This window comes from Sitophilus oryzae, unplaced genomic scaffold (assembly GCF_002938485.1).
Source record: "Sitophilus oryzae breed Bouriz unplaced genomic scaffold, Soryzae_2.0 scaffold_1521_pilon_pilon, whole genome shotgun sequence".
NCBI lineage: Eukaryota > Metazoa > Arthropoda > Insecta > Coleoptera > Curculionidae > Sitophilus > Sitophilus oryzae.
This window is the reverse complement of record NW_022146194.1, coordinates 1,822,271-1,946,762: the sequence shown is the minus strand read 5'-3', so window position 1 is coordinate 1,946,762 and position 124,492 is coordinate 1,822,271. Positions and strand designations below refer to the sequence as shown.

Below are 124,492 nucleotides of genomic sequence, written 5' to 3'. Positions count from 1 at the left end.
AAATGTCTCTTGGTAAAAATCGTTACGAGCAACCGTTCTCAAGATATTTAGAATTGAAATAGTCAATACATGTCATTATTGACAAAACATATTGTTGCGGACCCGTGTGGACTCGACCTAACCTAACAATATGTCCCGCGCTCAGATGACCTTAACATCGCATTAAAGAATAGATACCGTAATGATTCATTCGAACGTTCAAGAAAAAACGTTTTGGTCAGCATGTTTGAACGCTCAATGATGACGGTGATAATGTGGAATTATGAGGCTCGCTGGCGATTTTTTCAAAACACGTAAACCGTCGTAATATTTTTCTCAGTACTACAGTACGGACGAATTGTGCTCAGGAAACCAGTTAAAAATAACTGCGGGTGGTGCCAGCAGGAATCATATTGACATCAAATCAAACTCCCAGACACAAATTTTCATCCAAATATTGACGTTACTTCAGAAATGATTTAGAAAATCGAAATAAAAGTGAAATTTCTACACCCTGTATCTCCGAAACTAAGCAGTTTAGGATATACAGGGTAAGGCCCATCGAAAACGTTCCGCAAGGCATAACGGCCAGGGTAATTTTTTTTCTTTCAGAAAATTCAAAAATACGTCAATTTTGTTTGTGAGGGGGACAACTTTTGCCCCAAAAATGATCTTCAACCCTCTAAGCGGGGGTGTCATCCCCCAACTTTTTTCAAATGGGAAGGGGGTTCAAGTGGTACCGCAATGAAAAGGGCTTTCTATTCTCTAGACTTTCCGGCTTCGTTTTTGAAAATCGGTCGAGTCATTGAGAAGATATGAAGGATTGAAATTTGAAAGTTCATTTAAACATTTATCAGAGTAAATGATAAGGATAAATTCGTTCGACCAATTTGCTGTTTTTTCTTATTATTTCTAGATGTTTACGCATTTCTTCACTTGCCACAAGGTTGAACAATCAGATGCGGTAGTTGCTAGATAGCTGTTCTGTGACTTGTGCGTTGAAGTTCTTCTCAATATCGTTAAACTTTTTAACAATTATGGTAGTCACTTGCAGAAAAAGTGGAAATAATCGAACTTTATTTTAAAAATAATGAATGTAGCAATCGGGTTGTGCAGATATTCAATGAACGCTATCCTGACAAACACCTTTATGGCAAAATTGTTCGCGAGTTACTAGAACAATTTCGCGACACTAGTTCCGTTATGAATAAAAAGAGGCAGAGGAAAAATCCTGTAGTAAATGAAGCTATGGAGGTATTCGTATTGGGCCAAGTTGCCATGGATAGTGCGCCGAGTACAAGAAAATTAGCCAATGAGACCGGCGTGAATCGTACAAGTGTCAAAAGGATATTAAAAAAACACCAAGTTCCACCCGTACAAAATTCAGTTGGTACAAGAACTCAACGAAGACAATTTTGATCCTCGCTTGCAATTTTGTGAAACTATGACTGAACGAGTGGCGAATGATAATAATTTCCTATTTAATGTGTTTTTCGGATGAGTGTACTTTCATTTTGAACGGTGTAGTTAATCGGCACAACTGTCGGTACTGTGCTGACGAATACAGGGTTTTTCACGAGGTGCACACACAAAACCCTCAGATAGTGAACGTGTGGGCTGGTATTTTTGGAAATTCAGTATGTCAGTTTAACGATATTGAGAAGAACTTTTAACGTACAAGTGACAGAACAGCTATCTAGCAACTACCGCACCTGATCGTCCAACCTTGTGGCAAGTGAAAAAATGCGTAAACATCTAGAAATAATAAGAAAAAACAGCAAATTGGTCGAAGGAATTTATCGTTATCATTTACTCTGATAAATGTTTAAATAAACTTTTCAAATTTCAATCCTTCATATTTTCTCAATGACTCGATCGATTTTCAAAAGCGAGGCGGTGAAATATAGAGAATAGAAAGCTCTTTTCATTGCGGCGCCACTTGACCCCCCTTCCCATTTAAAAAAAGTTGGGGGATGACACCCCCGCTTAGAGGGTTGAAGATTTTGCAATCATTTTTGGGGCAAAAGTTGCCCCCCTTACAAACAAAATTGACGTGTTTTTGAATTTTATGAAAAAAAATTACCCTGGCCGTTTTCGATGGGCTACCCTGTACATTTATACGAACTTTTTTACTTATTTTTAACTGCAGAATATGCTGCCGAAGTTTCCGGAATACAGTTCGGACCACCCTGTATATATTTTAATAAAATAATTAACAAAAGCTTGAAAATTATAAAAACAATTTCAAATTTTTTCAAAAACTTCCTAGGCACTTATTGTTGTTTTTATTATTTTTGATATTATAGATAGGTTAAAAAAAACTCATTTCGACTTTTTAATAATCAGTTTTATTTACATGAAAATTTAATAAAACAAATATTAAATAACAAAAAAATATACGTGTTCTGTGTTTATCTGTTTGCATATTATATGTATAGCCTTTCTTCTTTGTTTCTGCAAAATTACTACTTTTGTGGAGATACTTCATTAAGATAACTGTAAAGCTGTGGCAGTATATACAACAAATGTGAGATTATAGTAATAATAAAGCTATAAATAAACATTTTTATTTCATTTTTATTGTTTAAAACTTCTTTTTATTTATTTACATCGCATAAAACTGTTTATTTACATTCAGTCGAAATTGATTCAAGTAAAATGACAATTAAGCTCATGAATATGATAAATGAGCAAATGAAAAAGGCGTAATAGAAGGCGCAGAAATGTCATTTGTTTTCATGCAATCATATCCTACTAAAATATATTTTTAGAATAGAGTCATGTTATTACGATTTTTAAAATTTTTATAAATGTATTTTTAGGTAAAGATAGGATTTAGATAATATGAAATAAAAGGTGAATCTATACATAGTATCTATATTTTTGTGTATTTGTATTCCTTAAATGTCTACTATAGCTTACTAAATAAATTTATTGAATTTTATAACATCAACAAAATGTATCACATAAATTAGGCTTATTCTAAGAATTTTGTTTGTTTATTTATTTTTCTGTTTTGTTTTAATAAACAATTAGAAAATAATAATTAATAAACTTGCTAAGTACTTAATTGTAAATTATTATACAGAGCGTCACAAACATTATTAATATTTATTTTATTTAGGTAAAAATAAAAAAAAATCTTTAATTTTCCTAATTTTTGTGACAACCTGTATAAAAATTATTGACGTTTGACGTCCAAACAAATCAAATCTACAATAAATTTTGTGTGTTTTTATAAAATAGTAACAAAATTTCAAAATATACCGTTTCTGTAACCCCCTGTATACAGTGCTTATATTTTAACTCTGAACATAAGTTTTTTTGGTTAAATGTTTTGTTTTGTAAAGATAATAAAAAAGTCTTGTTATTATACCCAAAAATGTGTATGTTCCTAAAACGATTAAAAGCACTGTGTTTAAAAACAGGAACATACAGGGTGTCCCATTATTTCGTGGACCTAGAACTACTATTACTATTACTAGAACTACTATTATATTATTATATACCTAGAATTACTATTTTTGTAATTAAATTAAGTTTACTGGATACAATCTACCTCTTTACAAAAGTGCTTCGTTTTTCCGTTAGAGGGCATTAAAATTTAAAAAAGTTTTTTAAGATATTTTAAGAACCGTTATTTTTAAAAACCATTATTTGAATGAGATTTGAGGTCCCTATGAAATATCAAAATATAAAAACTAAAAAATGTTTATTAAAATAAATCAGCTATACTTAAATAGTTTAAACTTCATTAGACTTGAAGATTTCTTAATTTCCAACCTTAACTCCATCAAAATTGTGTATTTTTACAGTAATAGATTAAATTTTTCAAAAATAATTTTGTCAAAATAGTTGAAGAATTTAGGAATTTACCGAGTGGTTAAATTTAGCCGTGAATAACTTTTGAAGGAGTAGGTTTATCGAAAAATTGTAAGAGACATTTTTTGTAGAACGTTCAATTCTGTACAATGAATGTGAATATGTGATTGTCATGGCTGTGAGAGAACAAGATCGAGAGAAAAAAAATGATTTGCAAAAAGTGGCAAATTCCTATGTAATTTAAATGGGAAATAAATCGACTTTGGGGCACGGTTTATTATGAATATTAAGGGTTTACAATGGTCTGTTATTTTTTTTGGACAATAAACTAAAAATATAGAGGGCGTCGTGAGAGGAATGATCAACTTTGTAAAAAACGGACACCCTACTATGTATACAGGGTGCTACAAATTCGACGTACGAGTTACGATTAGTATCTCGGAAACCGAAATAGATATGAAGATGGTTAAATTGGGGCAAAGTTGCGCTTTGGGCTGTTCACAAGATGCCATTAAAAAAGTTTTCAAAATTTCAAGGATTGCTGAGTTTTTCGGAAAAAACGGATTTTTTTGAATATCAATTTTATTTTTTCCTGTCGTTACTTTTTAGAAAATCAAAAAACTACTTGCATATTTTCATAGCCACTTTATTAAGGCTATCTGATAGTATTTTTAGATTTTCAAATTAGCTGATAATTTGTGAGATACAGAGGCCAACTTAATTTTTTTAAATACGGACCTATTACCGGAAAATTAAGTTGACCTCTGTATCTCACAAATTATGAGCTAATTTGAAAATATAAAAATACCATCGGATAGCCCTAATAAAATGAGAATGTGCAATTAGTTTTTTGATTTTCAGAAAAGTAACAACAGAAAAAAATAAAATTGATTTTCAAAAAAATCCGTTTTTTCAAATTTCAGCAATCCTTGAAATTTTTAAAACTTTTTTGATGGCATCTTGGTGAACATCTCAAAGCGGCAACTTTGCCCCAATTTAACCATGTTCGAATCTATTACGGTTACCGAGATACCAATGCTTGTACCTCGAATTTGTAGCACCCTGTAGGCACATAAAATCTAGTATGCGCTAATAATAATCTAACGGAAAAATGCGGCAGTTTTTTATAGAAGTAAATGGGTTCTAATGAATGCATTTTGGTTCCAAAAATACGTAGGTAATAGTTCTATGTCCACGCAATACTAGAGCACCCTGTATATCTATACCATACTCAGTACAGAAAAAAAATGAACCACAATATCTTCTACAGATTACAATTATTACTATTCCTCAGATGATGTTCAACAGCATTGCAACTACTATTAAGGTTCCCGTTCTCATTTCCTGGTACTGTCAGCCACTGTCACAACGTCTGGTAGTCGTGGAGTAGACCGGTTGGCGTCTGGTACAAGGGTTGACCCATCCCTGCCGGGTTCAGAGGGGGGTAGGCGTTCAGTTGGGGGGGCAGCATGCCGGTGGGGTTGTAGGCGGCCATTTTGTGGGGGGTGGGCTCGGTGTCGCTCTCCGAACCGCTCGAGTCCATGGTGTGCTGCTTGTCTTGGTTCGGTTGGGTACTGGAAGAATAAAACAAAGAGAGAATTAGTTAGAACAAATACTCTTCAAATGTTTAGGTTATTACTGTTAATAATTATATAATAATAATATATAAAAAACAACCATTTAAATATACCGCGTTTCAAAAGTGGCTCACCCCCTATAACTTTTTTATTTTTTCAGATAAAAAAACGAGATTTGGTATGTTAGTATATGACTTAAATTAGGATTGATTGACGTATTCAATTGTTTTCGGTCACTTCCTGTTTTACCGGAAATGACTACAACTTTGGATTTTTAAATGGCACTCTTGGTATTTTTTTACTTTATTCGATATCAAATGACACTCTGGAAATAGAATGACATATCATATGTCGACTTTTGACATTTTCGCTTAAAACAAAAGGAGTCTTGGAAAAATAGATTTGATCGTCTAATGTTTTTAGTGTCTTGTTCTGACCGGTTAAAAGATGACCATATCGTATTTTTAATATTAACTCTATTTTTTCAAATGGAACGAGGGTGGCTCATTAGCATATTTGGAAAAAGTATTTTTTTAAGAATACTTTGATAACACACAATTGATATTTCGAGACAAATTGTCGTTATGAAGCGCATGTTGCAATTTCAAATAAACCATATTCGAAAACTGACATAATATGATATGTCATTCTATTCAGAGTGTCATTTTCTGTCGAATAAAGTAACAAAATACCGAGGGTGTCATTTAAAAATCAAAAGTTGTAGTAATTTCCGGTGAAACAGGAAGTGACCGAAAACAATTGAATACGTCAATCAGTCCTAATTTATGTCATATACTGACATAATAAATTTCGTTTTCTAATCTAAAAAAATAAAAAAGTTATAAGGTTGAGCCACTTTTGAGACACCCGTTATACGTCATAATAAATATAATAAATACGTGCGAACCCCTATAAAACACACGAAATTGGGTCACGCTGTATACAATAATGTTAATCTCTAATTATTTTTATAATATTTGTCAGAGATTATATTTGAAAATTAAGGCTCTATATCAAACCAACCCGATGCAGAAGAACGCATGGTCTCCATGGAGCGATGATTTTCCCATGAAACGATCTCGAGTCTAATTGAGTTAATCAGTAGTAAAAAAGCGAGCCAGCAGCCAGCAGGCCGGCGATGCGTACCTCGGTCTCGGATTACCTGCCGGGGAAGCCCCGCAACTCTTATTATGTACACACGACCCACCCTAGGGGTGGGCTAGGGGAAGAGCGAGGGCACGTCGCACTGCATTACGTTTTGCCCCGATTCCCCCTCTGTAATCGATGATTATATTTGCGGTGAATATTAGACAGCATCGTCTATAATATACAGAGTGGAGTAGCTTATCAAGTCAATTAATATTTTTTGCCAAAGGCATTTAGGAATAATGTAAATACAATAAATACAATAGTACAGTACGTCTGCTGGATCTGTATCTATGAAAGGAATACGGACAAAAAACATTTAAATAAACAGCAATATATTTTATATGTCGACTTGACGAGTACGTCACGGCAAATCGCTCCGCCCACTCATTTTATTGGCTACTTGCAAATTTGTTGAATTTTTATTGATGGGACGCGTTGTCTAATTTTTTACGAAAAACATCGAGAGAATATCGTTTCCCCTCTCACGGATACCCCGTAGCTACAGAACGGACAGACGTACTGTATATGTATATCAAATGTATTCTTAGATCATAGGAAGATTGTGAAGATCTAAGAATGTATTCTTAGATCACAGATTCGAACACCAGAGTGTGTTACTTCACGAATTCCCAATAAATATCTGCCGTTTAAAAGTCTTAATGGATTCACACAAAGATCGTGGTCGCGATCGCGTCTGTGTTCTCCGCTCTAAGTGGGTTTCCAATTGGGATGCAGAACGACTCTGGTCTAGTTAGTGGAGTGTTCTCTCTAGGGAATCCAAGTCCCGGGACCAAAAATGCTGTCGGGACTTCGGGACCAAATATGAGGTCCCGGGACAAGTCCCGGGAGTCCCGAAACTGGTCCCGAAACTAAAATACACAGTATACTTATATAATATCGATTAGATCTGTCTTGAAAAAATAAATGAAATTAAATTAATTTAACTGAGAACTCAGGTTTATTTATATTGCTAAATGGTTAACCAACAAAAACCGAAACAAAAAAAAAACAGAAAAAAATTGATATGAACTCATACAAACATGGCAAATATAAAACTATAAAAAACTATATAAACTAAAAAAATATAAGTATACAACGAGACACATCACTTTTGTCCAAAGTAAGACTTAAGTGCCACGAGAGCATTTATGGATTTATCATCTAATCTTGAACGAAGCTTACTACAAAATCCACCGGCAACTGAAAAAGCTCTCTCCGATTGGACGCTGGTGGATGGAATGGTCAGTAAATGCTCGTAACATAGCTGCCAATATTGTCCTCGACAACCGCCATCCTCAAAAAATACCATTTCTCGTTTTATAACTTTTGATAATCGATCTGGTTTTGCAGCTAATGACGTTTGTATCATTGCTCTTGTACTTGTTAAGGCAGTAGCAGATATTGCACTTTCAATAAATCCGTCTAACCTTTTTGCCAATGGAACTTTTTCAACCTGATTACTATTACTGTTTCTTATCTCCGCCAGCGAAACTTCGTCTTCATCTGAAACAGCTTCTTGCTCTTGCACTTTGGATTGTGATAATCTTTGCACCAATTTGTCAATGAACTTTAAGAATTCTTTGGTATCTGGCTTAGACTGATTAAAATCTAAAGGATTGCTTAAACTTTCTATATATTTTAGTGTGGATTACAGAGATAACTAAGCACACTGGAGGCAAGGGTTCTTCGCTCGTTTATTCGTTGCTTCAATGCTTCCTGTAAGTTTTGGCTTACGGCGCATTGATTTTTGAAAGTTCTTCGAATATAAACTTAAAGCTAGCATCAGCAGTGTAGAGATTTGCTTCATACCTACATAGTGTCATCACAGCTAGCCTTATAGGTTCTAGGCACTTAACAATTCCGTCCAGAATTTCAAAATCGTAGTCACTGAAATTTACTAATATGGAGAGATCAATCATGGCCTTTTGTATGCAATCTTTTAGAAAAACAAACCTTTCTAGCATTCCATCAAGGCTATTCCAACGGGTTTTACAATCTAAAATAAGATTTAATTCTCGGTTGTATTTTCCGTGCACGTATTTCTGTAGAACAGTGTTTTTCGATGGAGAGCGTCGAAATAACTTTACGATTTTTCGGACTTTGTTGACTAATTCGTTTATGTTGTAGCTGTCAGTTAGGTCGTAAATGATCTCTTCATCCACAATTTCATCGTCGTCGTCGCTATAATAATTATCATCACTTGACAGGTCTTCAATGATTTTCTGATGGTTTCTTTTACAATACATTACTTCAAAAACTGCAAGGTATAATAATTTAGCGGTTTCGGGACCAAGTTGATGTCCCGGAACCATCATTGAGTCCCGGGACCACTTTTTTATGCTAAGTCCCGGGACCGTCCCGGGACTGGATACCCTAGTTCTCTCCCTTTTTAGTTAGATCTTTGCTTTTTCATTACTTTCTATCCTTTGGTGGAGTGGCATCCAGAGTAGAACGATTCTTTATCGAATTGATGGTAACTTTGGATCGCTTTTAAGGATATCAAATAAGATGACTATTTCTTGTTTCCGATTGTTCCTATCTAAGATAAGCGAATCAAAGTTAATGCGTTCCAAATTCTCGAAATAAATACATTTCTCGATTGACAACAATCGAAAAACCGCCAAAGAGAACCAGAATGAACGTGAAAAGAACTTTCGATCGAAACCAGAACAGCTCCGGAGCACTTCGAGCTGCACCGACCGACGACGACGTTTCGAATTACTCCATTTCGTATCATTTGCACCAATTGAAATCGACACCCCGTCGGTTTTCGGTTACGGAACGACGCGGTTTTCAGATATAATGCCACCGCAAAAAGAACTCTGAATTAACTCGGATAATACGTAGCGACAAAGACATTAGCGTCACTAGGAAGGGACAGAGGGGGATTTAAGCCACCAACCTGACAATAATTATTTATTATTTATACTACAGTTCAGATAAAACTTTGAACAAAAAGACTACGGAAAGAACATTATGACGGATTAGAGATGAAATCAATATAATGAACCCCCATTTTTGGACAGTTTTACTTGATGTTTCAACTGCCATATTTGAATAATATTTATTGGTCCTTTTTGAGATATTTTATTATTACCCTAAATATTAATAGCAGAGAACATTCACGTATTCGAAGTAAGAACAATCTTTGGATTCTCACGACGTTTTTATATTGTCAATCACGTCGCAAAAATAAATACTTTTGTGACGTTTGAAAAAAACTTTCCTCTACGCCTCTGAACTGCCCATCAGTACCACCCTTTCTCCAGCATCCCAAACTCAACAAATCGACTTTTAAACAAACACTTATCGGAAAAACGACTCGACTCTGTCCCTTATTCATTTCGGTATGTAAAAACTACACAGAACGAATTCCAGTATACGGCAGCGGCCTTTATAGAAAAAGGGACCCCAACAAGTGACAAGTGGTGCACACGTGTTACCACCGAATTCCGCTAAATACCGCCAGCCTGGTGGTAGTTCTGTCGGTTTTCAGTACCGAAACAAAGAGGCACTTTCAGAAAATGTGTTGTCCACTTCCTTTTCGAATCCATATATTTTCGTTAGGATATTATTGAAAAAATGAAATAATGAACGAGGGTAATATGTCGTATGATCGAAAACAAAACGGCGTCATAGATGGCTGGGGACAATCGACGATAATTTTGAAGAGGTCAATCTATGGATGTCATTTACTAAAAATTGACATTAAACCAGTCAAAAATTAACACTAGTTAGAGAGAGATTAATTGCTTGATAAATACACTTAAATTGTAAAAAAAATCTCGCAACGCAGATCTTCCACTACAAAAAATTGTGAGATGTCATCTAAAACCATAGAATTAACTATAGATATAAAACCAAGTCAGTTACTTTAGTTCAACTTCGTATCGACTGGACAGACAGTTACCATTAGCCGTTAGACTCTGGACTTTTAATAATCATTATTTCTTATTTAATGAAATGAAAGTTCTGGATATTTCATCTTCAACATTTTCATGGTCTGTGAGTGTGTCTCTACTAACAAAAATTGAAAGAAATAAGGAATTTTGATTAAAAATAATTCATAAACTATAAGGTATAATTATTAGATATACCGAGTGCGTCTCAAAAGTGGCTCACCCAGTATGACAGAAATTAGGGTTTATTGACTTATTCAATTGTTTTCGGTCACTTCCTGTTTCACCGGAAATGACTACAACTTTTGATTTTTAAATGGCACCATCGGTATTTTTTTACTTTATTCGATAGAAAATAACACTCTGAATAGAATGACATATCATATGTCAACTTTTGATATTTTCGCATAATATGGCTTATTTGTAATTATAACTTGCGGTTCGTAACGAAAATTTGACTCGAAATGCCAAGTGTGTGGTATCAAATTATTCGTAAAAAAATGCTTTTTCCAAATATGCCAATGAGCCACCCTCGTCCCAATTGAAAAAATTGAGATATGATTAAAAATAATATTTGGGCATTTTTTAACTGGCCAGGACAAGACATTAAAAACATTAGACGATCAAATCTATTTTTCCAAGGCTACTTGATTAAGAATTAGTGTTTTTAACATAGCCATGGCACTCTAGATTGAAATTTAAAATACAATTTTTTATTAAGCAAGAACGTCAAAAGTTGACATATGATACGTCATTCTATTCAGAATATCATTTTCTAACGAATGAAGTAAAAATATACCGGGGGTGCCATCAAAAAAATTTAAAAGTTGTTGTCTCTGCGTGAAACAGGAAGTGACCAAAAACAATTGAATGTGTCAATCATAATCCCCAATTTATGTTATATACTAACATACCAAATCTCGTTACTTTATCTGAAAAAATAAAAAAGTTATAGGGGTTTGGTTTGGTTTGGTTTTGGTTTGTTTTTTTTGAGACACATCCGGTATTGGCAATCTAGCCAGTTATAGTATGATCCCTTCATCACTCGATATTTTGCTTTATCCATAGCGAAGTTACGTCAAAGGTACCGTCAGTTGCTTCGAGGAAAGGATGTTACTGCTCTGCTCGACTTGGATAGATACAATTCAAACAAAAATAACTGGTCCTTACTAAAAAGAAAAGTACCGAAACAATATTATTTTAGGTTTTAAATTATATACTTCCTTCTGGTTATGTTAATAGCTGATTACTGTATAAATAGGTAGTTAGAGAAGTATACAAATATAGAAGAGAGATTTTCAGGTGGTTTATTTTTTTGGAAGTCAATAATTAGCATAGGCGTAGTCAGGTTAGAAACTCTAAGAAAAAATAAAAAAAGCGAATAATCAAAATCAAGCGAAAATGACCAGCTCGTATAGTGAAGTAGCTGTTTTTATTTAATAATTTAAAGTTCTGCAATGTAAATACATTAATAAGACTATTTAGTATCATTATGTTTTACATTTTATGGTCTAAGATACCCGAAGAAATTTTTGAGGACTTACAACCGCGATAAATCAGAGATTTTCCTTAATTTAAGTAAGAATAATCTTTGAATTCTCATGGTTTCTTTTAACAGGACACTGTATCTTCATTGAACACCTCAGTATATTGAAGCTAAGAAGCAACGGCGAATGCAGATTCTGTGGAGAAAATGGGGAAACACCAGAACACCTCATTACTGAGTGCGCAGAGACGACAACCGTTCGTGCCATAAACGTTGGTACGACTGATATCGAAGATGAAGAACTAACCTCTATAAAATTGTTTCAGATACTGTCGATACTTTTGTCAAAGCCTTGAGACTGTATGATGAGTTATAACTCAAGAAAGTGGGACACAATAGATCTATAAGGTCTATTTAAAATGCTATTATAGCATTTTAAATTTACTATGCATTTTAATAATTTTTATTAGACTGAACTAGAAAATGTTGTCATCGTTCCTGCCAGATCATATTAACGTTCGGAAACAAAATCCCGGCAGGATTTCGGAGAATCTGGACCGTCGGCATCGGCATGCCGAATTCTATTTCTAGTTGAGAGGTATCGGATGACGATATATTGTGTGTTCGCGTTTTACTAGGCCGCCATACGCCGGTCCCTGGAATCTGAGAATAGCCTCGGCTATTTTAGCTGATACCCACATAATTCGATACCGTGCCAGGCCCAACAATTTGTGCGCAGTTATTATATACCTACCAGACTTTAACAATTAGTATCTTTCGGAATGTTCACAAAAAATGGTTTAATTCGATCATAAAAAATAATAATTCAATTGATTGAATTATTATAGTGAGAACATTATACCGTATGATCAAAAAAGAACGGCGTCAAAGACGGCTGAGGAATGCCAATCGATAATAATTTTGGCTAGGTCAAATATCGAATTAAAATAAAGAACTGTTAAGAAATCGGCCTATTTAGGCTTGGTTTTCATCCCGAGAGGCTGATGGATATCGGTCCCAGTTAAGTGTTACGCCACGTAGTCTTAGCTTGCTATTTACCGGTGTCGGGTTTCACCCGGGTTGACCCGCAGGGTAATTTGAGTCCCGAGGACCGAGGAGAAGGAAAATGGAGAAAAACATATTGCGGTCTTTTCCTTCAGTTTGTTTTTGGGGGTCCGTCTTCTTCGGTTAGCTCCTGCGGTGGTCCTTGTCCTCGGAATTCGTGTGCTATTCCCTGACAGAGTAATGATAAGTGCACATGTGCAAGTGAATCCCCAATTAATGAAGTTCATCTGGACATTCGACATTCTAAAGCATAAAAGGAACAGATTTTCATCTTTAAAAAGTAGATTAACTAATGTACGGAATTGTCCTGAGCATGGGCACAGATAGATTTTCACTTAAGTTGAAGTAAAATCTTTACTAGGGGGCACCAAAAAAAAATATTTATTTTCTTTTAATTACCATGAAAATATCGTTCACGATGATGAAAAAAAAATCTAGTAAAGTTTAATATCTTAATATTAATATTAAGAGTCTCATCGTGATTTTCTTATCCCTCAAAATACATTTGCCTAATGTTTAAGTAAATTTCTTTGAATTGTGCATTGAGGTATGATGTGATTATTGCCTTGTTTGTTTTTTCTGTCAATTTATCTAATTATAGTGGATTATACGGCTCCCCTCACCTTATGATTTTAGTTTAGTTGTTTTAATTTTCAAATTGAGCTAACCATATTGTTATCTGTGATTGAACAATTATTGTGATAGAAATAACCTTTTAACCTTTTAAAAACAAATTAACTTTTTAATTTGTTTTGTGATTGCGTATTTTATAATTTTGACCTCTGTTTGACTAGCCTCTGAGCCCCTGTTGACTAGTTTCTGAGCCTGATGATGGGAATTGTTTAAGTCCCGACACATGTCGCCCCCCTGCTTTTTTTGAAGCATTTAAATTTAAATAAACATCTTAAAGATTGTGAATTATTTGTCCCCTTACCCGCCTTCAGAGGCTTTACTTTGATTATACAGGGTGTCTAAAAATTATTTTAAATAATTACTAGCTTTAAACGGCAATAAATTGTTTAATTTAAATGGAACGCCCTGTATATTTTATGAGAATCAGATGCACAATTATTTAATTGTCTATCCAATTGTATTATACCATTTTTTACCTATCTCTTCAACTTGTCGTAGAAAATGCATTTTTTTATAATTTAGACTTCATTTATTAATATACCCATGGAATATTGACATTTTAGATTATTTTTACATGATGCTATATATATTTTGGATGAAACCGGGAACTTTTGATTATATCTAATACAAAATATCTGGAGCAATTGAAAAAACCTTGTGCTCTTGAAATCTTTTCCACTGTATCTTGAATCAAAAACACGTTATTTTAGTTGATGTGTAGGTCCAGGTTGGCAGCACTGTTCTGTATATTTTCTCTTTTCATTTAAAAAGCCACAGAGCTGCGGCGAACAGGCAGCAGAAGCAGACGAGCAAACAGAGACAGAAAAAACACCTCGTCTCTCTCTCTCTTGGAAACCCTATATTGTTTGCTGGCAGCCTTGGCCCCACGGATCCGGGGGGAGTTGCTCGCTGGCGGTGTCGGGTTTCGCCAAAACAACGAAGCCTGTTCAAACACATCATCCTCCTTTCTCTCTCTCGCTCTTTCTTTCGCTCCTTTCGTTCAGAGTTTCGGTTGTCAGCGCCCCCTCCGTCATCAGGTTTGACCGACCGCAGCGCCCGTTTTAAAATAAACAAAAAAATCGTCCTTGTTTGTGGTTCGGTTCCTAATGAATGCTATTAGGAATTATTATATTATTATTATGCTATTACGAGTTATTGGTCTTGCATTTGCTTATCACTATCATTTTGGGGAACTGTAGCCTATATAATTATCTCTGTTCTCCTAATGGTACAGTCTATTAGCAAATGTCACTTACCTATCTTTGTGTTCCGCCGCTCTGTCCCTTTGTCTCCTGTTCTTGAACCAATTCGAGACTTGCGTCGTGGTCAGTCCGGTGGCTTCTGCCAATTCCCTTTTCTCCCTAGGGCTAGGGTAGGGATTGTGTGAGTACCAGTCCCTCAAAACAGTCCTTGATTTCTCCTTGAAACAGTAACTGGTCTCCTCGCCATCCCAGATCGTGCGAGGTAAAGGGAATTTTCGTCGCACCCTGTATTTACCTACTGCTCCTAACGGTCTACCTAAAGGGAATTCAAAATATGATTGTGAGAATACAAGAAATAGTGTTAAATGTTGAAAATTTTAAAAATAAAAACAATATACCGGGTGTTGCATCGTCGGACGGGACATAGGAAATCCCATGTAAATTTTAATGGGGTCAGTTATTGGCTTCCCTAATAATTTTAGAGAATACTTCTATTTAGGTTTATTGAAGAGCACTAAAACCCACATTCAAAAGAATAACTTTAGATATTTTTGATTAGCGGCGATAATTCGTCGCCGATTGTTATTAAATTTTTCTCCTTTCTTATGGCTCTGTATTTATTTATGAGCACCAGTCAAGGTAAAAGATAACTGTCAAATGAAGTTGTCATTTCAGAAATTTACCTATTTAGTGCTTTATTATTATTGAAAACTCATTCCTACATCGGAAATCTTAAAGATGTATTTATAAATACAAATTAATATGAATTAAAGTAAAATAAAGTAATCATTTACAAGGTTAATTATAGTATTATTACAATATTCAATGACTTATTAATTTAGGTACTATTAAATTGTTAGAACTTTAGGATTTAAGAAGATGTTCAAATATTCCTCCATCGACTGCTAGACAATAACCCAGGCGATCATAAAACAACTCTTACATTCGCTAGTTGATAAACTGAAATTCTATTGCATTTGGCAGAAATAGCATTTTTTAACTCGTCTAGATTTGGGTATTTTTTATCCTTGTATATCCTGTTTTTTAAATGGCCCCAGAGAAAGAAATCATTTGGCGAAATATCAGGAGACCTTGCTGGCCAATTTGCTGTATGATTTAGGCCAATAACGTTTCCGTTAAAACTATTGTCTATAAATATTCCCGAACAGCCAGGGTACTATGTGCCGGGCAGCCATCCATTTGGTACCAAACTTCCTGATTTTCCATAGCGGCATCATGTAAAGCAGGTAAAATATGATTTTTGAGTAGTTCCAAATAATATTCTGCATTTAAATTTTGCGTAAGAAATAATGGCCCGATAATACTGTGTCCGAATATCCCTGCCCAAACATTTACTTTCTGTGGATATTGCGTCCTTGTTTCGACAAACCTATGTTGGTTTTCTTTGTTCCAATATCAATAATTTTCAACATTGGGTTCATTATTTAAGGTAAACGTGCATTCGTCAGTGAAACATATGTTTTTTAAAAATTCCCTATCCGTGTTTGCTCTTTCCATCATATCAAAACAAAACGCCTGCCGCCGTATTTCGTCACCATCTCGTAGCTCTTGGTGCTTTTCCTATTTGAGGGAATAGTATATATATCGTTTCAAAATTCGAAACGCTGTAGTGTGATCTATTCCTATTTCATCCTCAAGTTTCTTTGTGCTGATCTTTCCATCATTCTCTTCCACACACAATAAAACTTCCAAGTCGGTGTCATTTCTTGCATCTTCTCTTTGCATCTTGCCTTGCTTCACATCTGCAGTTATTTATTAGGGTACCTTTGGTCTCATATCTCTGGATATTCCTTGCGATTGTAGATTTTCCAGGTATCGGTCTATTCGGATACAGAGCAGCAAACATGTCCGACACCTTTTGATAACTATTTCCTTGATAATACCATTTAATCATCAATACTTTTTCTTCGGTAGTGTAATTCATGGCTTATATTTTCGATGTAGGTATGAGTTTTTAATAATAATAATAAACCACTAAATAGATAAATTTCTGAAATGACAACTTCATTTGACAGTTATCGTTTACCTTGACTGGTGCTCATAAATAAATACAGGGCCATAAGAAAGGAGAAATATTTAAAAAGAAATCGGCGATAACTCGTAAACGGGCTAATCAAAAATATCTAAAATTATTCTTTTGAATGTGGGTTTTAGTGCTCTTCAATAAACCTAAATAGAATTATTCTCTAAAATAATTAGGGAAGTCAATAATTGACCCCATTAAAATTTACATGGGATTTCCTATGTCCCGCTCGACGATGCAACACCCAGTTATACATATATGTGAAAAACTCTATATTTTACCATAATAGATTATAAATTCCTACCTCTGCCTCTTTCTGCTTCTATGTAGTGCGCTTTCAGCCACAAGGCTTGTAGCTTGGCGTGGTTGTGATTGCTAAATTGATGGCCCTCTAAAATTTTGTACAGTTCTTTGAAGTTTCCCCGGTGAAAGGCCACTATGGCCTTGGCTTTGAGCACCGACTCGTTGTTATGCAGTTTATCACATGCCGGCAAAGACCAGAGAAATCTACCTAGTCGTTCTACGTTTCCTGCCTGTTGTAGAACCTAGAACAAAAAATAAATTTTAGCTAATAAAACAAACTGTAGAAAATATAGTCATATACAAGGTGTCCCAATATTCCGTGGATATAAAACTGTTACGTATTTTTGGAATCAAAATATTTTTTTTCTATGTGTTCATTAACTGAAGAAGTATGATATTGCGTTGAAGGTCAGAGATTAATGTGGAACATGTAGTATAATGAAATTCTGACTGTTTTTGAACAATAGTACAGTTATTAATGAACACCGTAAGGTGCCAAACACATTAAAAAGCCTTTCACCATTTATTGTTAAATAAATACACGCACAAAAGAGGCTCTAAAACTAGAGAAAGCAAATAAGAGCGTTAAAACAAAACTGCCTTTGTCTTTAAATGATTAGAGAAGTTATAGGCTTAGTTAAGTACTCTTCTGTTTGCATGGAGAAAATAATTTGTAGTTTTTATTACTTTCTAGAAACAGAAATACATAAAGTAATAAAAATAAGTAATTTTTATTGATTTATGTGACAGGATGAATCTTCAATCGTATACCTCGAGATATGTGCTTCTTGATCTTTCTATTTTGAAGTTAAACTTTCCACATCCCTGTATATAGAATTCCTATTGTTTGCTTTTGATTCTCGGCTTCCTGGGCAAACAACTGGGTACCTTTTTACATAATTTCAGTTGAAAGCGAAATGGCCTCTTACAACAAACACGACCTGAGTATTGGTGGATCGCGGTACCATGTTCAAACAAGAAAAGTACCTACTTATTTGCACAAACGGCGTTTGCAGATGAGAGACAACCCAGTGGGTTTACATATTTTCAGAGACTCATATTTCTGTTTTATTTTTCTTACATACATGCAGTTTGTTGACGGGTTTCGTTAATAATTTAAGTTAAGTCATCATAAATTCGATATGTAGATTGCAAAATAAAGCACTAGTTCACCAAAATACTATTTTAGCAAAAGCAGGGTGCACAAAAATCTTGATTTTTAAAAAAATAAAAATAAACATTTTTTTTTATTTTAATCAATTTTCTATTTAAAGTCCTATCCTAAATGGCTAAATCTTTATAAAACAGCAACATTATTTCATCAAAAGAATATATTAAAACCAAATTATAACGAGAAAACTTTCCTGGGCTGGGTCCTTTTGAACCGGATGGCATGTGTCCATCAGCAGTTCACCATTAGCCGAAGAAGTATGATTCTTTGGTTGTGGGGTATAAATTAATTATTAAATAACATTACTATCATCAAAAGAATATATTAAAACCGAATTATAACGAGAAAACTTTCCTGGACTGGGTCCTTTTGAACTGAATGGCATGTGTCCATCAGCAGTTTACCATTAGCTGAAGAAGTATGATTCTTGAGTTGGGGGTATAAATTCGTTATTAAGTAACATTATTATCATCAGAAGAATATATTAAAACCGAATTATAACGAAAAAACTTTCCTGGACTGGGTCCTTTCGAACTGGATGGCATGTGTCCATCAGCAGTTTACCATTAGCTAAAGAAGTATGATTCTTCGGTTGTGAGGTATAAATTGATAATTAAATAACATTATTATCATCAAACAAATATATTAAAACCGAATTATAACGAGAAAACTTTCCTGGACTGGGTCCTTTCGAACTGGATGGAATGTGTCCATCAGCAGCTTACCATTAGCTGAAGAAGTATGATTCTTGAGTTAGGGGGTATAAATTCATTATTAAATAATATTATTATCATCAAAAGAATATATTAAAACCGAATTATAACGAGAAAACTTTCCTGGACTGGGTTCTTTTGAACTGGATGGAATGTGTCCATCAGCAGTTTACCATTAGCTGAAGAAGTATGATTCTTGAGTTGGGGGTATAAATGCGTTATTAAATAACATTATTATCATCAAAATAATATATTAAAACCAAATTATAACGAGAAAACTTTCCTGGACTGGGTCCTTTCGAACTGGATGGAATGTGTCCATCAGCAGTTTACCATTAGCTGAAGAAGTATGATTCTTGAGTTGGGGGGTATAAATTCTTTAATAAATAACATTATTATCATCAAAAGAATATATTAAAACCAAATTATAACGAGAAAACTTTCCTGGACTGGGTCCTTTAGAACTGGATGGAATGTGTCCATCAGCAGTTTACCATTACCTGAAGAAGTATGATTCTTGAGTTGGGGGGTATAAATTCGTTAATAAATAACATTATTATCATCAAAAGAATATATTAAAACCGAATTATAACGAGAAAACTTTCCTGGACTGGGTTCTTTTGAACCGGATGGCATGTGTCCATCATTAGTTTACCATTAGCTGAAGAAGTATGATTCTTGAGTTGGGAGGTATAAATGCGTTATTAAATAACATTATTATCATAAAAAGAATATATTAAAACCAAATTATAACGAGAAAACTTTCCTGGACTGGATCCTTTCGAACTGGATGGAATGTGTCCATCAGCAGTTTACCATTAGCTGAAGAAGTATGATTCTTGAGTTGGGGGGTATAAATTCTTTAATAAATAACATTATTATCATCAAAAGAATATATTAAAACCGAATTATAACGAGAAAACTTTCCTGGACTGGGTCCTTTAGAACTGGATGGAATGTGTCCATCAGCAGTTTACCATTATCTGAAGAAGTATGATTCTTGAGTTGGGGGGTATAAATTCATTAATAAATAACATTATTATCATCAAAAGAATATATTAAAACCGAATTATAACGAAAAAACTTTCCTGTACTGGATTCTTTTAAACCGGATGGCATGTGTCCATCAGCAGTTTACCATTAGCTGAAGAAGTATGATTCTTGAGTTGGGAGGTATACATTCGTCATTAAATAACGTTATTATCATCAAAAGAATTTATTAAAACCGAATTATAACGAGAGAACTTTCCTGGACTGGGTCCTTTCGAACTGGATGGAATGTGTCCATCAACAGTTTACCATTAGCTGAAGAAGTATGATTCTTGAGTTGGGGGGTATAAATGCGTTATTAAATAACATTATTATCATCAAAAGAATATATTAAAACCAAATTATAACAAGAAAACTTTCCTGGACCGGGTCCTTTCGAACTGGATGGAATGTGTCCATCAGCAGTTTACCATTAGCTGAAGAAGTATGATTCTTGAGTTGGGGGGGTATAAATTCTTTAATAAATAACATTATTATCATCAAAAGAATATATTAAAACCGAATTATAACGAAAACTTTCCTGAAGCTGGGTTCTTTTTGAACCCCGGATGGCATGTGTCCATCATTGGTTTACCATTAGCTGAAGAAGTACTATGATTCTTGAGTTGGGAGGTACCGTACGTTATTAAATAACATTATTATCATAAAAAGAATATATTAAAACCAAATTATAACAGAAAACTTTCCTGGACTGGATCCTTTCCGAACTGGGATGGAATATTGTCCATCAGCAGTTTTACCATTAGCTGAAAAGAAGTATATGATTCTTGAGGTGGGGGTATAAATTCTTTTAATAAATAACATTATTATCATCAAAGAATATATTAAAACCGAATTATAACTGACTTTCTGGACTGGGTCCTTTAGAACTGGATGGAATGTGTCCATCAGCAGTTTACCATTATCTGAAGAAATTATGATTCTTGAGTTGGGGTATAAATTCATTAATAAATAACATTATTATCATCAAAAGAATATATTAAGAACTCCGAATTATAACGAAAAACTTTCCTGTACTGGATTCTTTTTAAACCGGATGGCATGTGTCCATCAGCAGTTTACCATTAGCTGAAGAAGTATGATTCTTGAGTTGGGAGGTATACATTCGTCATTAAATAACGTTATTATCATCAAAAAGAATTTATTAAAACCGAATTATAACAGAGAGAACTTTCCTGGACTGGATACGCTTTCGAACTGGATGAGACAATGTCCATCAACAGTTTACAAATTAGCTGAAGAAGTATGATTCTTGAGTTGGGGGAGTATAAATGCGTTATTAAATAACATTATTATCATCAAAAGAATATATTAAAACCAAATTATAACAAAGAAAACTTTCCTGGACTGGGTCCTTTCAAACTGGATGGAATGTGTCCATCAGCAGTTTACCAATAGCTGAAGAAGTATGATTATACGGCTGAGGTGTATAAATTCGTTAATAAATAACATTATTATCATCAAAAGAATATATTAAAACCAAAGTATAATGAGAAAACTTTCCTGGACTGGGTCCTTTCGAACTGGATGGAATGTGTGCATCAGCAGTTTACCATTAGCTGAAGAAGTATGATTCTTCGGTTGGGGGGTACAAATTCGTTATTAAATAATATTATTATCATCAAAAGAATATAGTAAAAGCGAATTATAACGAGAAAACTTTCCTGGACTGGGTCCTTTCGAATTGGATAGAATGTGTCCATCAGCAGTTTACCAATAGCTGAAGAAGTATGATTATACGGTTGAGGTGTATAAATTCGTTAATAAATAACATTATTATCATCAAAAGAATATATTAAAACCAAAGTATAATGAGAAAACTTTCCTGGACTGGGTCCTTTCGAACTGGATGGAATGTGTCCATCAGCAGTTTACCATTAGCTGAAGAAGTATAATTCTTCGGTTGAGGGGTACAAATTCATTATTAAATAACATTATTATCATCAAAAGAATATATTAAAAGCGAATTATAACGAGAAAACTTTCCTGGACTGGGTCCTTTCAAACTGGATGGAATGTGTCCATCAGCAGTTTACCAATAGCTGAAGAAGTATGATTATACGGCTGAGGTGTATAAATTCGTTAATAAATAACATTATTATCATCAAAAGAATATATTAAAACCAAAGTATAATGAGAAAACTTTCCTGGACTGGGTCCTTTCGAACTGGATGGAATGTGTGCATCAGCAGTTTACCATTAGCTGAAGAAGTATGATTCTTCGGTTGGGGGGTACAAATTCGTTATTAAATAATATTATTATCATCAAAAGAATATAGTAAAAGCGAATTATAACGAGAAAACTTTCCTGGACTGGGTCCTTTCGAATTGGATAGAATGTGTCCATCAGCAGTTTACCAATAGCTGAAGAAGTATGATTATACGGTTGAGGTGTATAAATTCGTTAATAAATAACATTATTATCATCAAAAGAATATATTAAAACCAAAGTATAATGAGAAAACTTTCCTGGACTGGGTCCTTTCGAACTGGATGGAATGTGTCCATCAGCAGTTTACCATTAGCTGAAGAAGTATAATTCTTCGGTTGAGGGGTACAAATTCATTATTAAATAACATTATTATCATCAAAAGAATATATTAAAAGCGAATTATAACGAGAAAACTTTCCTGGACTGGGTCCTTTCAAACTGGATGGAATGTGTCCATCAGCAGTTTACCAATAGCTGAAGAAGTATGATTATACGGCTGAGGTGTATAAATTCGTTAATAAATAACATTATTATCATCAAAAGAATATATTAAAACCAAAGTATAATGAGAAAACTTTCCTGGACTGGGTCCTTTCGAACTGGATGGAATGTGTGCATCAGCAGTTTACCATTAGCTGAAGAAGTATGATTCTTCGGTTGGGGGGTACAAATTCGTTATTAAATAATATTATTATCATCAAAAGAATATAGTAAAAGCGAATTATAACGAGAAAACTTTCCTGGACTGGGTCCTTTCGAATTGGATAGAATGTGTCCATCAGCAGTTTACCAATAGCTGAAGAAGTATGATTATACGGTTGAGGTGTATAAATTCGTTAATAAATAACATTATTATCATCAAAAGAATATATTAAAACCAAAGTATAATGAGAAACTTTCTGGACTGGTGCTTTTGAACCGGATGACATGTGTCCATCAGCAGTTTACCATTAGCTGAAGAAATACGATTCTTGAGTTGGGAGGTATAAATTCGTTATTAATTAACATTGTCATCAAAAGAATTTATTAAAACCGAATTGCTGCGAAAACTTTCCTGGACTGGGTCCTTTTTGAACTGGATGGAATGTGTCCATCAACGGTTTTACCATTATTAGCTGAAGAAGTATGATTCTATAGTTGGGGTATAAATTGAGTGATAAATAACAGTATTATCATCAAAATAATTTATTAAAACCGAATTATAACGAGAGAACTGTGGCCTGGACTGGGTCCTTTCAGTGGATGGAATGTGTCCATCAACAGTTTACCGATAGCTTAAAGTATGATTCTTGAGTTGGGGGTATAAATTCGGTGATAAATAACATTATTATCATCAAAGAATATATTAAAACCGAATTATAACGAAAACTTTCCTGGACTGGGTGCTTTTGAACCGGATGACATGTGTCCATCAGCAGTTTACCATTAGCTGAAGAAATACGATTCTTGAGTTGTGAGGTATAAATTCGTTATTAAATAACGTTATTATCATCAAAAGAATTTATTAAAACCGAATTATAATGAGAAAACTTTCCTGGACTGGGTCCTTTTAAACTGGGTGGCATGTGTAAATCAGCAGTTTACCATTAGCTGAAGAAGTATGATTCTTGAGTTGGGGGTATAAATTCGTTATTAAATAACATTATTATCATTAAAAGAATATATTAAAACTGAATTATAACAAGAAAACTTTCCTGGACTGGGTGCTTTTGAACCGGATGGCATGTGTCCATCAGCAGTTTACCATTAGCTGAAGAAGTACAATTCTTAAGTTGGGGTGTATAAATTTGTTATTAAATAACATTATTATCTTCAAAAGTATATATTAAAACCGAATTATAACGAGAAAACTTTCCTGGACTGGGTCTTTTCGAACTGGATGGAATGTGTCCATCAGCAGTTTACCATTAGCTGAAGAAAAATGATTCTTGAGTTGGGGGTATAAATTCGTTATTAAATAACATTATTATCATCAAAAGAATATATTAAAACCGAAGTATAACGAGAAAACTTTCCTGGACTGGGTCCTTTCGAACTGGATGGAATGTGTCTATCAGCAGTTTACCATTAGCTTAAGAAGTATGATTCTTGAGTTGGGGGGTATTAATTCATTATTAATTAATATTATTATCATCAAAAGAATATATTAAAACCGGATTATCACGAGAAAACTTTCCTGGACTGGGTTCTTTTAAACCGGATGGCATGTGTCCATCAGCAGTTTACCATTGGCTGAAGAAGTATGATTCTTGAGTTGGGAGGTATAAATTCGTTATTAAATAGCATTATTATCATCAAAAGAATTTATTAAAACCGAATTATAACAAGAAAACTTTCCTGGACTGGGTGCTTTTGAACCGGATGGCATGTGTCCATCAGCAGTTTACCATTAGCTGAAGAAATACGATTCTTGAGTTGGGAGGTATAAATTCGTTATTAAATAACATTATTATCATCAAAAGAATTTATTAAAACCGAATTATAACGAGAAAACTTTTCTGGACTGGGTCCTTTCGAACTGGATGGAATGTGTCCATCAGCAGTTTACCATTAGCTGAAGAAGTATGATTCTTGAGTTGGGAGGTATAAATTCGTTATTAAATAGCATTATTATCATCAAAAGAATTTATTAAAACCGAATTATAACGAGAGAACTGTCCTGGACTGGGTCCTTTCGAACTGGATGGAATGTGTCCATCAACAGTTTACCATTAGCTGAAGAAGTATGATTCTTGAGTTGGGGGGTATAAATTCGTTATTAAATAACATTATTATCATCAAAAGAATATATTAAAACCGAATTATAACGAGAAAACTTTCCTGGACTGGGTGCTTTTGAACCGGATGACATGTGTCCATCAGCAGTTTACCATTAGCTGAAGAAATACGATTCTTGAGTTGTATTATCATCAAAAGAATTTATTAAAACCGAATTATAATGAGAAAACTTTCCTGGACTGGGTCCTTTTAAACTGGGTGGCATGTGTCCATCAGCAGTTTACCATTAGCTGAAGAAGTATGATTCTTGAGTTGGGGGTATAAATTCGTTATTAAATAACATTGTTATCATTAAAAGAATATATTAAAACTGAATTATAACAAGAAAACTTTCCTGGACTGGGTGCTTTTGAACCGGATGGCATGTGTCCATCAGCAGTTTACCATTAGCTGAAGAAGTATGATTCTTAAGTTGGGGGTATAAATTTGTTATTAAATAACATTATTATCTTCAAAAGTATATATTAAAACCGAATTATAACGAGAAAACTTTCCTGGACTGGGTCTTTTCGAACTGGATGGAATGTGTCCATCAGCAGTTTACCATTAGCTGAAGAAAAATGATTCTTGAGTTGGGGGTATAAATTCGTTATTAAATAACATTATTATCATCAAAAGAATATATTAAAACCGAAGTATAACGAGAAAACTTTCCTGGACTGGGTCCTTTCGAACTGGATGGAATGTGTCTATCAGCAGTTTACCATTAGCTTAAGAAGTATGATTCTTGAGTTGGGGGTATTAATTCATTATTAAATAATATTATTATCATCAAAAGAATATATTAAAACCGAATTATAACGAGAAAACTTTCCTGGACTGGGTTCTTTTGAACCGGATGGCATGTGTCCATCAGCAGTTTACCATTAGCTGAAGAAGTATGATTCTTGAGTTGGGAGGTATACATTCGTTATTAAATAACATTATTATCATCAAAAGAATATATTAAAACCGGATTATAACGAGAAAACTTTCCTGGACTGGGTCCTTTGGAACTGGATGGCATGTGTCCATCAGCAGTTTAGCATTAGCTGAAGAAGTATGATTCTTGAGTTGGGGGGTATAAATTCGTTATTAAATAACATTATTATCATCAAAAGAATATATTAAAACCGAATTATAACGAGAAAACTTTTCTGGACTGGGTCCTTTCGAACTGGATGGAATGTGTCCATCAGCAGTTTACCATTAGCTGAAGAAGTATGATTCTTGAGTTGGGAGGTATAAATTCGTTATTAAATAGCATTATTATCATTAAAAGAATTTATTAAAACCGAATTATAACGAGAAAACTGTTCCTGGACTGGGTCCTTTCGAACTGGATGGAATGTGTCCATCAACAGTTTACCATTAGCTGAAGAAGTATGATTCTTGAGTTGGGGGGTATAAATTCGTTATTAAATAACATTATTATCATCAAAAGAATATATTAAAACCGAATTATAACGAGAAAACTTTCCTGGACTGGGTGCTTTTGAACCGGATGACATGTGTCCATCAGCAGTTTACCATTAGCTGAAGAAATACGATTCTTGAGTTGGGAGGTATAAATTCGTTATTAATTAACATTATTATCATCAAAAGAATTTATTAAAACCGAATTATAACGAGAAAACTTTCCTGGACTGGGTCCTTTTGAACTGGATGGAATGTGTCCATCAGCAGTTTACCATTAGCTGAAGAAGTATGATTCTATAGTTGGGGGTATAAATTAATTATTAAATAACAGTATTATCATCAAAATAATTTATTAAAACCGAATTATAACGAGAGAACTGTCCTGGACTGGGTCCTTTCGAACTGGATGGAATGTGTCCATCAACAGTTTACCATTAGCTTAAGAAGTATGATTCTTGAGTTGGGGGGTATAAATTCGTTATTAAATAACATTATTATCATCAAAAGAATATATTAAAACCGAATTATAACGAGAAAACTTTCCTGGACTGGGTGCTTTTGAACCGGATGACATGTGTCCATCAGCAGTTTACCATTAGCTGAAGAAATACGATTCTTGAGTTGTGAGGTATAAATTCGTTATTAAATAACGTTATTATCATCAAAAGAATTTATTAAAACCGAATTATAATGAGAAAACTTTCCTGGACTGGGTCCTTTCGAACTTGATGGAATGTGTCCATCAGCAGTTTACCATTAGCTGAAGAAGTATGATTCTTGAGTTTGGGGGTATGTTTTGTTGCTAGTTTAGGTTTCGGGCAGCAATTTCTTGCTTGATGGTTGTGCAGAATGGGTATATTTGAGGCATCAAGTTGCAAAATTCGCCTTATCCATTTTAAAGGAAAACTGCCCTATTAATAGTGGACGCTAAAATATACATAAACATAGTCCCAAACTGCAGCAAAAGTCGCCTATTTAGAATAGGCGACTTTTGCTTCGTTTTTTTGAATTTTATATAGGTATAAAATTACGTTGCTGCCACATTTACGTTGATGCAGCAAAACTCGGCTTATCCACTTATATTTGCCTTTTATTGTCATTATTGTAGTTAATCCAGCATTTTCTCATAGCCTTTTTATCCAAGTATAATATTACTACTGACGTCTTATCCATTTCAAATCCTTACCGAATTTTAATAAAATAGCATACCTAGTAATTCCAAATTAGGATGCAAATATCTTGATGTAGCACCTGCATTATGCATCATACTGCATGATGCATTATCCGAATTATTTTTGTATAAACTATAAAAAATACAATAATTTTAATTGATCAAGTTTCTTCATAAGAGGAATTATTTAAATTGCTAGAGAGTATAATCAAGAAAATTTTTATTACTCTTTAAGTCTTAAAATTCTTAGACTAAAATAATTGTGATTTGACATTCATATAAACACATTTGGTATTTACGACTATATTACGGTATTACACACAAATAGATCACACATCATGATCACAAATAGATTACACAATATCAAAAATATGAACATCATGATGTTCATATTTTTGATATTGTGTAATAAAACAATACTCGGTAGTTAACAAGCATGGAGAGTAATAATATTAATTAATCACTTCATGGCCATAAAATCGACCTATCAAAATACTTGATATAGGTATTCAATCGAGACAATAATAAAAGAAAAATGTTTGGTACAATAGAAATTCCGTAGTTATCATCTGGTGGTACAGTTGCCAATATTATCATTGTTAGGGGAATGAGTAATGCTATATCGCATTTGAGAAAGATACAGTTGAATAATACAAGCTGGCATGGAGTAAAATATGCATTAGTAATAGTTATCAATTGATTTGTAAGGTTTATATCACGAATTTGAGCAAATACACAACTAGCATTGTTAAAACAAGACCTCCAGAATATAGGTACTAAAATTTAAGTTTGTTTAAAGATATGTCGGCACTGAACTCATCGAAAATGTCCTTCAAACTCGTCAATAAACATACGACGAGTTAGTAGATTGTAGATTGTATTGTAGGGGCACAATTTTTCCAATTATGGTGTAGCCTCCCTTACATATTTAGATACTCTATTTGTAGTTGGGCCCATTGTTGTCTAATTGTTGGCTATGCGGATTATATATAATAGCTCTAAAAGCTTAAAAAACTCATGGCTTGATATGATATCTTTCTCCATTGTCTTTCGCCTTTATTCTCCACCCATCCACTCTTATCCTTCTCAAGTCCTCTTCTACATCCTTTTTCCATCTAACTCTCGGTCTACCCCTCCTTCTCTTTTCACCTATTTCACGTTTCATTATCATACTAGGAATTCTTGCTTCAGCCATTCTTTCAATGTGTCCCAGCCATCTCAGTCTTTGTGCTCTTGCTACTCCCGTTATACTCGGTGCCCGATATAGTTGCTTTAATTCTTCATTTTGTTCTTCTGGTCGATATGTCGCCTATCTTCTTTCCTCCAAAAATCTTCCTCAGTTTTTTTCTTTCCCAAAACTCTAGCCTCGAACTTTCCGTTGCATTGAACGTCCACGTTTCACATGCATACGGCACTATTGGTCGTATCATTGTTTGGTACATTCTGGTTTTTAAACTTCTATAAATGTTCTTACTCTTAATAATTTTCTGTAGTGCGCTGACACATCTATTTCCTGCCATTATTCTTGCCATAATTTCTTGAGTTATACATTTGGACTCCTTAGAAATACGGCTCCTAGATATGTGAATGTATCTACTTCCTCAAACTTGTATCGTTTACCTCTCTCAGAATTCTCGGAATATCGGGTTGTATTCAATGCGACCGAATATATTATCAATATCATATTTAAAATAGGAAACAAAACATTTTCCTCCCTCTCCTCCTCGCCATGCCAATTCGTAGGATAATACACAAATATCCCACTCTAAATTTGGCTGCTCTCAGTCCGTACTTTTTCACCTTTACATCACTTTGATAAGATCTAAATTGGACTACGGATCCATAGTCAATTTATCTAGTCCAAAATCGCTAAAAAATCTTGCTAAACTTGATGTGATTCAAAATAACTGTCTTAGACTCATTTCTGGAGCATTCCGTACTAGTCCTATTACTAATTTACACAGCTTCTTCTTCTTCTTCTTCCTTCTTCATACTAGGCGAATCGCCTGTTTGGTTTCGTCGTCTCTACCGGTCAGACTGACAAGTTGTCGCTCCATCGTTTTCGTGGACGTCCTAAGCTTCTGCGACCTAGCGGTGATTTGTCGCGTGCAACACTCACTATCCTTCTGTTGTCCATTCTGCTGATATGCTCGTTCCATTCTTCCTTTCTGCTGAGTACCCACTCATTTACATTTTCCACCTTGCAGTCGCTCTTCTTATGCTTTCATTTCTCTCCCTGTCCAGAAGCGTCTCTCCAGCTATTCTGCGTAGTACTCTCATTTCGGTTGTTTCTAGTAGTTGTTTAGTTTTCGCTGTATCAGGTCAAGTTTCTGCAGTGTATGTCATTATTGGTCGTAGCGTTGCCTTGTAAATTCTCGCTTTAGTCTCCACCTCAATGTTTTTATTTCGCCATATTGTATCATTTAGGCATCCTGCTATTCTGGTTGCCTTCGTTGTCCGTTCTCGCACCTCCGCTTGTACATCACCATATCCTGAGATTTCTATGCCTAGATACTTAAACTTCATCTCTTGCTGAATAACATTGCCCTCGACTTCCAGTTTGCATCTTAGTGGTACTTTTGATGTCGTCATGCATTTAGTTTTCTGGGTCGATATTATCATATTAAGTGATTTGGCAGTGCAATTAAATCGATGTTTCGCTTATTACACAGCTTATTGGGTATAATGCCTCTTAAACACCATCGGCTCAATTTGCTATTTCAATACGCTATGTCACTTAAATTCAAACCATTTATCCCAACGTATAGTTCCTTTTTTCGACCACTTGTTTCTCCAAACATTATCCGATAATCTAGATTTTTAAAATCCAGGCAAAATTTTTTTCAACTATTGCAAAGAATGCATGCCAACTTCACTGAAATGTCACCATGCCACCTGGGAATTAATTGCCCCATCAATAAATAATACACTCATCAAACTAGACAAAAAGAGCACCCCTCCATCTTTAATAAAAGCGTCATTTTACGGTATTATTCAAGATCTATCTCCAGATAATATAATATACACGGACGGTTCCAAATTCTCCCAGGCAGCAGGATGCGCCGTATTACATAACAATATGTCTTATAAATATCGCTTACTTCCTACCACCAGCATCCTTTCTGCCGAACTTTTTGCTATTAAGGAATCACTAAGAGTAATCTCCAACCTACCTCCTTCCAAATGGATGATATGTTCAGATTCACTAAAAGCAATACAATGCCTAAACGAATTATCACCAAAACATCCTCTAGCCGTTAAACCGCTGGACTTGCATCACTCTTCAATATCTAAAGGTTCAACCGTGGATCTAGTATGGATTCCTAGCCATGTGGGTATAAGAGGTAATGAAGATGCTGATAAGATTGCTAAGACTGCGGCAAATGATGGAGATTTTATACCACTTGCATTTTCTATCTCTGAACTTAAACTTCTACATATGTCCACAATAAAAGTGGTATCCAGGCAGAGTGGGAAGTGACCGGAGATTCAAATAAGCTATATGAATGTAAACCTCAATTCTTTCAAGTTTCTGTAGCTCGGTCACTGTCCAGAAGTGAGGAAGTCATTTGGAATCGGCTCAGGTTGGGTCACTGCTATTTCACCCATTCTTTCCTTTTAAAAGGCGACCCCCCGCCTAACTGCTCTCATTGTGGCAACCAATTAATAGTGTACCACCTCCTAATTAGTCCCTCCTTCAATAACTTAAGACAATCATTTTGTCTGAATGGCGATCTGGTTCCCGTCTTGATGCTAATAACCTACATTCTTTGTTCCAATTTATTAGGGCATCGGGTTTGGGTTCATTAATATAGTTTATTTTAACTTTAATTTGATCTATGCCGCTAAATGGCCCAGTTGCTGATGCGGCTTATATAAAATCCTTCTTCTTCTTCTTCAAACTTTTATCGTTTGCCTCTCTCAGAATTCTCGGAATATCGGGTTGTATTCAATGCGACCGGTGGGTTGTCCTATATTATCAATATCATCTTTAAAATAGGAAACAAAACATTTTCCACTCCCTCTCCTCCTCGCCATGCCAATTCGTAGGATAATACACAAAATATTTTTTTTCGCAAACCATTGGGACATTCTTTTCATTGGAAAATTCCCTACCATCAATTTGAATTCTTCGTATTTGAGTGCCTTAGAGGTTTCTTTTCTTTTTAGAGTATACATTTGCAATTCCTTCCTTTTGACACTTTTTGCCTCCCGGGATATTTTAAATTCGGTGTCAGTAAAAGGATTAAATTTAATATTATATAATAATAATAATAGCTCCCGTATATAGCGTTTAACGCCTTGGGAGTAGCAAGGTACAGCTTGCTATACTAGAGCCGTTCGGTATACAATTATATACAATACAATATACAATATTCGGTGGTAATATATTTGAATTTTTGGCTTTAATTCTAAGAAATAACCTTCACATTAATTCTGCAAATGTAAAATAAAAAAATTCCGACATCATATCAGCGTTAAAATGAAATAAATATTACGAACAAGTAAAAAAAAAGTGGCCGTTCTGTCATAGTCAGCGTTACGTGTCACCCACAGTCCACGGGACGGACCATCGTGGTCGGCGGTGGTACATTTATCACCTGTCGGCTGGTACTTTTACGAGTTCTTGCCAACCGAGAAAGAACGTTTCGGCTCGTGTTACCGTCGTCATCATCAGAAACACCCGTGGGTGTTCTTTTCGCGCAGTAAACTTATTTGGTATTAACTATTCTTTTATACAGAAAACTACTATTTTTGAGTAAATGGGATATTAATGATATTAATAATTAGAAAAAAAGTGTTATAATTATACCGGTCTGCAAAAAATAAAAAAAATTCTCAAGGGTCTCAGGGCTTTGACAAAAGCCAATATTTTTGACGGATAAAGAAAGGCTAGTTCGAAGCATGGCATGGCTAGTTCATGGCATGAACGGTTGTCGTTTTGGCGCACTAAGTTCTGCTGTTTCCCCATTTTTCCCACAGAATCTGCACTGCACAGAAAAAAATCGACCAGAAAGTTTTGTTACAAAATTATTATTAGTTTAATAAAAAAAATCAGGTTTTGTTGTAGCAATGTACAGGGTGGTTCGAACTATATTCCGGAAACTTCGGCAGCATATTCTGCAGATAAAAATAAGGAAAAAAGTTCGTATAAACGTATGTCCTAAAATGCTTAGTTTCGGAGATACAGGGTGTAGAAGTTTCATTTTTATTTCGATTTTTTCGAAATAATTTCTGAAGTAACGTCAATATTTGGATGAAAATTGGTGTCTGGGAGTTTTTTGACATGTGGAATTTGATTTTGATGTCAATATGACTCCTATTTGTAGGGGGCGCCAAGTTAAGAGTTTGCGAAGTTATCAGCAAATTTTTGCAGCCAATTTCAAGAATAATTGAATGGCTAACCAAGATCCCAGCCGTTGGCCGCCGAGCCCGCCGGACTTAGTACCTGTGGATTTTTATCTTTGCGGAAGAATAAAGATTCTTATTTTTAAATGGTCCCAATAATCTAGACAAGAATTAGAAGTACTTAGCGGCTAGGCGAGGGTATCTTTCACCCCCACAGAGTGAATGAATTCCGCAAGAAATGTCTAAAAACGGTCCGGTCTGTCCATAACAGAAGACGGTGGATATGTCGAACACCTGTAGCAAAATCTCATGTCTTGGTTTGGTATTTATTTTTATTGTTATTAGATTTAGTTTAAATGTGTTGATGTTGTTAAATATAGTTTAAATTGTTCTAAAATTCTGCATCTCTCATTGTAAATATTATTTTCGTTATAATTGCTGCTCACAGCTAGAAATTTTTTTGCATTACAGCCGGCGCCGTTCAAAGCCAAGTACTTATTCAAAATTCAAAGTGGACGAATTTTTATAAACTCTATATCTCGAAAAGAAATTCAGCAAAATATTAAGTGTGTCATATTTTTGGAAAGGTTACTTTAAATTATTTTTAATAAATTAAAAATATACAGGGTGTCCCATATAAAAAATCAAATTTTCTGTTGATAATTCTTAAATTATTAATTAAAAAAAACTATTCTTAAACCATTAAATTCTACTTAAAAAGGTGCTTTTCATAAAAATACAAAATTTTCCATAGCAAAAAAGTTATAGCGATTTGTTAAAAATGCATATTTTTGAAAAACACCCCTTAACTCCGAAACAGTAACAGATATCGATGTGCGGTTTTCACCATCATGTTTTTGATAAAAATTGAGCTCCAAACACCCATATTAGTTTTCGTCTATCTCCTATAGAAAAGAATGTTTCCCTTTAAAAGCAATTTGGCCCACCCTGTACATGATTCACCTTATTGAGTTTTTTATCTGTTTAATTATATTTACTTACAATCATATACGATCTTTTCTAAATTTTCGTTGGATTAACGCAGCAGTGTTTACAAAAAAATAATTATTTTATTTTGTAGATTTTCTTGCAGTTGCTAAATACCTATATAGGATTTTTTTGGAGAGATAAATCCGCCACATACTTTTCTACATATTCAAACTCGAAGTGAGTAAGTACTAAGTCGATTTAACAAATTTAACGATCTCAATAACAAACGAAAAGATCTGAGAAACGTGTACAATAAAACGAACAAATTCAAACAAATTCAGCACTAATAATAAAACGTAAATTTAACGCCTTTCAAAACAGCCATCGCTATCTTTACTGCCTGCTTCGATTCGACTTGGCATTCTTTCTACTCCCCGTACGTCTGTATGAGTAATTCGGGCTTCCTCGTACATCACTCACACAGGCACAAGTGCTCGGAGGGATCGGATTACCCGAAAGAAAAACAAAAACAACAGGACAGGAAACGCTGCCATAACACATACATATCGAAACGAAAATAAAATCGAAAGGTTTTGAATATAAGCTGGTATTATTGGTATTATTTCTTATTTTGTGATACTACCACTATTACTTTAGTTCTACTACAGCAAAGTTTACAGAATTATTATTTAATTCTGTAAACACAATAATAATATCAGTATTAAAAAGATACCTATATAATTAGCCAATTCTAAGAGAATTTCATTACCGATTGATTTACTACACTTTTTAACAGGACATGCACTGTCTCCTCAACGAACACCTCAGTAGATTGAAGCTAAGAAATAACCCCAAGTAGCATTTTTAGACACAAAATCGAATCTCTGCTGAGAAACATTGCGAAACAGTTTCATCACCTTTTTGATATATACAGGGTGGCGCCTCTCATACGCCGTAGAGGCTCCAAGGAGAACGACAGTTTGTATTGAAATTTTGTGAGAATATGTAGGTTAATTCAGAGCACTTTTGAAAAATATAAAGAGTTCTACAGGGTGTCCCCAGAAAAAGTTACATATCAAAGTTGTATTTTTTGTAATAAAACACCCTATATATTAATTGATTTTCGGATTCTGGGAAAAAAATAAAGGCGAGTTTTATAAGAGAAGTATATGACTAAAATGTAAGGTTTTTGACATATTTAACATTTTCTAGAAATAAAGAACAATTTTTAAATTACAATAAAAGCTACCTAAATTGGAATTTACCCGGTATAGCCTAATATGTAATTAAATTAACTATTGTACTTTAAATCAAATTAAAACTTGGCCGAAAAAGTGATACAGGGTGAGACAAAATTAATATTGAGCATTGGTCACCTTTAAAAGCAAATTACAGTATTATTTTAAATAACACATCCAGTATATTATTTCTATATTCAATGAGGGGAAATTCATGTCTTTTCAAAATACTATTAAGGTTGCCTACCCCTCAAACAAAGATTTTCCTAGATATTTTCATTTTTATGATTTAGTGTCAGTAGATCTTTATTATTTGATAAAATCTAGGTGGCTGTGATACGTCTGACGTTACTTCAACATAGCTGTGATATTAGTTCAACTTTAACTACAAGTTATCATTTTGCGTCAGTTAAAATAAAAAAAATTCTCAGAAATTTGCCAAAAATAGAAAGTTATCCTACATCAGAGAAAATTGATAGAATGATTCTATTAGTTGGTGACTGCAGTGTGCATTCACCCATTTAATAGAATACTTAAATGTTCCGAATTTATTTAGTCTTGACTTTTTTTATTGGGGTATGTTAAAGACAGTGTTTACAAAACTCGACCAACTATTGTCGACAATATGAAAGAAACGATTGTGACTGCTTTTCGAAGTAGAACTTCACATACGCCTTTTAACATGAAAAGGTCTGCAAAATAAAACACTAAATCACCACAATACACCAAAACACTTTTACTTTTACACTGGACGTAAATACACTGGCATCATCAGTAGATCGACAGTTGTATCATCTCTTCTGTATATCTATAGCAATAAAAACATATTTGGTGCATCGTCTAATATTGTTCTTGTGAAAGAAAAGTTTGGAAACCTCTAGCTTAGTGAAAAAATGTCTTCAAAATTGACTTTTATTTAAAATACAGTATAATGACATTATTTTACCCCGCAACATTTAGTCTCTTTCCCCACTGTATAGACTTACCTCGCACACGCAGGCTACCTGCTCCTGCGTGAACCCGAAACTGGGCAAGGGACTGTGCCTAGCTGTAGGGGGTGGCGAATAGGGGGGCGTGGCGGCGGTCACGGGGGCGGCGGAGGCTGCCCCGTACCCCATGCCGGCCGACAGCATTTCCGGGGGCGGCTGCTACTCCTGCTCTGCTGCTGTTGCTGGCTTGGATGGGGAGGAAATGTCCCGGGATGGTTAGCCCCCTGTTTTCATCGTGCAATGCGATTGGTAGAGAAGATGAATCTGGAAGTGTAAAGAAAGAAGAAGGGGGTAGTTAAATAGTCTAAAAAGAGAAATGTCTGTTAAAAAACATATAGTTAGAAAATTGAGAAACAACTATCATCGATTTATTTTTTTATGATTTCCCAACTACAGTGATGTAGCACAACACTTGCCAATGAAATGTATAATGAAGAATATTATATTGGAGAGAAATGTGTATACGTAATATAACAGAATGGCCCATCTAAAACGTTCCGCAAGACATAACGGCCAGGGTATTCTTTCTTTCAAAACATCCAGAAACACGTCAATTTTGTTTGTGAGGGGGACAACTTTTGCCCCAAAAATGATTGCAAAATCTTCAACCCTCTGAGCGGGGGTGTCATCCCCCAACTTTTTTCAAATGGGAAGGGGGTCAAGTGGCGCCGCAATGAAAAGAGCTTTCTATTCTCTATATTTCCCCGCCTCGTTTTTGAAAATCGGTCGAGTCATTGAGAAAATATGAAGGATTGAAATTTGAAAAGTTTATTTATGACGAGTAAATGGTAAGGATAAATTCCTTCGACCAATTTGAGTTTTTTTCTTATTATTTCTAGATGTTTACGCATTTTTTCACTTGCCACAAGGTTTAACGATCAGGTGCGGTAGTTGCTAGATAGCTGTTCTGTGACTTGCGCGTTGAAATTCCAGTGGCGAAGATATGGGGGGGCTTGGGGGGGCTTAGCCCCCCCAAATGTAGAATTAGCCCTCCCAAAATGTTTGACGCTCTATGCAATACAAGCTCGATTACAGTCGGTCCCTGGTCTGTCAGTGTTAATATGTCACTCGATAGTTTAAAGTTTAACCTAGAAATAAGTCTGCGAAAACAATATATTGTGATATTGTGATGTATATATTTTAATGCGAAGGTCTGGGTGTTTCTTATTTTATTTTTTAGTCATATTTAATATCTGTATGTTTATTATTAAAATGTATATATCAGTTATACTTAGTTCAGTTTAGTCCATGTTTATTCGATATTACCACTAAAGCATTTAGTATTAAATACTGAGTTTTCATCCTAATCTTACCTAATGTTATGATCAAAAGATACCGGGGCTTAAGCCCCCCCAAAATCAGAGAGCTAACTTCGCCAATGCTGAAGTTCTCAATATCGTTAAACTGACCCACAATAGAATTTCCAAAAATACCAGCCCGCACGTTCAATTTCTGAGGATTTTGTGTGTGCACGTCGTGAAAAACCCTGGGGTTGTCCTCAGCCCAGTACCGACAGTTGTGCCGATAAACTACTTCGTTCAAAAAGAAAGTACACTCATCCGAAAAACACACATTAAATAGGAAATTATTATCATTCGCCACTCGTTCACTCATAGTTTCACAAAATTGCAAGCGACGATTAAAATTGTCTTCGTTGAGTTCTTGTACCAACTGAATTTTGTACGGGTGGAATTTGTGTTTTTTTAATATCCTTTGGACATTTGTACGATTCACGCCGGTCTCATTGGCTAATTTTCTTGTACTCAGGGTACTATCCATGGCAACTTGGCTCAATACGAATACCTCCATAGCTTCATTTACTACAGGATTTTCCGGAACGGAACCAGTTTAGCGAAATTTTGCTACTAACTCGCGAACAATTTTGCCATAAAGGTGTTTGTCAGGATGGCGATCATTGAATATCTGAGAAACCCGATTGCCACATTCATTATTTTTAAAGTAAAGTTCGATTATTTCCACTTTTTCTGCAAGTGATGCTGTATATATAAGTCTATACTGCTTTTTCTGAAATAATTTTGAAAAGAACTTCAACGCATAAGTCACTGAACAGCTATCTAGCAACTACAGCACCTGTGAAAAATGCGTTAACATCTAGAAATAATAAGAAAAAACAGCAAATTGGTCGAAGGAATTTACCCTTATCGTTTACTCTGATAAATGTATAAATTAACTTTATTATAAATAAACAAGGCGGGGAAATATAGAGAATAGAAAGCTCTTTTCATTGCGGCGCCACTTGACCCCCCTTCCCATTTGAAACAAGTTGGGGAATGACACCCCCGCTTAGAGGGTTGAAGATTTTGCAATCATTTTTGGGGCAAAAGTTGTCCCTCTCACAAAAAAAATTGACGTGTTTTTGAATTTTCTGAAAAAAAATTACCCTGGCCGTTATGCCTTGCGGAACGTTTTCGATGAGCCACCGTGTATAACATTCCTATTTTAAAGCAACTTTCTTAGTTTAAAGGGGTATCCCCATTTTTTATTACATACTCAAATTTTCTGTAATATTTTATAAATTTTATTATCAAACAATCTATACTTAACATTAACCGTTTTTGAGAAAAAAAATATTTAAAATTTTTGGAGGAAATAAAAAACCTGTCAAAAAATCGGTATAGCCTTAACGACAAATTTAGTGATTACCACAGCCACTGTGGCATAAAGAGAAGACATGTGGCTATTCTATTTCAAAAATTAAATTCGTTAAACTGTTCGAATGTCATATAATATTGACCGTAGCTGTGATGGAATTGAGCGATTAAAAAATTGTCTTAAACCACTTTTTTCAAATGGAAACCCACTTCTTTTATTTCACCAGTGAAAATGTTTTTCAACAAGACATACTAACATCCAGAAACGGCCAAAAGAAGTCTTCAATCTTTTTGTTTTTGTTCTTCATTCAATCTTCAAAATTTCTCAAAAGGACTCCGTAGTTTTGTCATCCTTTATTCATTAATTTTCGCTGCCCTGTTAAAAATCTTAATATTTCATTACTTAGTGTTAATAAGTCAGTTATAAACATGTATTAAACCAAACCTTATTTCGTTTTTTATAAGAAAAATTTGAGATCAATAAATATTAAGTAGGTCAAAACGCATGGACACAGAAAAAAACAAGGAAATAATCCCATTATTCTAATTGATCGTCACTATACTCTATTTAAATTCGAATTAGAACAGCTTCTGAAATAGGAATCCACCTGACAATGGATAGTTCAAACATGGGCTTGTTGTACAGTACCAACGGAGTGTGTTTAGGGAAATACGAAAAACAAATATGAAAATTCCTAAAACAAATACGTGCTTCTTTATCCTTTTAATCTAGAGACAAATCATTAGTGCTTTCAGTTTTCTAGGAAATTTGTCACTAAGGTTTACACGAAAAGAATGAAAATATCTGCAAGTTGTTTTTGTAAAAGTTAACTGAATTAAAAATTAGATAGATATAGAATCGTTTAGGCTAATATGTATGCTAATCTGTACAGGGTGAGCGCGAATTAGAAGTTTCTAGAGAACCACATTAACTAGATCGGAGATTTTTTGCACATCATTGTTTTACAACGAGATCTATCGATTAAAATTATTTTCAATATGGCGGCACTTCCGGAAATACCGGAGGTTGACAGCAACTTCCTTATTTTAAACGGGTGCCCCCATTTTTTGTTACATACTTAAATTCTCTGTAAATTTAAGATTTTTTAAAACTTGATTTTGTCTAGCTTCCTTTGACATTAAGTGTCAAACGGTCAGACAATTTATTTCCATCTGTCAGAAAAATTTAAATATTTTTTTTCTCAAAAACGGTTAGTGTTAGATATAGTGTTTAATATTAAAATTAATAAAATTTTACAAATAATCTAAGTATGTAATAAAAAATGGGGGCACCCCTTTAAAATAAGAATGTTCCTGTCAACTTCCGGTATTTCCGGAAGTGCCGCCATATTAAAAATATTTTTAATCAAAAAAATTTAGAGCTAGATGTTGTAGTTCTCTAGAATCTTCTAATGTACGTTCAGCCTGGGACACCCTGTATACCGGGTGGTGCATTGTAGTTGGAGATTCCATGCAAATTTTGAACTGGTTTTGAACTACTTTTAGTATTTCTTATTCGTTCATGTGATAAATAATATCTACCTATCATATTCGTCCGCGAAAGACACACCTCTTTCAACGTTTACAGAATTTATATTTTTTAATTCTGTAAACTTTGCCTCTTCACACTTCTTATATAATATAAATTCTATTTATGATTTATGGCCATTCAAAAATAAACGTGTTGTTTCTCGCTCAATAATTCTTGTTAATTCGATTGAAAAATGTTTAATTTCTAAACAAAAAACGTGTTAATCGTGTAACAATGTTCCAAACTCTTTAAATAATAGAATCAGTCAACTATTTCGACAGCAAATCCACGTTTTATTTGCCATTACCATTAACAGCCGCGTCGTTCTAATGACATTCTTAAATTAAAAACAACCGATTTTACGACACCGTGTTAATTAGTTTCTTTGTTTAAAATTAATTAGTGGTAATTAGATGTCACAGGCTGGATGTAATCGATCAATGAAATTAAAAGCCTTCTGAAGTAGGCAACGATTATCGGCAAAAGATTTAGAAGCAAGAAAGTTGTTATCGTTTAAATGAAATTAGGATTAAATTTGGACAGTTTAAAATGATTGTTTACTCGAATTTTTGTTGTATAAATGAAATGCAAACAAAGGAATCTAGGAGCAAATATAACAAGCACTAGGAATCTCAAAGAAGAAGTAAAAGCCTAAACGATAAAGACATCATTAATATCAGGATATTTAGGGGATATCGTTTGGAGATATAAATATATGAGCATCAGAAAGTCGAAGTAAGAATTTATAAGACTCGTATAAGACCTTTCATAGGGCTTACGACCGAGAAAAATCAAAGATTTTCTTTGAATTAGGTAAGAATTATCTTCATATTGTCACGGTGTTTTTCTGCTACTGGTCTTCACAGGTCTCCTAAATGAACACATCAGTAGACTGAAGTATAATTCTTTGATAGTAAGAAACAACGGCGAATGTAGATTCTCTAGGAAAAAAAGGGGAAACAACAGAACAGAATATCTCATCTCTGAATACATTAACCTATACCTACGTTTTCTGAAATTAATGATTTCTGAAAATTCGACTTTTCAAGTGGAGAAAGATACGTCTAAATATTTTTCGATACCGTTTGATAGAGAGTTATCCCGTAGTCTAAAAGGAATTTTTAAGAATGTCAATTATAAACTTGTGTACAGTGCTAATAATAAATTACAACAATTATTAGGTAATCCAAAGGATAAAACACCTCCACTGGAAAGGTCGAGTATTTATGAAATTTCTTGTAAAGATTGTAATCAGAAATATGTTGGGCAAACTAGAAGATCAATATTAACTAGATTTAAAGAACATTTAAGTATCTCAGATAAGATATGGTAGACCGGATAAATCTTGCGTTGCTGAACATATTGTTGATAAAGAACATTGTATAGATCTTAATAATTTAAAATTAATTAAACAAGTCTCAAATTACAGGCAATTAGATGCCTATGAAAGGATCAGAATTAATAAATGTAAAGATAGTATGAACAGAGACAACGGTCCAATTCCTTCAAGTTCTTTGTTCCTACTACTCTAACTCTAGTGGCGGAAATCTAACTGTTACGCTCAGTGGGCTCTGACTCGGTTGGCTAGATTTTGCCACGCCCACTCGGTGCCCACTGGGCGAATATATAAACACTCAACTTGTAGATTGCACTTTTGTTTATAATCGTCTGCTGATGATGCTAACATGGTTAGCGAAACGCGCGTCCAGTGTAAAAGTAAAAGTGTCTTGGTGCAGTGTGGTGATTTAGTGTTTTTATTCTGCTGTGTAACACCAAAGGTTCCAACCCTCAACTGTAATTTACTTACTGCCATTACTCGTTGACGAGTATTTGACAAGGCAGTTACGCAAAGCGTTTTCATTCATGAGTTTTTCTGTGACTGAAAAGCCCGATTCGTGATCTTATCACTCTTCCGCACTCCGGACATTCAAAAATCTCTCAGAGTTTACAATTATTCTTCTCCATTGCGTTCTATTGAGAGCTGCTTCCCCCCAATGATTCTGCATGCTTTTATCCCCTTTAAGTTTCTTTTGAGTTGTCCATCCGGTTTCCTCTTACCCTCTACAAGCTCACCGTAAAGAGGAGATTTGGGTAGGCAATTTTCTTGCATCCTGCATACGTGGCCAGCCCATCTTAAGCGGAATTTAATGATCAGGACTTCAGCGCTCTCGCAGCTTGCTTTTTCAAGAACTGGTACGTTTGAGACATAGTGGTACCATTTGATTCTTAACAGTTGTCTAAGGTGTCTTTGTTGCAACTTGTTTAATGAGATCAAGTGCCGTCGCCGGCGGTACGGCACCCAGGTTTCACTTCCATATAACATGGTGGGGATTATTATTTCTCGATACATGAAGAACTCACCTCTGGAAAACCGTCTCCAATACTGGCTTTTGTCTGAGCCCTGAGTCTGTATGATGAGTAAAAACTAGCAAAACTAGTGAACTCAAGACTGCTAAGTAATTCATTTTGCTAATATTATCCATGATGTTGTCTAAACAGTACCTATCTGTGGTTGCTCAATTTGTATCAGTACGATATTGGAAAGTAACAGGTTTAATTGAGGAATCTTACGGTAGAGTTGTAAGTATAGCAAATGCTACAGATGTATTTTGGAGGTGTAGCGTTTGATCTGTAGACAGAATTTTTTATACAGATGCTGATATCGGGTTCAAAATGGTCTGCAAAACTAAACTGAGAATAGTAGTAGTAGTAAAAGCAGATAAAAATAATGGTTCGCAAGATGAGTTTATGATATTTGTTAACAGGTTAAAGCCTGATGTAATTATAAGTATGAATATGTAAATAATTATTATAGGCAATAATAGAACCCCCAGCGACACAAGCTATTGACAGGCCTAATATAGAAACTCTCGCCAATATATACAACAAAGCCAAAGCAAGAGTAATCATATATAAAACAACCCCAGAGTTCCCAACTGGTAGAGTACTACAAGGAGACGCGATATACCCAAAGCTGTTTACAGCAACACTAGAAGAAATCTTCCGTCAACCAACAAAGAATTAAAAATAGATAGAGAATATCTTAACCATCTAAAATTCTCTGCTCAAAAATGACATAGTGCTAGTTGCCATAGTCCTGAATCCTGAAGAACTACAAGCACAAATTAATGAACTACATACAGCCAGCAATAATGTGGGGTTCAAAATGAATTTAGCAAAAACTAAAGTAATGTACAATGAACTAGTGGAAAGAAAAGACATAAATAATACAACACTGGTAATAGTAGAAGACTATATATATTTGGGACAACTAATACGCAGCTCAGAGTCACTTCTACCAGAAATCAACAGAAGAATTAAGCTAACTTAGAGTACTTATGGACTACCAGTCATGACCTACGCGTGTGAGATTTGGCCCTCAAAACGGACATTATAAGGAAACTGCAAGTCGCACAACGGTCAATGGAACGAAATATGCTGGGAATAACCAAGAGAGACCGTAAAAGACTGGAGTGGATACGATAAAAAACCCAGGGCATAGATATCATCCACAGAATCTAATCCCTCATCCCTCGGGCAGGACATCTGGCAAGAAGGAGGAACCACAAAAATTACAGCATAATACCCACGAGGAATTAAGAGACCTATAAGAAAACCGAACCTGAGATGGGACCATGATATGAGGAAATTAGCAGGGATAACTTGCGCCCGCATAGTCAACAATGGGCTCAACTACAGAGAGAGTACCTAAATATGTAAGAGATGACACACCATAATTGGAAATGGTTGAATAAGCTGAAAATGTTGATGATGCTGTAAATAATGTTTCAAATATATTTCAGGTAGAAACGATATATGAAGCCTAGTAGTACAATTTTTGCAACCAATTTCCTGAATCGTTCTATATGCAAGGCAAAAAATTGATTGTTCTGTTGAAATATCGTTAATAAAAAGCTGAAAAAATATATAAGACGTGGAAGAAAAAAAATCACAATAATCACAACTACCCAATCCGAACAATTTGGTAAACTTTTTAACTTTCTTGCAAAGGGGATTTAGACTACTCTTCTCTATATTAAAACCGGAGTTACAATAATATCGAGGGGTGTCTCACTCGGGTAAAAAATGTACACGTACTGCCAAAATATCCTTCCACTGCTAAGCGACTGTCAATGACTATGAAGAAGACTGCCTATGACTGCCATGTAATTATTATAGGCGACTGCCATAAGACTGTCAAAGAGTTGCCAGCGACTGCCAAGAAAATGTACATGTAATTCCAATAGTGAGACATCCCTCGATAATATGCTTATTTTTTGGTTTAATTCTTAAAAGATATACTAGCAAAAAAATCAAATTAATCTTACCACTCTGTAGATTATCGAAATAAAACGGGATCAATATCAATTTCGAACCTTCACCGACAACATCCACATCGTAAATCACCAGAAACTTTACCTCAAATCTGCTAGTTCTTTCCGATAGACAACCTTATCGAAAACTAATACTAGAGATGTGCTTCCGATAGTATCGATATTGTATATCCATCCAGATCTTGTTAAAATGTTTAGCTCCATCAGTGCGGGTAAATCCCACGGTTTTTGTAGATTGTATAGGAGAGAGGAAGTTACTCACAGCAATTCCTTATAGATCTTTTGAGTCCCTATTTCTTGAGTGTTTGATCTCATCATACAGTCTCAGGGCTTTGACCAAAGCCAGTATCTGAGACGGTTTTACAGCAGTTAGCTCTCCATCTCCGTTATAAGTCGTACCAAAGTGTATGGCATAAATTGTTGTCGTCTCGGCGCACTCAGTGATGAGGTGTTCTGGTGTTTTCTCATTTTCCCCACAGAATCTGCATTCACCGTTGTTTCTTAGCTTCAATCTAGTGAGGAGAATGTGTCCTGTTAAAAAACTTTTTACAATTCGAAGATTGTTCTTACTTAAATCAAGGAAAATCCTTGATTATTCTCGGTCGTAAGTTCTGAGAAATTTCTTCGAGTGTCTTAGACCGTTAGAGGATTTCCATTCCAGGTTAAAGATGTCCATGTTCATGTTCTCTTCTTGAGTTCCGGTTTAAGTTGGTTTCCACTTGAGAAGCAGAACAATTCTTGTTCAGTTAGTAAAGCGTTTGGTCATTTTCTAGCTATGGTAATCGCAAAACAGTTTCCGATGCACGTGATCAACTTTGAGTGACAAGCGATGGCGACAGCGCTGCCAGATTATCATGGATTATGGGACGAATCTTAATTTAAAATTGACAAACAATATATTTATTATATAATTTTGTAAAGATTTTAACGTTTTATTTTTAATTAAATAACTAATATTTTAGTAATTAATTGATTTATTTGTTTTATAATTTATTTCACTTATTACATATTGGCAAAAAGTAGCCCATTATGAAGATTATTCTAAGCGTTATTATGGGTTATTTATTTAATAATTATTGGTGTACATCTTACAACGCCATAATAAGTGGTGATAATAAGTAAGAGGGGGTGCTATTAATGCACAAATTAATAATCACAGAATTTAATAATAACTAAAGTAGAAATAACTTTGAAAGTGGTATAATATTACAAAATTACTTCTCTACATACAGTCAAGGGTAATAAAAGGACCTTTACAGTCACGTTCTCGATCAAAATAGTTTATCAGGGAAGCTACAAGCTCTTTGCTTCGACTGTTTAAATGCTTCGGCATATTTTCAACATACAATTTCAAGAAATGCAAATACAATAACTCGAAAATTTAGTTCTTTAAAGAACTGTTTGTGCTTAAAAGTACAATTTTAAAAAAATATTATGAAAATAGACAAAAAAGAGAATTACTCACAAATATTCAACAACACAATATTATACAAAATAATGACTGACATTAGGATAATTGTCAAATAATAAACGACAACGTTGCTGAAAAGGGCGCAATGTGACCAACATAGCGATAATAAAATTCGGTTTAAAGTCATTTTTGTAGCTTTAATCTAAATAAAATTTCTGTTACAATCATTTGCTCTATGAAGTAAAATGAAGAGCTGCTCAGTATCTTAAGTTATACAACAAATTTAAACATTTTTGCCACAATTTCATTTAGTCAGGTTTATCGACTTTAGAGTCAATGTCGATATGACTGATGACGTGCATCGGAAAATGTTTTGCGATTACAATAGATCATTTGTTTTTTCATTACCCTTGCTGAGCTGGCACCCACAGTAGGAGGAATTTTTGTTTTGTTTTGTTTGCATAATTTGTTCAGCTACTCTAAGCATTTTATAACTTTGACTATCGATACTTAAAAAATCGATACTGTCGCACATCCCTAACCGATACGTACCTTCATCGGCCGAATCTTTATGATGTTCCAATCATTCCGAAGCGTAGAGTGTGTACAATAATCGGTGTAATAATAATAATCTAAACGAGGTTATAATCCGTTTTTAACCATCTATCTTCGGGCTTTAATCTGGGCCGATACAGACGCGAGAGGGCTTAGCGTAGATTTTTAATCAGTTTCATTTAAGGCGGTTCTCCGATGACGGCTCACCGTTTAGCCACGATTAAGTTGGGATAATAAATATTTTTATTAAAAAGCGATAAAAGGAAACCTTTACGGCTTTTCGATTATCGATTATTAAAATAAATAAATTCCGCCAAACTAAAATATTTGTCAGATTTTATGTTTTATAATTTTCTTATTTTCTGTACTATTTTTATTTTTTTTGTCAGATTTTAGATCAATTTATTGCAATTCTTTTTTATTATTAGAAATATTGACATTTTCAATTTAAACCGTATTATAGAGCTCTAAACAAAGCAAAATTAGCGACAGTGTACAACAACGAGTACGACAGGAAAGTGCGATATCCCCAAAGCTGTTTACAGTAACACTAGCAGAAATCTTATTAGACTGAATTGATGGAGAATATCTTAACCACCTAAAGGTTTGCTGATGATATAGTCAGTAATGTACAGGGTAGGTCAAATTCGACGCTTTTAAATGGAAACACCTTTTTCTATAGGAGATAGATGAAAACTAATATCGGTGTCTGGAGCTCAATTTTCATCAAAAATATGATAGTAAAAACGCACATCAATATCTGTTACCGTTTCGGAGTTACGGGGTATTTTATAAAAATGTGTATTTTTAACAAATCGCTGTAACTTTTTTGCTATGGAAAATTTTGAATTTCTATGAAAACATTTCCAAAGCACATTTTTACGTAGAATTTAATGGTTTAAGTATATTTTTCTAAGATTAATAATTTAAGAGTTGTCAACAAAAAAATTGATTTTTTATTTGGGAGACCTGACACCTTCAATATTTTTTTCCAAAAATATAGCACACTTGATATTTTGTTATAATCCCCTTCCAAATACAGAATTTTTAAAATTCGCCACTTTTAACTAGTAGGCTTTGGACCCCTTATTGATGATATGCCCTTAATGGAACTCGAAAACATATTTTTCCAGCAAGACGACGCACCGCCTCTGAACGCTGAAGTTATCAGCAAATTTTTGCAGCCAATTTCAAGAATAATTGGATAGCTAACCAAGATCCCAGCCGTTAGTGCCTGACTTAATGCCTAGATCATGGATATATTTGCGGAAGAATAAAGGTTCCTTATTCTTCCGTATAATCTAGACAAGAATTAAAAATATTTAACAATTATGATGATGATAAATAATGAGTTAATGAATTCCGCGAGAAATGTTCAAAAACTGCCCCGTCTGTCCATAACAGAAGACGGTTGATATGTCGAACACCTGTAGCAAAATCTCATGTCTTGGTTTGCTATTTATTTTTATTGTTATTAGATATAGTTTAAATGTGTTGATGTTGGTTAAATATATTTTAAAGTGTTATAAAATTCTGCGTCTCTCATAGCAAATATTATTTTCGTTTTAATTGATAGACTTTTTTTTTGCATTACAGCCGGTGCCGTTCAAAGCCTACTTATTTAAAGCGGGCGAATTTTTATATATTTTATATCTCGAAGAGGAATCGAGCAAAATATCAAGTGTGTTATATTTTTGGAAAGGTAATTTTAAATTCTTTTCAATAAATGAAAAATATACATGGTGTCCCACCATAAAAAATCAAATTTTCTGTTGATAATTCTTAAATTATTAATTTTAAAAAAATTATACTTAAACCATAGTTTAAGGAAAAGAGTAGTTGCACTCTCGCAAATATTTTCTGCCAGTTTTTGTAAGCTGTCGAATATCGGCAGCTTGCAAAGCGTTTCAGTTGAATTCCGTCCGTCGAGCTGCGAGATTCGAGCGTTGCGTCCCAGCACAGAGACGGATTGAAAAAAAATGAGTGCCTTACTGTGTGCTGCTATTAATTGTAGTAATAATTCAAAAAATTGTTCTTTGAGTTTTTTTAGATTTCCATCGGATGTAAATCGGCAAGCTGATAGTAATTATCAATAAACATTTAATTATATTTGTTCATTTTAGAAGCTGAGATATTGTGTAATTAATTAAATGTTATTATTTTTTTTTAGCATGTGGGCAAATCTTAGAAATAGTTTTCTAGATATACAAGTTGTCTCAAATATGCGCATGAAAATATTCTTTGGTCACGGGATTTGCCATAAAATTTTCATTCCAATAATAATTTACGAGATAATTTATATAGATTGGTTTTTGAAACAATTTTAGAGTAAATATTTTGTACATCTAAAGTTTCCGCAAATTATTCATATTTTTTAAATGAAAGAATTTTATAATAGCATAATCTATTATAAATTTAGTGGACTGTGTTTTTTTATGTTTTTATTTTATTTTATTTATTTTTTATTATAAGTGGTCGTAATATAACAATATTCAAAATATTATAGACAAAATATTGAGTTTATATTTGAGGGAAGAAAAGTGCCACACCTAGCTTTAAACCACCGTAAATATACAGGGTGGCCCATTATTGCCAGGAAGTCCAATATCGTCGTTCTTGTCGAAGATGTGAAAAAAAGTTTTATTCATATGTTTCAAGGTTTATAAAGGGTCGTATCCGAAAATATTTTGTTATATACAGGGTGTCACAAAAAGTTGTGGTAAAGTTAATTTTATTTTTTTTAATTATTTTACATCATTCTATATACATTATTCTATATAGGGTATTTTTTATGGCGATGGCGTCACCAAAATCGGAATATTTAAAATGGTATATCTCAATTTTTTAAATGCAACATTCTGTATATTATTTTTCGGTCAGATGCAGAATTAAAAAGTGAACATTTTTTATTTAAAGTGTTTCTCTAAATTTTTAACGGTTTCGCAGATATTCGCAGTATTATATTACATATAGCTCTTTCAACAGTAAATTTTTATCAAAGCCACCTAATATGATCTTTGTCTGATATTTTATCGTTGAAAATTCCATATGTAATGAAATACAGAAAATATTTGCAAAACGGCTAAAAATTTAAGAGCACTTTAAATACAAAAAATGTTCACTTTTTAATTCTACATCTGAAAGAAAAATAATATACTAGGTGTTGCATTTAAAAAAAATGAGATACAACATTTTAAATATTACGATTTTGGTGACGCCATAAAAAATACCCTGTATACGATAAAGTAAATTTTTCTACACGAATTTATTCTGGTGTCCTTGTCATGTTTAAGAAAACATAGCTAAGTATTAATAAAGTTATATTCACTCTAGTTTTTTGCCACTTTTCATATATAATGTTTTTAACCAAAGTTTTAGTAAATAAGAAATGGAATGGCAACACCGCAGTGTGCTTTAAATAGAATCCAGTTATCTACAGAAAATTAAACTTGTTTTAAATCAAAAAAAAATTGTAGAAAATCTCTGAAATAGATAATAATATAAAAATATGTCATTATATATATTTTCCGCATTTCTTCCCATCAGAAGATTTTCAGATACAGAAGAATTGTTACCTACACGAAATGTGAAAACATTCTGTTTTCAAGCAAGTTTTTACTCGATGATCAATTTATTTTATTTTATTTTATTGGGAACTCATATTTTCCTAAATACATATCTGTGAAACTATGGCGAGTGCCACGACTATACTTTGCCTAGTTAATAGACCACGACTATACAGCTACGTCAGTGGTCACGGGAGGCGAGAACAAGGTCATATAAAGTGGCAGAAAAATTTTGGCAAAGGATTTGACAAGGAGTAAATCTACTAGTTTCCTTATACTATGCTTAAACCATTAAATTCTACATAAAAAGATGCTTTGGAAATGTTTTCATAAAAATACAAAATTTTCCATAGCAAAAAAGTTACAGCGATTTGTTAAAAATGCATATTTTTGAAAAACGCCCCGTAACTCCGAAACGGTAACATATATCGATATGCGGTTTTCACCATCATGTTTTTGATAAAAATTGAGCTCCAGACACCGATATTAGTTTTTGTCTATCTCCTATAGAAAAGGGTGCTTCCATTTAAAAGCGTCGAATTTGACCCACCCTGTACAACGAACTGGTAGACGGAAAATACGTTCTAATAAATAACACAACACTGTAAATAGCAGAAGAATATATTAAACAGTGTGGTCCGAACTGTATTCCGGAAACTTCGGCAGCATATTCTGCAGATAAAATTACCACCCTGCATATTTAGGACAACTAATACACAGCTCAGGATTTCTACTACCAGAAATTAACAGAAGAAGCATAGAGTACATATTTATGAAAGGAACTCAATCATATTCAAATCTAGAATGCCAATTTATCTAAAGCAGAAAACATCTGATCAATGTGTACTACCAGTCAAGGTTTATGAATAACCAAGAAAGACCGTAAAAGAATAGAGTGCATACGACAAAAGACCCAGGGAATAGATGTCATTCACAGTAATATAAATTGGAAAATTTTTCTTAAAATTATATTATTCAGATCAGATTATACCTTGCTGGCAAGCGAAACCTTGGGTCGGCGTTTACATGTATAGGAGTGAATCGCTATGGCAATCTAGTAAGTCGGAGAGAGCAAAAATGCGAAGTATTTATTAGATAACCACTTAATCTGACTCTAGATTCCATGCGCTTGCAGTCGAACACTGTTCTTTTTAGAACCACTTTTAGTGTGAAGTGTACAAGATAGCTTAACAGCCGTAAAAAACTCAACGCAACTTTATTAGAATATTTTGAACGGGAAAGCAGTAGTTTATGTTCCTTAAGTGCTGTTAAGGAGGTGAGTCTTGTTGATGTAAATAATAACCGTTTATATATTTATAATTAATTTATTTTTGTTTCCTAAAATATTTTGATTGAGAAAATATATAAAACTGGGCAACGCTGTGCCGGTCAAGCTTAATCACGTGATTAAAAGTTTATTTGGTAAGAACTGTATTACTGTATTTTTATATCCAATTTCTTGAGGCATCTAAAACAATTGAAATTATCTGGAGATAAAATAAGGATTAAATGTCTATCTATGTACCTTAATTCTTTATTTATATAGGAACTATATAAATAATTGGGAAAAGAATCTAAAATTGAAAAACAGAATCATTTCGATGCTATAAAAATATTTGGAAATGAAAATATAATCCCCTTGTCTTTATCAAATTTCAACAAACAATAAAATTACGATAATTATATTAGTTTTTATATATTTTACAACTGATTTGTGTTCGTGAAAATGAATCAATACCTATAAAATATCGATAGGGCCAATAAAAGTTGTATCCATTAAAATTAAATTGTTAAGTATTTAGACACTTTAGAATTTATACCTATAATAATCTACACCTATAATACCTAATTAATGGCAACTTTCAAATTGTATTTTTGTCCAATTAAAACAAAATTCAACAATTTCAAGCTTCCTTTTTTAAAGTTTACATCCAAAAATTTTTTCGACTGTCTTCTGAGTGTAAAATTAACAAAATCGGAAATTTTCCCCTTGCGGTTTTTGAGCAATAGGATGTTTTTTTTTAAACTGTACTACAACAAAATAATTAGATGCAAATTGTAGATAAGAACATTCTCTATAAGTTCACCTAATGAATTTTGTTATAAGTTTATTATTTCCGGACTTAGCGGCCGTTTCATGAGCCCTTTCTTTGGGGCGGTTTTCAATAAGTTTGTTTTACAGTAAATTGATCCGTATGAAAGTTGTTCATAATAAATGGACGAGCAACTTTCCCTCATACATTTTTTTTGTAGCTTGATTATTTTTGGAGATAGCTTCCGGTTCATGAACAAATTAGGGTAGTTTTAGGGTGACATGCGAGAACGTACAACCATCTCCTACAATTTGCGAGAATGATGACAGCGATTCTGACGACGACTTTACTTTATGCGAAGCAACAAAAGAAACCAACAATAAATCTGAGGAGCCAACGCCAGGTCCATCACACAAAAGAAGACGATACAAATAAAAAAAAACATAACATTCATTCACTTGATGAATTCCATGTTTCGTTTTGGGGAAATAAATACATATCATAGGGAAGTTCGTATGTAATTTTAATATTATGAATACCTTTAAGTTGGTAAATTTGTAGAACTAAACAAAAATTATGAAACTACCCCAATTTGTTCATGAACTGGACGCTATCTCCAAAAATAATGAAGCTACAAAAAAAATCCTGAGGAAAAGTTGCTTTACCATTTATTACGAACAACTTTCATACGGGTCAATTTGCTGTAAAACAAACTTGAAAACGTGAAAACCACCCCAAAGGGCTCACGAAACGGCCGCTAAGTCCGGAAATAATAAACTTATAAAAAAAATTCATTAGGCGAACTTATAGAGAACGTTCCTATCATATATTATGTACAATTTGCGTGTAATTATATTGTTGTAGTACAGTTTAAAAAAAACTACCCCTATTGCTCAAAAACCGCAAGGGGAAAATTTCCGATTTTGTTTATTTTACACTCAGAAGACAGTCGCTGACAAGCTGTGAAAAAATCAAGCAATTTCATTGGATTAATAGGAGCATTTCCGTCTTAAAAGAGCTCAGGTATATGATAAAATTCAAACAAGTTCCCAGATGTGAACTTCCCACGGTTAGCTCTTGATTCTACCTTTTAAATGAACTTTGAATCATCAAAAAATATAAATTTTAGCCGAGTTATTAACAATTTGTCCTCTCGATCAATGACGCTTTTGAAGTCTCCGTAGCGTTAAGACTTTTGAAGAGAAAATTCGGGGATCTTGGAGACGGAATATCTCGAAAACTACTAATTCTATGTAAAAAAGATCAATTTTGTAGGTAATTACAGAAGCTTTGTTTTTATTTGGTAGGTATTTGCAAAAGGTAGGTATTTGCAAAAAAACTGATGAAAGAAATTTTGATATGTATGAAAAGAATCTTAAGATTTACTAGGTTGTAATTTTGGGCTTGGTCCCTTGGTCTTGTCTGGACTCCCCAATGCAGTACAAATCAGATATTGAAGAAGTACCTACAATTTAGGAGCCAGTACTGTATCAGCGACTTTCGCCTATGCGTTTATTATAATAAATAATTTTGACAGTACTTCAATAAACAAAAGAGGCTTTTCTATGTCAAAATATATCACGTCACTAGAAGAAAACAAGCTCGTAAATGGGACAAAAAAGATATACTTAGATTTTCTACAAAATAAAGAGGGAATAATCTAATAATAGATTCGGTATAGATTCAAAAACGTATAAACCAAACTGTTTGGTATATTGGGAATGCACGGCAGGTCTAAAAATAATCTTTAAAACTTCGCGTAAGTATAGTGAACTGAAAAACGATGTCAAGATACATGAACGACTTGATACAAATGTAGGTATATAATTTTTCAGTGCCATCAGGTATACAAAAGGTTCAAAATATACCACTAATTTATCACAATACACCAAAACACTTTATTAGTAGGTAGACTTAGTATGGTAGACTATTAAGATCGGCAAAAAAAAAAGTTTTTTTAATTTCACTGAAATTGAGTCAAAAATACAAAATATTTTCATGGTGTCTGTCTATCTGTCCGTCTGTCTGTAACACTATAACTCAAAAACCGCTAAACCGATTTTAACCAAATTTGAAACAAAAATACTGTGGCACCCGAGAATCTGGCCATTAGTTTTTGGTGGGGGTGGGTGTTGGTAAAGGGGTATGTGAGGGGTTAAAAATTTAAAAAAATCGTAACTCCAAAATTACAGTAGCTAGCGAACCGCGGTTTTCAATTTAAGATTAGGAATAATATTTGCAACAAAATTTGTAACAACATCAAAATCAGTCAAAGTCGCAATTTTTGAGATAAAAAAAATGGAAAAATTCCTTTACTTTGAAACTAAAAGAACTGCCTACCAACTTTTTATTAACATATTTTAGTATGGGCGGCTATACGTGCCTCCCCGCGCCATTTTTTTTTGAATTAGCCACGCGTTTCGCTAACCAAGTTAGCATTATCAGCAGATGATTATAACTAGGGTTTCCATACGTCCGGATTTACCCGCACATGTCCGGATTTTTAAAGTGCCCAGGGCGGTCCGGTCCGGATTTTTTTTAACTTAGTAAAATACAGTGTCGCTGTTATGTATGGAAACGGATTATTAGGTAAAATATAGGAGGTACCGCAAAAAGTTAAACACAAAAGTTATAGAATTTTTAAATGTCTATTAGCGGGTAATAAATTTAAGTATACAGGGTCGGTCATAAAGTCGTGGCACATCAAAGTTTATTTTTTTTAAATATAACCCCCTGTATATTATTGCATATTTCAATTCTTCTTTCAATTCTAAGCAAAGATCGAAATACACACAATGTACCTCAAATCAACCGTTTCCGAGTTATTGACTGTTGAACATATTATCACTTAAACGATTTGATTTAATTAATTTCGATATGTTCAGTTTCATTTAACGATGCCATTCTACCCAAACTGTGATACTTTATAATATCGACATTAGTTCTCAAGTTAGCATTTATAGATGTATAAATTGAGATTATATCAAGTCTGGAAATTACAAAATTTTCGTTTAACATTTCAATTCTTCAATTTATGTACATTGTGTATTACGATTATTGCTTAAAATTGAAGAAATAATTGAAATAGGCAATAATAAACAGGGGGGTTCATTTAAGAAAAATAAAGTTTGATGTGCCACAACTTTATGACCGACTCTGTATACTTAAATTTACTTGTAGCTAATAGGAATTTAAAAGCCCATTACAACAGTATCACAGTTTCGGCAGAATGACATTATTAAATGAAACTGAATATATCGAAATTAATTAAATCAAATTGTTTAAGTGACATGTTCAAAAGTCAATAACTCGGAAACGGTTGGTTTGAGGTTTGAGGTACATTGTGTGTATTTCGATTTTTGCTTAGAATCGAAAGAAGAATTAAAATATGCAATAATATACAGGGGGTCTATTTAAAAAAAATAAACTTTGATGTGCCACGACTTTATGACTGACCCTGTATACTTAAATTTATTACCCGCTAATAGACATTATAGATTAAAAATCCTATAACTTTTGTCACAACTTTTGTATTTAACTTTTTGCGGTACCTCCTATATTTTAACTAATTATCGACCGTTTCCGGTCCATAAAAGCGACCCTGTATTTTACCAGTTACAGTTGAATAAGGGTTGAATTAATTTCTCAGTTACTTTGTTAAATATTTTAGATTTTAGTCTCTACGATACTACAACTCTACTTAACCGGACACACTACTACACTCCTGGACACTGAATTTTGTTTGGTTTATATTTTGTTGATTCCGGGGCTATTATTTGCGTCCTATAAAAGTTCATAAATAAATTTATTTTTATGTTTCTTTTTTGCGACGCGAAGTCCGGATTTTGTCCAGATTTCAGAGTTCATTTGTCCGGATTTCTGAGTTCATTTGTCCGGAATTTCCAAAAGCCTTTATGGAAACCTTAATTATAACTGATGATGCTAACATGGTTAGCGAAACGCGCGTCCAGTGTAAAAGTAAAGTGTTCTCACTATACTTTCCATATCGGCTCCTTTCCGTTTACATAAAATATTATATCGTGCAAATGAATAGGACAATGCACACTATCCGTTTCGTTTCCCTTCCGTTCCATATCCTTTCCGTCCATACATTTTTTTTGGCGGACGGACTGAAGAGTATCGGAAACAGCGTTGTCACGTTCTTACATTTGTACCAGCTCTGTTAACTTTTTGCTGATATTTATTTATTCTTTCACCTCTTAATTAAATCGATTACCTTTTTCAAAAGATACAAATTTTTAAAATAAAACTTTCGTAATGATATAAATTGTACAATAAAAAGTATGGAACTGATACGGAACGGAAGCTTACGTATAGCGTCAATACAATAAAAAATACGGAACGGTTATGGAATGGAAACGGAAGGTATAGTGAGAATCAACCTTTAATGTTTTATTTTGCTGTGTCTTATCACCAACTGTAATATAGTTATATAGGTATATGTTGTATTACTATTCAAAATGTTATAGTTTTGTAGATTAGACAGTGATATAGATAATTAAATCGATAATAATATAGATACAAAGAAATTTCGACGTTAACAGTACTAGTTCATAACATATTTACCTCAAAAACTTAGATCTCTATCTTCTTCAACTTCAATGAACATTCAAACACAAAAATACAATCCAAAATAACACTAAACCACTAGAAACCACAACGAAACGTCTCTATTACCACCCAAAAGTCACAATCCTAGTCCAAAACCGCTTTTTTAACCCCGCTTCAACAATGTTACTCTCTATCGGTAATCCGTCGCTCAATCCGTCTGAAATGCCGCACCGTCAACGACTGAACCGCTCAATCCGCACCGCATTCCGCGCGACTCTATGCCCAGTCCTACACCGATGCCGCAGCCACAACAGGTCCGGTTTTACAACAGCAGGGGCGAAGAACAGCACAACGGGCCCATGGGCGGACCCACGGTTACCTTGGTAGCTGGAAGGGGGCGTGGTGACGACGTTGGGGACGACCAATGGGGAGCAGGAGCCGGAATTGATGTTGGAGCAGTTCTTTTCAGGTGCTAATTTTCTCTGGTAGAGGTAAACGCTGGTGGAGATGGTTGGTTTATGAATGTGTTAAACGTGATGGGTATGTATAGGTTTAAATGGATGTTTTTTGCGGTGTTTTTGAATGGAGTTGATTGGATTGGATGGTGTGTGATTATTCGTTTTGTATATGTTGAATGAAGGAGTTTTTTTGAAAGGATTGGAAGCATCATTAAAATGAAGTCACGAAAAAACGGACACTTTAAAATGTTCGTGTGTTTTCAAGTTAAATAGGTATATCTTGTTCTAGTGATTTAATTTTTATTAGGTATATATTTTGAGGACCCCATACGGTCTATTATACGAAGTAAAAAAAAAACGTTCTTATTTTGACATAAGTTTGAGACACCCTCTGGGATGGTTTATCCCAGAGGGTGTCTCAAACTGTATTATAATCATCATCATCATTCTCATCTTATTGAACCATTTACAATTATGGTGTAGCCTCCCTTATATATTTAAATACTCTCTTTGTAGTTGGGCCCATTGTTTTCTATATTGTTGGCTATGTGGGCCCAAGATATACCTGCTAACTTCCTAATATGATGGTCCCATCTCAGGTTTGTTTTTTTTAGGTCTCTTAATAATTCCTCTTGGGTACCATGCTGTAATTTTTGTGGTCCATCTGTTGTCTGTTCTTCGTGCCAGGTGTCCTACCCGTTGCCATTTGAGGGATTTGACTCTGTGGATAACATCTATTACCTGGGTCTTTTGTCGTATCCACTCTATTCTTTTACGGTCTCTCTTGGTGACTCCCAGCATATTTCGTTCCATTGAGCGTTGTGCGACCTGCAGTTTCCTTATGATGTCCGTTTCAAGTATCCAGGTTTCACATGCATATGTCATGACGTAGTACACATTGGTCAAATGTTTTCTTCTTTAGATAAAGTGGCATTCTAGATTTGGATATGATTGAGTTTCTTTCATCTCGAGCTGCGTTATTAGTTGTCCCAAATATATATTTTATATTCTTCTACTGTTTCCAGTGTCGTGTTATATATTAGAATGCCCTTTCTTTCCACTAGTTCGTTGTATATTACTTTAGTTTTTGCTAGATTCATTTTGAGACCCACTTTATTGCTGGCTGCATTTAGTTCATTAATTAGTGCTTGTAGTTCTTCAAGACTATTGGAAATTAGGACTATGTCATCAGCTAATCTTAGATGGTTAAGATATTCTCCATCTATTTTAATCCTTTGTTGGTCCAGTCCAGTTGAGGGAAGATTTCTTCTAGTGTTACTATAAACTATGTTGTCAAATCTACGACGACTTTTTTTTATAAACGAATAAAGTTAATATAAGAATGATAAAATTTAGATCAGTTTGAGTTGGATTGGTTAGGCATTATTATAGTTGAATTTCGTTACTTTTTCAGTATTATGATAACTCTTAGTGAAATTCCTGCTAGCTGCTACAGGAATTTGAAACACTCTGTATATTTTAAAAACATATCAATTATATGTATATCGACCCAAATAACATTTGAAAATTTAAGGCTGTAATTTTAGACCTATCCATCTATTGTTTCTCAAAAAACACAATAAAATATGTAACAGATATGTTACCTTCTTACGAAGGTAGATACACCTAGGTATGCATATGGTACAAAGGTGAAAATAAAAAAAAACAAGTTCTCATAGGGAAGGAATATTGTTTCCTATGCTTTTTTACATCCGTAAATATAAAGATATCAAATAACGAAGATGGAAAAGGGGTTTTCGATAGTGTAAAGATAACGAATATATTGAGTTTGATGGATGGAAGGGTTAAAAATTTGAAAGAGGTGAATAGGGTAATGTGACATTCAAGAAATGACAGTTACAGTTAGTTACGTCATAATTGTACGTGCGGATCTATAGGTATAGTATTTTTAATACCCATTTAGAATAACACTATCCTTATTTATTATTAATAAATCAGTTGAAATAAAAAATTACCAACAAAAATGAACGTCGATTATTAATAATTTGTTAGATGTCACGTTTTTGAAGTTACGTTTCATGTTAATGTCATAACGCAAAATAAGATATAAAAATGCGATATTCTGGTGAATCAAAAGCATAACTAATCATAGTAAACTATTTTCAAAAGATTTAGGATCTCGATTTAGGCAATTCAAAAGCGTCCGAAGCACTAAAAGTTCCAGAATACGTATATAATCTTTGAAAAAAAACCAAACAAACTACAGATTTCAATTTAGAAAATATTATTAAACGTTTCCCAAACAAAATCAAATTACAAAGAATACCCTACATTGTTTGAAATGTTTACAAAAAAAAATAATGCGAAAGGATAAAATCACAGTAGAAACTATTTTCCGGCAGTTTATCGAAGAATCTCCAGAAACTAAGATTTCCAAGTTCGTTATATTTGAATTTAAAAAAATGGGTTTCATTTCAAAAAACGGGATGGAAGAAAGCAAGTTATTGGAAATACTGGAATCAGACCAAAAGAATATTCTTTTTAGTGCTTCAGACGCTTTTTTTGAATTGCCATAAATCGAGATCCTAAATCTGTTTTGAATATAGTTTACTACATTAAGCTTATAAGTATAAGTTAAGATATTCTTTGGTATAGCTAAATCAGATCTTAAATAATATGGGTATTTTTGAAAACTCGGTATCTAGTTAATAAAACAATATTTTTAAAAATTAGTGCGCTTCTTCTATATTTTTTTATTATATCAACCTCTTAATTCATAAAATTAATTTTTATTAATATAAACCGCCACTGATAATATGAAATTTCAAGTCACTCACCAATGCAATAAGAAATGTCAAGCATTGACCTTGACAAAAGATGTAACCTAATTTTTTTCATGCGGGTGTAGATGGTGCAAGAAGCCGCATACGTTAAGTTACTAAAACGGCTGGTACCTCTAAATAGGTATTAAAAATACTATATTTTTAGAGTCATTACTTTGAATGTTAGTTATCATATTTTAACCGTCTGTTTAGTATTAATCCTTTTAGATCCTTTTATTAATCAGATATATTCTATAGGTTATTACAAGAGTTGTCTTTTATATTTTTTTCCATAGCAACTGTTAAAATTGCCTTATATCTATCAAAAATAGTAGATAAAATAGTACTTTAACCTCAAGGGTAGATTAAATGATACTTTAACAGCGAGAATAGGTTAAAAACACGTTTTTTAACCCATCGCACGTTTTTTAATTGCTTCCATTTTTGAAAATCTTTTTGTTCTTATTCATAAGTTATTCGGGATTAAAATGGAAGTAGTTTGGATATTGGCGTTTGTCGCCTCAGCCTGAATATCTGTGGGGAATTTACTTATTTCGTTTTGAGCCATTCCTGGTTCCAATTCAATCAGCAATCGATACGAAAGAGAATTAAAAAATATTGACTCAAAACTGACAACTAAAGAGACAGCTTTATTTATTTGTCAAATTACATAGAAACCAACGCCAATCCAGCACAATATTTTTTCTATATTCTCGTAATGAATGCCTTGAATTAATAATTTCTGATTTTTTTTTTAAAACGTAACTCGCTATGGAAAAAAATATTGTTTTATACACGAAAATAAAATTGCATTATCGTCTCACGAAAAAATACCAATTTATCGTCTTGTATAAAAAATAACTATTGTCCATAGAGGTAAAAAAGTAGACAACTTTTGAACACTAGTGTTTTTCGAAGTATTCTCAACGAAGAGAAATGCATTTTTGCATCCGTTAGAATCAATTCTGAAAGCAGATATTCCACTCTCTTTTTACTACCTTCAAAATTACGTTTTTTTATACACTGACTGCATCTTCTGGAACTGGACTGGAACCTTTGACCACACAGTTCATTCTTTTGAAAAAGCAAAAAAGTTAGGAGTATATGGTGATGATGATGATGCTGATGATGATAAAGAAATAATCCCATAGTGTCCAAGTGCCTTTGTCGAATTCTATTCTAACACAGGTATGTTGAGACACTAATATAATTATCTATAGAATTTTAATGGAAACCATAATAGTGTTTATAAATTATTCATAATTAAATAGAGACTGTATATTATATATGACCCAACATAAAAACTATAAACGCCTATTGCTTGACATTTCCTCTAATTTAGCCCCTTTGGTAATTATAATTATCTCTCCTATTTAAACGTATATCAAACCTTTATATTTCACCATGCGCTCTCATTTATCTACCAGCTACTGCCATTTGGACTTGAAAAAAGGCCGGAAAGATTTATTCACGATCTTGATAAGGCCCGGTATAAAAGTTCGCTACGCCACCTGGAGGCACCACAAATATAATGTGAATGCAGACGGAAGGTGTGAACCCTTTTCGTTATTTCATTTTTGTGATGGGGTCTCGAGATAAGCAAATCTTTATCAGAGCGCGTATACCTACGAAGGAAATAACAGAAATAAAAAGGGGTCAAGCTTATAGGTTCTCTGTTTCCTAGAGTCTTTTGAAACTATACAGTGTAGTTAGTTCCTGTTTTAAAACTGGTTAATATTCAGAAATATAATCTAACTTTTTATTTCTTTCATTTATTTTTATCTTTATCCTTGTTGAAGATGCTTTACAATTGATTTATTATTACATTACAATTTGTTGGTGCGCGACAAAATTTAATCGTATTTTCAAACTTCAAAAGAGAGAGCAGTTCGATATTTATTGGGACTGAACAGTAGAAGTCACTGCCAGAATCTATTTTCAAAATACTGACTCTTCCTTCTTTATTCTTTTTTGAATCCGTTTGCTTAATCCGCAAGCACATATCTGCTATTCCCGAAAGGCCGTCTTACAACTATCCACTTAGAAATGCAGAGCACGATCTTTATCTGCCAACTCCAAGCTTAGAACTAGTTAAAGGCTCAATACTGTACAATACCAAAAAAATGTACAATCCTCTGCCTTTGAATATCCAGTCGCTTTCATTCTTTCCCGCATTTCGCAACGCTCTGAAATAATACTTACCTACTGGAGAGAGGCCTATATGCGGTAAACGATTTTTTTTGTTGATGTTTAATCATGAACGATTTTGAATTTTAAAATTTTGATTATCTCACACACTGGTTAAAAGTCTAGTATTTATTTTTTTATGACTCTTAAATTATTATATCCATTTACAATTTTCCTATTATAAAATTTTATTGATACGCCTTTTTTGTGTTCTCCAATGTCCATGTATTAATTAGTAATTTTATAATAATAATAATAGCTCCCGTATATAGCGTTTAACGCCTTGGGAGTAGCAAGGTACAGCTTGCCATACTAGAGCCGTTCGGTATACAAGGAAGGTAATGTGGCTAGCACTACGCTTCAACCGCCTATTATTACCTCAGGATTGTGAATCCCAAGTATTTATTTAAGGCTGAGTCGACCTAGGTACTCAAACTATTGTTATTTTAATAAATATAGTCGGCTGATGAAATGCCGGGTGTGGGATTAGTAATTTTAATGACATATTACTTGACTTACGTAAATTTTTTTGAATTGTATGATTTTCTAAAATTGCTATTTTTGGGGCTTACTCAACCGGGTCTCACAATGCAAATTCACCTCAAATATCCATTTAGTTGGTCGTTGCCAAGCACTCTCTCATTGTACATGAAAATAACAAAACAAACATTTACTGATCTGGGTAAAATTGATAGTTAAATAGTAAGACTCATCCGGGAGTACTCCGCCCCCTAGCCACTGACATCACTGATATTCTATTCAATATATCCCATTCCATATCTTCCATCTAATTCAAATATTATTCGGATCTATTGGTTAATAATCTTCAACAACTAGCTAGTGTCACCTGAAATAGTATAGGGGCTTCCTCCGGACGCAAATCTGCCGCTAAACAGATTCGCATCCCAATCGAATAGGCTAATTGGGGTACCTCACGACCCCAACGCCGCATCGTCAATCGAGAAGACATTATGGAGACCTCAAACTCTCAAGATCAACTCGAAGGCAGGACGTCACAAGAGGTTTTCTTCTTGTGGTCAAACGACCGCGTTGCCTTACAGTCAAACGACTCGCAACTATGATAGTCAACAGACTCGCAACCCTCAATTGTCAGCTCTGTGACAATGCACAACACAACACAACACCCGGCCGGCCTATCTACTACTAACTCGCCGCCGGCAAGCTAAGCCTCCTCTTACATCACAATTTTACCTGATTACAAATATTTACATCGCTTGCCAATGAATCATACTATTTTCTTTAATCGACTTACAAATAGAGTGTTTTAGCGTTACTAGATAAATAAATAGAGAGTTTCTAAAGGAAAGCATATTCTTTATTAGAATAGTGAATAAATAAAAGCATTATTATAACGAACTTATTTTCCAAGTTTTACAATTTGTATTGTATGACATTTTTTTATTATTTGTATATTTTTTGTGCTTGAGTATTGCAGATGTTTTCTTTAATATCGTAGGTTCTGTTATTGTTATTAATGTTTATTAAATCCAGAACTGTATCGTCAGTGTTTAACGTTTTTTTTTAAATTTAGTATAGAGTATCTAATACAGCGTAATATATGACGTTACGACAATAGTCAAATTACATAAAAAAGTAATAATAATCGGAAAAATTACAAATTGATCGTGATCAGTTCATTTCGCTCTTAAAAATTAATCAAAGCATGTATTGACATGAATCAAAAAACAAAATGCTCTGGAGTTATGGTTCTGACCGTAAAATTATATTTTAAGAAACTTTACAGACGAAATTATTTCACAGGGTATTTTAAACTTAAGGTAAAGAAACAACCCCTTGATTAACCCTGTATAATATGCCAAATACTAAACTTTATAAAAAACTGAGTTTACGAATTAAAGTTGATATAATTATATACACCTTACTAAAAAATTCAAAAAAATAGGGCTAAAAATAACAAAAATATAACACTTTTTTACATCTGAGTGTAGTAGGTAGATATGGGAGTCCAATATGTGTTTGCATCTGTCTTAAACACACTACAGGTAATTTTATTGAGAGGTTTATTGTTTTTTCTTTAATATTGATTTTTACATTAGACTTATTATATTTATTATTTCATCAATTATACGTCTTAATCAAGAGCACTTAACTTCCTAAACTCCTCTTTTATAGCACACTCCAACTCCTCATCTTTTAAATTATTCTTAACAGCTTGCTGGTAGCACTGCTCAGCCTCCTCCAACCTATTCAACTTCAAATTAACCAAAGTAAGATAACCCCACACTTCAGCATTCTTATTATCCTTCATGTTGGACTCTGTCAAGCATTCTTCAGCACTCAGCATGTCGTTTTCCTTAAAATACAGTTTCCCTGCTGTTAACCAAACGTAAGGCGTTTGGTGGTATTTGCAGGCGGTCAGTATAAACTTCCTGGCTTGTTGGTCATCGTCGGTCAGTTCTAGAACTTTGGAACAGTTCACGTAGACCAAATGGATGTCATCTGGACGGTCGAAGGAGTTGATGACGTGAAGGTATTCGTCTTGGGCTTCGCTAAGGTTGTTTTGAGCGAAAAGGATGTGACCTGATAAGCTTTGGATGGCAAAATCATTACCTAAAAATATAATTTTAAAGAAAATGGAATTTTAGCAATGGAAATATTATGTTAATATGCGAACGTTTGATTTAATTATACAGGGTGTCACTTCGAAGAATTTAATCTATCAACCTTCCTTAAAAAATGATATACAGGGTGGTCCGAATTGTATTACGGAAATTTCGGGTTTCGGGAGCATATTCTGCAGATAAAAATAAGTAAAAAACCTCTTATAAATGTATGTCCTAAAATGCTTAGTTTAAGAGATACAGGGTGTAGAAGTTTCATTTTAATTTCGATTTTTTCCAAATAATTTCTGAAGTAACGTCAATATTTGGATGAAAATTGGTGTCTGATAGTTTTTTGACATGAGAAATTTGATTTTGATGTCATTATGACTCCTATTTGTAGAGGGCGCCACCTACACGTGTTTTAACTGTTCTGAAGAGTAATAACTTTTTGTCCGTACCTGTATAGAACTGCTGAGTAAAAAAATATACATTTTCGTATTTTTCTACGTAACAAATGTCTCTTGGTAAAAATCGTTACGAGCAACCCTTCTCGAGATATTTAGAATGGGAATAGTCAATACATGTCATTATTGACAAAAAATAATCATGTTGAGTAGATAGTTATTGGATTAAAAAGATAAATTTGGAAAATTTTTAGTTTTTTAAATTAATCATAAAATTTTCTTCAAAATGATGATTGGTGATGATTTGGCACAAAAACATTTCAAATTTATGATTTCCGTCTATTAACTATTTAGTCAACATGTTTAATTTATGTCAATGATGATAGGTATTGATAATTTCGATTTCAAATATATCGAGAACTATTACTCTTAGCGATTTTTATTAAGATATCTTTTTTAAGTTAAAAACATCGTAAATGTATATTTTTTTACGTATATTATTATATTTTTATACAGGTACGGACGAAAAGTTATTACTCTTCAAACCAGTTAAAAATATGTAGGTGGCGCCCTCTACAAGTAGGAGCCATATTGACATCAAAATCGAATTCCTCATATCAAAAAACTCCCAGATACCAAATTTCATCCAAATATTGATGTTATTTCATAAATTATTTGGAAAAAATCGAAATAATAAATGAAACTTCTACACCCTGTATCTCCGAAACTAAGCATTTTAGCACATACATTTATAAGAGCTTTTTTACTTATTTTTATCTGCAGAATATGCTGCTCAAGTTTCCGGAATACAGTTCGGACCACCCTGCACACAAATACCTACAAAATCTGTCCTGAAATTAAAACTATATTAGGCATTTACTTTAGATGGTCTATACTTACTTTCCTATAAATATCGTAATCTTAAATCATACAGGGTGTTCAACATTCTACGCCAAACTTTCTAAAATATAAAATAAATTTTCTTCGTTTTTTCAAATGGAACATCCTGTATATAGTTTTTTTATTAGATAGAGAGTTAAAAAATAAACATTTTTTGTTATTAAAGTATTTCAAAATTTTTAGTGGTTTTGCAGATGCACGCGTAAAATATGAGCGAAAAATCAAAGGGTGGCTTTGATCAAGTTTGACGTGGAATTTTGAACATCCTGTATGATTTACGATTACCATATTTATAGCAAAGTAAGTACAGACCATCTAAAGTAAATACCTAATATAGTTTTGATTTCAAGACAGTTCTTGTATTTTTAATAATTTATGTATTAAAAAAAATTAAGAAAATCTGAAAATATATATTTTTATTTATTTATTAATATCTCTGAAACGATCGAAATATATTTACTCGTATCTTAGGATTGTGTAAAGTGATCTGAAAGGAAGCCAAAAATACAATAATATACATGGTGTTTCATTAAAAAAAAATATCCCGATCCACTGACACTTTTCTTGAGCTACCCTATAGAAGTTAAAATATTTTCCTGACATACATTATAGTACATACTTTAGGTTTGCACTCAAACAAAATTCTCAAGTTTTTTTATTCTAGTAGTTACAATGCCTGACGCACTGTTGCCGAACCCTGTATAATTTAACACCATATGTTTTATCGATACAAAAACAATAATAATTCAGAACAGTGTACCTTGAAACTCCTTGGCTTCGTTGATATGCTCCAACGCATGTTCAAAATTCTTCTGATAATAATACCCCACAGCCAACAAATAATTTACATAACCATAGTACTTAGGAACAGTCACCTCCTGAGCTAAAGCCAACTCGACCCACGAGAAAAGCCTCATTTTCAACAACAAAACAGCCGTCCTAAAGAACATCCCCTCCGGAACATTCTTGGAACTCCAAGCCAAATCCTCGAACTCCGTGATGTAATCTATTTCGTGAGGATGTTCTGAGTATTTCTTCACCATATCCATGGCCATATCCATACCGTCTTGTCTAGAGACCTTTTCGTAATAGAGATACAGGACACACCAGCCTTCAATCCATTTTGGAGCCTTTACCATGACGTTCAGGAAGCAAGTTTCCGCTTCCTGCGTTCTGTCTTTGTCGCAGAGCAAAATGCCGAGGAGTAGCAAGCTGTATTTGTGTGTAGGTTTTTTTTGAAGGCCTGTGTTAACACATTCGAAGGCTTTGTCTGGTTGGTTGATTTCTGTGTTGAAAATGGCGTAGTCGAACCAGTAATCTGCCTTGTCTTCGCTGTCATTTACTATTCTCTCCAGGAAATATCTGGAAATAAATCATTATTCTACAGAATCGGTATCTACTCGGAATGGGTTGCTTAAATTGGGGCAAAGAGTTGTTCATAGTGTTGAATACAGGGTGAGTTTCCTACGATGTTCTCTATGGGTATCTCGGAAACTACTGAAGATAGAGAGTCGGTTAAAAAGGAAAAGAATTGCAGTTTTGCGGGGTCATAAATATCCGCCTTTCAGATTTTTGAAATTATTTTTGTCTTTTTCTTTAAATTTTAAAATATTTAAAACAACAAAATAAAATATACGTGTTTAAGAGTTTTTCCGAAAAACTCACCGGTTTTTAAATAAGATATGTTCTAATATTTGAGGGGTCGTTTCACCCCCTTAGAATTCGAGTTTCGAAAAATCCCTTCTTATCGAACCTCTACACCTTAAAGTCAATCCGTTTTCCAAAAATCAGCTTTTTACGTCAAGCGCTTTAAGCAGGATCGTCATTAATCAATGACCAGATTTTTCGAAACACCCTGTATACATTTTTAACAAATCTTAAAATATATAAAAAAACAAACTAAAATATACGTGTTTAAGCGTTTTTTCGGAAACTTGACCGTTTTTTAAGTAAAATATATTGTAATATTTGAGGGGTGGTTTCACCCTCTTGAAACTGGAATTTCGAAAAATCCCTTCTTATCGAACCTCTACACCCTAGAATCAACCTGTATGCCAAAATTGAGCTTCTTACGTTGAGTGGCTTGAGCAGGATCGTGATTAATCAGTATGTCAGTCACTTAAGGATTTTATATATTAGTATAGATACCTGTCAGCAATCTCCAGATACTTCAATTCAGCAGCTTCCTTTGCCAGAAAATAACTGTCTTCACTCTTATCACTCTTTTTTAAACAAGGCTTCATTCCATAACACACCAAACTGTTCAAAACGCCATGCATCTCCGACACAAGATCATTAAAAACCTCCGAAATCAAATTCTGGTATGCCCTGTTGTTATTCAGATCCTCTTCCAGACATTTGTACTTGTTAGTAACCAACAAAGTAGCAGCATTGATAATAGAAGATGTATAAGTGTTATAAGATCCATTCAGACGAAGATAGTTAATAAAATCACCATAATCTTTTTGAGGTATTGACATCTTTTTTTCAGAGTACTCAGCATAATGTTTATTTAAATCAAATATAATATCATTAATAGTTTGTCTATAAAAATCTTGAGCTACCTTCTTGCTCAAAATGGTCTTCGATACACTGACATCTTCCGTTTGGAAATCATCCAAACAAACCTCCATATCCTCTAAATCACGTTTTGGACTAATAGGCTTGAGGAATTCGAGTTCAACTACTATAAAACACTGTCTTCCTTCTTCGTCATACACTGGGACAGATGGTTCAGGTGGAAGAGGTTCCTCAGGTTTAGCTGGAAGTTTACTGGCTAAGTTCTTTTCTTCTTTCACAGTGGAAGCTTTATCTTTTTTAGAAGCTTGCTCTTTTTTCTCTACAACTTTTTTCCCTTTGTTTATTTCTTGTTTAAGCTTTCCTCCTTTCTTCAAAGCAACATCAACTTTAGATTTAGGAGCAAAAAATGAGTTATCCAGTCCCAATTTAGCAGCCTCTTCGAACGAGAATGTTAACAATGGACTTGCAATGCGTGTTTTTGTTACCCCTGGATACATTAAACTTGAAAGATCCAAAATAGCCATTAAATGTAAATAGGGATTTGTCTTTGATTTTCCTCTACTGGTGGAATCCATATTTTCTATATCCTCGGAAATATAATCATGTCTGGCCCTAGTTTTAGTAGTGACGAACAGCTCTAAAACTATTTTTTTGTAACTGTATAAGTGATTCATGAATTCACACAATCCACTTCTGAACAAGACGTTTCTTTTTATGTAGTTATACTCGATGCGAGTGTTTGAGTCTTCAAAGGCTTGATTTAGGTTCAATTTTTCCTTGTTCTTGATATTATCGAAACCTTCATCTACGAAGTACTTGGTGGTGTTAGCATTGTACCCGATTTCGTGCATACAAGGCCAGCGTTTGTAACTTTCCTTCGAGGGTGGTTTCATACATATTTTCGGGTTCTGGAAAACCACAGGTGCTTGTCCTTGGTGTTCCAAGGGAAGCATCACGCTTATTTTACAGTCCATATCCGTTGCTATCAAGCTAGGAGGATAGAAAATTGACTCGGCTGTGAAGTTTAAAATATTTGCTGGTTCTACCAGCTTAGATTCGTCTTTTACCGATACAGTAACGGTTACTTTGGGATAATTCTTGAAAGTACTGGTTAAATGACTGGTTCTTTTGACGGGATGAAGTAATAGGGCTTCTGTAAAGGTGGTTTTACCGTAGAATAGAGGGATAAGGTCTAGGGTGCACATGCCGTAAACTTCTGATTTAATGGGTGCTTCAGTTGATTTAGTAGTGGCAGCGGAGCTCGTCGAACCTTTTGATTTTTTGGATTTTTTCGAGTTTTTGGAAGCTTTGCTTGTGATGGATTTTGATCTGGATGTTTTGTCCTTTTCTGAAGTTTTCTTGTTGGCTTTCTGAGGCTTATCTAGAAAAAAGGAAAAATAAAACATAAATATCACTTTAATTGGCAAAATTAACCGCAAAGGGTGTATAAAATTGCTCCTATTCAATAATGGATTGTAATCAGAAATATATTGGATGAACTAGAAGATCAATAATTACTAGATTCAAAAAGTATAATCTAGATATACAGTATTGTAGTACTACAGCCCAGGGTCGTCAACAAAGTTGAAGAGGTAATATTTTGACCAACAATTTAAATGAAAAGGAACCTACGTTGTGTTAAAATTATTTTTTATTGTGATTACCTCAGATGCGCCTCGACAGAAGCAATATTTTGGTAAATTTTAGGTTGTAATTTGTAAATAAAACGCTAAATTTGTAAATAACCCTACTTATTTTATTAAATGAAATGAAAGGAGTGCGGTATTCTGCCTGGAATTCACAAGTAAAAGAGCATGGCAGAGGAAACCCTGATCACTATTCCAGAAAATCTAACTATGCTGTCCTGAACTTTAATAAAAGAGAGATAATAATAATATAGAAACTGCCTTCATACCAAGGTTTGTAGTTTCATACATTCAAAAATATGCCATATTTATATCATTCAAAACTGAAGAGTTTTTGTTAGTTAGCAGGTCGCCGCCCGCAGATACTAAGGTTTCTTATTGCGAGTTTTGAAACTAAAGTTGAAGGTTTGGTGTCACTATCTTTAGATTATCAGTTATTCTATTTATTGTTTTTGTTGGCCCTTTTGTGAGCTAAGATATTCACCCATGCACGATCGAAAATTGGTAGTACACTCAACTGGCCCTTATTTTTACACTGAACCACAAACATCGGCACGAATGGACAGTAAACGATTGTATTTAGATTACTTTTAAACTAAAATTATACACAGCATAATCGATTCCATTAAATACATACACATTACACATGATATAAAGTACGTCTGCTGGATCTGTGTCTATGAAAGGAATGCGGACAAAAAACATTTAAATAAATAGCAATATATTTTATACGTCGACTTGACGAGTACGTCACCGCAAATCGCTCCGCCCACTCATTTTATTGATTTCTTGAAATTTTGTCGAATTTTTATTGATGGAACGTGTCGTCTAATTTTTTACGAAAAACATCGAGAGAATATCGTTTCCCATCTCACGGATACCCTCGTAGCTACAGAACGGACAGACGTACTGTAATTAATATATATGTTATAATTCTCAGATGAAATAATAAAGAAGTAAAATCTTTAGCACAGAATATTACAACAGACAAATAAGCTATTGTTCAATTTGCGAAGTTTGAAACTTTCGTCATCATTTTAGGCGCCATATTGGTTTTCACGTATTTCTTGACTTGGTCCAGAGAGAACACTAATAACTACTTGGTCCATGAGTTGTTTATATCTCTGGTTGTAAACTAACAATAGCAAATTTAATAACAAAATAGTGAACAATGACAAATTTATTGTAGCCTACCCGCAGTGTATGCAATGAATAAATACGTCCTCTATTAATATGTTCATGGATCTCATAAGCAGGAATTCCAGGGGATAAACAAATATTGTGACTTGTTTTGCTGCTTTTTGTTCTTTATCTTTCACGATTCCTCTGGAACTTATTCTTTGCACAGTTGGACATGAAATTCCTAAAGCTTCGATGCTCTCTATAAAACACGTGAATATTTTCGATTTAGTTACAAAATTTTAACTCGGTAGTTGTCCAATTACATCGTAAACAGTGTGTCGGTAACAGGGTTTTTTTCACCATCTTTTTCGGGTTTCAAATACTCGATAACTTTTAATATGAACCGTTGTTCTATTTCACTAAAACGGGACGGCATTTTAAACACAAATAAAATCGCAAATAACTAAATAAACACAGAAAATCCCACAAAAATTTACGAGAAACTACCGGAGTCGTTAAAATTTAACGACAACGTTGACAGTTGGCGATATTCTTTTGTTCGATTTCGGCGGGTAATACAATAAATATGATGTTTGCCTTTTTCTATTCATGCACATCAGACAAGGAAGTACGATTCTTTATACGTAATGAAGGTGATCCGTATGTAAAACGAAATAAATAATCGTATGATGTAAGAAATATAATGGACTCACGTTTTTGACACAAAATTTCCATTTCATGTGATAAACATGGATAAGAGAGAGAATGACAATATGTGACGAAAGACTCAAACTTTGCAAATTGAACAGTATATGCTTTAGTTAACATTAGTTAAATAATGAGAAAACATTTACTTTTAAAACAATAACACAATAAATTAAACAATAACATTCTTTGTCACAAAACTTACGAACCAAAATAACATCAAAGCATCTCGAACAGTAGTTTCAAAACTAGTATTTAACAACTATTATCTCTGTTTTTTAGAGAGAAATGCATTTATGCAAAGTAGCGGTTATTAACTTTTCCCACTCCTATACAATCTACAATAGGTATATCTTGAACTCACCTTTCTTTGCAACTGCTTTTTTAACAGCACTCTCCTCCTTTTGTTCAGGAACTTCTTCATAAGCACTAAACAAACTCTCAACGTCCCCATCTGACACTATAGTCTCCACAGGCTTCAGCTGCTCATATAACGAAGAATCAAAAGTGCCTGAAAACTGCGTCGCTGTCAGGAAAATCGGATTAGATGCCAGCAAATCAACGTCTTTAGGAGAATTCACGTCAATTCTCAGTTCAAACGATTGCATAACTGTTACGTTTTCATCGTCTGTCACTGGAACAAGATTGGTCTCACCCAGATCTTCGTTTAGGTACTTTAAGGAAGATTTTATATCCGAAACCGGGTATATTGGGGTTAGGTTCTTGTAGCTTTCAATGGTGATGAGAATGGTTTTGATGTCTTCAAGGTTTGCTGGGCGAGGTTCTTCGGCTGTGGTGGGTAGGGTTTCATTTGATTTGTCACTACGAGGGCTAGACATATTTTGGATGAAATTTGAACACTTTGTCTTTATATAATTATTGTACTGGAGTTTAAAATAATAGATTTATAGTCAGTGTCTTTGAAATTTTTGTACAGTGACACTGACAACGTTTTAGTGACATGCATGTAATATGTCACATGTGATATGTGACAAAAAAATGAACTGGATGGCATGTGTTCATCAGTAGTTTACCATTAGCTGAAGAAGTATGATTCTTGAGGTGGGGGCTATAATTTCATTATTAAATAACATTATTATCATCAAAAGAATATATTAAAACCGAATTATAACTAGAAAACTTTCCTGGACTGTGTCCTTTTGAACTGGATGGAATGTGTCATGTGTCCATCAGCAGTTTACCATTAGCTGAAGAAGTATGATTCTTGAGTTGGGGGTATAAATTCATTATTAAATAACACTGATATCATCAAGAGAATATATTAAAACCAAATGATAACGAGAAAACTTTCCTGGAATGGGTCCTTTTGAACTGGATGGCATGTGTCCATCAGCCGTATACCATTAGCTAAAGAAGTATGATTCTTCGGTTGTAGGGTATAAATTCATTATTAAATAACATTATTATCATCAAAAGAATATATTAAAACCGAATTATAACGCGAAAACTTTCCTGGACTGGGTCTTTTCGAACTGGATGGATTGAGTCCATCAGCAGTTTACCATTAGCTGAAGATGTACGATTCTTCTGTTGTGGGGAATAAATTCATTATTAAGTAGCATTATTATCATCAAAAGAATATATTAAAACCGAATTATAACAAGAAAACTTTCCTGGACTGGGTCCTTTTAAACTGGATGGCATGTGTCCATAATCAGTTTACCATTAGTTGAAGAAGTATGATTCTTCGGTTGTGGGGTATAAATTCATTGTTCAGTAACATTATTATCATCAAAAGAATACATTAGAACCGAATTGTAACGAGAAAACTTTCCTGTATTGGGTCCTTTTGAATTGAATGGCACGTGTCCATCAGCAGTTTACCATTAGCTGAAGAAGTATGATTCTTCGGTTGTGGGGTATAAATTCAATATTAAATAACATGATCATCATCAAAAGAATATATTAAAACCGAATTATAACGAGAAAACTTTCCTGCACTGGGTCCTTTTCCTTTTGAACTGGATGGCATATGTCCATCAGCAGTTTACCATTAGCTGAAGAAGTATGATTCTTCGGTTGTGGGGTATAAATTCATTATTAAATAACACTATTATCATCAAAAGAATATATTAAACCCGAATTATAACGAGAAAACTTTTCTGGACTGGGTCCTTTTGAACTGGATGGCACGCGTCCATCAGGAGTTTACCATTAGCTGAAGAAGTATGATTCTTTGGTTGTGGGGTATAAATTCATTATTAAATAACGTTATTATCATCAAAAGAATATATTAAAACCGAATCATAACGAGAAAACTTTCCTGCAATGGGTCCTTTTGAAGTGGATGGCATGCGTCCATCAGCAGTTTACCATTAGCTGAAGAAGTATGATTCTTCGGTTGTGGGGTATAAATTCATTATTAAGTAATATTATTATCATCAAAAGAATATATTAAAACCGAATTATAACGAGAAAAATTTCCTGCACTGGGTTCTTTTGAACTGGATGGCATGTGTCCATCAGCAGTTTACCATTAGCTGAAGAAGTATGATTCTTCGGGTGTGGGGTATAAATTCAATATTAAATAACATGATCATCATCAAAAGAATATATTAAAACCGAATTATAACGAGAAAACTTTCCTGGACTGGGTCCTTTTGAACTGGTGGCACGCGTCCATCAGGAGTTTACCATTAGCTGAAGAAGTATGATTCTTTGGTTGTGGGGTATAAATTCATTATTAAATAACGTTATTATCATCAAAAGAATATATTAAAACCGAATTATAACAAGAAAACTTTCCTGCAATGGGTCCTTTTGAAGTGGATGGCTTGCGTCCATCAGCAGTTTACCATTAGCTGAAGAAGTATGATTCTTCGGTTGTGGGGTATAAATTCATTATTAAGTAATATTATTATCATCAAAAGAATATATTAAAACCGAATTATAACGAGAAAAATTTCCTGCACTGGATCCTTTTGAACTGGAAGGCATGTGTCCATCAGCAGTTTACCATTAGCTGAAGAAGTATGATTCTTCGGGTGTGGGGTATAAATTCAATATTAAATAACATGATCATCATCAAAAGAATATATTAAAACCGAATTATAACGAGAAAACTTTCCTGGACTGGGTCCTTTTGAACTAGTGGCATGCGTCCATCAGCAGTTTACCATTAGCTGAAGAAGTATGATTCTTCAATTGTGGGATATAAATTCATTATTAGATAACATTATTATCATCATAATAATAATAAAAAAAATAAATTCATCAAAAGAATATATTAAAACCGAATTATAACGAGAAAACTTTCCTGCAATGGGTCCTTTTGAAGTGGATGGCATGCGTCCATCAGCACTTTACCATTAGCTGAAGAAGTATGATTCTTCAGTTGTGGGGTATAAATTCATTATTAAGTAATATTATTATCATCAAAAGAATATATTAAAACCGAATTATAACGAGAAAAATTTCCTGCAGTGGGTCCTTTTGAACTGGATGGCATGTGTCCATCAGCAGTTTACCATTAGCTGAAGAAGTATGATTCTTCGGTTGTGGGGTATAAATTAATTATTAAATAACGTTATTATCATCAAAAGAATATATTAAAACCGAATTATAACGAGAAAACTTTCTTGCAATGGGTCCTTTTAAAGTGGATGGCATGTGTCCATCAGCAGTTTACCATTAGCTGAAGAAGTATGATTCTTCGGTTGTGGGGTATAAATTCATTATTAAATAACACTATTATCATCAAAAGAATATATTAAACCCGAATTATAACGAGAAAACTTTTCTGGACTGGGTCCTTTTGAACTGGATGGCACGCGTCCATCAGGAGTTTACCATTAGCTGAAGAAGTATGATTCTTTGGTTGTGGGGTATAAATTCATTATTAAATAACGTTATTATCATCAAAAGAATATATTAAAACCGAATCATAACGAGAAAACTTTCCTGCAATGGGTCCTTTTGAAGTGGATGGCATGCGTCCATCAGCAGTTTACCATTAGCTGAAGAAGTATGATTCTTCGGTTGTGGGGTATAAATTCATTATTAAGTAATATTATTATCATCAAAAGAATATATTAAAACCGAATTATAACGAGAAAAATTTCCTGCACTGGGTTCTTTTGAACTGGATGGCATGTGTCCATCAGCAGTTTACCATTAGCTGAAGAAGTATGATTCTTCGGGTGTGGGGTATAAATTCAATATTAAATAACGTGATCATCATCAAAAGAATATATTAAAACCGAATTATAACGAGAAAACTTTCCTGGACTGGGTCCTTTTGAACTGGTGGCATGCGTCCATCAGCAATTTACCATTAGCTGAAGAAGTATGATTCTTCAATTGTGGGATATAAATTCATTATTAGATAACATTATTATCATCATAATAATAGTAATAATAAAAAAAATAAATTCATCAAAAGAATATATTAAAACCGAGTTATAACGAGAAAACTTTCATGCACTGTGTCCTTTTGAACTGGATGGCATGTGTCCATCAGCAGTTTACCATTAGCTGAAGAAGTATGATTCTTGAGTTGAGGGGTATAAATTCATTATTAAATAACATTATTATCATCAAAAGAATATATTAAAACCGAATTATAACGAGAAAACTTTCCTGAACTGGCTTATCCTAATAAATTAAACTTGCTAATAGTTAACAAGATGGAATTTTTTGCAAATTTGAAGAAATGTGAAGATTTTTAAGACTTCATTGAAGAAATTCGCTCTAAAATTTCTGGCAACACCGTTTGTATTTCTTCAACTGGCAATAAAGAGAGACCCTCAACAACACTAAATAACAAAAAAGTGACGATTCATAACAATATGACAAAAATTATCTCTATAAAACCCCCCGAGAATACCCGTAAAACATTTTTATCTGCTTTTGTTCGAAAATTTGTAACGGTTACTCGTTCCAGAGCACTGTCACAATTAATTTCCCACAGAGAGATAAACGACTTTTTCCGACTTTAATAAATCCACGAAAACCAGCAAAAATCGCGACAATTTATATAGAACGGTAATAAAGAAGGTCCCAGCATCTCCCGGACAGACAATAGAGCCATAATTTTCTGGTAGTTAGATAAACGATCGTCTAACTAGAAGGCATTGTGGATGGGATCTATAAGGGACAGAGTGTATAAATGCACGCCCCTTGAAATGATGTACTAGGGTAGTTACAAGCACTCTTAACATATTATTTGAAAAATGGAGAGATTTTGGAATTTAACAAGGTATCTCTGAATGCCGTAGGATTAGAATAAAATAATCAAATCACTTTTGCTGTAAGTAGAGCGCAAAGTAAAAAGACCATACAAACAAACAACAAACAAATAACGCTTTATTGTGCAAAAAACCAAAATAGCTTCATCGACAAAGCATTTACAAAACAAACAAAAGCACAAAAAATATACAAATAATAAAAAATATACAATACAAATCATACAATTCAAAAAAATTTAAGTCATTAAAATTACAATTTGCAGAATACAAAAAAAGACGTGTCAGTAAAATTTTACAATAGGAAAATTGTAAATAGATATAATTTTAAGAGTTATAAAATATTAAATACTCGACCTTTGACCTGTGTGTGATATGATCAAAATTTTAAAATTCAAAATTGTTCATGATTAAACAAAAAAGGTCGTTTACCGCATATAGGGCTCTCTCCAGTAAGTATGATTTCAGAGCTTTGCGAAATGCGGGAAAGAATGAAAGCGACTTGATATTCAACGGCAAATGATTGTACATTTTTTTGGCATTGTATAGTATTCAACCTTTAACTAGATCTGAGCTCGGGGTTGGCAGATAAAGATCGTGCTACGCATTCCTAAGTGGATAATTATTTATGAGATGGCCTTTCGGGAATAGCAGATATGTGCTTGAGGATTAAGCAATCGGATTCAAAAATGAATAAAGAAAGAAGAGTCAGTATTTTGAAATTTTTAAAGAAATTCTGGCAGTGAGTTCTACTGTTCAATCCGAATAAATATCGAACTGCTCTCTTTTGAAGTTTGAAAATACTATCAAATTTTGTTGCGCAGCAAGTACCCCAGAATGGAAGGGCATAACGAAGATGTGACTCAAAAAGGGCATAATAGGCTATTCTAGAGGTTGATAAGTTAAGTTCTTTAGAAACTGATCTTAGCGCAAAACAGGCAGCGCTTAGTTTCTTTGATAAAGCTTCGATATGCAAGTCCCATTCCAAGTCCTAAGAATTTCACAGTGTCCACGACGTCACTAGTGGTGTTATTAAGTACAAAAGGTTGTATAGTACTTTTATATGACAAAACTTTAGTTTTTGATAGGTTGAGGCATACGCATATACGCCCGAAAAAAAAAACAGCGTCAAAGACGGCTGGCAAATGACAATTAATGATAAATTTGGCGAGGTCAAGCCGTAATTTACTTGACTTGAAATCTCAGCGACCTTATAAATCTATTGTGTCCCCCTTTCTTGCGTTATAACTCATCATACAGTCATTTATTTTGATCTAAGAGAAGTCTATACATCATATACAGGCATATTACGAGGTATATTATTTTCTGATAAATTTAGATTTTCCTGGTCTGTAGTAAGTAAAGTGATATTATTTTCCTCGATAGTAGTTATTTCTGCTTCTTCACTCCTTGGTATTTTTTGGGGTGGTTCATCACTCTACTAATTACAAAGAAATGTTACATCACGATTTCAAAGTAAAGCAAATAAATTATTAAAATTATAAGCTTTGGTCACATTTTGAATTTTTTAATACGACTTGAAATTCTAAAATTTTTGTAATTATTTGCATAAAAAAATCGACACCCTATATTCTTATTCTATCTATAGTCACACATGCATTATCTAAACAGGTGCATTAGGTAAATGTCTCTTACCTTCAAATATAGCAAATACATGCTCTAATTTCCATTTTTTCAGAAACTCCTGTAAATAATCCATATATCCTAAAATTTGTCCATAAAAAATGACAAATGCATGTTAATAACGATCACTAATTTGTTATACGATATGCGTTTAAAAACCAAATTATGCAAAATTCCAAGTGGAAAATTCCAAGCAACAAAAACCGTGCGTACTATGATGTGATTAATGCGATTTTCCAATGTCTGATTGAGTGTCCAACTCTCAGAGCCGTAGAGAAACACTGAAAAGATGTAGCAACGCAACATACGTATGCGCAACTCGATGCTTAGATCTCGGCTGGAGAAGAGGGTTTTCTTGGAAGCAAAAGTCCCTCTGGCCTGTTCGATCTTAGCTAAAATTTAAGTTTTCGGGTCGCAAGCGTCCTTAACAAGGGTTCCTAGATACTTTATGAACGATACTTGTTCTACTACCTTGTTAATTCTTAGAACAGTCTTTCCAACATCCAAAGATTGTTCTTACTTAAATCAAGGAAAATCTTTGAATTTTCCCGGTCTCAAGACAATTTTAAGTGTCTTTCAAAACAATTCTATTCTAAAAAGTAAACGAAAATAAAACATCGATTTCTTTAATACACCACAAAATACCCAGATAGACACAATAAAATTAAAAAGAAAGAAGCAAGGAGATAAACAAATGGTTAGATATTTCGGCGTTTCGTTCCTTCAATTTCGGTATCGAATAACACTTGTTAGATGAAGTCTCTAATTTCAGAGGAGGACCGACATAGTAACGGCAGAAAGAGGGAAAAAGAAACATATTCAGAGTCTTCTTTAATCCGGCTTTTACAAAGTGGTTTGGCTGTAGGCCTCCAACGGTTAGTATAAATTTGGGATGGGATACGATAATTTGTACTGATGGAAATGTGATCCTTTTACATTTGGGAGAAGGTGTATTGTTTTCTTTTCTTTTAATAACCATAATTTTATCTAATGTTATAGGTACTGCAAGAACGTAAATATGCATAATTATAAAGACGGAAACATGACTATAATTTAATAATTTAATAACGAGGAATAATGAGGGTTATTTCTTGCTACAGATTATTGTAGTAAATTTACCATCCGTTCTTTAGTTTACAACTCGTTTATAAAATCGCAGTATGGCTAATTTGTGGCATGTATGTAAATATGTTCTAATATATCTTTATATTCACCAATATTCTTTATGAATTTATGTAAAAAATGTGTATCTAATATAATCTTTTAAATTTTGTGTTTTGCATTACAAAAACAATAATAGTTATTTTTTTATATAAGACGATAAAATGGTATTTTATCGTCTTGTATATATCGAAAAGATCTGGAGACGATAATGCAATTTTATCGTCGTGTATAAAACAATATTTTTTTCCATAGCGAATTACATACGTTTTAAAAAATATTCAGAAATTATTATTTCAAGGAATTTATTACGAGTAGAAAAAATATTGTGCTGAGTTGGCTTTGGTTTCTATGTAATGTGACAAATAAATAAAGCTGTCTCTTTAGTTGTCAGTTTTGAGTCAATATTTTTTAATTTTCTTTCGTGTCGATTGCTGATTGAATTGGAGCCAGAAATGGCTCAAAACGAAATAAGTAAATTACCAACAGATATTCAGGCTGAGGCGACAAACGTCATATCCAAACTACTTCCATTTAAATCCCGAATAACTTATGAAAAGGAATACAAAAATTTTCAAAAATGGAAGCAATTAAAAAACGTGCGAGAAGAACTAAAGTTTTTATCTTTAATCTACCCTTGCGTTTAAAGTACTATTTTATCTACTATTTTTGATAGATATAAGGCAATTTTAACAGTAGTAGCTATGGAAAAGACTCTATTTTATAGGTCTGTTGATTAAAATCAAAAGCAAAATTATACTTTTAACGCTAAGATTGTTATTATTCGTTACTATCTTCCTCAAAATAAAATATCCCCATCAGTAAAAAAGCTTTTGAGATTAACAAAAAAAAAACTATCGATAAAAGATGGCCAGAGATGATAAAGTAGTTTTTAACTACCATACTTTTTTAAATCAGTCTACAAAGTGTTTCAGACTTTCGCCCAATCATTTTTTATTTCAAAAGAGGCTGAAAAGTAAAAAAATAGCTGCAAATTGGTTAAAAAATTATCAAAATCGACTCAATAAGACAACATCTTTAAGGAACATAAATATTTTAATTAGTAGATACATATTTTTCATGCCAGTTAGTGTATAAAGTTAATCCAGTCATCCGGATGTGTGTAGTATTTGCCAAAAAATTAAGTATGGCCCAGTAACAAAAAATAAAATTATTTTGTCAAAAAGTGTGCAAACAATGCAAAAAATCTTATTAACAAGAGCAGGAATGCAGAAATTTAGACATATATTTTTAAAACCCTCACAATATACCTAAAACCCATCTACCTATAACATATTTTACGCCAAATTATAACCATGTAACTGACAGTCTTCTAAATGTGTTAATAAAGGACCCAATTCAGAAGCCCTTAAAGGATCTATCGGCGCTCCGCATGGAACCATTTGTCAATGGGCCATTATGGTACATGCCATCGCGTTCTCCCTTTTTTCGTGCCCTTGTTCATGCCACTCACTTGAGTCCCATTGAGAGGCCCCGAGCATCTCTTTATACGAACTGTATGTTGTTCGACAATGAAAAGCACATCCCAAAGATTAAAAGGTTAGTTAAAAAGGAGGGCGCGCCAAGGGTGTGGAATCAAGAGGAATAAAGAGTAATCCCTAGTAGGTATTTATTATTTTTTATCAGTTTTCTTGAGGATTAGGAATAATCTTTAATACAGGAGACTTTTTACGCGGCATATTTATACGCGGTTTCGCTTATATGCGGTTTTATTTTTTCCATATTAGGTAGGAAATATAATATATATAATATACTAGCGTGTACCCGCGACTTTGTTCGCGTCGAATTAAGCATTTGTAATGGTGATGATAAAGCAAAGAAAGAATTTCCATTAACATAAAAACTGGATAAAATTTTCTCACATTTATGTCATCATGGGGGAAAAAATATGGCGATATTATTATATAACTTGGTAATATTTGAGGGGCAGTTTCATCTCGATGGAATTTGACTTTCGAAAAATCCGCTTGCCAAAAATAAGCTCTTTACGTTAAGCAGTTTAAGCAGAATCGTGGTTAATCAATTACCCAACTTTTTGGAACACCTTGTAAGATTTTTTAAAAAATTTCAAAATATGTAAAAAACAAAATAAATTATGCGTGTCCAAGCGTTTTCCCGAAAGACTAACCATTTTTTAAATAACAAACATTGTAATATTTGAGGAGCGTTTTCACCCTCTTGAAATTTTAGATTCGAGAAACCCGTCCTTATCGAACCTCTACACCTCACACTCAATCCGTTTGCCGAAAATCAGCTTTAAACGTCAACCATTTTAAGTAGAATCGTGATTACTCAATGGTCATATTTTATGAAACACGCTGTATAAACTTTTAAAAAATCTTAAAATATATAAAACAACAAAATAAAATATACGTGTTTAAGAGTTTTTCCGAAAACCAGAATATTTTATGCAAAAAAATAACAAAAAATAAAAATGCAATACGGCATTTTATTGAGCATCAAATTGGGCAACTTTGCATCCATTTAACCGATCCTGTATCTCTTACGGTTTCCGAAATCCCAATGATGAGCGTCGAATTCGAGCCATCCTGTAGTACATTATAACAATAGTAATTAAAATCGATTATTCGAATAATCAGCATCATCTACAAAACTATCTACAAAATACCCGACCAAGAAATAGGAAAAAACCTTGCGAAAATATGTATATCGGTCAGTACCATCTCTTAATTTAGCTCCAACAACCCGAAAAATACGACCAAGAGAAGAGAGAAGATCGGTCCTTTTTGTTAGTGCTCGCTATTAGCCCGTCAATGAGGATTAAATCTGGCGCTTTTGTGTGCCCTTCCGCGTCGGTGCTCCCGTGTGCGGCCCCATTGTACCGCCCGACGTCCGTTCGAATCCATTCGGTACGGCCGGCGGCGACCGCTCAACTTATTAATGCGCTTAAAGGGCGCCCCGGTACTATAGGGTACTGCCGGAAGATGCGAAAAATTGGTTTTGAGGACAAATTAGTATCTCTCCATAAGATAAACGAACAATTAAATCTATTTAAATACAATAAATAGTTCTCATATTTTGTGGAGATATAGTCTGTTTTTTTTCTCAGGTGAGATTTCGACAGACGATGACAGAAGAAAGGCAGATGACGTCTCATACCAATCTATTTATTTTACTAAAAAAATTTCTAATATTTTTTAAGTTAACTATGGATGGGTTTAAATATAAATCCGTTATACGTCGTCTCTTGTTGTGTTTAACCAGTTTTATTGGTTTATTTCAAAAATGACAGATCGTATTTTAATTTTATTGGTTTGACGGAACGATGAACGACAAACGGACGTATGAGCATTGGTATGAACTCGTCTTTAGATTTTTGACGCTTGTCAAAGTCTTGCCAAATTATAGGTTATAATTTTGTGTCAACTTTTGTCAAATAGTTCGGAACAAGTCGTTTTGGAAGATGATGCATTTTGATTCGTGTTATTACGTGTGTTTTGTGTCTTTTGAAGTCAAGTGGAGGAAAAATCGAGTGAAAATTAACTGTAGACCCAGAGCACAGTTTATTGTTAATACTCGCTGATCAGGCAGAAAGTCTTATACACCAATCAAGTTACCATCAATAAAGTTCGTATACCATATCGTCGTAGATAAGTGCATCTCGAATATGGTAGAAGGACCATACTAAACACATACTAAAAACTGGAGTAGCTGTAAAATATCGAAATCACACGATAGGTAAATAAGGAATTTTAGTACTGCAGAAAAATAAAAGGTACTGATTTAAAAAAATTAAGATTAAAGTTAATTAATCAAGTTTTAAGGTATAAAATTTGGTAAGTGTTATTATTAATAAAATAGTTTGTTTTATTTACGTTGTTTTATTTATTCCTGTGGAATATTACAAATTTGCATTTGTACATAAGTTACATTGATAAATATAGTCATAAATGCGGGAAGTTTCATAAAGCTTGAAAGTAAGAATAGGTAGTTCTTTTTTATATTTTTTTGGTATGTGCTGTCTTGTTCATTGTTTGTTTTGTATTAACACATACCGTTTTTTATTAAATAGAATAACTCGATTACATTTTTTCAGTTTTATACAGTTTTTTTCACAATATTTTGAAGTAATCACTTGTCAATCAAATTTTAAATATATATTAATTTCCTGCTTTTATTTCCTGCTATGCGTTCCAGTTGTACCACCGTATTTCTTTGTAAAATAAAATAAACTACTTTGAAATTAAAATGACAGACACATCTATCACTGTCAAGGATCTTCTCGTTGGACAGACTATAGAACTACTAAGTTCATTGGGCATACTTTCCTTCTATACAAAAGTGCTTCGTTTGTCCGTTAGAGCGCATCAAACTTTAAAAGATGATCGTGTTTTTGGTGTCGAAATCTACTACCCCTAAAATATTTGCACTTATTTAAGACTCACCCTGTATAGTTAAAGTTTATGCAATAAAATAGAAGACTGAAATGTGTATGACAAACAACAGGAATATTCAATTTCAACATAATTAACATGTGATAATTAAAACCTATTATCGTATTGATGCCAGTTTTTCTTTGGTTTTTATTTTAGTAATTATCAGGTCCTTTGCTGTTGATTTTTGGTAATTTAAATAATGAACCCTTTGCTTGTTTCGGATTGGATTTTTTTCCTAATTTACACCAATTATGTGCAATATTTTCTAGTTTTAATCATTGTTTAATAATTATTACGAAAGAATATTAACAGTCCATTTCACTAGTCCAAAAAAGTAGCAAAATAAGCGTTCGGCATTTAACGTTTTATGTAAAACTGGCTATGTATTTTTACACAAATGAAGCAGGAAATTAAAGATAAAGGATTATACTATATCCGTATTATAGCACATTTTTAGACAACTTCTTTATTTTTAAGATTTTGATGGTCAAACATCAACAAAATATTCCTTATGTTTGGACAAAATTTTCTCGAAAATAAAAACATAATTTAAAATTCCGTTACAATACGGAAATACACACACCGGAAAAATCTACGGATATCATTTTATTAAAGTTAAAAATAAATCTTTTGAATAAACAACCACATATTTGTAGGCCGATTCTTTCTACTTCGATTGAAACGAAGTAGTCACTAGTTATTTCTAAATTTGGGATATTTGCAGAAGTGTTTGTGCATTTTTTGTCATATGTAGCATCAATTGTTCGAATTTAATCTGTACTGGCTATGTTTTTATGATAACTGGCCAAAATTCATTCAAATAACTCTGTTTAGTATTAAACGACATTATGGAGCGTAGACATCTTAACAGAGACGAAATGCTAAGGGTCATGGGTATGCTCGAAGCTGGAATGCGCCAAATCGACGTAGCTAGAGCATTAAATATAACGCAAAGTGTAATATCGCGATTAAGTGCACGCTACCGTGAAAGTGGTGATGTTGCTGAAAGGCACACAGGGCCGACATCGCATTTACTACCTCTCAGCAAGATCATATTTTACAATTAAATGCTTGACGCCGACCGACTCTTACAGCACCAGAGCTTAGTTTAGTTCTCCAGGAAACACATAATGTAACCGTTAGTCCTGGCACTGTTCGCAATAGATTAAGAGAGGTCAACTTAAGAAGCAGACGCCCCTGGAGAGCTCAACCCTTAACGAGAGGAAATCGAGAGGTACGATATTCGTGAGTTCAAGATCATGTTTAGTGGTCGAATGAACAATGGGCCAATGTTCTCTTCACGGATGAGTCACGCTTTGGAATTCATCCTGATTCGAGAAGGGTTAGGGTATGGAGAGAACCGGGAAATTTTATTCGGTTGGATCATGTTCAGGAAGTGCACTCTTATCAAGGTGGAACAGTTATGGTTCGGGGAGGAGTCCAGTTAGGCCGAAAAACCGATCTCGTTTTTCTTAAAAGGTTTCTAACAGGAATCACATATCGTGATTTAATTCTTGAGCCGGTCGTGTTACCATATGCCAATGATTTTGGGAGAAACTTCATTCTCATGCATGACAATGCACGGCCTCATACAGCCAGAGTGGTAAGTGAGTTTATCAATGCTCATCAATTAAACATCTTACCCTGGCCGGCACAATCTCCTGACCTCAACCCCATCGAGCACGTATGGGACGCGGTCCAAAGAAGAATTTTGAGAATGGGTATGCCTCGTGAAACTCGTAGGAATCTGGTTCGGGCCGTGAATGCAGCGTGGCAGGCTGTACCTCAAGAAGAGATCGACAACCTGATCAGGAGATGGATGGAGAGACGATGTAGGGCTGTAATGAACAGTAGAGGAGACCATACCCTTTATTAAGTAAAAATGGTTATATCTTTTTTTTTTATTCACAGTTTAGAATAAAAAAAAATATGTATATTTTTTGGAGTTCAATAAAAATCAAGGTAAATTTGAAAAATTCAGTAAATTTCGCATTTTTATTTCCAATACGTCCTGTAAACTATTTGTTTATTTTAATTTTATTATATCAGAAATGCAAATAATAAAATTATTGATGATGGCTGGATAAAATTGTAATATCCCTAGACTTTTCCGGTGTGTGTAGATTGAAGTTTTGTGATTACAGTGATATATCATTTATATGGTTTTGTAACAAATTGCTCGCTATTTTATGGCAAATGCTGAAGCTCTGCAAACCTTAATCAAGCCTTAATCAAAGCACGTGTGTTTGGAATTTTGGATGTGGCTTAACACGACGAGGATCGGGCTAGATATTAGGCAAATTTCTGAAATATAATATATATTTTCTTCGGCAACACACCCGCTTTACCCGAACATTGAGAGCAACTCGAACAGTACAGCGTAATAGACTCTTAATATTCTTTGGTACTGAATATTCTCTGTTTTACAATATAGAGAAGATATCGACAGACGATGACAGAAAAAAGGCAGCTGACGTTTATACCAATCCATTTATTTCACTAAAGAAAATTTCTAATATTTTTTAAGTTAACCATGGATAAACTAAAGAAATTAAGCGAAACTTCTTTACGTGCGCTTGGAATGAAAATTCAAGTCGTGGCACACGAGCTAACGAGACGAAAAGTGGTAAGGATCGTGCGATCGCGCAAACACCAAAAAAACATTTGATTTAAAGCTAAGACAATCATTATAATAAACTTGATACTGTGCCTGTGTACTAATATCCTCTGGTTGTGTGTTAGGAAGTAAATTTTCATGCATATTTTCATAGATTCTGAATAACGGTCTAGGTAAAGCATCTAACTCATTTGCTAGCTCAGAATTAGAATTACTAGAGTTAACCAATTCGCATTTTCGTTGGAGGACATTTTTATATTTATTTCAAACCAATAATCAACGAGAATTTTCGTACAATTTAACAAAATTACTATAAATCACTATAAATAATGGACAAAACATGTAAACAAAAAGAGACCATGCACACGAATTGTTGGTTAAGTTCAAAATTTCTTCTCTTTTTCAATAAATTTTAAGGGGCGTTAACAGCAGTGCCGGTTTTACAAGGGTGCTATTTGGTGCTATAGCACCGGGCGGGAAATCTTAGGAGGGCGGTGACACGTTGAAAGAACTGTGGTAATGTGAATTATGTTACTATGTATTTACTTAATTTTTCTTCGAAATAATAATAATCCTTTATCCTAAATCCTTTAGCACCTCTCATGTTATGTACAGTTTTTTACAGCGAGTAATTTTGAATTTGCTTGCTTTCGCAAGCTTTTCTGGGGAATTTTTTTACCACCCTTTAGCTTTTGACGCATTTTAGAGACAGGTATGTATTTCAACTAAATTGAAAATGCTGAGACGGAATTACGAACTTACGACGGATTCGTTGGTATTCGCGATGAGCGGATTCGCGGTAACTCGGAACTAAAACCTACCAATTTTTGAAAAAATCAGATAAGTAACTCGCTAGATACGTACAGGGTTTTCGAACGATAGAGTAAAGTAAGTTTTCTCCGAGAATATTTTTTTTTATCAAACTTGTACAGAGATGGGCTAAACATATTCATTTAAAAATCAGGTACTAGTTTAAAAAAATGCTCAAACACATCCATTATAATTTTTTCTGGTGCATTTTTTGCACTAAAAAGAAAATATACAGGGGGCTTCAAGAAGTAGATTTGACAAGATATTTATATATTTTTTAATGGGTCACCCTAGTGTATATTGTAATCTAAAATTAAATATCTTTCTTTTCTGATTTCAAGAATACCATACAAGTTGATATTTGGTTCAGCCATTTTAGCGCAATTTTAAGTTAAATGATAAAATACCCTAAAAATACGAAATTTTAATGAGATAGTCAACATTGCAACTTAACTTAAAAAAGGGAATAAGGTTATTGACTTAATATTACTTAATTATTACCTTAATTTTTAAGCTAATAAGTTGCTATAACATCCTCATTAATATTATAATATTTCGTATTTTACGGTATTTTAGGGTATTTTATCACAACCTTAAATTAAAATTGCGCTAAAATGGCTGAACCAAATATTAACTTGTATGGTAACTATTTTTGAAATCAGAAGAGAAAGATCTTTCAGTTTAGATTACAATATACAGAGTGATCCTTTAAAAACAATTCTTGTCATATCCATATCTACTTTTTGAAGCCCCCTGCATATTTTATTTTTAGTGCAAAAAATGCGCCAGAAAAAATTATAATGGTCGTGTCCGAGCAATTTTTAGAAAATCAGCACCTGATTTTTTAAATAAATATGTTCCATATTTTAACCTCATTTCTGTATACCTCAAACTGTAGATGTAGTAAAGCTGCATATTCTTAAAATATTTACCAATATACAGGGTGCGTCAAAGAAGTTGTAGCACAGAAAAAAAACTTTTTTTAAATGAAACACCCTGTATATTTATAAATTTTTTGATTCCTTAAAAAATTCAACCTTTTTCAAGCTACAGGTATTAAAAAATCGGAATTTCAAACTTTATCAAATTCTCTAGGCAAATTGGTTGTGCAGATGGGCATTTGCAGTACCCATTATTTTTCAGTATTGGCTAACTTTTTGTTATTTTGTTTATGTTAAAAATAGACAAAATTAATGAAAATAAACGATATAATATGATTACATAGTTTATTTTTATTAGTTTTGTCTATTTTTACACTTTTATATATTTTTATGTATTATGTTTCTTCTTTATGCGTTAATTTTTTGTTTTTATTTAGGAATTACCAAACATGTTACTATTTTTATTTTAATCAGCAGTATTATTCTTCAGTATTAGTTAACACTTAGTTACACTTTATTAGTTTGACACTTTTACTGTTTATTATTTTGTAAAAAAGAAACATCATAATTTTGAATTTTTGATTTTCTTAAGGCAATTTTTAGGTATAAACATAGAAACAACAATATTTCGTTTTTATAAGTTAATAGGGGATGGGGCGCTCGTTACAGTTAGCACCGGGCGGAAAAGTTGTTTAAACCGGCACTGGTTAACAGTATTAGGCATTTGCATAAAAGTGTGTATTTTGGATGGTATTCCACAAAATTTGCAAGCTATTGAGGAAAAAAATGCACAGAAAAAAATAAAAATACACACAGAAATAAATTGAAAATAATATTTATATTAAAACAGCATTATATGTCACTTTTTCAAACATCTCTTTCTAACTTCAAATATGCGCCCCTGTTTATTTACATTTTATGTTTTTGGTCGGATTTATTTCACATGTTCGTATTCAAAAAAACTTCCTTTTACAAAATTTACATCACATCTATACTGTTTTTCACCATCCAAACCATCAATCCTACGTTCCCTTACGCTACGCACACACACTCACTAAAAACAGCTGTCTGCCTGCTGTAACCCGATACTTTTAAGAGACCCCTCTCTCGTCTCTCTCAATTCTATCCATCTCAGTATCTTCGTTCCTCGTTCATCCCACGGGAGAAAAAACAAACACATTAAAATGAACAACGCCGAGAACTGACAATGCCTATAAATAGAATATATACTTCTCTATGGCTTTTAGAGGAGTTTTTATCTGTATAGCATCTCCATCTAGGACCCTCCGGTTCAGAGCGACAAGAAATAAGGATTTGGTCATTATTATTGCGTTTTTATCAATATATTTTATAAAGGAATGAGATCATGCCGGTTGCATATTTGTAAACGACGTCCATGATGTCGTTGCTTGTAACAAGCATTCAGGATCGCAAATTTTGTTTGTTAACACAAATTAAACCAGCCAAAAATAAAAAACAGGATGTTTCCAAGCGGTCAACTTTTTCAGTAACAACCACGCATATTGCTGCTTAACTTTGATGATTGTACAAAAAAAAAACTTGCTGTTAATTTATAAAAAGTTCCATTATTATAGAGGATTATAAAGTAAAATCAAAGAATATTTTAATAACCAATATTCTTTGGTCAAACGTACAGCCTCGCCACGAAAAGTATCATATTTACTCCTAATAAAACAATATACTATTTTTACGTGTAACAAATAGTTTCATACGCGTAAAAATAGTTTTTTACGTTTAAGGAATAGTTTTATACGCCAGTAAAACAAAAATTAATAAATCATTTTTGATTCATTTTCCTAAAATTTGTGTTAATCCTAAACTGGCGTGGTGGGGTCTAGCGGACCCCAAGCACTATTTAAAACTCTGTAAAAGGTTTACGTTTAAGAATTAGGCCTCGTCATTTACCTATAAGTTAGTGTACCAATATGCAACTGTTAAAAGCGCTCTTGATTTTATAAAGTATTGTTCCTACCAGCGGGGGCTAAAGTTTCATTGGGACCTGGGTGGCACCACCACGCCAAGAATGTTTCATTATTAGGATGGTGGGTAGTATAAAAAGTGTGCCTCACTGGTACGCTAATTTTGAGGAAGCATTAATTGAGTGGTTTGATGAACTTAAAGAGGCTTACGTGAGATGAAGATCATCGAGACATTGATTTTTCTCCGAAGAGTAACCATAACTCCGATTCTGAATCTCTTACTTAGAAAATTGAATAACCAATAAGAAATGACAAAAAACAAAAATCTCATGAATCAAATGTGCGGCAAATGCAGATCCTGTATTAGCATGAACTGTATTTGAAAAAGTTATGTACATTCAAGGTTTGCAGTTTTTTTGAAAATAATTTATGTTTATTACTTTATCTTCACATTTCAGTTGTTTGTACAGGGTGTCCCACGAAGAATAGCTCTCGGCTGTATCTCGGAAAGTATTAGTCGTAAAGCTTGCGAAAAAAAATATTTATAACTAAAGAGAGCATGAGAAATTGCTGGAAATTATTTTCAAGTTTGTAGAGCGGCCGCTAGAGGGCGCAACTGCTATTAAAAATAAAAAACGAGCTTTTACACAATTTTGTCTAGATAACAGATACTATAAATAATAGATTCATAATCTTCAGTAATTTTTGCATATTTTTTGTTAGAGCCATTTTCCCCTATCTGCTAAAATAAAGTAGTGGGGAAAGGTTAGATCTGTTTTTATATAAATGTTAATAACTCCGGACTGGTTGATCGGAATTCAACAAGTGAGGGCTCATTTAAAAGAGCGTTTCTTACTCTATAAATACCAAAAAATAAGCCCTTAATTACCTTATCTTTCTAACACGGTATCCCTAGCCCTCCTTATTATGACCATTCTAATAAAAAATCAGACAGAAAAGATTATTTTATTCAAAAAATCGACAATGCATATCAGAATACCATAATACTAGGTGTAGTAATATCTAATAATTAAGATATCAATGAAAGTGACTAAGAAACGACGCGACGCCTCAGTGAATTCATGGTAGGCTTTGGAAAAAAGTTGCTTTTAAAGAGATAGTTTAAACTCAAAATATTATTATATCAACAATTTGATAGTCTCAGCAGCGTTTTTTATCTTTTGATTGCTTTTTAAAAATGCCTTTCTTCAAAAGAAAAAAAAACACTGTTAAGACTATCAAAATGTTGATTTAATAACTCTTTGACGTAGTCAACTTTATACTATTACGTCAAAAGCACCTTTTTTCCAAAACCTACCATGACTTCACCGAGGCGTTGTTTCTATTCACTGTCATTGATATATTAATTATTAGATATTAATACATCTGGTATTATCGTATTCTGGTATATTGTTGATTTTAGAATAAAGCAATTGTTTCTATCTTATTTTTTATTAGAATGGTCATAATCAAGAGGGCTACTGCGCCGTGTTAAAAAATAAGGTAATTAAGGGCCTATTTTTTCGTATTTATTATAATTTTGCTAATATCTTCGGTTTGAAAGAGGATATCAAGATGCGGTTTTCGTTGACTTTTTAAGCTTTTATTACTCTTTACTATCAGCTAAAATTATATATACTATCGCATTTAACTTTTTTGAAAAAACGCGCAATGTTTGTTAACGCCGCTTTTAAGCCGTTTGTTAAGACAGCGCCTCCTAGCGTCTACATTCAAAAACTTATTATTACTGTTTATACGCTATAATATAGAGTAAGAAACGCTATTTTAAACCAGCCCCCGTTTGTTAGATTCCGTTCATCCAGTCCGGAGTTATTAATGTTTAAATAGAAACAGATCTAACCTTCCCCCACCACTTTATTTTGGCAGATAGAGGAAAATGGTTCTAACAAAAAATATGCAAAATTTACTAAAGATTATGAATCTATTATTTATTGTATTCGTTATCTAGGCAAAATTGTGTAAAAAGTCCTGTTTCTTATTTTTAATAGCAGTTGCGCCCTCTAGCGGCCGCTATACAAACTTGAAAATAATTTCCAGCTATTTCTCATACTCTCTTTAGTTATAATTTTTTTTTCCGCAAGCTCTACGACTAATACTTTCCGAGATACAGCCGAGAGCTATTCTTAGTGGGACACCCGGTATATACTTTTAATATAATACGGTAATATCATAAAATATATATGTTTTTAATTTCTATGGGTTTCTTAGCCAAGTATTTCTGTTGTCAATTACTAAAAATTGCGTTTTACTTTATTTTTGTGTCCGTTCTTATTAATTTGTTGAAAATTAATGAAATTGTTTGTTCACAAGTTTGAATATACTGTAAACAGTGTTAAAACAACAAGCTATTTATAATTCTCTTCATCATGGATTTTTAACTGAAAAAAAATTGGGTCCGTCGAACCCCAGCACGCCATAAGCGGTATAAGAATTCACCACGCCAGTTGAGGGTTAAAATATCTAAATTTTTTATAAACACGTGGACTGCTCACAAATACATGTCGCGTCAGTACGTAGGTATTTCTACTGACCTTACCACTTTTCGTCTCGCGCTTGTGTGTCACGGCCTTGAATTTTTACTCCCAGCGCGCTTAAAGGCGTTTCGCTTCAATCTTTTATTGACCAACCTAAAACCTAACCAACTACAACGTGATGCCTAATACCATTTTGGACGCAAAATGCAGTATTGTTTTGTTTTCTACAAATGTGGAGTGTATTACATGTTTTTTCCGTGCAGCTGAAATAAAGAATCCATAAATTATCTTAGTCTCTTCAAAATTAAAATAATTAACCTAGGATAGAACCACAATAAATCATCCCCAAACTGATCTGATCGCATCGGAAACAACGTATTTTTACGATCCTACCATCGCATCGTAATAATATTCGAAACGTCGAGGTGGTGGTGGCGAGGGGCCTTAATGTTCGGGCCGATAATATCGCGGGGCAGCGATTTATCACCGGGCCCGGGGTGTAAATAACCGGCACAATAACCACCCGCCGCTGCCTCGACACACAACACTAAATAAAAACACCTAAAAGATTCACTCGACAAATTTGTGCCCAGCGCCCGATCCTAATCTCGAATCGGAAGAATGTTTTTCGGGCTTTTCGGTTTTTTAATTCTCTCTGCACGTCAGGATTGTCTCTGGCAATGACTAAAGAATATAAGGACATGTAACGCCGATATACGGGCTGCAGCAGAATTTGTGGACTTAGACGCTATTCTTTTGATGGCAAACAATGAGTTTGGTCACCAGCTACAATTTTAGCGATTTTTAATAGTTTGTATGTAGTGAACTTTGTATAAACTTTATTACAAAGGTGATGAGTTGTTCAGCTTTCAAGTGTAAAAGCAGCAACGATAACGAAGAGTCAGGAGTTACGTTTGGTAGGTAAATAAACAGTCCGCTCCATCTTTTTAGCCTTTTCTTAGTTTTCTTATTGAATTCGATAATTATTTTGCTGATATTATATTATGTACTTGATGTGTGCTATACGTTGATACTAGCTATGATACTACTTTTGTACCTTTTGTTAACATTTTAATACGTTTTTTTTCGTAATTGATTAGTATGATACCACCATAGCGTAGTCAAAACATTTATCACGAAATATAAATATCTTTTCAAACAGCTAGGTTAAGAAAAATATGAGCCGCGGCACTGTTTGGTGACGTGTGACAATTTGCTCTCGGGTGTTATTTGTCCTTGGATTCTTTAGTCATTGGTCTCTGGTAGATGATACGAGGTGTTCTACTTTAGATCTTATTGTAACAGAAAGGTTCGGAAAGCCTTGTGGCTTGGGTGCCGGGCCACAGTGGCATCCACGGCAACGACAAAGCCGATAAGCTAGCTAGGCAAGGATCATCGGCATCTTATTGTTACGTTTTTCGTCGGTTCCGTGTGGATAGAAAGTCACAATTTATTTAAACACTATTTATTTAACACTAATTAACAAAAACAATAACGATAAAAGACTTATAGAACTATTTACAAACGATTTATAACTAAGAATTTATTTTGAATTTTAGCGCGTCAACTGCACTGGTATATTTATAACTGCCCTCTGTAGGCCACGGCCGCCGGCTTTTATACCGGCAGGTAAAGAACTCTAGAATTGTCCATAGATCGTTAGGTGCGTAGAGAAGGTTTTCGAATGTTCTCGTATGTACTCGTCCATTCCAGTGGGACTCGATTCTTCTCGAACGAATGAATCATTGCGGTGTCTATGCGATGTTAAGGTCATCCGAGGGCGGGCCATATTGTGAGGTTAGGTCGAGTCCACACCGGCTCGCAACACTGCCCTTCTTAGGTACATGCTCGTCCCGAGATGTATACGGTGAATGAAGGTATTTGCAAAGCTGGCCCCTGGTACATTGCGAAGTCTGGTAGAAATAGCAGTCTACAGTTTTCTCTCCCGATCTCAGCTTTGGGTTGTAGCAGCAAACGAGGATCTCGATTCCCGTAAATCTGAACAAGACTTCAATCATGTTCCGGATTGTACGCCAACTCAAACCATCGAGTCCACACGCCAGCTTCGGAATGGCTAATCGTGCAATGTTGTTGTTTAGCAGGGCTTCTCTCAGTTCAATCAGGGTCTTCCATAGATTGAGATAAGTCGGCTTACTCGGGGACCATTCCTTGGTGACCAGGTAGAAGATGTGCCTTGCTTGACCATGTGCATTGTCGGTTAGCCTCAAGACGCTTCCAACCTCTGGATCCTGTCGGCGTAGTTCTCCGACACGCCCAAACTTCTCATTGAACGTCGCAGCGATTCCTCTGGACATCCGCAAATCTCGAGCCACACAATGAGCGAGCGAATAATCAGGAGGCACGGAAAAGAGGTCTCGTTGATCTTCTTTGGTTACACCATAGCGAGCCTTCTCACTGCTGTTGTATCGGGCCATGAAATCGTCAAAGGACATCTCCGAATCAGGGGGATCAAAGCTGCAGGTTCTCACGGTCCCAGCACGATCTTCTATTTCGCCTTGGTAGGGGCTCAAACGGTTGAAATGGACTACCCTCGGTTTTCCTTTTGGCAATTTTCTGATACGGTATACGACGTCATTAATTCTATCCATGACTTCGTATGGCCCTTCCCACGAGGATTGTAGCTTCGGAGATAACCCACGACGTCTCTGCGGGTTATATAGCCACACCAACTTCCCTGGTTGGTATCCTCCATGCTCAGCTTGAATGTCGTAGTGTTCCTTCATTCGGTCACTAGCACTTTGAATATTTAGGCGGACTCTCTGATGAATGTCGTCCATCCTTTGACGTAGTGTGTGGACATAATCTTCTCCGGCGACTTCTTCTCCCGGTCGGCAACCAAATTTCAGATCACAGGGTAGGCGCACTTCCCGTCCCATAACGATGCTGGCTGGAGTTTGCCCTGTAGATTCTTGGACGGATGAACGGTAGGCCAACAGGAACAGGTGAAGAAATTTGTCCCAGTCTCTTTGGTGGTCAGAGACTACTTTGGCCAGATAACGGTTGATAGTTCTGTTCATGCGTTCAACCATCCCATCGGATTGTGGATGTAGAGCAGTCGTCCTGGTCTTGCGGATGTTCAGGACTTCACAGACGCCTTGGAACAGATTGGACTCAAAGTTTCTTCCCTGATCTGAATGAAGCTCCATGGGAACACCAAACCTGCAGATCCATTCTTTAACAAGGGCATCAGCAATCGTGGACGCTTCTTGATTTGGCAACGCGTAGGCCTCGACCCATTTGCTGAAGTAATCCATTACTACCACAATGTATTTGTTGCCATCGTTCGTCTCCGGGAAAGGACCAGCCACGTCGATCGCTATTCGTTCGAAGGGACTACCAACATTGTACTGGCGCATAGGGGCTTTACCACGCTTTTGTGGCCCATTAATGGCTGCGCAAATGTCACATTTCTTACACCAGGCCCTCACATCTTCTTTGCAGTTCACCCAGTAGAACCGTTCACGCAGCTTGCCAAGTGTCTTGGTAACACCAAGATGTCCTCCGCTGGTTCCATTGTGAACTTCCTCCAAGACTTCTGGGACCCTCTTCTTTGGAATGACGATCTGCCTTCTCTCTTCTTGTCCCTCCGGTCTCTCGATCACACGGCGAAGTAGTCCGTTATCTATTACCAAGGAATTCCACTGGGCCCAGTACGACTTTACGTTCGGCGAATATCTGCAAACTTCTTCCCACGTTGGTCTTTGGCCTGTGTTTTTCCAGTTAATTACTAAACCTAATTCTGGGTCACTGGTTTGGTCATTTGCAAGATCTTCGGGTTGCCAACTATCATTAACCACAGTTGTTCACTTTGAGTTTCACTTCTTTCTCTTCAGCTCGGGAACAATGCTTACGGTCCTTAGCGCAAGGTCTCCTGGAAAGTGCGTCGGCATTCCGATGGATTGCCCCAGCTCGATGTTCTGTGTCGAAGTCAAATTCTTGTAATCGTTCAATCCATCTAGCTACCTGCCCTTCAGGATTCTTAAACTGCAACAGCCATTTCAAAGCAGCATGGTCTGTTCTTAACAAGAACTTTCTTCCATAGAGATACTTGTAGAAGTGTTCCACTGCTTTAACTACTGCTAGTAATTCTCGTCTGGTTACACAGTAGTTCCTTTCCGGTTTTGACAAGGTCTTACTAAAATAACCAATGACTTTTTCTTGACCATCCTGGATCTGAGACAGAACAGCGCCTAATGCAACATTGCTAGCGTCGGTATCCAATATAAAGTTTCCGTTGCCAAGAGGGTAGCTAAGTATGGGCGCACTAGTCAGGGCCTTCTTCAATTTTCGGAATGCCTCGTCAGAATCTGAGTCCCAAGAGAAACGCCTCTCGCCTTCGGTAAGTCTGGTCAATGGTTTTGCGATGGTGGCGAAACCCTGTACATAGCGTCGATAGTATGTGCATAGTCCCAAAAAGCTTCGTAGTTCATGTTTATCTTTAGGTATCGGCCACTCTTCCACTGTCTTGGTCTTCTGTGGATCTACCGCAACTCCTTGGGAGGAGACTATATGGCCCAAGTAGTGTACCTTTTCTTGACACAGATGACATTTCTTGGGGCTAAGTTTCAAACCAGAACTCCCTAGTCGCTTGAAAACTTCTTCCAAATTCTTCAGATGATGGTCAAAGGATTTCCCAACCACTATGATGTCATCCAGGTACACTAAACAGGTAGTCCAGGATAGTCCCTTTAACACAGACTCCATTAGTCTCTCAAAGGTAGCTGGCGCGTTGCACAACTCAAAAGGCATGACGGTAAATTGCCACAGTCCGGAGCCCACCGAGAACGCTGTCTTCTCTCTGTCTTTCGGCGCCATGTCGACTTGCCAATATCCACTCTTCAGATCTAACGTAGAGAATATCGTTGACCCCGCCAGTGTGTCTAGAGTATCGTCTATCCTCGGCAGGGGATAGCTATCCTTCTTGGTACCATTATTGAGCTGCCGATAATCAACACAGAATCTGGTGGTACCGTCTTTCTTCTTTACTAGTACTACCGGCGATGTCCACGGGCTGTTAGATGGTTCGATGACACCCTCTTCTTTCATTTCTCGAAGGATTTTATCAGCTTCTTCACGTTTGGCGAGCGGAAGTCTTCTCGGATTTTGTTTGATTGGTCGTGCTTCTCCGGTATCAATTTTATGTTGTACTAAATTGGTACGACCTCTGTGTCCTGCTTCTCCTTTATCAAACACATCTTGATACTTGATTATCAGGTTTCCCAATTTTCTACTATTTTCGGGAGATAATCCCTTAACGTTTACTAACTCCTTCACCATTTTGTCCGGAATTTTTGAAGTCGAAACTTTGGAGGCTTCCACGCTTCGAATGACTGAGGAGACCGAACAACAGTACCCTAACAGGGTTCCCTTCTTCAAGGATACAGAATAATAATTCGTATTCATTACTCTCACCGGTACAGTTTTCTTCGCTCGTAGCAGGGCTTTTCCAACAGCGATCCCTCGTCCTATTTCGCTGTCATGGTTCCTTGGCTCCAACAGAATAATACTCCCATTATTCATTTTACCTTCCAGGCAACCATCCAAAAATACCTCACAGCGCTCAGGGATCGAAACATCTTCTGCTACTACCACGCGAAGCGTCTCCTCACATTTTCGATGTAGAACCACTTATTCCTCATTTATTTTCAAAATTCCCTCTTTGAAGTTTAGGTCAAAACCTTTAGTGGTCATGATGTTCATTCCGAGAATAAGTTCATCTTCGATATCTGCTACTAACACTGGATGTTCAAAACTGGTGCTCCCAATAACAAAATTAAGATTTACTTCTCCATGGACAGCAGCGGAGCCCCCCGTAGCAGTACGTAGTCGCCATTGTGTTGTTTTAACCTTCTTCGATGTTTAAGAATGTCCGGTCTGATGATAGTTTTCGTCGCACCTGTATCCAACAGCATGGTCGGAACTCTCCATCAACAAAACCATCCACAAAAATGCTGTTGAATTTGTGTTGTAGCGAGGCGACTTGAGCAGTTTCGTTGGGGCATGTTGGGTACAGGTCGACGTGTGCCCCTTCATTTCGACCCTTAGTAGTTTTCCGACCTCGACGAAGCCGGTTCTTCGTTCTTCTCCTTACAACGGCTTCGCACGTGTCCCACCTGTCCGCAGTTCCAGCAACGAATCGGTCCCTTCTTGCCCATGTACTGGTCCATTACCTTCCGAACAATCCCTTCCACGGATTCGTCGGAACATTCGTCGATGGCCCGTACTCTTCCTAAAGACCTAGAACTTTGTTTCGCGGCCTCAAATTCTAGGGCACGTGCTAAAGCATCCACCAAGTGCGTTGGGTGGGCTAGGAGAAGTGCTTGTCTTGTCTCGTTATCACGTAAGCCGTCGGAGAATGCCTGTACTGCCAACCGCTCCATAACATTCTTCTGGCGTAGCAGGGTACGCAAGGCGAACGAGGCGGGCTACGTCGGCTTCAAACTCCTGCAGAGACTCATTTGACTTTTGAATGCGATTTTTTAGCTGGGAATGATAGACATGTTCCAAATGAGCTTGGCCGTACCTCATTTCTAAATGTCGTACCAATTGCTGATAATCTCCCTGTTCCGATGGTGACAATGTCTGCAGGATATCAGTCGCATCTCCTCGCAGTGCGACAGTCAAAGCGGTAGCCTTTTCAGCGATTGTCCATCCGTTCGCTCTCGCAGCGGCCTCAAACTGGCAAAAATAATTGGCCCAAGCGGTTTTTCCGTCAAACTGTGGAGGCTTAATAACTGACTTTTGAGATATACTTATTTTCGACTAGTTTCGGTGCCTCCGATGTTTCTTGACATTTTGGTGAATTGGCCTTTTCTATTTCTTTTGTTTTAAAATTTCGATTTTTCTATTTACATCTTCCTCAATCTCCGTTATTTTGTCTTGTAGTTCCGTAGAATTCTCTATAATCTTATTGTTTAAACTTTCTTCTAAATTAAGTATTTTGTCATTGAAACTGGCTTGTAGATCTTTAGAATTTTCTATGATTTTATCCTCTAAAATATTAATTAAATCCTGGGAATTTTCCATAATTTTATCTTTCAAACTGTCTTCTAATTTTTGAGAATTCTCTGTGATTTTATCTTCTAAATTAACTTCCAAGTCAATTATTTTACTATTCAAATTGTCGTTTAAATTGTCTTGCAATTCCCGGGAATTTTCTGTAATTTTGTCATTCAAATTGTCTTCTAATTTTTGTAGGCACGAGTCAAGGTCACCTTCCAACTCAAAGCAAAATGTGTCAGGATCCTCACCTTCCTCAATCAAAACGTCTCTCAGTCTGGCTTGCAAAATGCTTTTCTTTCCGACACTTTCAGGTCTTTCAATTTTTTTGGAGCCATCGTTAGTCTTTTTATTTTTCTAGTCTATCACACACCCCACACCTGACACCAATTGTTACGTTTTTCGTCGGTTCCGTGTGGATAGAAAGTCACAATTTATTTAAACACTATTTATTTAACACTAATTAACAAAAACAATAACGATAAAAGACTTATAGAACTATTTACAAACGATTTATAACTAAGAATTTATTTTGAATTTTAGCGCGTCAACTGCACTGGTATATTTATAACTGCCCTCTGTAGGCCACGGCCGCCGGCTTTTATACCGGCAGGTAAAGAACTCTAGAATTGTCCATAGATCGTTAGGTGCGTAGAGAAGGTTTTCGAATGTTCTCGTATGTACTCGTCCATTCCAGTGGGACTCGATTCTTCTCGAACGAATGAATCATTGCGGTGTCTATGCGATGTTAAGGTCATCCGAGGGCGGGCCATATTGTGAGGTTAGGTCGAGTCCACACCGGCTCGCAACATTATCTTGGTCCAGAGCCAGTACTGGGAATACCCAAATGCATGGCCCGTAGTGCACTAAAACTCTGTATCAGGGAAAAGCAGAATGTTCACTGGAGAAACAGACAGGGGCACAGGCACAGCAAGGCCTTTATCCAAGGACCTAGCTCTGAAACCGCAAAAGAACTGCTAATGCTTAGCAGGAATAAAGTGCGGATTACAACAGGCTTCTTGGCAGGATACATGGCTGTCATGTGTTATCTGAACAAGCTCAACCGGTATCAAGGAAGTCTTTGCTGTAGACTCTGCGATAAAGATCCTGAAACAACGGAGTACATAATATGTCACTGTCTGGATCGCAAGCGACGCATTTTATTTGGGAAAGCTTGCTTAGAACTGGAGGAACTATGCTCCCATCCTATCAAAGACCTGCATAAGTTAGTGCAGGGCACATGGATAGGAGAATGGGTGCGGATATGGAAAGGGGACAAACACAATAAGCCTCACAGGTCGCAGTGGTTCCGGCAGAAGACGGCCCCTTGTTATTGAAAAAAAATGCTTAAGTTTAATTCCAAAAGACCAGGTATATACGATGTAAGAAACTAAAAAAACATGTAAAATATAAAATATTATTCTCTGCGTATTCCCAGTTAAACTCAAGAAGACAGTGAGAAAAAGAGAGAAATAAACTTAAAGGCAGAGAGAGAGATGCAGAGAGAACACGCGGACCAGCCCGATGTTGTAGATAAGGTCGGTATTCCGATATCGGGGTATAACATGACGTTGAGATGGTTTTTTAAACAAATTAGTCGGTGTGAGGGAACGAGATACCCACAGAACACGAAAATATTTCCATCTACCTGGTACAGAGACACCACTTCGATTTATGGCGCATTCTTTTCGGAGCTGAAGACAAGCGTATACATCATTCGGAATGTGTTCTCTACATTCTTTCCTGACCATAAGTTCCGTATGATTAAGAGGATTTGTGGTGGTGGGGGTAGTTTTTACCCTTCCCGTAATTTTGTGACAGTCAAATATTAAAATACATATTATAGCAAAATATGGACGCCTAAAAATCATTCAAATCGGAACAACGGTTCTTAAAATATCTGAAAATAGGTATGTGTTTATTTTTTCCTTAGACAAGGAAAGAGAGGGGACAGCTAACACGCATATTCTCCAGTGAAAAATTTTTGAGGCCAAAATTTGATCGGCGGCCATACTTTGGTAACAAGATTTCGAGGTGACACCAAGCGAATTTTTATGTTTTTTTGTGAATACTGTTTTGTTTTAAATTTATAAACTGTGTTGTTTAGTATGGTGAGATGTTCGGCGCATGGCTGCAGAGGCTGAAGCGAGAAAAAAATGACTGAAATTACATTTTACAGGTAAAAGTTGATACACAACTTGTGCTATGTAGTCATAAAATGTACATTTTTTTCATTATAGCAGTAAAAATATGTAAAATGCTTTTAGTATGCCTTGTACCACATCCAAAGCAAACTATTTTTATTAACTTCAAGTAGTATTTTCAATATCCTACATTATAATTAATGTTTGAAACTATAAATAATGCTACTCAGACAGGATTTCTCCAGTGGCGTAGGGTATTATAATCAGAGAAATACAATTTCGGCAATAAACATTTTTTTATATATTTTACATGTAAAAATGTATAAAGTATTGTTATCAAATATGTAAAATAATAATTGTAAACTATAAAAAAAACATGAAAAATTTTGGTTATAAAAAATCTATATGTATAGTTGTTACATAAAACTTAAATTTACCTGCCAATATTTACTGGGGGTGGACAAACTTGTGGTGGGCTACTTGTTACAATATTTTTTTAAATATCCTTTCAAAAAAATTGCTAGTTTAGGTGTATAATAATAGTTTCAATGAGTAATAATTAATAAAAATTTAAAAATAAATAAATAAAATAACACGAAGCTTCTAGAATATAATTGTTTATTTTTTTGCGAAAAATTAGGATATTCTTATGATTGAAGGTAACAAATATTAAAAATTACATTATTCATTGAATCCGTAGGCAAGTGTGAAGGGGATGGCTAGATTCATTATTATAACGCATGATCGAAAAAAAACGGCGTCCAGTTGGCTTGTAAATGATTGTCGATGACATTCCTCTCAGTCTTTTTTCGATGTCATTTTATATAGTTTTTATGACATTTTATATGTAGAATTATATGGGGAATGTCATCGATCGTCATTTCCAAACAAACATGATGCCGTTGTTTTTCGATCATACGGTATATATGTATATACACGTTTAAAAGATATATATTTACATTATTTTTTATTTAATTATACATTATACACACGCTAATAATAAATAATTGTCTTGATGATCAGTTCACTGTGACTGTTAAATAAATTTTGCATTATCGGCTTAGATATTCTAATATTATAAAGGTGAGACTATAAAATACGAAATTGTATATGCATTACTCAAAAATAAATGATATATTAGTTAACGTTTTAATAAATATTTTTTATCGTCTAGGTACAAGCTAATTTCTGATGCTACGCCATTGGAGAATTTCGGGTGGTGACAAGTGGCTTCACTTTCAGCTGCCGTGTTACCTGTCCCCTCTTTCCTTGTCTAAGATTTTTTCAAAGTCTGATGCCCTCTAACGGACAAACGATGCACTTTTGTATAGAGGTAAATTGTGTCCAATGGACTTATTTTGATTCCAAAAATACATAGTAGTTATATAATATATAGAGTGTTCCAATATCCACGGAATATTGGGACACTATACATATATTATTACACAGGGTGGTCCGAACTGTATTCCGGAAACTTCAGTGGCATATTCTGCAAATAGAAATAAGTATAAAAGTTCGTATAAATGTATGTCCTAAAATGCTTAGTTTCGGTGATACAGGGTGTAGAAGTCTCATTTTTATTTCGATTTTCTCCAAATAATTTCTGAAATACCATCAATATTTCGATGAAAATAGGTGTCTGGGAGCTTTGTGATATGAGAAATCTGATTTTGATGTCAATATGACTCCCACTTGTAGAGGGCGCCACCTACATATGTTTTAACTGGTTTGAAGAGTAATAACTTTTTGTCCGTACCTGTATAAAACTACCGAGTAAAAAAATATACATTTATGGAGTTTTCTACGTAAAAAATGTCTCTTGGTAAAAATCGTTACGAGTAATGGTTTTCAAGATATTTGGAATCGAAATTATCAATACCTGTCATCACTGACATAAATTAAACATATTGACTAAATAGTTATTAGACTGAAATCATAAATTTGAAATGTTTTTGTGTCAAAAGTTCAACAGAAACTGTTTTATCATCATTTTTTGGAAGCAAAATTTATGATAACTTAAAAAAAAAGAAGTTCCCAAATTTATCATTTCAGTCAAATAACTATCTACCCAACATGTTTATATTTTGTCAATAACATGACATGTATTGATTATTTCGATTGTAAATATCTTGAGAACGGTTGCTCGTAGCGATTTTTACGAAGACATTTTTTACGTAAAAAATCACGGAAATGTATAGTTTTCACTCAGTAGTTTTATACAGGTATTGACGAAAAGTTATTACTCTTCAAAAGAGTTAAAACACATGCAGGTTGCGCCCCCTACAAATACATATATAGGTCATATAGAGTCATATTGATTTAAAAATCAAATTTCTCATATCAAAAAACTCCCAGATACAAATTTTCATCCAAATATTGACGTTACTTCAGAAATTATTTGGAAAAAATCGACATAAATATGAAACTTCTCTCCCCTGTATCTCCGGAACTAAGCATTTTAGGACGAAGTTTTTTTACTTATATCTGCAGAATATGCTGCCGAAGTTTCCGTAACACAGTTCGGATCACCCTGTAGATAAAGTAGGTATACTAAGATTAAACGAAAAATGAAATAAAATTGTTATCGTGCCCGAATAGCATGACGAAACAACCCGAGCAAAATAATTTGGAAAATGGAAATTTAAAATTATGTAGGAAAATTGCAAAGAGAAGGAAAAAAACATAACCGGCATGGTAGGCCCCGAATGCAAATGCATTATATTAAAGATGGCTATCGACAAACTGCCTTATAAATAGAAAACTTTAATAAGAAAATAGTTTAGTGGGTATTTAATGGTCTGAAAAGATTCGTGGGCACGAATTTTCAATGAAGAAAGGCACGAGAACTGGCGATATATCAGTATAGAACTATGATTATACCTGGATTTAAGAAATAACAGCAGAAAAAAGAAAATAAACCTTTTTTCTTCATCTATTTAAGCTCCGGTTTAACATTCATTCTCGATTAAATATCTATAGACCAGAGAAAGATATTCAATAAATGTACATAACACACGTGAACCGTTCCTATTATATACCAGAATTAAATGCGGATTGGAATGGTTTTTGAAAACCGCGACCGCACCGCACTATAAATTTATTTCAAATAATTATAAGCTTTAAACGGTAATAAATTGTTTAATTTATTGCCTTAAAAATGTCATAAGTCAGAAATTTTGCATAATTGCTGATTTTGTCCAGCAAATTGCATTGGGTTGCGATGGTTTTTATATAATAACTCTGTGTATAAAAAGAATGTTTCATTAAACAGCAATTTAGACTAAATTACTGATTAATGAGACATTCTCATGACTCAGAATCGCTGATTTATAAATTTATAGTATTTCATTATTAAGTTAGGCTCAAAAAATATGCCACATAATATATTAAACATATGGATTTCACTTGATGGTGTCAGGTATTTACCTTGTACTTTTTAACAAGTTTGAATACCTAAGTGGTGTTACCACAGCTTTTGAAAATTACTTAGAGTGGTTGTTGAAACTCACTTTACAAATGGACGTGTAACAGTACCTGATTACCCTCTTCATTTGGCCAATGGTTAATAAGAAAAACATGGATGTAAATATATTCATTCGAACATGGAGGAGAATTTGCTTTTTTATTTAAACGTCTTAAAGTCTGAAAGTAAGAGTTCAGTGAAATATTATTATAATAAATAGGCAAGTCTATTTATTTTGTTATATTATGGTTCATGGTTAGAGAACATTTTAAAAAAGAGAAAAAAAACCTTGATTGCTTTACTTAGCGATTATTTGAATATTCAAAAATGTTGATCAACTTATATTTACTCTCCAAATTGATAATACTTGATGAAATCTTGATTCTGATTCTGATTCAGCATTCAAGTCACTCAGCGAAGTATAGAAGATCATTTTATTATATGTACATATCTTATGCTTATGGTGAGAATGTTTATTCCGTTTGTTTGAATGTTTTTAATCTATACTAATATATAAAATCCTTAAGTGACTGACATACTGATTAATCACGATCCTGCTCAAACCACTAAACGTAAGAAGCTCAATTTTGGCATACAGGTTGATTCTAGGGTATAGAGGTTCGATAAGAAGGGATTTTTCGAAATTCCAGTTCCAAGAGGGTGAAACCACCCCTCAAATATTACAATATTTTTTATTTAAACAACGGTCAAGTTTCCGAAAAAACGCTTAAATACGTATATTTTATTTTGTTTTTTACATATTTTAAGATTTTTTAAAAATGTAAACAGGGTGTTTCGAAAAATCTGGTCATTGATTAATCACGATCCTGCTTAAAGCGCTTGACGTAAAAAGCTGATTTTTGGAAAACAGATTGACTTTAGGGTGTAGAAGTTCAATAAGAAGGGATTTTTCGAAACTCGAATTCTAAGGGTGTGAAACTATCCCTCAAATATTAAAATATTTTTTATTTAAAAACCGGTGAGTTTTTCAGAAAAAAACTCTTAAACACGTATAGTTTATTTTGTGTTTTACATATTTTAAGATTTTTTATAAATTTATACAGGGTGTTACATAGGATATGACCATTCAGTAATCACGATTCTGTTTAAACTGCTTGACGTTTAAAGCTGATTTTTGGCAAACGGATTGACTGTGGGGTGTAGAGGTTCGATAAGGAGGGGTATCTCGAATCTCAAATTCCAAGAGGGTGAAAACGCCCCTCAAATATTACAATATTTGTTATTTAAAAAACCGTTAGTCTTTCGGGAAAACGCTTGAACAAGCATAATTTATTTGGTTTTTTACATATTTTGAAATTTTTTAAAAAATCATACAGAGTGTTCCAAAAAGTTGGGTAATTTCTTAACCACGATTCTGCTTAAACTGCTTGACGTAAAAAGCTTATTTTTAGCAAACGGATTTTTCTAAAGTCAAATTCCAACGAGATGAAACTACCCCTCAAATATTACCAAGTTATATAATAATATCGCCATATTGTTTTTTCTCATGCTGACATAAATGTGAGAAAATTTTATCCAGTTTGTATGTTAATGGAAATTCTTGTTTTGCTTTATCATCACCATTACAAATGATTAATTCGACGCAAACGAAGTCGCTGGTACACGCTAGTAAATTTTATATAACGCTTTACAGAAAGTCTAAAAACAATTAAAAATATATTTAGTGGAGTGCTTTAAGCCCTTATGGGATACAAACCTCGGAATTTTTTATTTATTCGAGTTTAGTGAATTTGCTATAAAATTCCGGTTCCAAAAATACCTTAATACCATAGGGTATACTAAATGGTCTTTGAATTATGACCACATCCATGAGGACGCCAATCTAGACGTTCAGGAACCTTCCTATGAGAACTTCTAATCGAGAGGATCGACTTATTGTAAGTTTATCGCTAAGAAACCGCCGTTTGCCAGCTTTTCAAATTGATAATGAATTGCACTTAGAACCGTACATATTAACTAACGGACTACAAGAAGAAGATTAAATGAAGCAAATCTTATTTCAAGAAGGCCTGCTTCGGGACCAGAACGTAGAAGATGTGTTGACTAGGATCAATAGTAAAGGCATGGTCTTAATGTAAAAATTACGAAAAAATGTTAGTGCCTTTTTAAAACCGAATATTTCCAACAAAAATAAAGCTAATGAGATGAACCAAAAAACAAACCATCGAGAAAGGATGTATCTAGATGCAGGGGCGTAGATAGGTGTATGCTATGGGGGTGGTACTATGATTAAGTCGCAAAAAAAATCACCATCGGAATTTTTTTGTCGAATTAAAACGACGGCGATTTTTTTGTTTTCAAAAAGATATAAAAACATAACACAAAAATTAAAATATAGATTTGTAAATAACATACACAAAAATGAAACAACGACGTTTATTAGTTAATTTTCTATAAACTATAAATAAAAAAATCTAAACTATCAAAAAAAACTATAAAAACTATAAATAAAACTACAAAACAAAATCAAGTTTTCTAGTACGCTGTTTGGAAAACCTATCAATAACGGCATCAACATTTATTTCAATATCTTTATGGATATTGATTAGAGTTAACCCCACTAATCTGTCCTGGCCAATAAGAACGCTTTGTGTGCTTTTAATTAGGTCGAACATATTATAAACGATAAATCAACATAATTAAAAGCATACAAAGTGTTCTTATATGCCGGATATTAATTAAAAAAAATCCTTTCATAGTAAATGACTATTTCAATTCTCGTATCTCGTCAAGCGTCAGGGGGGGGGGTACTGTCCCCCAGTACCCCCCCCCTTATCTACGCCCTTGTCTAGATGATAAAATTATTTTTACATTTCTTGCTGTTTAACATATTTCACAGGGTGTTTCAAACTTTCATCAAAATATCAACATTTTGTTTTCCCTCGTATAATTAACAGATGGGAAGTTTCATTTTTAATTTAGAAAAAGATACTAAAAAGTCTAATAATTTGGCAACACGCTGCTTAAAAAATCATCAAAATCGGCCCATTAAAATAAAATATATAATCCTTTAAAATACATCAAAGTTTTAAGGTGCCCATTTTTCGTGCCGGTGAATGTATTTCAAAAACTATACATTTTAGCCATATACTTTTTTAATGAAACAAACCTTTATTTTTTACTAGAATTCAAAAATCAATTAATATATAGGGTATTCCATTCCAAAAAACATAACTTTGATGTGTAACTTTTTTTGGGGACATCCTGTAGAACTCTACATAATTTTAGAAAATGCTTTAAATTGACTTACATGAGCTCACAAAATCTCACTTCAATACAAACTTTTATTCTCCTTGCAAAAACCGCGTCGTATATAACGCGCCACCCTGTATAATTCGATTTCAATCAAAATTTCAATGATTAGAATATAAGCAGAATAGGTATAGCTTATACATTAGATTTATTTATTTCAATAAATTTACTTAGAAAAAGAATTAAAAAAATCAAAATATTAAGAAGGAAATAATAAAGAATTTACTAAAATTACTAAAATAAAAAATTAAAAGCAACGAAAAAAATAGGTAAACATTCTAATATTTTATCTATAAAACACAATACAGAAGGTTTCACATTAATACATTAACAGTAATTGAATTCCGAGGTAAAAGTCTCTGGACACTCCACTAATTTTTAATTGATATTTTTATCCTCCCAGAATGAATCTAGAGACAAACAAATGGACATATTACCATACACTCACGTATATATTCCTAAACGCGTTAAATCATTACAAACCACACACACACACAACTGTGAAACAACGAAAAATAAAAGGGAGGCACATGGTATAGCCGAACGGCGTTATAAATAATTCATCCCAACATAAATTCAAACCGAGATCTCCGACTATAAGTATTCTATGTAGACACGATCTTTGATGCCAGTCTTCACATTGAAGCTTCCATCTTTCATCTGAAATAAAATCCAACGAGCCAGGGAGAATTTCGACAGAGACAATCAAAAAATGAAAAAAAGTTCAATTTACCTACCTCGGAATTAAAATAACAGACGTAACCAAGAGCGTCGCCAGCTGATGTTCTAAAGTGAAACAAGTTTAGGGTGGAGAAAGTATAATTTGGGAGTGTAAAAATTAAAATTTTTGGCCCAAATTAATGAACAATTAATGAAAGAAATAAAAATGTAAAATAAGTTCAATAATACTAAATATTCGAGGATGTGTAAATTTCTCGAAAACTTTGAGGTAATTTTTGAATCTATAGAGAGATTATAGAGTTGGTGGTTGGAATCTTTGGTGTTACAACGGCACTCTAAAAAAACTAAATCGTCACAATACACCAAAACACTCTACTCTTCCACTGGGCATAGCATCATCAGCAGATGATTAAAACTGTTTATGGTTGATTCTTACTATACCTGCCATATCAGCTCCCTTCCGTTTCCCTTCTGTTTACATAAAATCTTATATCATGTAATGTAGATGTTCCCTTTCCCTTCCGTTCCATATCCTTTCCATCCATACATTTTTTGGCGGACGGACTGAAGCGTATCGGAAATAGCGTTGTCAAGTTCTTACATTTGTACCAGCTCTGTTAAAAATTTGCTAATATTTATTTATTCTTTCACCTCTTAATTAAATCTTTTTCAAAATATACAAATATACAAATTTTTAAAATAAAACTTTCGTAATGATATAAATTGTACAATAAAAAGTATGGAACTGATACGGAACGGAAGCTTACGTATAGCATCAATACAATAAAAAATACGGAACGGATATGGAATGGAAATGGAATGTATAGTGAGAATCAACCTTTAATCATCTACAAACCTACGACAGACTTGCGACCGATAATTGTGAAATGAATTAAAAAATAAAAAAGACAGGGCTATTTACAATCTTTACCAGAGTCTTCACTCTGGATGAACCATCGGATCAGAGAACCATGCCTTCATCTTTAGTGTATTCTTTGGACGAAGCAATTAGAGGCAATCTATACTACTTATCACTTTGAAGGATTCCTCCAAGATGATCATTAAAAATGACTTTCCAAAATAAATCTTCATAGCTATTTCTCGGAATATCTATACTAATATATAAAATCCTTAAGTGACTGACATACTGATTAATCACGATCCTGCTAAAACCACTCAACGTAAGAAGCTCAATTTTGGCATACAGGTTAATTCTAGGGTGTAGAGGTTCGATAAGAAGGGATTTTTCGAAATTTCACTTCCAAGAGGGTGAAACCACCCCTCAAATATTACAATATTTTTTATTTAAAAAACGGTCAAATTTCCGAAAAAACGCTTAAACACGTATATTTTATTTTGTTTTTTTTACATATTTTAAGATTTTTTAAAAATGTATACAGAGTGTTTCGAAAAATCTGGTCATTGATTAATCACGATCCTGCTTAAAGCGCTTGACTTAAAAAGCTGATTTTTGGAAAACGGATTGACTTTAGAGTGTAGAGGTTCGATAAGAAGGGATTTTTCGAAACTCGAATTCTAAGGGGGTGAAACTATCCCTCAAATATTAAAATATTTTTTATTTAAAAACCGGTGAGTTTTTCGGAAAAACTCTTTAACACGTATATTTTATTTTGTTGTTTTACATATTTTAAGATTTTTTATAAATTTATACAGGGTGTTTCATAAAATATGACCATTCAGTAATCACGATTCTGCTTAATCTGCTTGACGTTTAAAGCTGATTTTTGGCAAACGAATTGACTGTGGGGTGTAGAGGTTCGATAAGGAGAGGTTTCTCGAATCTCAAATTCCAAGAGGGTGAAAACGCCTCTCAAGTATTACAATATTTGTTATTTAAAAAACGGTTAGTCTTTCGGCAAAACGCTTGGACAAGCATAATTTATTTGGTTTTTTTACATATTTTGAAATTTTTTAAAAAATCATCCAGGGTGTTCCAAAAAGTTGGGTAATTTCTTAACCACGATTCTGCTTAAACTGCTTGACGTAAAAAGCTTATTTTTGGCAAACGGATTTTTCGAAAGTCAAATTCCGGGTCCAGATTAATTCGACGCGAACGAAGTCGCTGGTACACGCTAGTATTTATATAAAGTGCTTTTATTATACTGTTTCTATTTGGAATTGGAATAATTTTAACGGTAGTCTTGGTCTTGCTTTTTATGCAAGACTAAGATCATCGGGATGTTGTTTTAGTCCACAGTTAGGGCTGCGAACTGGATTTGAAGATTAAAATAAATTATGTACTGCAAAAAAATATACACAGTGTCATCCACGGCAACGAAAAAGCCGATGAGCTAGCTAAGCAAGGATCATCGGCATCATATCTTGGTCCAGAACCAGTACTGGGAATACCCAAATGTATGGCCCGTAGTGCACTAAAACTCTGGATCAGCAAAAAGCAGAATCTCCACTGGAGAAACAGACAGGGATACAGGGTCAGCAAGGCCTTTATCCAAGGACCTAGCTCTAAAATAGCAGGAATAAAGTGCGGATTACAACAGGCCTCTTGACAGGACACATGGCTGTCAAGTGTTATCTGAACAAGCTCAACCTGTATCAAGGAAGTCTTTGCTGCAGACTCTGCGATAAAGATCCTGAGACAGCGGAGCACATACTATGTCCAAAGCTATGTCACTGTGAGGCTCTGGATCGCCAGCGACACTTTTTATTTGGGAAAGCTAGGCGGGAACCGAAAGGACTATGCTCCCATCCTATCAAGGACCTGCATAATAAGTTAATGCAGGGCACAGGAATAGGAGAACGGGTGCAGATACAGAGAGACAAACACAATAGGCCTCACAAGTCGCAGTGTTTTTTTTTAAATCGGACAAAGGTACAACATAACTTACATGACAAAAGTCAAGGCTTATGGTGTCTACATAAAACCCACTAAAAACCTACTCTTCTTCTTATATATGGTCTGGGACCAAGAGATAGGCCGTTTAACCTTATTATTTTCAATAATGCCTCCGCGCGGCGATCCGCTAATTATACGTTTTAAAAGTTGTTAAGGCGACCCGGCTCTCTCGCCCTGCTAGTTTTTCGCCTTAATAGAATATACCGAGAGGTATTTAAGATTATTACAAACTGGCCATTGTCACGTGAACGAAATAAACTCCGCGCGCTATAGTTGAAATTACGACTCGTATTAGGCCCGCAGATTCCAGCAGGACCGGCTTTAGTGTATTTAAGCCCTTAATGAAATAATAATAAAAATGACTGAGAGAGACTGTCCTGTTGTCCACTACCTACTTTTGGGAATTAAAATGGCCTATATTGCTGACACATTGTAGCGTTTTTTTTATGAAACATTACCACTGCGAACGGCAGCTTTTCGTTGGTAGAGCAGTCGTGGATAAGGTATTTCACTGGAAAGAAACTAACTAACAATAATAAATCGAAAATACAAATATTGGGCGCCAGGCATGAACACAGAAAGAAAACACAGTTGTTTATTACTTAAAACTAGTGACTATATTCATTCATGATGTATTCTGATGGTAAATAGTATTGTACAATTTTAATAATTATTATAGTGGTTATATGTCGAGTTAAGCTATGTTAGAAATAATATTAAATATATTCGATGAAAAGACTATAAAAAAATACCATACATGTAAAATTATAGAAAATGTATAAAAGGTAGCATTACTTTAATTAATTTGATATATTTTATATGATGTTACATCGAAGATGTTGCAACCCGTAGATTCTAGAATCTATGTCTGATTATTCATCTGTTAACAAAATTGTTCATGATTAAACATCAACAAAAAAGTCGTTCACCGCATATAGGGCTCTTTCCAGTAAGTATGATTTCAGAGCTTTGCGAAATGCGGGAAAGAATGAAAGTGACTTGATATTCAAAGGCAAATGATTGTACATTTTTTTTGTATTATATAGTATTGAGCCCTTAACTAGTTCTGAGCTCGGGGTAGGCAGATAAAGATCGTGCTCCGCATTCCTAAGTGGATTCCTGGTGTGAGATTGCCTTTCCGGAATAGCAGATATGTGCTTACAGATTAAACAAACGGATTCAAAAATGAATAAGAAAGGAAGAGTCAGTATTTTGAAATTTTTAAAGAAATTCTGGCAGTGAGTTCTATTGTTCAGTCCTAATAAGTATCGAACTTCTCTTTTGAAGTTTGAAAATGCGATCAAATTTTGTCTCGCAGCAAGTACCCCAGAATGGAAGGGCATAACGAAGATGCGACTCAAAAAGGGCATAATAGACATAATAAAGGTAAAACGAATAAGGACTATGAAAAACAAAATCCTGTGAACAAAATTTACGGAGCCATACATTTTCCAGTACAGACCTGTAAAGATCTACCGTGCTCGATGGCAGTAAAATATTCTCACTTCAAAACCGAATACTGAGTGAATTTATGGCCGGTGGAAAAAATATTAATTTCCAACAACACATTTTGCTCCTCACTGCGCGCCCATTTCAGTAAAATACGATTGGAATCGCTTAAATTAACTATTAGGAAGATTTATTTTTAATGCCCATTAACCAGCAATGTATTACGTATATAAATAAAAATTAAATACCTAGTGTTGTACGGTATGCCCATTAGGTACTTCAGAACGGGTGAACCGATAGACAGATAATCTTTACTTTTGAAAATTTGAAAAAAAATCTGAAGGTTCTTTTGATCTGTGAAATTGTTGTATGAACTAAAAACTACACTTATACAGGGTGTTTAAAAAAATGTGCAATTTCTCGTGGGAAGATTCCTCACGTTAAAATAAGATTTATTTTTCATATCAACATAGGTTCTATTCTACTTTGTTTTGGTAGCTACAGGGTGTTAAGGTCTTAAAATAATCTTTCGATTTATTATAATTTTCTTTCGAGTACTTTTACTGATTCGAATGAAATTTTGAGGGTAAAATTTATTATAAGTGCTACATATTTTAATGCTAAAAAAGCGTCGATAATATTTTTTCGGGTTTGGGAAATATTCCTTTCTCAAAACTAGATTTGCGTATTTTTCTCGGGCATTGCCCGAATTCGACTATTGAGCGTAATAGATATACTATTTTTTAACACTCTGTATAGTCTATACTCTTAATATTTCCCGTATCTTAATGAATTATCACCATAATATTTTAGTGCATACCAAAGCCCCTGTACCGGATGTGTCAAACGCTCGAAAAAAATTGAAACCATCGGTCTCGACAAAATCGGAACAATGAGCTTTTTCTTTCGGACACATGTTCAAACACCTCCCACGGCGGGTACCTCCTCTTATTTATGAGGGTACCACTCTGCTACAGAATACCACCGGGCGCTATTTACATTTACACCTTCAATTAGGTGTCATTATTACCATATCATATCGCCTTTATGCAGATCAGTTTTTTCCACCTGGTTTTCCTATTGGGATTAATATTATTCTTGGCGGTCGTGTAGTACGACCTTGGTGATATACCTGATTGATATATACAAGGTGAAATGTATTCGTAGAAAAGGAATTAGGGTCAATGTACCGGTACTCATTTTAAGGCTCAGGACATTTAGGAAATCCCATCTAAATTATAAAGTTATTATGTGTCGTTTATTAGGTCCTCTGTTGAAAAGTTGGATAGTTTTTATTATTTATTCTAGGGTTAAAACCTATTTACTTAGCTGTAAAATCAATAGAGGAACCAATAGGGTGAATATGCCTGTAGCCGACAAGTGGTCGGACAAAACATATTTATTTGGAAATAAGTTAAAAATATGGCTTAGTATTGTCTTGACTTCCTATAACATTTGCTTTGCCTAAATTGTTACCCTGAAATCGTTAAAAATTCGAAAAAGTGACCACATGTTTGTGTTTCTGTTCATTTTTGCCTTTTGTTAATTTTTGCTTGTTGAAGATGGAGGTCAGATAGTTTGTAAAGGTAAGTTAAATTTGTATCTACTTTATGAAGTACTTATAAATTTACGTGTATGGTAGAATAATCTAAACTTTTATTTCAAGTAACAAAAAAGGATACTTTTTAATATTTTACTTATTTTATTAGAGAAATAAAGGTTGATTCTCACTATACCTTCCATTTCCATTCCATATCCGTTCCGTATTTTTTATTGCTTTGATGCTATACGTAAGCTTCCGTTCCTTATTAGTTCCATAATTTTTATTGTACAATTTATATCATTACGAAAGTTTTATTTAAAAAATTTGTATCTTTTGAAAAAGGTAATAAATTTAATTAAGAGGTGAAAGAATATATAAATATCAGCAAAATGCTAACAGAGATGGTACAAATGTAAGAACTTGACAACGCTGTTACCGACACGCTTCAGGGCGTGCGCCAAAAAAATGTATGGAAGGAAAGGATATGGAACGGAATAATATGCATTGTCCTATTCATCTATATGATATAATATTTTATGTAAATGGAAGGGAAACGGAAGGTATATGAGAATCAACCTTACAACGTATATTTTCTTATTCTACGCCTTTTAATTAGTAAATAAGAACAGTTTTAAAAAAATCGGTGACATTGAGAAAATCTCCAATTTTCAATGCTCATTTTTGGCTATTTTTTACACATTTTCAAAGACCTTAGAATGCTCAGACTGCCCCAAACTTTGTGCAAAATTGCAAAAGTAAAAACAGTGTCAGTTCAGAAAGATATTTTACTTCAAAACGTTATTATAAATTAAACATTTTCAATATCCAACAAGATTTAAATTTCTGAATTAATATTCGGAAAGGTTTCACACCCAGTTCGCCCATTTGACACATAGCGTCGCAGCATTTGCATAAATCCGCTGTGCGCCTTTTCAATTTGTTCAACTCGCTAAAACCTAAGACAAACGTGCGTATTGTTTCAATAGGAACCGTGTCAATATTTGTCCGTGTTGTTGTTTTTTGGCACCTCTCGGATATACGGTGTGAAATGGGGGCCGTGACAGAAAACGTGATATTAGTAATTGGTTCCGAGAAACCAGTCAGAAAAGAAGCATTGAAGAAGTTCGATATTAGCGTTTGATAATATATTGTTAAAATATAAAACAATATATATATTGTAAATTATTTATTTGTTTCTGAGCGCCAAAAATAAGTCTGTCCAGCGAGTTAGGAAAGTTTTCGACAAATGATATCCGAAATATCATATACAGGGTGGCGCACCTCATTCGCCTCGGTTGATTATACGAAAACGGAAAGATGTAGAAACAAAATATTTTATGGGTATATGTGGGACGGCAATGTATATAATTTAATATTATTTTGAAATATACAGGGTGTGTCAGAAGAAGATCCATACAAAAGTTATATTTTTTCTTATGGAACACCCGGTATTTTATTTCATTTTTGGATTTTTTGACATTAAATAAGGCATTTATTATAAGAGTTTAATATTTGTAAATGCTTTGGTTTTTGGGATATTTAAAGATATTTAAATATGCATACTATAATAAAAAAGTTTGTCAACACCTGGTACATTACTTTTCAGAATTAATTCTTGTTCTGGCTTTCAAGCCAGAGAAATAAACCTTACTAAAAAATTTGATTGCTTTCTGAAATGTATACAGGGGTATCAAAAATTGCTGGATCCTTTTAAATATTTATTTTACATAAAAACTTCGTTATTTCAAATACAACACTATGCATTTTTTTAATAAGCCGAAGCAGATTTAAATGACCTTTCAAGCTATATTAGGGTTTCCTATACCTATCTGGCTCAGATTTTGAATAAAAGCGATTTTTCAATAAAATTGTAATCAAGCTGGCTGGTGTCGCCATGGCAATTTTCTAGTGACACTTAGTAGCTATTTTTAAAATCGACATGATTTCCCCTGTGGGGAAAATGGGGAAACACCAGAACACCTCATCACTGAGTGCGCCGAGACGACAACCATTCGTGTCATGAACTTTGGTACGACTGATATTGGAGATGGAGAACTACCCTCTGTAAAACCGTCCCAGATACTGGCTTTTGTCAAAGCCCTGAGACTGTATGACGAGTTATAACTCAAGAAAGGGGGACACAATATATCGCAGTCGCAATCGCAGTAATTCTAACTGTAAATTACCTTATTGATTTTTTTGTTTATTTTTTAGATTTAAACAAAATGAAAAATATTTCTCTTCGATTACAGTTGAGGGTTGGAACCTTTGGTGTTAAACAGCAAAATAAAAACACTAAATCACCACAATACACCAAAACGATTTTACTTTTACACTGGACGCGCGTTTCGCTAACCATGTTAGCATCATCAGCAGATGATTATAAACTCAAATCAGTTTATAATCATCTGCTGATGATGCTAACATGGTTAGCGAAACGCGCGTCCAGTGTAAAAGTAAAAGTGTTTTGGTGTATTGTGGTGATTTAGTGTTTTTATTTTGCTATTTCTCTTCGATTACGAAAACTCTATTAAGTGCATAATATCTGCTCTTGATTATTGGTAACAAGGACCCTGTTTGTTTTTCCACTAGCTTTCGGCGATATTAATCCCCCTCAAGCCCAATAGAGCGTTAAATTAAAAGTCCTAGTTAACGGCGCGTGCACTTCCAAATTAAAATTCCAGGTAAAACGCCCTGTGTCTGTGTGTGTGTTACATCGAACCCGATAAAATGACGTCGGCGGCGGTCCAAAATTTACGCTTTTTTCTTTTATTATTTTTGACAGGTCGACCGAGCCTGTTTTCGGTTTTTTACCAAAGCCGAGAGACAGATTAACATCTTATTTCGAAAAATTATGCGGCGCAGAAGTGCAGTCTAGGAGAAAAACGGCCGCGGTGGTCGATCTGGTGATGAAAGTCGGACGAGGCCAACGTCGATCTGTCATTTTGACATGAGACAGTTAAAATACGGCATAAAATCTGTAAAGAAATCAATAGTACTATAGTAGTATTTTAGTTTTACGGCCCAAGTAACATCGGTAGATATTAGAGACGCGCAAAACTACGATTGCGATTTTTAAATCGCAAAGATTGTAAGCTGCGATTGCGATTTTAATATTTTCCAAACGAAATTATTCGTAAAAAATGCTTTTCCTAAATATGCCAATGAGCCACCCTCGTTCCATTTGAAAACCTTGAGATATGATTAAAAATACGATTTGGGCATCTTTTAATTATTATTATATATTTTTTCTTTCATTTTTGCGTTTATTTACTACTTGTCAAAAATTAGATGTCAAAGAATTTAGATACGTCAATTTGACTTACCTGCTTCAGTAGCGTATTGGATGTTTGTGTTAATAAATAATTTTATCTATTTTTATTAGAATTGTATATTTTTATAACAATTTTAATAACTACCAACATTTATTCACAACGTAAAATAAAACAACAAATTATTGAGTCTATCCTACATCATATTTTTACACGTTTTGAATAAAATTAGAACGGCACGCTCCGAACGGCTTTGATATGCTCCTTCCTTAATATCTTTATTCAAAAATACAATATAATTGGAGATATAATCATGGAGAGATGGCATCGGAAGACGTAGAACATTATAAGCTTCATTCAGAACCTCGCAATTAGCGGAATGAATTAGTCGTTTCAATTACACTTTATACTTTTTAGTTTGCGATCATTCACAATGTTTAAAAAACACAATTAAAATTACTAGAATATTCTGCAACAGCTTGCATTAGTCAGTTGTATCCATAGAGAAAGCCTAATATTTAGCTTATAAACAATCAACTTTTGACTTCTAACCAGAATTTCTCTTGACGGAAGATAATAAAAGCACAGTTTAAAGAATATAAATATATCAGTTGACCCACTCTTCGCCCGTATCAAAATTCCTCCTGCCGCTCCCCGCCTATCTTGTAGACTTGGGTCAGTCTACATCCGTTGCTCGACGTGTACACAGCGTCCCAAATTTATTTTAGTTTTGTTTTCGGTCCGACGTATAGGGTGAACCAAAAATAGTGTTTTAGTTGTTTTGTTCGAATTGTGAATAAAATGTCTACTAGAAATATGTGTGTGGTTGTGAAAGTAGAATGACAGACAATATATCGTTCTTTAGGTGCCCAAAAGATGAAGGAAGGTATGTGTTTATATAGTATAGGATATTTATAATAATTATAGTATTAGACATATTCAGTATATTATAATTATGGAAACCTAACTATGAATAAATTGTTTTAAAAATATACATATAAATTAAGAAGAGATTTTACTCGAAATATGCACAAAATATTTATTTTTAACAATTAGTTTATTATTTTAGTAGATATTTTAGAGTAGTAGTAGATACTTTACTATTATGTTTTGGATTTTGTAGTATTTACCGGTTTGCAAAGTTCATATTAAATTATTTTTTAAGATATTTGCATTTTTTTAAATAGCATGTTTTACTTTTTAGATGTTTGTATTTAACTTTAACTACCTACCTGGAAAGTCCGAATTTTATCGTCAGGTAATAAAAATACGTGCATACAACTTGTTCTGCCATTGACAAGTTTTTTTTGACGAGTTTTTACTAAATCTTATGTAACAGTAAATATAACAATTGAGTATCCAGAAATGATAAATGTTCAGGAAACCGTTCTTTTTTAATTCAAATTACGCATGGGCTTTTATATCCGAGTTTATATCGTTTTTCCCATTTTTAAATGCCTGTTTCTATGTGGCCGTTATCGATATTCCCGTTTGTTTAGGTACCAAAAGGTGTAGCCCCCCCCCCCTTTTTTTTTGGTACTATCATTATTTTTCCCGTGTGCTCTTCAATTGGTAGTAAATACTGTAATAAATTATATTATATTTTTCTACTTGCTATATTAAAATTCCTTAGTATTTTTAGTTGATCCCTCGTATACGGCCAGCTTTCTGACTGATAAAATAGCACTTCCGCTGCACCCGGTAAACGTATAATTTTTTTGTCACCTCGAAGAGTCACGGGCCGCCTTTGAAGTCAAAATAACAATAGAATTCCTTAGAGTGGGCCAACTGGTATGTATTCTTTAAACTGTGATTAAAGGCCAAAACGACATTCCTCGCAAATTTTGAAGCATAATTAGTGGAAAAGTTAAAAGTTTGATAACTTTATCTACTAATTGAAGATTACTCTACCACTAATTTTGACGTTCTGAATGCTTACATTAAAATTAAAGGAACAAACTTCAACTTCACTAATTCATTTTACTAATTGTGAGGTTCTGAACGAAGATTTAAACCGATTAATCTAAAAAACAAAATATCGCTGCATATAGTTGAAAAATGCCAGTCCGCTGCACAATAAGACCACCTTAATGCCGAAAAAGAAAGAAAAAAGCAGTACCGGCGACGTTAAACAGATGGTTCTCTTAAACCAATAGTCGCTCCATTAAGCGGCCAAATTGGTTCGCATGGGACGCACCTTTCCAATACACCTCGCTCGCCAATTACCCGCTGCCACTCTTAATTTATATCTTATTACCTTACGCACATCCTAGTCATTATTTTGGCCCCCTCGGTACACGGGCGAGGGCCCGCTTTAACGAGACCCGTGCAAATTTTAAGAGTTCTTTACTTTAAGAGGACTGTACAGGCTTTATTTCATAAGAAAATAAAAAAAAATATATATATAAAAAGTTTGAAGGCAATAATAGAGAAACAATACACTGAAAAAATAATTTGCGAACTTAATAACAATACTGAGGGTTATTTCTTGCCACAGATAATTGTAATAAATTTACCATCCGTTCTTTAGTTTTTAACTCGATTGTAAAATCGCTGTATGGCTAATTTCTGGCATGTATGTAAATATGTTATAATATATCTTTATATTCATCAATATTCCTTTGTGAATTTATTTAAAAAATGTGTATCTCATAGTAAATTTACATATTTATTGTAAATTTATCTTTTAAAATCGCCAACTTCTTGTACTATTTCTACAAAATGACAACAAATTAAAACATTTTATTATAGTGACTTTACAATTCCTTTTGTAAATTCACAAAGCGTTAGTAAATATTAATCAACTTAATCTACGACAATGTCATTATGACACATTTAACATTGTCATTTGAATGTCATTATGGCTTTCATAATAGCACTAGTGCTATTATGAATTCATAATAACACGCAAATTTTAATAAGAAACAAGCAAAAAAGGTACCTAAATACGTTTATTTATTGTAAACATTAATTATAATATCAGTACAATTGGTTAAATTAATTCCAGACGATGACAGGTGAGTTGAATTTTTAGAAAGTAAATTTATTTCCTGAGTGCTTGAACTTGTTGAAGACCCATCATTGCCAGAAATGTTACCCAAAATATTACATGACACTTTTTCTTATTTTCTTTGGAATTTTCTATATAGCTCTCTGCCACTGTGTTAGAGCGCCAACCACCATGTCTTTTAACAGTTAATAAATCCATTCCTGAATCTGCAAGCAACGACGCAGACGATTTACGGAAACAATGTCCAGTGTATTGTTGTGGATTTGGAAGACTTAGGAAAAATGCTATTTTATGCGGCATTTTCCCTAACGTATTAATGCCAACGGGTTGCTTAATACATTTTCCATTTCTGTACCCCACAAAAAATCGAGTATGCTCTGTGTTGCTTGGCCGCATAGCTATCTTCGAACCATTTCCACCATATTTAGTCCTTCAACATTCCCTTTCGTTATAAAAAAATCTCGTGATATCTTTGTTTTCGTAAATGGAATAATGACATGAATGCATTGTCCTTCATCTTTAACATTTTGCAGCTGCAGATTTGTCAACTCGATAGGCCGGCAGGCTCCCGCAAGTCCCACTATCAATGAAACATTTGTCAGGAAATAAGTTTTATCATCGGCTTCCAACAAAAAACGATTTTTTTGACCGAAATCCTTCCGATTTTCTTTTTAGAAATGCAATTAAATGGACGTACTTATTAATATCTGTATTTTTCTTCACTGATATAACTGAACGTAGCATGGAATAATATACCCAAAGTGATGAAGCCTTCCTATGTTTTGAAAGATGTTCAAAATATGCCAGGAGAACCTTTTCGTTACTACTATTCTTGATTCCTTTCCCTTTACACCAATCTTCAAGTTTTACATAGGCTTGCTCGTACGATTGTCTTGATTTTTCGGGAAGTAGGGAATCAACAACGTTTTGCTCAATGCCTTCAATATCCGAAGGGACACTTTCAAAATCAGAATCACCCATATTAATATTATTTTTTTCTTTTTGCTAAAACTGAACGTTTAACACAAAATTGAACATCAATAATTGAGTTGTCAAAGTCAAAATAGAAACAATCAACAAGCACGGTTGCCACGGCGCGGCGTCGACTAATATGGGCACCTGATAATTTTGAATTTTAATTTTTATGAGGATATCTCTGATATTTTAAATTAAATCAAATCTCTTTGGATCGTCCCTCGTGTCGTGTCGTAGCTTAAATTTTGAATGATACACGTTCGATACGAACTTTTTAATGAAACCTGTAACTAAGCTTAACATTATTACACGCGTTTCATTATGATGTTCGTATCGAACTTGTATTATTAATAACTATAATAAAACACGTGTTTATAATTATAATATTTATTATAAAGGTTAATAAAAAGACACATAACAGAACTTGTGTATGTAAGATATTCATTGCCATCTCTTCTTGTCTAGAAGAACCTTACTGGAATTCTGAGCCTAACCAAAATAGGAACAAAATTGCTATTAGATACAAAATAAAAAAACATGTAAGAAAAAAGTATCTAATCAAAACAGTCAGTCAACTTAAAGACTACGGATGTATAGGGTCCTCTATTCCGGTCCTCTATAAAATTTGTTCTTCGAAACAGACTGAAAGAATAAATAATATTTGAGATATGTTGATATAGAGAGAGTAGATAGAATATGAGAGATCCTCCCCCTCATTATACTCCTCATCCTCCTCCTCCTCCTCCCACTAATATAATATACATTTCAAAAATATGTTAGTTCCTACTACTTTCATCCCCACTTTATTTACTTAGTCATATATAGCTAGTAACGTAGGTCTTTAGAAGAAAGTAAAGCGAATCTCTTATTCATCGAGAGTGATGCAATACAATAAGAAAAAAATAACTAATGTTGTTAGAAAGCTGATTCAAAAATATACTGATTTCCGTCAAACTGTTTCTCATCGAATAGTTTTAATTAATCAAAAAGATTTATTTTTTCCACTCAAACAAGATTGTCATAGGATAACTGAGTTTTGTGCTGATTTTCTATTACAAAGGATTAATCTTTACGAGTTTGTGCATGCATTGGGACATACATATTTTGCAAGTGAACTAACACACATTGTTCCATACGTGAGAGTAACGAAGAATTCAAAAGTTATAATAGAAATTTTAAAGGTGTTCGAGAGATTCCATTTGGATGACGCTAGTGATCAGTTACTGCGAAGATTTGAAGGCAAGTTACAACAACCCGGAGAAGTTAGAAGCACAATATCAAGAAAACATAGACCTCTTCGGCAATATCGTACTCCGAAATATTTAAAAAAATATATTTTGTTTTAAGGTGAAAAATGTCAAATGAGAATATTGAACTTATTTTTAAGAATTTTATGAATCATTTCATGAAACTTATCAAAAACTTAGACAGATGGAAAAAATATATTATGATATGATTCGTAAATATGAAAAAGGAATGAGTGCGTGTGCACAATATTATGAAAATTATGATATATTAGAATTATTCTCTGTAAT

At 34.1% G+C, this 124,492-nt stretch overlaps 2 protein-coding genes across 3 annotated transcripts; both read right to left on the bottom strand.

The window, feature by feature from the left end:
- Positions 1 to 4,761: 4,761 nt before the first annotated feature.
- On the bottom strand, positions 4,762 to 57,106 carry LOC115878749 (homeobox protein SIX1-like). Of its 2 annotated transcripts, none has more exons than XM_030895334.1 (5): positions 56,788 to 57,106; positions 36,156 to 36,422; positions 17,161 to 17,401; positions 14,867 to 15,128; positions 4,762 to 5,375 (listed from the first exon to the last, which is right to left on the bottom strand). In XM_030895334.1, the coding sequence occupies exons 2-5, from the start codon at positions 36,300 to 36,302 to the stop codon at positions 5,165 to 5,167; spliced, it is 861 nt and encodes a 286-aa protein (XP_030751194.1). In that variant the 5' UTR covers positions 36,303 to 36,422; positions 56,788 to 57,106; the 3' UTR covers positions 4,762 to 5,164. The 2 variants fall into 2 exon arrangements, with proteins under 2 accessions (XP_030751194.1, XP_030751195.1); XM_030895335.1 differs by lacking the exon at positions 56,788 to 57,106 and adding an exon at positions 44,630 to 44,684.
- A 6,983-nt stretch (positions 57,107 to 64,089) lies between these two features.
- LOC115878720 (cilia- and flagella-associated protein 70-like) lies at positions 64,090 to 73,027 on the bottom strand. Its single transcript, XM_030895302.1, has 4 exons — positions 72,447 to 73,027; positions 68,238 to 69,990; positions 66,850 to 67,451; positions 64,090 to 64,792 (listed from the first exon to the last, which is right to left on the bottom strand). Exons 1-4 carry the CDS (start codon positions 72,919 to 72,921, stop codon positions 64,314 to 64,316), a joined length of 3,309 nt encoding a protein of 1,102 aa, XP_030751162.1. The 5' UTR covers positions 72,922 to 73,027; the 3' UTR covers positions 64,090 to 64,313.
- Between the last annotated feature and the right edge of the window lie 51,465 nt (positions 73,028 to 124,492).

Bases quoted from the DNA above. Each gene is read 5' to 3' on its own strand.
- LOC115878749 (XM_030895334.1), bottom strand. From the start codon at position 36,302: ATGCTGTCGGCCGGCATGGGGTACGGGGCAGCCTCCGCCGCCCCCGTG. The intron at 17,402-36,155 runs GTAAGTCTATAC...TTTTTGTTCTAG, and splicing joins AGGTAGCCTGCGTGTGCGAG to GTTCTACAACAGGCAGGAAA. The intron at 15,129-17,160 runs GTAGGAATTTAT...AATTCCCTTTAG, and splicing joins AGAAGCAGAAAGAGGCAGAG to GTAGACCGTTAGGAGCAGTA.
- LOC115878720 (XM_030895302.1), bottom strand. From the start codon at position 72,921: ATGTCTAGCCCTCGTAGTGACAAATCAAATGAAACCCTACCCACCACA. The intron at 69,991-72,446 runs GTGAGTTCAAGA...CCTTTTTTCTAG, and splicing joins AAAAGCAGTTGCAAAGAAAG to ATAAGCCTCAGAAAGCCAAC. The intron at 67,452-68,237 runs GTATCTATACTA...ATTTATTTCCAG, and splicing joins TATCTGGAGATTGCTGACAG to ATATTTCCTGGAGAGAATAG.